This window comes from Equus caballus, chromosome 29 (genome assembly GCF_041296265.1).
Source record: "Equus caballus isolate H_3958 breed thoroughbred chromosome 29, TB-T2T, whole genome shotgun sequence".
NCBI lineage: Eukaryota > Metazoa > Chordata > Mammalia > Perissodactyla > Equidae > Equus > Equus caballus.
This window is the reverse complement of record NC_091712.1, coordinates 41,933,956-42,076,006: the sequence shown is the minus strand read 5'-3', so window position 1 is coordinate 42,076,006 and position 142,051 is coordinate 41,933,956. Positions and strand designations below refer to the sequence as shown.

Here is a 142,051-nt window from a genome sequence, read left to right as displayed (position 1 = left end):
GGGTGATGCGTGTGCCCACCGAGCACGGGGCTGGGGAATCCAGAGGCGGCACAGGCCACACACCAGGCCTTGTGTGAAGCCCTGCCGTCGTTCCTTCATCTGTTGCTCACAAGAGCCTCTACGGCGCGACGCTGTTACTCCCCCGTTTACCCACAGGTTGAGGGACGCCCAAACCTTGGGACAGGCAGGTGGCAGCGCCTGAATTCAGTCCGGGGCAGCCGTCTCCAGGGCCTCTGTCCCAGCCACCGGAACACACCTGGCCCTCCGATGCGATGATAGGAAGGTGAGCGCAACAGGGCAGCCCGGAGGCCACGGTCAGCAGAGGAGCGTTTGTGTTTATTTTAGTTTATTGGATCTAATGAGAGGCGTAGTGAACACATCACAAAGTTTCTAGATTAAAAGTGGCTTTGCACTGAAGCATGCACAGGGGATGCTGAGAACCGGGGTGCAATGGTCTGAAATGTCTGTGGCCCCCAAAGCTTTGTGTTGAATCCTAACCCACACTGTGATGGTGTTAGGAGGCGGGGCCTTTGGGAGGAGACAGGTCATGAACGTGGAGCCCTGGTGATGGGATTCGTGTCCTAATAAAAGAGACACAGAGAGCTCCCTGCCCCTTCTTCCATGTGAGGACATAGTGAGAAGACGCCGTCTATGAACCAGGAAGCAGGCTCTCCCCAGACACTGAATCTCCCAGTGCCATGATCTTGGGCTTCCAGCCTCCAGCACTGTGAGAAGTCACTGTCTGTTATTCAGGAACCAGCCAGGCTGGGCCTTCTGTTACAGCAGCCCGAAGGGGCTAAGACAGCAGGTTATTGTTTACAAAATGCACTTTACAAACTTCTGATTAATTAGAAGCGTTTGCACAATTCACACAGCCAGGTGCTCTCTGTGCTACTTTGATTATTTTCAAAGCACGAATTGTGTCCACGTTTATTCAGTTGTATCTCTCGCTTTCCTGCGCCTGGTGAGGACTGGAGCCCCTCGCTCATCAGAGCTGATTCCACACCAGGTTGAGGGGGACAGAGACCTGACAGGGACGAGTCGTGGATGTCTCTGGAACCTGCTCATTTCTCCATATCCTGGTGGGTTGGCGGCTTCTCTGCCTTGGCTGGGGACCCAAGATTGGGTGAAGGATTGTAGACAAAGTAACGTTATTTTCTTAAAAATAAGAAAATGCAAGACAAATACAACAAAAATATTGTACCAGGGCTGTGGACCCCCAGGACCAGGGCCATGGACCCAAGGACCAGGGCTGTGGACATGAGGACCAGGATGGTGGACGTGAGGACTAGAGCAGTGGACGTGAGGACCAGGGTGGTGGATCAGGGGACCAGGCTAGTGCTCAGAGATGCCAGTTCTAGGCCCGCCCCAGCCCCGGGAAATGGGAGAGGCTAGGGTGGGCCCAGCAGCCTGTTGGAACAAGCCTCCAGGTGCTGGGTGCAGGGAAAGCCTGAGGCCCCTGCGCTGGACAGGGAACCTGAGGAAGCGGGGCCCAGCGAGGCCTCTCGTCCCTCACATCAGAAGCAGCCAGGGACGAGCGGGGAGACCTGAGGGAGCTGCACTGGGTCCGGGGAGCAGACACGGAGCTCAGGCAGAGGAGAGGCCCGTCGGGGGATTTTCATAGCAGAGGCGGGAATGGCAGCAAGCCCTCCCTGCAGCAACCCTGTCACAGGCCACTGTCCCCATGCACTGACCTCTCTCCTCCTGCCTCCCTCATGGGTCATTATCACCTCCTTTCAGTTGGTGGTGGAGCATTAAGCAAAGTTCACCTTTATCTCCTTATTCTCTGGGTTCTCCCCCTTAGCGACCCGTCCGTGTCCCAGCCTGGATGGCCACCGCAGTGAGAAAGACCCTGTCTCCTGGCTGTGTGATAGATCAAAATTTTATTTGAGTGCTAGCATCTTGCAGGATAGAAGTGACGACACCTGGATTGTACCCCCATTTGAGAGTGACCTCATCTACCTTATTGTTTAAGGAAATGGTATATCTGCCTACTGTTGAAGCCACAATTCCAGTCCCGGCAAGCTTGCCAGAAAACAATGTAGCTAGATACAAAAGGAGATGCGTGTACGATTATTCACAGAAGCATTGTTTAGCATCATTTATGAGAGTGAAGAAGTCGAAGCAACTTAAATATCTATCAGCAAAAATAATGGAAAACAGAATTTAGTGTGGATGTACGAGAGGCTGTCACAGAGGAGCGCTGTGTGTGCACATTCACTCACTGGGCAACACGAATGGACCGGGTCCCTGAGCGGAAGCCCAGCTGGGACCCCCGGGGCCAGAGGTGGCCCCGGAAGCAGGTCATCAGAAGGGGCCCCTGGACTGACTCCCATATGGTCGATCGCTGGGATGCACAGGGGAAGCAGGAGGCTCTGCGGCATCCAGACAGCACGTGATGACGACTTCAACTGGGGAGGCGGCTGTGGAGACAGAATAACTTACTAGACAAGCAGAGACGGCTTTTGGGGCGAGAAGTGGCAGAAACTGATGGTGGAGCAGAGGTGAGGCAGGTGAGAGATGGACATCAAAGTGACTCTTGGGGTCTGTATTATGCAGCTGGAGATCCCCGGGTGCCCTTTACTAAAATGGGAAGAGCCAGAGAAATAGCCCCACATGCCAGAAGCTGCATTTCTCATCTCTTGCTCTTTCTGCCCGTCCTCCAGCATTCCCACATCCCTGACAGGAAAGACAGAGAGAACGCTCAAATCTCCCTCTTCCCTCACTTCCTCCTCCACATCCTCTTCCTCTCCTCCCCTCCATCCTGGCCAGGAGGGCACCTTCTCTGTCCTGTGTCTTGTTCAAGTTCCTCTTTGCTGGCTTCCCTCTGCCACTTGACACTCACCACATCCCCAAGTGAACCACGGGGATAACATTTTTTTTTATTGAGGTCATATTGGCTTGTAGCATGTAAATTTCAGGTGCACATTATTACATATCAGTTTCTGTATAGACTGCATTGTGTACACCACCAATAGTCTAGTTTTTATCCAGCACCATATATACGTGCTTTACCCCTTTCACCCTCCTCCCACCCCCCTGCCCCTGGTAACTACCAGTCTGTTCTCCATATGCGTGTGTTTATCTTCCACATATGAGTGACATCATATGGTGTTTGTCTTTCTCTGTCTGACTTATTTCACTTAACATAACACCCTCAAGGTCCATCCATGTTGTCACAAATGGCACGATTTTGTCTTTTTTATGGCTGAATTGTATTCCATTGTGTATATATATATATATATATATACCATGTCTTCTTTATCCATTCATCACTTGATAGGCACTTGGGTTGCTTCCATGTCTTGGGGAGAACCTTGAAGTGGGCTCTGCAGAACTGATCCTACTCCCAGCTCCACTTCTGCCTTGACAGGAGGAATAACCCCATCCCCCCAGGTTTTCTGTGGCTTGGACCCTCTTCCGGCTGCTTTGTCCCTCCCCTCCCTCCTTTCTCCATCCCTCAGTCTTTCTGCCTACCTCCTGCAGCATCACCTCCACCTCCCCAGTGGCCACACCGAATGCCCAATTCTTTTTCTGGATCAGGGCTCCCGGGGGAAGCTGATTCACACCATCAAACCCGTCAAAGTCACAGCAGAGTTATTATTATCCTTGCTTTACACGGAGAAAATGAGGCACCAGAAAACAGGTGGCCAGTTCATGGGAGAGCTGAATATCTAAAGTGCTTTTTAAATGTAAAAGGCACATACAGATCCATCCACTATGACAGAAAAATCTGCTTGGAAGGTGTGAAATGCAACTAATCAATAACAGTTTTTTTCAATCAAATTAACTGGTAATTGATAACAGAGTACAGACAAAGCTTATAAATTTGGATAAAAACTTTCCTTCATGGTTATTTAAAGGAAAAGAAGAGAGTCTTTTCTTTAGAAAGGGCAAAATGGGTAAGCCAATTTATCGTTGACTCTTTTAAGTCAACTGTTGACATCTTATTAGTTGAATATTGAGCAAAACTGGTCATCACTACCATCAAGCTAATAGAAAATCTCTTTGTGGTTGACGGGAACATATTCAGAGGCATTTATGAGGAGCTGCCATGCATAGTAAAACATAGGGTCATTCCGTGAATCCAGATGAGTGTAGAGCAGCCCAAGAATCTGAAGCACTGATGACATAATATTTGTCAACCCACTTGATAGAAAGAGTGAGTCCTCCTAATGAGAGGGCTGCTTCCTCTGTCAGCTCTAGGAAAGGAGAAGCGAAAGATTTACCCAAAGCCCCTCTCAGGAGAGAAACATGTAGTGTCTCCACGCTTCCTAAGAATTTAGCTCATCTTACTACCTATGTAGCCAGTAACACACGTTCTTATAAGCCTGAGTTTGTTCTTGGTTTCCTATAATCCAGTATGTTTCCTATAATCCAAATCCAGGTCTTTGTTCCCTTTACCCACCTCACCTGGAGCTCAGATTCGGATCTGGTCCTGTCCTCTCCTCCCAAGTCCTAACCCCGGGGAGATCCACTCTCTCCATCAGATCTTCGCTGACTACACGCTCACTGACCGCCCCCCTCAGTGCTGAGTTCCCACAGGTGTCGCCTCCTGCAGTTCACAGGGTCAGCACCTGCCCTTGGATTTTTCCTGTGGCTTCATGCATGTTTTCCTGATGTCTCTAGATTCCTGGAGGTAGAGACCGGGTCTGGAGAACAGAGCACAGTTTTAATCACACAGCAGATTCTTAAACCAAAGGAAGACTTGAGGATAGAATTATTGTGCCGTGACTCTCTCGTGCGTCATTCATGAATCTTAATACTCTTCACCTCCTCCATTGCCTGTAAGTGTTTTCAAAGAAAAGAAGCTGAGGGGCGGACATTAATTATAAGTATGGAAAGTGGGAGCAGGAAGTCAAGGTCGTCAGAATGACCACATGGCATCATTGTCTCTGCTCTGCACCTCGTAGGCACATACAGGCAGAAATACCTGGATAACTGCTTGGATGTTTCACTTTTGAAATAGCTGTACAGGCCTTCTAGACACACTCATGGTATTGTGGCTGTATTTTCTTCCAAAACTCGTACTTTGGGTCCTTCTGGCCAAATCAAATCTAAGATTGGTTTATTTCTTCCATGGTAACTTTCTAGGAACAGTGCCAGTTAGCTAAAATTTGTTTTCATTTTGTTGCAAGTACCGAAATGCCTGAGCAAATGTGGCTTAAACAAGGACATGTAACCATTTCATGTAACAAAACGTTCAGAGGCAAGGTTGCTCCAGACCCATTACTGCCCAGCTGTATAAGGTCAAGGTTTTGGGTCAGTTTCTCTGAGATGCTCTTGGCTTTTGGGTCGTGGTCACAAAGTGGCAAACATAGCTCCAGACGTCACATCCTCAAACAATAGCCCCTTTCCCTGGCAGAAAGTAGACTGAGAGCTCCGGAATGTTCTTCACTTTTTTCATGGAAGAAAATCTTTCCCTGCTGACTTCCCACAGGGATCATTGACCAGAACGGGGTTATTGGCCCATTCTTTTTATTTTTTTAAGATTGGCACCTAACCTAACATCTGTTGCCGATCTTCTTCTTTCCTTTTTTTTATCTTCTTCTCTCCCAAAGCCCCCAGTACATACTTGTGTATTCTAGTTGTAGATCCTTCTGGTTGTGGCATGTGGGACGCTGCCTCAGCATGGCTTGATGAGCAGTGCTAGGTCCGTGCCCAGGATCTGAATCTGCAAACCCCTGGGCCGCTGAAGCGGAACAAGCGAACTTACCCACTTGGCCATGGGTCCGGCCCCTATTGGCCCATTCTTAGGATAAGGCTTAGCAAAGGGAAGCATGAATAGTATGACTAGCTTAGACTAATCGTAGCACAGTCCCTGGGATGGGAGAGGGGGCCTATTATCTCCAGATACGTTGTCACCCTCCTCATATTGGAGCAAAACTAAGCTTCTAACAGGAAGAAAGGAGCTGTGGGGAGATGGCTTCTGGGTACACAGCCAACAAAATCTGCTGCAGGTCCCGGGGACCCAGCAGAAGTATCTGTGACCTTTGTTCAGAGCCATCTACACCTGGGACACGCCGGGTGCTGATCACCTCAGCATCCACAGCTGAAAGGCGAGAGACGGGAAGGGTTCTGCCACCATGGTCGTCTCCACGAGGCCAGAACAAGCTCCAGAAACCCGATGGCCTGGGCATCGTTTACTTCTGTTCAATACACCTCAAAACAGAGAGCTGCACTCTCTCCTCTCCCAGGCGAGGAGTGCCAGTGAGAGAAGGGCCCTTCTGACTCCAGAAGGGAGCAGGACTTATTCAATTCCGCAGAGCAGGCTCGGATTTCAAAGGGATCCGTGAACTCTGGAGGGTTCCAGGGGTTCCTGCGTAGTTTCTGAGACGCCTTAAGATTCCGCTGTCTGCCTCAGACTGGACTGCGCAGGAGTAGCCACAGCTGGGTGTCAACCGGCTGGACTTCCACCATCCGTGGGCCGTGACTTGAATGTCACTGTCTCCTGAAATCCTTATTTCTTGATTCCAACAGTGAAATATCTGAGGGGTGGCTTTAAAGCACACACAGCTGTCGGGGAATAAAATTTCTCAACGGTCCTTTCAGATGAGACACGGAGCCAAGAAGTCTGCTCCCCGAGCTCCGAGTGACAACCCAAGAACCCAAAGCTGGCCCTGGCCACAGCCCCGAAGGACGGACCAGAGGGGACCAGTTACAGGACCGACCCCAGGTCCCCCGGGGGCCCTTCCCTCCCAGAGCCTGACTCAGAGTGGCTCCCTGGGAGCGGACAGTAGGGGGAGCTCCCGTCCTGAGTCTTCAAGGCCTGTCGGGCAAACAGAGCCCAGGCTGGCTTTTGTCCCTCTTGCACGCCCAACGTGCAGCCCAGAACTGAGCTTCGCACAAAATCAGCAAATCTTTGAAGGGATGAATTTAATGTGTCTTCAAAATTAATGTACCCAGGAGTGACTTCGAAAGGACTTTCATTCATTCGCCAAATATTGATTCTCTGCTACTGAGGGCCAAGTAGCAGGCGTATAAAGGAAATCAGAGCAACTTGGTGCATCTCTCCGTCTGGGAGCGTTTGTGGGCAGTGGAGAGCCTGGAACCCATGGTTGAAATCCCTATAGCCATGTAGTGCTAACAGCTCACTTCTTCCTGAACTCTGACTAAACCAGCCAGCCGTTTTTCAGTGATCACCAACTCAATTTCAATCCAGGATCATTAGACTTCCCGGAAAGTGTCCCGGATAACTGTGTGTGAGATTAGCGGAGATGGTTATCTACAAGAGTGGGGAATCGTCTTGTGCAATCAGTTTAGGAAGAAATGCTACTCGCTTTCAGGAACTGAAAGTATGACTTCAGCATAGTCTAAAAAAATACTTACAAAATCAGGACAAGAAGGCTAAGAATGGGAGAGATAATGCTAATCTCTTTTTATCATTGTGGTAAAATACACACAACATAAAATTTACCCTTTTAGCCATTTTTAAGTGTACAATTCAACAATATTAAGTGCATTCACGTTGTGCAATCTTGGCCTCCATCCATCTCCAGAACTTTCTCATCTTCCCAAACTGAAACTTTGTCCCCATTAAACCTCCCCCAGCCCCTGGTGACCACCGTCCTACGTTGCACCTGTTATTTGACTGCCCTAGGCCCTCATATGGCAGAATCATGCAAGATTTGTCATTTTGTGGCTGATTTATTTCACTTAGCGTGACGTCTTCAAGGTTCACTCACGTTGTAGCACATGTCAGAATTTCCCTCTTTTTCAAGGCTGAATAATACTCCATTGTATGGCTAGACCACATTGTGCTCCTTCATTTATCCATCAATGGACACTGGGTTGCTTCCATCTTTTAGCTGTTGTGAGTAATGCTGCTATGAACATGGGTGTACAAATATCTGTTGGACACTGCTTTCATTTGTTTTGGATATATACCCAGAAATGGAATTGCTGGATCATATGGTAATTCTATTTTTAATTTTTTGAGGACTGTGCATACTGATTTCTATAGCAGCTGCAACATTTTCCATTCCCAACAGCAATGCACAAGGCTTCCAGTTTCTCCACATCCTCACCAATACTTACTATTTTCTGGGTCCTTTTATCTGTAGTAGACATTTTAACGTGTGTGCGTGCTATCTCATTGTGCTTTTGACTTGCATTTCCCCAGTGGTTAGTGATCTTGAGCATCTTTTCGTATGTTTACTGTCCATTCACATGTCTTCTTTGGAGAAATGTCAATTCAAGTCCTTCCTCCATTTTTTAATTGGATTTGTGCTTTGTTGTTGTGTTAATGATGTTAATCTCTTAACATATATCAAGAATCTATTATAACATTTCAAATATTCACTCATGAAAGATTTTTATTTAAAAAAAATCTCAGAAAAATTCTTAGAAGGGAGCTATGAAAGCTCACCTTTATCCAGGGAGAGTTAGGGAACCTCAGGCAAGTTCAAATGAAGTAATTTAGCACTTGGTCCATTAAAGGTTTAATTCTCTGTGTACAAGGTGAAACTTATTAAACAATTTTTCTGTGACCAGAAATGCTCCTTTTCTGATAATAGTCATGACATAGCAATGATGCCATTTTCTATGGTCATCTCTCCTGATTCCTCAAAAAGTACATTTTTTAAAACAAAACTTAGCAGAGTTTTTCCCAGTTGTCCTAATTACGGTGCTTCTGTTCAGTCGTGGTGTTCCACCTGGAAGCCAGGTTCATGCCGTCTCACATCGTCGGCTTCGAGACTGGTTACAGGAGCCACCCAAGCTCCCCCGGCCAGGGAACAGCAGGGTGCACGTGCACACCCTGGGCAGCCTGAATGGAGTCCTCTGCCCTGTCCATTGCATGGTGGGGCAGTGCACGATGCTGATTCTCTCCATGTGGTTCCTGTCCCCCCTCACGACCCACCAAATACCAGCCCTGCCTTGTTTCCTAAATATGTTCAGTGTTGGAGAAAAGGCCAGTGTATCGCTCAGGCCTCTCCAGAGAGACAGAACCAACAGGATGAGTGAGTGTGTTTCTATACATATAGAAAGAGGCTTACTTTGAGGAATTGGCTCATGCGATTGCAGAGGTTTGATAAATCCCCCATGAGATGGGGGAGGCCAGCTGGCTGGAGACCCAGGGAAGAGTTGCAGCTGTAGCCCAGAGGCCATCTGCTGGAGAATTCTCTCTCACTCAGGGGAGGTCAGTCTTTGATCTGTTCAGGCCTTCAACTGATTGAGTGAGGCCCACCCACTTTAGGGAGGGCAGTCTGCTTTACTCAGAGGCCACCTATTTGAATATTTGTCTCATCCAAAAACACCTTCACAGAAACACCCAGAATAATGTTTGACCAGATACCTGGACGCCATGGCCTGGCCAAGCTGACCCACGAAATTAACCATCACAGCCAGCGAGGAAAATAGTCCCATCAGAGAAATCACACACAGGGAGGGGAAAAAATGGAAGATGAAAGGAATACACACACAGACACGAAGACACTGGGTTGTCTTTCGTTTATTCTCTTGTTTCTGTGCTCTGACTTTCTCAGCTGGACTGAATGAATCATCACAGGAAAACCAGCAGACGTACCTTTGAAAGGAGAGAAGGACGCAGAGTAGGAGGCCACTGAAAAGTCAGCATGTGAACCGAGGTCGGTGTCCCGGCCCTTGAGTCTCCCCTCCCCGCCCTCCTCAAGTGCAGTTTTCCTTGGAATCAGGAAGGTGGAGTTAGAGAAGGGAAGAACTCAGTGCTGGTCTCTCATTCCAGCCACGTGGGAGAGGACGGGAGAGAAGGGATTTGTCCTCGCTGCTCAGAGAGGCTGTGAAAGGACGCGGGAGCTGGGGGTGCCCAGAGCCAGGGCTGGGAGGGACATTCCTGGTTCTGCCTGGTGGGGATACTTATTCAACCTGGTGCTGTCTGTGAAAGCACGTGGAACCGTCTCACCGCGGAGTGGAGCGTGCAGGCGGGCGAGGGGATGAGCAAGGAGAACAGAGGGAGGGGCGGCCCGCTTGCTACGTGCACAGGCACAGCTGGCACAGCCGGGAAATGCACAAAGTAAGCCCCAACTTTGCCTTTTGTAACTTTTAGAAATGAGAGAAGATGGTTTGCAGCCCCCTAAGCAGAGTGGACCTGCCCAGCGCCGGCAAGGTGGCCCAGTAGGCGGCCGGACATCCCCTGTGCAGCCACCACTTCAGTTAGACCCTCGAACCTGGCAGGGGGAAGATACCAAGCTCAGCGCTCACATCTCATTTGAATGCTTATTTTTTAACCAAGTGAACCTATTTCTTCCATTTTCCCATCAACTGGTCTAACAAGAGAGGAAAATGAGAAGGACTTGCACAATTTAAAGCAAAAGTACACACGGACATCTGGCCTGGACAGCACTTCCGCAGCCTTGCAGGGTCTGTGTGGACCTCAACTACCTACAAACCCTGTGGGGAACAGAATAATGCCCCTAAAGATGTCGCCATCCTAATACCGGGAACCTGAGCCTATACGAAGGATCTGGAGGTGGCGCGATTATCCGGGATGGTCGGGACGGGCCCAGTGTGAGCACAAGGGTCCTTGCGGGAGGTCAGAAGGAGGGAGGAGGCCACACTCCCGGCTTTGAAGACAGCAGGGCCTACGAGCCAGGGGATGCAGGTGCTTCTAGAAGCTGGAAGAGGGAAGGAAACAGATTCTCCCCAGAGCCTCGGGAAGGGGCCAGCCCTGCGACAGCTTGATTTTTGCCCCTGAGACCTCTTTTGGACTTCCGACTCCCAGAACTGCAGGACATGAAATTTGCACTGTTTTAAGCCACTGCCTTTGTGGAAATTTGTTTCAGGAAACTAGTACACTCATGGGAGGCCCCGGAGGAGGTAAACAGCTTCCCTTCACCACTGGGCCACGAGTTAGACCAGAGGAAGGACCACAAACACCTCTGAGCAAGACTGGTTGTAACCTTCAGCCACAGGAAGTTGTAGAAGTGACTGTCAGCTGGGAGCCAACTGTAGATAGCCTCAACCGTGACACTGGGGTCTCTGTGATAATTCTGTGCCAGCCTACGTACCTCCTGGAGCTTCATTCCTATCCTAAAGGTCGTATCATACTGTGGTTGACATCACCAACTCTGGGGCTGGATTTGACCAGACACACCTCTTACCAGCTGTGCGCCTTTGGGGCGGGTTACTCACCATCTCTGTGCCCTGATTTCTTCTTCTGCAAAGTGAGGAAATTAATGGGACCTGTTGCATCAGATTGTCATGAAAACTGACGTATGTAAAGCTATGAGGGTAGTCCCTGCACGTGAGAGGAACCCAGTGGGTGTTCACTATCATGATTACTGATGTTATGACAGTGACGAATGCAAGTGTTTCAAGGAAAAGCAATGCTTTATTGATTATGACCTGCTCTGAATGCTTAATAAAATAAGTGGACAATATGACTATTTTCAAAACTGAAGTACATCCTTCCTTGCAATTTCACCCTAATATTCTAGTTTCATATCTGAGAAATAGCATAATTTATAGGAGAACATATTTGTCATGAGTCAATTCCAGCGAAGTCATGCATTCTCAAAAGGAAAGTTCTCTGTCACCCACACGTCTCCGGGTCACAGTCCTGGGAATAGATTTACTGGTACACTGAGAAGAAGCTTCATTTTCCACCACTGAGCATCCTCCCAGCTCCAGGACAAGAGGCTACAGGCGTTCTGGAAGTTTCCACAGCCCGGGTGCTGTCTGTGCTGACCGGAGATCTCTCCTGTGCTCACTTCCATGCAGGACAAAGTTCTCAGGATTTTAAATATTTTCTTCGTTTGGCTTTAAAAGCGTGCAGGCTCTTAACGCTTGGCTATCTTTTTTTTGATATTATAATTTTGTCATTCGCATTAGAGCGTCCTGGACATTTTCGTGCTGTGGTGATTGTTAAACTCCTCAATTTTTATATAAATTTGTGTCTAAGAAGTTTTCAGGTAAAAGCCTTTTTTGGTTTGAAAAGCTTCTTCATCACAGGAGGCCTTACCTGTGGTAACCAGCAGGTTGTGCCGTGTCCTTGTCTCGTTGGACGAAGACACAGAACATACACATTAGTGTAAGTGGCACTTAACCAAATAATTCAGTTCTTCCCGGAAAAGCAAGACTGTTCTGGATGGTGCTATTCCAGCCTCTCCTAAGACCCTAAAAGACCCCATGCTCGGCAGATGGGGCCATGGATACCAACTATTGATGACGAATCGAGGAGTATATAGGACTCCCATAAAGACTCCTTTCTCCGAGTCCTGGTTCCGTGACTGGAACATAAATTAAGTAACTTAGGTCTCTTCTCTAAATAGGCGACTTACCCAAGGCACTAGTTTCTAATGTGGGAGGAAGAAGACAACAGCAAAAGCGCTTAGTGAACGGAGGAAGCCTGAGCGCACGCCGTCGGCTGCCTGGTCGGCCTGGGCACCAGCCGCACACAGTAGACGCCACATAAATGGGCATCGAGCAACCACACAAACAGGAGGAGCAGGAGGAGGTGAGAAGGCCCGTGTGCAAAGATGGATGAGTGCTCGCAACCCTGGGAGGCCTCCTGGAGGGGGAACGTTGTGTGAAGGCAACTCCTGTGCCTCCCAGACCTGTGTTCGTCCCTCAGCTCTCCTCCGAGCCCACATTTCAGTTACGATGCCCGTTTGCCATCTGCCTCGGGCTCCAGCGTGAGCCTCATGAGAGCAAGAACCAAAGAGGCGTCTTCCTCTCTCTACACCCGGCAGCTCCTGGGGCACGGTGGTCAGTAATAACACAGGCTTGTTTGGGAATGAACAGTTCATGCGCAAGGGGCAAAGACTATCAAATCGTGTTCCAAAGCGTGGTGTTACTCTCGCTGCACGCACGCGTGCACACACACACACGACCCAGTTCCAGGAACGTGATAACTTCTCAGCACCGATGTTAAAACGCTGTTATGAAATTATAGCCGTGTCAGATGATATATTGTTTTGTTTGCTTTAATATCTTCATGAGCCAAATTAAAAGTTATCTACTGGGGCTGGCCTGGGGGCCCAGCGGTCAAGTTTGCACGTTCCGCTTTGGCGGCCTGGGGTTCGCCGGTTCAGATCCCGGGTGTGGACATGGCACCACTTGGCACGCCAGGCTGTGGTAGGCATCCCACGCATAAAGTGGAGGAAGATGGGCATGGATGTGAGCTCAGGGCCAGTCTTCCTCAGCAGAAAGAGGAGGATTGGCAGTAGTTAGCTCAAGGCTGATCTTCCTCAAAAAAAAAAAGTTATCAACCTCCATGATTACCCCAAATTTTGAAAATTTTGCTGGTCAACGACACTCAGAAGTCAATAAATCAATATTCTGGAGGGTCTGTCATGGGAACAACATCCAGACTCCTGCTTTTTATGCCCGTTTTCATGAGCCTCATTCTAGGCACTGTTCAAGGTGCTCACGTAGAAGGCCGGCCCAGTGGCCTGGTGCTTCAGCTGCCCAGGGTTCACGGGTTTGGATCCCAGACATGGACCTACACACCGCTCATCAAGCCACGCTGTGGTAGTGTCCCAGATACAAAATAGAGGAGGATTGGCACGGATGTTAGCTCAGCACCAATCTTCCTCACAAAAAAATAAACATAAAAAGCAGTAGAAATGAGTGCTAACTTTCTCCAAACCCATCAAGTTGTAGTCATTAACTAGGACCAGCTTTTTACGTGTCAATCCCACTTCAATAAAGCACTTTAAAATCAAACAAAATACCAGTGGAAACACAACACAAATATCCCAGCCCTGGGGGAGGATTAAGTGCAGGGATGTTGGGGGAGGGAGAAAACAAACGAATACATAACATGTCGATTGCTGATGTGGGCTATCGAGAACAGTGCGGAGCATCTCAGAAAGGGATCCAGAGAGCCTGTCTGAGAAGACGGCCCTGGAGGAGGAGCTCCTGGAAGTCAGGATACACACGGACACCTGCAGTTAGGCCTAAAACTGGGGAACAGAAAGGAAATTCAATCTGATACAAAAGGGTCCGATTCGCGCGAGGGCCAGCATAGCTCAGGGTAGAATGAAGCACTGACGATTGTGGTAGTTTGGACGAGTATGTGCCAATAAACCCAACTTAACCAATAAACTGACTTGCCTGCCCAAGAGAACCAACAGGATTTAGCAACCGCTACACCTCTGCCCACTGCACCAGTGACCCCAAGCTTCCTTTTTAAGGGAAATGACAACGTCCACTTCTCCTCCCGGGGAGATGAGCACACGCTGTCTCATTCCTGGTCACCCGCTGCCTGAGAGCTAAGCCTTCCTTCAGCACAAAATCAGACACACAGTGTGTTTTAAGCACACCAGGGAGGAAGATTTGGGGAAAAGTAGAAATATGGATAGGTACCATCTCCTCATATTCTTGCACAGGCCCATGTTGTTATGGACACTTCATCCCAGTCTTGGTACAAGTTATCACTTACGTGGTACCCCATGGGATTGCAGGAAGTCGAGGGTTAATGTCTTTGAAAACTTGTGTAGTCATGCTCAACTGAGTACTGGCTCATACTCTGATCATTAGTTTATTTTCCTTATTAAATTTCACTTCCCAGGAACACTATTGCATTTAATACAAATAAATCATTATTAGAAAAGTTTTAAAATCAAATTGGGAGTGCACCAATTGAACTAAATATTTATGTGCCTATAAAACATGCTTGGGGCCGGCCCTATGGCCAAGTGGTTAAGTTCGTGCACTCCGCTGCAGGCGGCCCAGTGTTTTGTTGGTTCGAATCCTGGGCGCGGATATGGCACTGCTCGTCAAACCACGCTGAGGCAGCGTCCCACATGCTACAACTAGAAGGACCCACAACGAAGAATATACAACTATGTACTGGGGGGCTTTGGGGAGAAAAAGGAAAAAATAAAATCTTTAAAAAAAAAAAAAAAACACGCTCATATGGGGCCAGCCCGGTTAAGTGTGCACATTCCACTTCGGCGGCCCAGGGTTGGCCGGTTAGGATCCCGAGTGCGGACATGGCACTGCTTGGCAAGCCATGCTGTGGTAGGCATCCCACCTATAAAGTAGAGGAAGATGGTCATGGATGTTAGCTCAGGGCCAGTCTTCCTCAGCAAAGAAAGGAGGATTGGCAGCAGTTAGCTCAGAGCTAATCTTCCTCAAAAAAAAAAAAAATCTAACATAAAAAATGTTGGCAAAATGCCACAAATAGTTGACTGCTGTCCATAAAAATCTTTCAGGAATTTTAATCTTGGATTTAAAATATGCAGCTATATCTGTGTTTTCTCCCCTCTTCTAGAATAAAATATTTCCTTGTAACTGTAAAGCAAGAAATCAACAGAGTAACCATCTACCACAGAAGATTCAAGAAATGGTAAGTAGAGATTTGTCTAATTCACTTAAGAAAATAAATATTGGCTGCTTTTAGTTCAATAGGCCACGATCTGATTAAGGTGTAAAGCTAAAAGAAAATTAAAAAAAAAATCAAAAACAAAACTCCTCAAATATCTGTTCATGATAAATGACCAGTTTAAAGGATAGCAAGAGAACAACAGGTTCACATCTTCTCAAACTCCTTTCATGGGGTGGCGAGAGGAAGCTGGTTCTGTCCTGAGTTTCAGGGACGTCTGGTCATCAGAGCCGCATGGCCCTCCCTCCCCGTGCCTTCCTCGTGGGAGGGGGATGAAAGTCACGGGCATCGTTGCATCGAGGGGAGCTCTCCTGAATATGGTCTGCGATGCTCATTCAAGAGAAACCGCTTCTCTTGGGAATGTGCTGTTTATTCTGCTTTTGCTTCTATAACGTAAATTGCTGGGAATCTATCTTTAAAACTATTTTTTAAGTACCAAAGATGATTGTAACCAAGGAACACAGAGAGAGATTTTGTTGTTGCTGCCAGCTTTTTGTTGGCTCTACTTTGCCATTTCATTGCATGTAAAATGTAAAGATGGTAGATTGTTATAGTCGATCCTAAAAATTGCCCTCTGCGCGTTTCCCATTAAGCCAGACTCATAAGGTGCACCAGCTTTGCCCTGATGTTAGACGGCCGGATTATGCTAGTGGACATTAATGACCCCCAATGCCGACTTTTTAAATAAGTTAAAACCTAGGGGATTTTTACAGCGGTGATAATGGTATTAATTCTTTACAGAGATGAAAGAAGTGCTTCTTGGTTTAAAAGGTAACCTGCTGCTCCCCTTCCTTTGCGATTTCACTGTCAATGTTAAGTTCTGGAAGAATTTACCTGACTGCTTAATTTACAGCAACAATCCAAATTGCTGGGTGCATACCGAAACCAAGTGTGGTTTTCACTGAAAATGTGAACTACAATGTCAAAAAAGCAGCATAAAGGCTAATGCAGTTCAGGAAAAGGAAAATGCACGTTGATCTTGGAGGGTGAAGGAGAGTTAGACGTCTATAAACTTACAGGACTTAAGAAGGAGCGTTCTTTCCTTTGACCCTATTGGAGACTGAGAATATAAAATTTCTGCCATCAGTAAATAATTCGCTGTCTCACAAATACCTTGGAAGTTTTTTTGAACCTGATCAATGATAGAGAAGAAGAGACTCACGATGTGTTTGGGAAGAAAAAGAAACGATAGGTGGGACTCGGTCATTGTCCCTCTTGCTCCATCCCTGAGAGCCCGTGATGCTGAAACGTTGCATCTGTGTTTTACCGAGGCTGGTGGGGCTAGAAAAACCGACCCCTAATGGCAAAATTTCTGTCTGCAGGAAGGTAGTTTCAAAAATTCCCTGTTTTTAGCTATACCTTTTCTGCTCCTTTTTGCCTTGTTAGTAGTATTTAATCAATGGTGGTTAGTAGCTGCTTCCAAGGGGCTATGACATCCCGGGTGCTGTGCGCAATGGCTAGTGTGTTTTTTCTAACTATCTCGGTGGCCCAACAGGTTAGCCTGTTTTTTACTTCCCAGAGAAGAAGACTCAGGGACTAAGGCAGTTAAATACGCCTCTGAGGTAACGGGCTGCGCTGGATGCAAACCAAGTCTGACGGCAAAGCCCACGCTCAGTGTCTAGAAATTGAATTTTATCATAGTTGAGAACACACAGTTGGTTGCCTGCCAGCAACTCATATGGGGCCATCATCATATCATTTGAGAAGATGTGATCGAGAACAGCAGCAGAGCGTGTGGCCGGGAGCACAGCACACGGGCCAGACTGTCTGGGCCTGACCCTCCTGGTGTGTGATGGGGGGCAAGTTCCCAAATGGTCTGTCCATCCACATCGTTGTCTGGGTACTGGGGACACTAACATGGCTCGCCTCGTAAGGTTATGAGGATGATTGCGTGAGTTAAAAATGCCTGGTGCAGAGCGCAGGATGCTCTGACAAACTGTTCACCACGATGGACATCAGAGCGAAAGACCAGACTCGAAGTGAATCGTGCTCCCGAGGCCTGGTGCTCAGCTGCTGTCGTATAAGCTCCCCAAACTGACCCGTGTTATTCTGAATTATGTCATGTTAGGATCTGCATGGTATTTGTGAAACCAGCAAACAGTTCGCCATTGATGATTAGGCAGCTAGTCACTGAAGTTTTTTTCCTTTTTGCAGTTACTGATTATAGCTTTAGCTGTTTAACCCACCCATTGTTAACTGTGTTGCTTGGGCAATATGCTGTCTGACTCCCACTAGGCTCCTATAGATAACATCTCCCTGGAGCCTGGGTCACCATGGTACTGGGCATGTGAGCTGGTTTTCAGGAATTAGAACCCCTTGTCCACTTCAGGCTGATTGAGACCACCAACTCATCAACTGGGCCAGCACAGATGTCCAATAAGTGACCTTTTGACATCAAGAGGCTAGAAACCCCACCCTCAGATCATGCTAATGCCGCCATTTTGTGAACATGGGTCCTACAAAGAGGCATGAAGTCTGACTACTCTTACGCAGATCATACATCACCTCACCTCTCCTTGCCTCCAATCACCTGTCTCCACATTTCAGACCAACTTGCCCCCCCACCCCATAAATATCTCCGTGTCCCCGTTTCTGGGAAAGTGGATTTGAAACTCATTCTCTTGTTTCCTCACTTGGCTGCCTTGTGATTCAACCCTCTCTCTGCTGCAATCTTGTCCTATCAGTGTTCAGCTTCCTGGGTGGGGGGCAAAAGCGAGCCTGGTTCAGTAACATTTGTTGAATGTGATTTATAAACCTACCCAACATGGGAGAGAAAAGGTTGAAAGAGAGGGTAAGCTCATGAACTTGTTTTTTAACTTCTATAAGAAGTGAAGACCCATGTTTCTGAGACCTCCTGTGGACCCTTGTGGAATGATAATTCAAGGAAATAAATTCTTTCCTGGATCAAGTAAGTATGACAGATATTTAGGAAAGGATGTCAGTTGTCTCAAGGTCAAACAGATGAGCCATCCTTGTTCAACAAAGTGGAAACTAAGAGTTAAGAGATGTGGTTGGAAGTTCCTCTTGATTACTATATAATTTTAAAATAGCTTTGTTTAATAAGAATTTAAGGAACTTGAAGGAGTCGAATGAGGATTCAGAAAAAGAGTGAAGATGATTACTTTCCAGTTGTTTCCGTTTAGCCGTGAATTCCATTTTCTCACTATGACTAAAGTAGCTAAAGCTGAGGACACGAACTTTATCATTCTCAACTTCCCTTCTAAAGAAATAAAATAACCTAAAATTACTAAAGAGCAAAATTCCCAATGTTCTTAATGATGACGGCAGAGCCCAACCACTCCAATTGATTTAGCCATTATACTGCGTGTTCCTAAGACTTGGGACATTTTGTGTGTGCAGTTTTAAATCAAGTCATTCTCTTCTGAATCTTTAGGAATCTCTTCCCTCCCCTATTTTAATATTTAACAAGCCAAATTTTTCTATAAACGTGGGAACTTCATGTCCAGAGGGAACGTTCAGCTCCAAAAGACATTCACCACGATTCAGCATCATCTTAAAGAGTTTATTCAAAGGGCTCAGAGCGATAATTAATTCATATCTCTCTCAAGCAAATATTGCCTTCATTAGAGCCAGAGAAACACTTAGGACTGAGTAACAATGGTTTGAAAAATAATGCGGTGTCCTTTTCTCACACGATGCCCTCAATCAGAAATCATCTTCCCAAAGTCCGAATTCTTTAATGGGGATGTTATCCTGATGTTTCCTGTTCTCTGGCATCAGATTCTTCGCTGTCAGGCAATGTCAGCCCAGTACATCTAAAGCAATTCATTTAAGTGGAACTTCAGGAAAACTGAAAACAACAGGTTTTTCCTAATACTCAGTAGAATGTGAGCCACAGAGACATTAACTAGACTTTGACTCCCCTCGCTCCTTCTCAGCAGAGAATCAGGCACCACCTTTATCTCCTCCAGGAGCATCTCTGCTGGCCTGCAGTTCATTTTCTCCGGGTCCCACTGAATTCTCAGACCTCGTCCACACTGAGGTGTCTACTTCTCCTTTCAGGGTTTTTAATCCAAATTGAGTCTTTGCTTATTATCTTGTTCTAAGTTTAGTCTGTATATTCAGTTGATTTATGCTAAACCGTGCTTCTCCCCTAAATGTTCTAGAAGATTTTGGACATGGTTTATAGGAATTATGCATCTCTAACCTGATCATAGTCCCTCTGTTCCCCTTGGAGGATTTGTTTTCTTTGCTCTGTTATGGCAACAAGGGTGGGGTTTTGGGCTCATTTTTACCAGGAAACTCTACTTCCTACCTAGAAGAGGAATTGAAATAAATCCTTTTGTTTGAGTAGCACTATGACATGTCCTGTGTCATAATATGAGACTCTCTGTCTCTCTCTCTGTCTCTGTCTCTCTCTCTGTCTCTGTTTCTGTCTCTCTCTCTCACACACACACACATCAGTACTCCTCGGGAACATCACCATTTAGTCATTTCAAGCTCAATGTCGTGTGGGTTAAACACGATTATAAACCATCTAAGACTCGATTACTTATATATTGGCTGACCAGATGTATAACGAGAACGTTTCAATAGAGGACTCCACGTGACATCATTGCATTAAAGCCTCAACCCACGCCGTGATGGATAGCTACTTTTCTACAAGGACAGCACCATCTGTGCTGGGAAGTAGTCCACTTCAGACCCGGGCAGATTTGTCAGCAACGTTGAAATTTAAGATTCTGAAGAAAAATATTATTGTTCTACATTCACAAGGGGCCAATGCTGTGCATTCATTATAATAAATTCACGGCTATGTAAGCTACTTGCTGCTAAAGGAAAATATTTTGTATGGATATACTGTCTTATAAAGCAATTATGAGCCATTTCACTCTCAGAGCAAGTGTGTGGGAGCATAAGATGCAGTTACACAATTTCTGCCTCAGTCGTTTCTGTCTGAATTCAACAGTTCAGGGGGTATTGGTATTTTCACGTCTGGCAGAAGGTACCGCACACAGCGTTTTAGTCTAATTTGCACGTATTTCCCTTGTGAGGAAAGGGAGACTTTCTGGAGACGTGTTTTAAACCATAGGTTTGATTATTATTCAGGGATGTGAGGCCAGCAGATCAGGAGATGACTGTCATTGCAAAGATGGCTTGTTCGTCACAGTTCCCAGAGGAGGAGGGCACGCCATACCACGCAAGGCCACTTGGGGAAGGACCAGGGGCCGGCAGGAGGCAGAGGGAGCAAGAGGAGAATGTGGACGAGAGCCTTTGCTGTCCTTCCTCAGGAAGGATGGTGAGGCAGGTGCACAGCCTTAGGTTCTGAGGGGGAGGGGCTGATGTCAGCTATCCCACACCTGCCCTGGGGAGGTGAGGGGGGAGGGGCTGATGTCAGCTATCCCACACCTGCCCTGGGGAGGTGAGGGGGGAGGGGCTGATGTCAGCTATCCCACACCTGCCCTGGGGAGGTAAGGGGGGAGGGGCTGATGTCAGCTATCCCACACCTGCCCTGGGGAGGTAAGGGGGGAGGGGCTGATGTCAGCTATCCCACACCTGCCCTGGGGAGGTAAGGGGGGAGGGGCTGATGTCAGCTATCCCACACCTGCCCTGGGGAGGTGAGGGGGGAGGGGCTGATGTCAGCTATCCCACACCTGCCCTGGGGAGGTGAGGGGGGAGGGGCTGATGTCAGCTATCCCACACCTGCCCTGGGGAGGTAAGGGGGGAGGGGCTGATGTCAGCTATCCCACACCTGCCCTGGGGAGGTGAGGGGGGAGGGGCTGATGTCAGCTATCCCACACCTGCCCTGGGGAGGTTAGGGGGGGAGGGGCTCCTCAACAAAGGAGGGGTGGATGGGTTGGTTTGCACACGAAAGATGCACCCCAGACAAGTCCTTTACTGTGTCTCTAGGAACTGGCTAACCTGGGAGGGGCAGTTCCTCCAGGCCAAGAAGGCCCCAGATGTCAAAATATCAGAAGAGAAAGACACGTTTAATGCAATAAGGAAGAGCGTAGGAGCTGACCCCCATAAAGCTTGCATCGTTTCAGAGCCTTGAGGAATGTCTTCAAGGAGAAAATGGCATTTTAGTGACAGAAGAATGGAAATGACACAGGAGCCCATGGCTAGGGAGACCTGGGAGGAAGAAAACCTAGACAAATACCAATTCAGGATAGTGAAAGTGTTCCTCTAACGCGGCAGTTTAGAATCTTTCGGACTCTAGAATATTCGTCTAAATTCAGAACTAAGGTCCATACATCAGAAGTCACAAATAGAAAATCCTGAAGAATAAAAAATTACACCGTCCATAACTGCCATAAAAATAAAATAAGTGAAGGGAGATCATGAGTAAAAGATAGGCACCAAATGCCCTCTGGTCCAATATAGACAATTCTGAAATTATGGTTTATTTTAAAAGCCTTGTTTATCAGAATTTAAATTCTGGGAAACGACTTTTCTAGAATTGCCAGCTAGATTCATGTGGCCCAGTGTCCAGGGTCCGAGATGAAGCGGCCTGGATGGGATGGAAGGTGGGAAGGCACTCAGGGCTCCTGGTGGGTGAGCACTGGGGGCTGCAGCCGGGCAGTGAGGTTCCGATCCTGGCTCCTCCGTTACTGCTGTGTGACCGCCTGAAAGCTTGCAGCCTCTCTGAGACTCAGTTTCCTGAGGGATAAAGCATGGGTCCTGAGGTCCTGCTTTATAAGACGGTCATGAGGCTCAAATGAGATCACGCACGTAGATTGTTAGACCGGTGCTTTGCACACAGCATGAGCTCAGTGAACCTCAGCTCTGTTTGTATTACCATAACACAATCCTAAAATCCATAGGAGATTGCCTGTGTGTTTTTAACTACAAATCTGCTAAATCTGCCGTGGGGTAAGAGGATTAATTCATGAGGACGGGGCCATGGTAAAGGTTAATGGACGGTCCCAAAGTCAACATGAATGGGGCTACGAGATATGACAGAACAACAAGGGTCCGCATGCCTGTGTGCCAGGCGTGTCACACCCATTCAGTTCTCGTTCAGTGAGTTGGTTACCGCTGAAGAAAATCTAAATATCTCTAGGAACTAAAAAAGAAACGAACAGTGAAAGATGGCACCAGGGTCATCCTTGTATCTGGTTGTCTGTGTGTAAAGATGCATTTTCTGGTTTTTATAGAGAAGCAGAAGGATCACTCTTAACTGAAGGAAATTCTGCTCATTCATGAGGTTGAGAGACTTTTCCATCTTTCTGGGGACTGTGCAGCCCCAATGACTTGGCCCTTTCCATTAACACTATCAAGCACTTGTTTCCACATTTTAATATCTCCAACTCAGGACCCATCTTACAACCACAGCTTGTTTCTCTTTCTGGTCTCTTTCTGGTTGGTACACAGTGATGAATTTTAGAGTAGATGGAATTTCAGCTTCAATGGAATACAGTTTTACTGGTGTGACCCATAAACGGACACAGTCAATTCAGAAGAAGATGTAAACCAAAATGTCAGCCCAATTTCCTGGGAAAGCTTGGATTGTGATAAGTTCAAAACACAGGATGACCCCAGTAAAAAGAAAAACTAAGTCAGACTCATTCGACCTTATTTCAAGACTTTCTATAAATCCTAAAATAACCCAGAGAATGTGGGATTGGGGAAAGGACAGACCCAGGTCAGTGCAGAGAGCATGGAAATAGACTCACACGCAAACGGCCGATCCATTTTCAAGAAGGTGAAAGGCAGTTCAATGGAGAAAGATTAGTCTCCCCAGGACATGACTGTGAAACAGGGCAGCATATTCATCACACGTGAAAAAAAAGACGAAACTCAACCCTCACCTCACACCACATACAAAAATTAACTGTGAAATTGGGTTAGGCAAAATTTTCTCAGATATGGCTCCAAAAATACAGCCATAAATTCTTTTCAAAAGTTTATAAATTGGACTTCATCAAGAGTCAACAGTTTTGACCTTCAGGGTAAAAGCTGGGAGAAATTATTTGCAAAATGTATGCCTGACAAAGGACTTGTGTCTACAATTTGTAAAGAATTCTCACCACTCGATAATAAGAAAACAATCCAATTAAAAAGTGGGCAAATGATTTGAACAAACTCTTTGCTAAAGATGCTATGCCGATGGCAAGTGAGCATAGGAAAAGATGCCGGACACTATTGGTCATTGAGGAGACGCGATTTAAGACCAGCATGAGACACCTCTGCACACCCCTGGGATGGCTAAAATTTAAGACTGACCCTGCCAAGCGCTGGTGAGGATGTGGAGCAACCGAACTCCCATGCACTGCTGGTGGGAATGTGGGATGGCACAACCATTCTGGAGAACAATTTGATGGTTTATTTAACAATTAAACATACTCTTCCACATAACCCAGCTATTCCCCGCCCGGGTGATTACCCAAAAGCAACGAGAGCATATTCCTCCACAAAGACTTGTACACCAGAGTTCATCGCAGCTTTCTTTGTAATAACTAAAACCTGGAAACAACCCAAATATCCGTGAACAAGTGAATGGATAAACAAATCGTGCATATCCATATGATGGAAGACCGCTCAGTAATAACAAGGAACGCACTGGTGATACATGCTGCGACATGGTTGAATGTCAAAAATCATAACGCTCAGTAAGAAAAGTCAACAAAAAAGCAATGCATAGCATATTACTCCATTTATATAAAACTGTAGAAAATGCAAACTCGTCTAGAGCGACAGAAAGCAGATCTTTCTGGGGGGCTTGAACCAGTGAAGGAGAGAGGGTATTGGGAAGCTTCTGAGGGTGATCCATTCAGTCATAGTCTTTTTTTCTTTCCTTTTCTTTTTTTTTTGTGGAAGATTAGCCCTGAGCTAACATCTGCTGCCAATCCTCCTCTTTTTGCTGAGGAAGACTGGCTCTGAGCTAACATCCGTGCCCATCTTCCTCTATTTTATGTGGGACGCCTACCACAGCATGGCTTGCCAAGCAGTGCATGGGTCTGTACCCAGGATCCAAACGGGAGAACCCCAGTCCACCAAAGTGGAATGTGCACACTTAACCGCTGCACCACTGGGCCAGCCCCCATACGTTCATATTCTTGATGGAGGTCTGAGTTTCTTCGTGTGTACGCAAGGAGAACTCATCAGTCTGTAAATTTAAATATGTACAGTTTAACATGTATCCATCCTGCTTCAACAAAGCTGTAAGAAAAAAAGGATGATCGCTAATAAAACAGAAAAAAAGATCAAACATATTTTGTCCTCTTTAGGCCTTTAAATATATGATGAGGCTTTATTTTCGGATTTGAAGATGGACTGATTCATTAGAAAATACAGAGTTCAGGGGTGATTGTGTCATCTCGGTGCCCTAAAAAAAGAATAAACTCTCAGAGTTTGTTAGTATTTATATTAAATCCATACCCATGAGAAGGCACATTGTACTGAAAGGAAGAGAAGCCTCTAATGGGGCCCTAATAGCGCCCTGTAAACCCCTGGAGGTGTAGAAAAGAAACTGCCCGGGAAGATACCCAGATCCATTCTTTACGGAAAGGATTCTTTCTCTTCTAAATTTTTTACTGCAGTGTAACTGACGGAGACGTTGACCACAGCGCCCACACCTTCAGTTAGAAGACGAGTAAGTTCTGGGGGTCCGAAGCATAGCCTGGTGACTGTGGTTGACGATTCTGCGTCGTGCCCTTGACAGTTACTGAGGGTAGACATCAGGTGTTGTCCTAATTTGTAATCAGGGAATCACACACCTGTTTGCGAGGGCTGCACTGCCCTCCCTTCCAGGACCTGAGGAGCCAGGCTCTGGGGCCATCGTGTGGGGCGGAAGGAGAGCTCACCTGCAGAGGAAAACAGGAGAATGATAGAAAGGGCTGGCTGTGGTCACAGTCATCCAAAAATTAGGGGTCTCCTTAAAGCTTCGTCACTTCTTAGTCAATAATACACAGTGATTTGAGCGTTTCTCATTTTAATATGCATAACCTCCCCCCCCCACCCCGAGAATTGCGTTTAAATGAAGGCTTAGATTCAGCTTCCCTAACACGCCCTGCAGGGCGGTCCACTCCATGGGGCCCAGACCACGCTCTGAGTTCCAGGGCTCAGAGGCAGTGAAGAGGGATGGAAACAAATTCCAAAGGACTGTTTTTAGTATCTTTGGGTAAATCAAAAGAATAATCTAATGTTACATTATATCACACACACCCCCCCCCAGGATTTTTTCTGATTGCAATGAAACACTGGCTTTGTTCAGCTTGAGGCATCCTCCCGTGCTAAGAGTAGAGACTTAGTCCCTGGATACAACCAGCTGGGCCAGAGACAGAAGCTGGCCAGCGCCCCAGAAATTAATGAAACCCCAAGTGGGCTTGGTCAGATTTTGCTTTCTGAATATTCCAGTCATGGCAACACTAATATATGACCTATTAATTTGAAACTATGTTTCAGATTTGTATATATTTTCTAAATTCCAACCTTGGCTGGCTAGAGAACAGAGTGAGCACAAAGTGTCCAGCTTCTCATTTTTCCCACATAATAAAAGTGGAAATGCACACCCAGCTCAGTTAACTTTTCCGAAGGATGATGCGTGTTGAAGAGCACGTTGGATGCTGTGCAAAGAATTCCAGCTTTCGGCCTCGCACTGCCTGTCACCATGGCAGGGAAAGCCCATTTGAAACGCATGCCTCGTGGAGAAATTGGCACTTTCCCCTGGAACACCGTGCCATGTTGTCCACAATCCACTCTTTTTCCCACACAGTGGTGTCTTTGGGGCTGGTGGGTCCTAGCCTTCAAGAAGTAGCAATGTGTCCAGCAGGAAAAGAAAGGAGGGAGGGAGAGAGAGAAAGAGAACAAAGGTGCCCTTTCCCAAATCAGTGCAGGACTTTCAAAGGATTTTTTAACATCTTTATTAAAATATAATTCACTCAAACTGTTTTTCAAAAACCATGAGTCCCGCAGAGAAACCTGACTGAGCTCCACGCCGCTGGAACGTTTCACAGGGCAGCCGTGACTCTGCCCGAGCGAGATGCACTTGGAGACTTTCTGTTCTCTTTCACTGCATTGAATGAAACACACCGGTCACCGCCTGCCCAGCTGATCCCACCGCCCAGACCGGGGGTCCCCACAACCTGCAGGTGACCTGTCCCCCCTCCCTGCTGCCTCCTCAGAGGACCAGAGTGTCCTCGCCTTGTGGCCACCGGGGGTCACAGCCCGAGCCTGTTTCAAAGCCCCTCTCCCTCCCTGCCCAGCCTGGCCTTTGGAATCGCCCAGCCCAGCCCAGCCCCAGCCAGATGCCAGGGGAGTCCTGGGTCAGCACAGCACCCTCCACCCTGGCGCCACCCTTCCACTCCAGGGCTCTGCCAAACCGGGAAGTCCTGCCTCCGGGATGACCGGCCCTCACTCACAGGGAGGGATGGTGCCAGGGAACTGGGCAGAGCCGGCCGCAGGCAGCTCACACCTCCTTTACTGTAAGACAGGTGCTTTAGTGGAGAGCACAGGTCCTCACTCAGTGACCATGTCCTGACTGCCCTCCCCGAAAGAGAGCCAAGTGAGGCCCAAGGTCTGGGAGGGAGGAGCCGGCGGTGCACTCCTGTCAGCCCCTAACCCTTGGTACCACAGAGTCCATGCTTAGGTCTGCACTGGCCCCTGGGGCCACCACCTGCACACAGGGACACCTCCAGCCTCAGCTGGAGCCCTGACTCCACAGTGTACAGTTCCAGGACCATCCTGTCTCTCAGGGCTCCTGTGGGCTCATCCTGAACCTGAACTTCCAAGCTCAGGGTCCCTGTTCCTCCACCCTGCTCAGAGTCAGCCAGCTCTCCTCTGCTCTCTCTCCCCCTGCTCTCTCTCTCCCCCTGCTCTCTCTCTCCCCTGCTGTCTCTCCCCCTGCTCTCTCCCTGCTCTCTCTCTTCCCCTGCTCTCTCTCTCTCTTCCTCTGCTCTCTCTCTGTATCTACTCTCTCTCTCCCTCTCCCCCTGTGCTCTTTCTCCCTGTCCCCAGACACCCTCCCGGTCCACCCAGCACCGAGTCCACACAGACCTTGCTCTCTCTCCACACATATCCTCTTTCTGGAAGCCTCAGGCCATGACGTTCCCAGCCCATATCTGTCCCTCTGGTCACAGGTCACGTCACCATTTCGGGAGCTAGTTTTAAGCCCCTAGAGACTCATTTGACCCCTGAACATCCTCCCACATGTCGTGGTCATCCTCTCAGAGCCAAGGGACATGTAGACTGCTGCAGACTCATGCTGGCCTGGCGGCCACCAGGAAAAAGACAGTAAATCATGGAGACAGCTGGTGAATATGAGACGAGGAAGCCGAGGCCTGGGTGCAGGGTGGGAGGCCTGATGCCGAGTCCTTGAAATGTTTCCTGGTCCCAGAAAACAGGCTGCTCCGTGGCCGGGGGGCCTCGCGTCCGCTGAATCAACACACGCTGAGCGCTCCCACATCCCTGCCTCCTAGAAGCCGGGAGTCCCTGCAATGCAGCCTGTTGGGGCTCCTGTCATGTGTGCATGTGTGTGCACGTGTGTGGACATGCATGTGTCCACACGCACATGTGTAGAGTAATGAAGACATCGGGGGAAATCATTCACTTGATTGAGATCTCAGGAATTCATAGACAATGTCTGGGGTTCGCCTTCTCCAAGGGAGACTTCCAGAAGCGTGTTTCAGAAAAAGAAATCTGAGGACCCGTTTGCTAACAGGATGGAAGTCATGTCTGGAATGTTACCAGCACAGAGCTAACAAGATGTGAAAACAAGCTCCGATCGTGAGAGCCTCATTTTTTAAATGCAGAGCGAAGAGCAGAAGAACAGCCCAAGATGGTCTTCCTAGAGGAGACGAGTGTCAATGCCAGCCGGCCAGCATCGCTCCAAATGGTCCAGGGAGGCTGCGACCGGCCGGCCCGGGCCTTCGGGCAAAGGTGATAAACTTCCCTTCTCCTCTCTGGCTGTCTCTCTCTCTGTCTCTCACTCTTTGTGTCTCTCTGCTTCTCTCTCTGTCTTTCTCTCCCCTCCCCGCCCCATTTAACACTTTGATAGAAAACTCCCTTAAGATAACCCAGCCTCCTGGTACCCCTTCCATGTATCTCAAACAGCCGTCTCTTGTGTCCATAGTTCCCTTATTCTGCCCGCCTGGAGACACCCACGTTGCTCACAGGAGATCCTGCTATAATATTTCTATGGTTCCAAATCACTACCAGGCAAGAAAAAAATATCTGCAAAACCCATTAATCAAAAGGAGGACCTTAGTTACAGAGAAACAGGGAATCTCAGCATTTCCCTTTTTCCTTTTTTTGGTTCTGGGTGCCAGGAGGCCCAACGCCGAGCATGAGCCCTGAGGATGGAAGCCGTACTGACTGTGGCTGCACGTGTCTATTCTGTTTCATCTTCTAAACCTTCTACGTGCCCTGATTCACCTTACTTTGGATGTGTGCTGAATTTTGGGGGGTCGTCAGACTTTAAAGAAAAAAATCTGAGAGTTAGTTCAAACGGAAAGTTTCTGAGCCTCCACTGAGGTCAAAATCTTGGAGTCAAAGGGGAAGACCAGTAGGCAGGCAGCCGGAGAGCAGCCCCTCCTGAGCCAGAACCAGGCGGCCGGTGGGGACAAAGGTTCCTGTGTGCGGCTGCGCTGGCGGGAGGCAGAGGTCGCGGGAGGCAATGACGTGGGATGGGCGTCCTCCTCACCCGACCTCTGGGACTGGGTCTGAGGCCCGTGGAGCAGAGTGAGGGCCGGATCCATCAGAGTTTCTTCCTGGGAGAACCCAGACTCCGCACCCACGGGGCGGGCAGACCCTTGTCCCACGGCAGGAGGCCCGGGCCGGCACGAGCGCTGGCACACTGGAGTTGTTGACTGTATTGAACGCTGGCCCTTCACCAGATCCTCAATAATTCCCAGGGCTAGACGAGCTATCTTCATGTTTCTAGGAACCAATTACTCGGCTCCAGGATAATTCCATCTTCCTTGCTAATAATAACTCTTCTTCTTTCTCCTCCCTGCGCTTCTGACTGGCTCTAAAGTCAACCAGTCTACTGTCAGATGTGAGGATGGATGCGGGAAGCAGAACACACAGGTGGGACGTGATCGCTGTACCATAACCACAGAGGGAAGAAAGTCTGCACTATAGTCCTAAGACCTAAGAAAGGAGGAGACACAGCAAGAGAGATTCTGGTTAACGCCCTGGCTGGAGCTGCCATCTTTGACTGGAAGAATTAGTTCAGACTCAGTTCTTTCTTTTTTTTTTTTTTTGGAGGAAGATTAGCCCTGCACTAACATCTGCCACCAATCCTTTTTTTTTGCTGAGGAAGACTGGCTCTGAGCTAACATCTGTGCCCATCTTCCTCTACTTTATATGAGGGATGCCTGCCTTAGCATGACCTGACAAGCAGTGCATAGGTAAGTCCACACCCGGATCCGAACCAATGAACCCTTGGCCGCTGAAGCAGAATGTGTGAACTTAACTGCTGCACCACCAAGTCAGCCCCCTCAGGTCTTTCTTGATACCAAAATCCTAGGCCTTTTCCTTTACCCACCAGTCATACCATTAATGTTGGGGATATTAATAAAAGAAGACTCTATTTTTTACTACCCACCGATTATTTGCCAAGTCAGAAATAAACAAGAAGTGTCCACCGGGAGAAGGAAGGAAGTACAGAGGGGCATCCCCAGCCTTGGGAGAGGCGAGGTCACGGGTGGGCCCTGCACGCTGGTGTCCGCTGTCCCGCTTCTGCCAGCTGCCCACAGAAGCCAGGCCAGGGGAGCGACGTGGTCCCCACCTTTTTCTGCCTCACGAGGGCCCTGCACGGTTGGAAGAGCCTCGCTCTCCGTCTCTAAAGCTGCAGGCAGCAGGGACATTTCCTCCTCTTCTGAGGCTCCTTAAACAAAAGATAATAAAAGAATAAAGAATTTCAGTGCTACATCATAAAATCATAAAAACTGAACTTTTTAAAAGAAGAGGCCCTGGAATTTCTTTTATTGGAATTAAAAGCAGATGACAATGGGCCTATAAAGCTCAATTTAATGGCAAAAACCGAGAAAAGAGTGAGAATGAGTCTACCTAGTAATAGCTGTGAAATAAGGAGCTTTCTGCGTGGTTCTTCCATAAGATGGGGGAGGTGGTCACGTCTGTCTTGTTCAATGACTCAGTGACCTTCCATCCGTGGGGTCCTTCATGCCCGGGGGGTGCTGGGGACTCAGAGGTCAGCGGGGTGTGGTGCACCCAGGACCAGCTTCACGTCCCGTGAATCAAGAATTCTGTCTGAGTCAGACTGTGATAAACTGGGAAACAAGCAAACACAAAATGGTGAGGAGCTCAGAGGAGGGAGAGATGGCATCTCACGGAAACAATCACACAGGCTTTCCTCCAGGAGAATTCCGTCTCGGGACCACGGCCCCCAGGCCGAGGGGGCTGCTCTGCAGGACAAGGGTTGATGGCCGTCTGCACCTTGGGGTGCTGGGAACCCTTCTGTTCCCACACTTTGTGGAGAACGTCTTGAACTGGGCAGTGGTGAGCTTCAATTTCAATCTCCATCAGCAATTCCGGATGGCCATAAGGGACTGGAGGGGAGAGTAATTCCATTCTAGGCCTGAACAACAATTTTCTCATTTACACGTGTCAAAAGCCCCTCCCTCTGGTGCAAGAACCACATAGGAGGTGGGGTGGCTTGACCTCGGCTGGCCCACTCCCCCCTCCAGCCCTGGTCTTAACGGCCTTTTTCATCAGATGAGAAAAATGGCTTCCACGATCCTAAAAGCCCCTTCCACTGCCTGGGAGTTTCTGGGAGAACGCTACCTAAGGGATTAGAAAGTGTCGTAAACTACAAGTGGGAGGTGTGTGTCAGTTAGAGTTAAATCCAGCTCATCTAGCAGAAAACTCAAGCTAAGAGGGGCTTAAACATATAAAGGTTTATCCTTTCCCACCAAAGGCATCTGAAGATAGGCAATCCTTAGCTGTGCGACAGATCCACAAAGTTTTCAGGGTCAAACTTCTGCTATAGCTCCCGCTGCCCCCTTTGTGGATGACTGTATCTTCTAGCTCACTTCATGGTCCACCATGATGACTTGGATCCTGCCATCACATCTGTATTCCAAGCAGCAAGAAGAGAGAAAAGACTATACCTGGTGGTTTGACTCTTTTTAAGGAGTCTTTCTGACAGTCCTACTCAACAATTCCACTTTTGTCTCCAGGGCCAGAATAGAGTCACATGGCTATGCCCATCTGCAAAGAAGCCTGGGAATTGCAGTCTTTGGCTGGGCCCATGTGCTAGAGGGGCGGGGGAAATGGCCTGAACTGCCTGTCTCTGCCGCAGAAGGTGTTTAGTTGCTCCTTGAAGGCTGAGTGGGATGTTCACGGACGGCCTGGGAGGACATCCCAAGCCAAGACCAGAGAGAGCAAAACGGGGGGTGAGTTTGGGGGGGCCACTGAGTGACCCACTCCACCACTGCAAGGTCAGCTCACTGAAAACTCCCGGGCCAGGGAAAGCTTTCATATTCTTTTTGTTCTGGGTTTGGAAGGTTTGTATGTCAACTACATGTCATCTTAAGACATCTTTTTCCTGGGGATCCTTCAAAAGCGAGTTAGTTGGGGGTTGGGAGGAGAAGCGTAGGACCTAGGGGAGGGCAGAGGGAGATCTGAGGTTCTTAGACAGGACCGGAAGGAATTAAGGCAAAATATTCCAGGTCTAGAAGCCTTTGCTGTGGGACTGAAGTCTAAAAGCTGTGACGCCTCGAGCGGGGGGCCCCATTCTGAGAGCTTTCGCAGGAAATGGTCCTGAGCTGGGCTGAAGCTCCAGCCTCCTGGTTCTGATGCCAGTGGGGGCTTGGACCCGATGGTCAACATGGGATTAATCAGGCCTTCCTAAATGTCTGGTTTTTGTTTTTTGTTTTTTTTTCCCCCCCAGAAATCTCTGGCATACAGGAAGCAGAAAGCACCAACCCAGGGTAATAAAAATATAAAATGGACCAAATATTTGGAGGGAAGAGGAATCCTTGACATGCATGCCTGTTATTTATCATGTTATCTCCCTCAAGTCAAGATAAATTAGAAACTGCTCATTGCAACCATGAGGGAAGAGGACCCCAGCTTTCCTCTGAGCAGGAGGTGGTAGAAAGAAATGCTGACGACACGACATGCACGAAACGTCTTTGATCTTCTCTTCATCGGCATTCACCATAATATTGTGTGTTCCATTTTAATGTTAATTCATGTAAAATGGGAACAGAAAAATGCAACCCAAGAGAAGGTTGTAGGGGGAGGTACGAGGACATAGCACCATAGAGTTTAGAGAAACCAAGAAACAACAAGTTGAGTAGTTACTTTGTGAAGCTTTTCCTTTGTCGGTTGTCTCGGCAGATAATTGGTAACATGTCGGGGGATTTTCAGAATAGTTGTAGCAGAGAAGTGGCCTGTAGGGGCTGTAAGTGGGGGTGGATGGGAAAGACAGAGACAGAAGAACTGACAACGGTGACATCTTTTGCTGGTTATTGGAAGCCCAGAAACAGGACGGGTGCTTGAGGGGGAAGCAAACTTCAGGAGTGCTGTGTTTTTATTTTCTCTCTCTCTCCATCTCTCTCTCCCTCCCTCTCTCTGTCTCTCTCTATCTCTCCATCTCTCCGTCTCTTTCTGTCTCTGTCTCTCTCTCTCCCATCTCTCAGCTCTCTTTGCTTTCACTATGCAAGCTGACTCTCCACTTGATGAGTGAGTGACCCCAGAAATGGCCCTGCTCTTTGGCTCTGGCAGCAAAGCCGGGGGGCGTGGGAGCCAGGTGGACCAGCCACATCCTAGGCCCCTCTGTGCTCTGGATGAAGGAAAGGAGTGAACTCCGTAGTGACCAGGCAGGCCAAGGCCCTGGGAAACGTGGACAGTGGCTCCTGGGACCAGCTACCCATCAGGACCCTCGCAATGATGGAGGAGCAGCCACAGAAGGGAAGCTGGCCCTTGGACAGAAGGCCCTCAGAGCGCGTCACAGGACAAACACGATGGGCCTCAGGCTGTGGTAGGGGTACCTCCGAGTTGCGGAAATGCAGCCTCCAATGAATGGCCCACTGGGGTAAAAAGTCTTTATAAACAAAAGAATAGCCTGCCCCTAAAGAATATTCACACCACCACGTCCTCAGTGGTAGAAATAGCTAGAGTGTTGAGCGACGCTTTTCAAATCGCGCATCGCAGGAAAGGGGGGCAAAGGACCTGAGAGCCCATGGCCAATGTCCACACGGACTCAGGACCAACAGCTCAGTTTCTTCCCCGGGGTATGGGGCCCGCGGTCCCCATTTGGCCTGGGCACAAAGACCACCAGCTCTGCTTGGGTTCCAAGACAAGAAGGGATCCCAGTGGTGGGACGTCTCCAGGAGGCCGCTCCGCAGACCACAGAGAGGTCTGCCCCTTGGGCCTGTGACCCCGGCCCTGCCCTGCGACCCCTGGCCTTGGCCTGGTCCTGGCCAGCCCGCATGCTCGGGTGTTCCCTAAACTGCACGCACCGTGTGACGGTTGTGTGCGCACGCGTGCACTCTTAGGTAGAGGAAGAGCTCTGTGGCTAATGTCAGACTCTCAGAATTAAACACTCCTGCTGGATGTGGGCATGTGCCCCTAAGCCGCACACAGTCCACGTGTGCCTGTTTGCAGACTGAAGAAATGTCGTTGTTTGCAGCTTTGGTTTCTGATATTTCAGGGTATTTTCCCTTGAATGTCTCGGCCACGAACCACATCAACCCTGATACGGAAGTGAGCGATCTTTAAGAACCGGTCATCGTAAATTCAGATTGGTAACTGTCAACGGGGAATGCAGGTCTAGGTGGGTGCACTCTGCAAGTCAGCATTCGGATTTAGCATTTCACAACTGAAACACAGAATGTATTTAACTGACTGCACGTACTAGTCAGGGCTCTCCAAAGAAGCAGAGCCAATGGGATATCCATATATATGAGATTTGCTATGAGGAACTGGGTTATATAGGTATGGCGGCTGAGAGGCCGGTGATGGGCTGTCTGCAAGCTGGAGCCCCAGGCAGCCAGTTGGGTGATTCCAGTCTGAACCCGAAGGCCAGGCACCAGGAGCACAGGAGTGGATGATGTCCCAGCTCAAGAAGAGCGCGCAGACCCTGCCGTCCTCCACGCTTCTGCTCTATTCAGGCCTCGGTGGATCGGAGGAGGCCTGCCTGCACCCGGGAGGGGGCCTGCGTTCCCGACCCCACTGATTCCAACACTAACCTCATCCTGAAGCATCCTCAGAGACACGTCCAGAATCACGTGTAGCCAAATATCTGGGCAGCCCGTGAGCCAGTCAAGCGGACGCATGAAATTAACCATCACAGTGTCACCCGGCTGAAATCACAATTTCTTTTTCTAACTGGGAAATTCTTATATAATTTATTTTTTGATGGAGAGCAAGCTCTCTTTCTCTTTTTTCTGCAGTAACCCCAGCGACTATGGCAGCGCTCAGATGAAGCTCCTCCGAAAGAGCAGATGGATTTCTTCACCTTATCGCCACCCTTCACACTGGTGACGGCCACTCTCCTCTTTCACCGGAAGGGTTGGAGGTAGTGGAGTCTCCGTTAATCGACTGACACCAACAGACTCAGGAGGAAATAAAGTTATTCTGTGAGCGGCGCCAATTCTCCTCCCTGATGGAATTTCCTAGAGGGATCAAAACTCTCAGTGGCCTCAGGCTTTGCAGGATTATGGTCTTTCTTTCATTCCCCCCTCCCTCAGTTTCCAGATATTCACTCTAATTGGTTCAGGACACCATGATTCTGCGTCCAGATCTTGGAAAGCATCCAATGGTTTCCTATATAACTTAAAGTTTAGCCGCTAGACACAGAGCAGAATTATTTTTAAATTTAGACACAAGGAAACGGAAAGAAAACTGGTGGGCGGAGGCAGGGGTTGAAGGGAGCGTTTCCTCGTTCAGCAAATGGTTTCATTTATTCCTGGAATTTCTAAAATCTAGGGAAGGAGGAGAGGGGAGGGAGACAGGAAAAGGGTGGACGGCTGTGGAGCTGCGGTTGTGGGTTCGCTCGAAGTGAGCTCAATGGTTAGAACAGAAGGAAATTGCCACGATGAGGGGAGAGTCAAAGGCTACAGCCTGGGAAGAACTGAGGTCCTCCCTCCACCAGCTCTTGAGGGAATCAATGCTGCCGACGACGTGGGAGGGTGTGCGGAAGCCGATCTCCCCCTGTCCAGTCTTCAGATGAGACTTTAGACCCTGGGCCGACACGGTGTTGCAGCCGTGAAGACACCCTGAGCAGAGGACCCAGCAAGGCCGGCCTGAATTCCTGACCCCTGGGTTAATTATTCCCGTGATATGAGCGTGTTTTGGTACAAGACACAAATGTTTGGGGTAACTTGTCAGGCAGCAAAAGAGAACTTATGCACGCGTCATGTCCTGCTGGAGGTCAGCTGTAGAGTCAATAAGGCATGGAATGTTCCCCTCTTGGATCAGAGAATTCTCTTAAGGCTGAGGTTTAAAAAAAAAGAAAAAACTTCCAGTTGAAGAACTATTAAAATACATGTATTGCAAAAGAAAAAGAAAGGAGAGCAGGCTGTGTCTTTCCACATCGGCTGTACCTATCTATGTGTTATCCCCCGATACCCTGAGCCATGGGTCAGGCTCACGAGAATCCCCGGGGAGAGGGATGAAGGACCTGCCTGAACCTCGACTCTGCACAGACAGATCTCAGCTTCCGCAAAACAGACATAACCTTGGAGGTCTGACAACTCGAAACTTGACTGTTTTTAATTAACTACAATATTTTTATTCCAAAAACAGTACTTGTTCATTGGAGGAAAAGACAATATCCAGAATAAGCAACAGAAAGGAAATGAGAATACGTAGATCTATTTACATATATACGCACGCACCCTATTTCTATCGCGACCATATCTCCATGTCAACAGATATTTATCTTCACAACCACAACAGCCATTGAAAACTATTCCCGTGTCTAGTTTCATCATAATTTACTTACTGGATGTCCTGTTTGGACTCCCAGGTTGTATCTATTGTTCTCTATATTACTGACAATTCCATGACAAATGACCAAACCTCTAACTTTAAGTTACAAAAATATCAATTTTATAAGAAGATAAAGGGCTTTTGGCTAAGATAAAATTCAGGGTGCCCAACTTTTTAAAGTGTAGGATGCTCTAGAAGGGGATGGATGATTCTGGAGCACAAATGCTGGGCTGTGGGCCACGGAGACCTCTGGGCAGAGATGCAGAGCGGGGCTCGCTCTCCCGCCCAGGGACAAGGAAGGGCACCAACAGGCCATCCTCAGATGGCTCCGTCTTCTCCTTGTCAGCATCACTCACCCTCCCAGGCTCCATCCATTAGAGCAGCTGCTCTCAGGCTCTGCAGCCATTAGAATGACCTGGGAGCGTGTTAAAAATACATATTCCCTGGCAGCACTCCAGGAAAATGGGCTTCAGTGGTCTGGTGGAGCGAGAAAAACCAGGCCGGTGACCATGGGGCTTTGAAAGTTGCTCCATTAATTCCGGACATGGGCAGAGACCAGGCCTCCAGCCTTGTCTGCAGCAGGCATCTTTTCTCTTTTATAGTAAATTTTTGCTGCTCACACGGATGAGCAGGAGCATGAGGCAGGGCTGGTATGAGGCAAGCATGCAACCCAAGTTTCTCCGGGGTTGCCCTGCAGTAAATAGCTCCTTTGTGTCACTATTAGAGACTTCTTTGGGTTGACAGAACATGCCTTTTCTTGGTCTCTTTTCCCTCTTGTAGCCACTCGACAAACATTTATCGCGCCTCTGGTAGGCCCCAGGGCTGGGCCATCCCTCGGTGAACTGCCCGTGAGCCATTTATGACACTCTTTTCTTGGGGGTAGCCGTACCCCAACTACAGGACCTGTGTGCTGGAGGGGGAATGTGTCTCCGTATCCGCGGCAGGTGACCGGCACCAAGTGAAGCTCCGTAAAACCCTGCCGCTGCTCATCGGTCACCCGGCGTGAGGGGCTCTCCTGGGTCCCCTCTAGGGTCACGTTCCTTCCCTTCCCCATGCGGGACGGGGCCCAGGGCACGCCTCTGGGGAGTGGGACCAGCGCTATGTCGTCGCAGGCCAGCGACGCGCACGTCTGCCCACCAACTCGAGGATGCCCTCGCGTGACCTTCCTCCGGACCTCAGGCTTGAAGGGAAGCCGGAGGAGAAGCTGGGGCGCCCGCGGCTCCGAGCGCCGCCCCCGAAAATCCTGCGGGAAGCGGGGCGCGAGCATCCCCTGGGGTTCGGTCCCCCAGCCGTCGCAGGCCGGGGGGGGGGGGGGGGGGGGCCACCTGCGGCACTGTCCTCAAATACGGAGATCCAGGTACCCGCGATGCTCCGCCCACCTGCGATGCTCTCCTCCGCCACCCCCACCCCGCTGTGCTCCCCCACACTCCGTGAGGCGGCCCCTCTGCGATGCTCTTCCCACCACGATACACTCCCCCACCTGCGGCGCTCCCACAATCACGGCGTCCCATCCCCCCCATGATGCTCCGCCCACATGCGGTGATTTCCCTCCCCCTGCGGCGCTCCCAGACTAGTAACGCTCCTCCCACCTGCCGGGCTCCTCCCACCTGCGGGCTCCCTCCACCTGCCGGCCTCCCCCTACCTGCGGAGCTCCGCCTCTACCAGGATCCCCCCACCCTCCCTGCAGCGCTCCCGGCCCCGCCCGCCCGCCAGCCCCGGCGCCCGGGAGCCCGCCCTCGACCGCCCATTGGCGCGCGCCGAGCGGGCGGGGCGGGAGGTTCCGAGTGGCGGCGGCGAGGGCCGGGCACACTGCCTGCTGAGCACCCGCCCGGGAGCCGTCTCCTGCCGGCTCGCCATGGACGACCAGGATGTCTCCGCCAACCCCAGGGGCTCCTTCCGACAGTTCCTGGAGCACCTCTCCGGGGCTGGCAAAGCCATCGGCGTGCTGACCAGCGGCGGGGATGCCCAAGGTGCGCGACCGCCTGCTCGGGCCCGGGGCGGAGGAGGGGGAGAAACCAGGGAGAAGGGAGAGGGGTGGGGCACCGGAGAGACAGGATGAGGAGAGGGGACCGGAGAGAAGGGATGAGGGGAGCCAGGGAAAAGAAATGGGATAACTAGGGAGAAGAGACAGGGTCCTGGGGAGAAGAGACGGGGTCCTGGGGAGAAGAGATGGGGGCCTGGGGGCAAGCGGGGACAAACCGTGGGGGGGACCAGGGAGAAGCAAGGAGGAGGGGGATATTGGAGGGGTGCCCGGGGATAAGAGAAGGTCGGGGAGAAGCTCCCGCGCCCAGGAACCGCAGGGCTGTCTTCCGGGGGCGGGAGCGGGCGGTGCAGCCGCGGGAGGCACTGCGGGGGCAGGGGAGGGAGGCTTACGCAGGAGGATCCTTTATCCGGAAGATCAGTTAATTTCCACCTCTACGTTTACTTTTAAAATTGAGACTGGCGAGGGGGTCGCCTGGACCGCCCTCGGAGGGCATTCCTGTTCCGATTCGTAGGATGGGGCTTAGCCACAGCGCGGCCACTCCCCACGCTGCGGCTCCCACCCCAGCTCCTCCACCCCCCACCCCCCATGTCGTGGAAAAAACGGCTGGGTCCCCGCGGCGCGTCCTGCGGGCTCGCGACCCCGCGCGGGGCGGGGACGATGGGTGGGGGGCCCCGCGGCTCATTGCTGGGCGCGGCGTGGGGCGCGCGGGGGTCCCCGCCCGGGATGCCTGGCGGCCTAGCACCGCCTCGCGTTTCCGCCGGGAGATTTTAAAAAAGGTTTTCCGCCGCTCTCGTCTCCTGTCCCCTTCCGGCTCGTGGCAAAACCGAAAACTAAAATGGGTCCCTAGGCCCTCCCCGCCAGCCGGCCTCCCTTGAAGGGGAAGGACCAGGAAGCGGGGACTCCGGGACGTCACCGGCACCCGGGGCGCGGACTCCAGGCTCCCCCCACCGCCATGCGGACGCCGATTTCGGGGAGAAGGGGACCCAAGCTCGGGGCCCGCGGACGCACGAAGACTATATTTACAATGAAAGGGGAGGGTGACACGGCCGCGCCCCGGGCCCGTTGCGCTGGGCGCACGTGGGGGCCGGGTGTTCCCAGACGGTGGGGTCTCCTGACCCAGGTCAACCCGGGTGGGGCAAGCCAACCGCTGCAAAGGAGATGGACGTTTCCCCGGCGGAAGGGTCCCTGGAGCCTTAAGGATCGCGCGGGCTGGAGACGCGTCCCCGAGCTGGGGTTTGGCTTCTCTTTCCCCCTCTGCCCCCTAGAGGAGTTGAAAGGCCTTCTTTTCGCGCTTTCAGGCCTCGCACAGAGGAGGGATGCTCCAGTGCGGCGCCCGACGCCCTCTCCGGTCGCCCACGCTGCGGGTGACCTTCCCTTCGCCCTTGAGCGGGCGGGGCGGGGCGGCGCGGGGGCGGCAGGTTGGGGGCCCCGCCCGCCGCGGAGCCTACGTGATGCCGGGCCCGTCGCCTCCCGTGCGCCCTGCGCCCTCGGTCCTTGGCACCCGGCACCCTGGCGGGCAGGAGGCGGGGGCCGCGGCGTCCCTGGAGCGTGGGTCCCCAGCAAGACCCTCCCCTGCGCCCTGGGCCGTGGGCATCCGCGCGCTGCGGGCAGGAGGTGCGGGAGACCGTCCCCATCCTATTGAAGCCGGCGATCGTGGCTTTGGTCCCCGCTCCCGCCCTCCCGGGAAGCAGGGCTGTTCTTATTTGGCATCTAGTAAGGTGACCCCCGTGTAAACATTGCAGAGAAAGACAGTGTTGTGATACAGCAAGGGTGGGCTTGGGGAAATGGCAGAGCGAAAGAGACGACGTTGCCCACGACCCTTAAATGAACCCTGAAAGATGCCCCCGTGGGGTCGCGGGGGCCTGAGAGCGGCATCCCTGTGAAGGCTTCTAAAGAACCCGGGTCCGGAGACCTGGGCGAGCACCACTGAGGAGGCGGTTGGAGTGAATCTTATTCTGGGCGTGGAGGGAGAGAGGCGAAGACGCTGGCACAGGAAGAGGAACTGGCCTCTAAACCGCCAGGCTTCAGAGTCAGAGTTTCAAGGCTGTTTGACAGTGAAGGGGCTATGGCTGTTGAAAACACTGTGTACGGGTCCCTCTTTTGAATCCCTGTGCCGGAGTTTGCTCAGCTACCTGGTAGCTGGTGTCCAGGTTCTAGAGATAAGGGTGCCATAGACAGAATCAGCGTTTTTTCTGCTCCTTATCCTGGCTCTGCCGCTTGTGAGCAGTTATAAACAATGAGGTCGGAATCCACCCCTCTTCTCATCAGTGGAAGAGGATTAATGAGATTAATCATTAATTCAGCAAAATTCCATGAGAAGGTTGCCTGGTTGGTGTAGCAGCAGGTCCATGGGAGATGGCTGTCCTCACCCCAGCAGTGGCATCGCCTGTGACAGCCGATGTCCTCTAGGGGCACCTCCGGGCTGTCCCTGGGAGAGGCCGCTATGGCCAGTTCGGTGGGCATTTTCCCCGACAGAGCTCAGGACAGTGACTATATTCGTGAATTTCAGGCGAAGCGTGCTCTCCTGTCTTCATACCACGTCGGGCCTGTCTGACATCTGGAAGCCTTTCTTTCAGAGGAGAAAGCTCGCCCCCGGGGTGTGCTCAGAGGTTCTGGTCTTGGCAGCTCAGATTTACAGAGCCTCAGAACAGGTTGTTCCTACAGAGGTCGTCTGTGGCACGCCATCCCTTTACTGTTTTTTCTTGATTCTAAATTATTTCAGTCTTTGATTTTTCCCGAGATAGGAGAATTTTGCTCGTAGCTAAAGAGCAAGGAGGACATGCCCAAGCCTTAATTTTAGGGTAGTTTTCTAATCAGATGTGAAATGACAGTACTCGGGCTGCTAGCCAGGGGGCGCATTTTCTGCAGTTCTTATCTCCAGGCCTAATTACATTGCTCTGAGATCCATGTCTTCTTCCTGGAGGAGGGGAGAAAGACCCACAAAGAGATGAGTAACTGAGTTAAGGTGCCATTAAGACAATGGCAGCATTTAAACCACGTTCTGTGAGCTCTCAAATCCAGATACTTCCCAGTGGGCCAAGCTCTCAAGGGGCCTTCCCCAGGCCAGGCTCTCGGGTCTAGTCAGTGCTCAAAGCCAGCAAAGCACAGCTTGCTCAGAATTACACAGATGGTTTTTAAGCAGCTTTGCTAGTGGAACAGAAAATGCCTTTTACAGTGATAACTTCGCTTCCCTCCGGGGTGGTGGCTAAGCGATGGGCGCCTGATACCGAAGTGATGGAGCGCTTTGTTTTCCAATGGAATTTATGGTATACAATTATTGGGAAAAAAAGGAAAAACAGAATGAAAATCGCCCGTGGATATTCCTGCCTCCCCCAGCCCCGCCCATTAAGGAAGACTCTGAGGCCAATTATTTTTCTCATTCTTTGGGTTTCTTCTCTTGTCAAAAGGAATGTCTGCAAATTTAAATTGATTTTTGCTTTAACCTAAAATAAGTTCAGTGTTGCTGGCTGGACGGACTTCCCATGACTCAGTGCCCACTCCCAAGCAAGACTGTGACACACGCCAAAAATGACTCACTGTCTTAGACACTGATTGTGGGCTTCAGAGGGAGGGCCTGGTGCACCGAGGGTGCCAAGAAATGCGGGTGCCCTCAGGGCACTGTGCACTTGAAAGCTGAGCCCTGTTTTGCTTAGGGCAGGGTGACCGTCAGTCTAGTATTTAGAGAAAGCTCACGTTCATGGAGTCTGTGGACATTTTTCCGTCAGTGGTACGAATAGCTAACATTTAGTGACCATCTGCCCTGTGGCGGGCACCCATGCTCCCATGTATTAACCTCCCACCATTCTACCCACAAGCAAATGAGCTCCAAGATGAACTGACTCCTGAGTTCTGCTGAGTGACTGGGCCAGGCCCGGTGACTGCAGTGAGAGTGGGGGTGCCGGGACACGTGCCCATTCCCCAGTGCATTTCTAGTTTTTTTAGTTCTCTCTCTCTCTCTTTTTTTTTTTGGTGAGGAAGATTGGCTCTGAGCTGACATCTGTTGCCAATCTTCCTCCTTTTTTTTCCTCCCCAAAGCCCCAGCACATAGTTATATATCCTAGTGGCAAGTCATTTTAGTTCTTCTCTGTGGGATGCCGCCACAGCATGGCTTGATGAGCAGTGTGTAGGTCTGCACCCAGGATCTGAACTGGTGAACACTGGGCCACTGAAGTGGAGCGGGTGGACTTAACCACCGGGCAGGCCACAGGGCCAGCCCCACCAGTGCATTTCCAGTGCCCAGCACGGAGCATGGCACTTACAGACACTCAGATGTCTGTGGACCATTTCCTTCCACAAAGTGGCTGGGGACGGGAAGGTCTAGCTGTGTTCCTCACGCACTAAGACATTTGGATGAGTGAAACCTTCGCTAATCAAAGGCACTCCTTTTATCTGCAGAGCCGTGTCTGGGGACAATTATGTCTCGAGATGAAAACTTCAAAGCCGTGGTCAGAAGTGGGAGGTGCTGGTCGACTGCATCCAGGCACTAGGTTGTTCTTCATTAAACACCTATTTCTTGAGCATGGGGTTCAGGCCCCGCTTGGGTGGGTTCCTTCCGAGCCCGCCTGAGGGCCTGCTGGCATCAGGGGCTGGTAAGATGCAAAGGGAGACTGAGCGCGGTGGGCATCTCGCCCCACGCAGCTTGGGGCCTTTACCTCCCGGAGCTCTGTGCACATACGTCCTGTAACGGCATTTTTCCCGTTTACGACGTGGTCATTAATTTAGCAAAAATTACTGGGTTTGGGAGGCAGTCTGTTTGGATTACAGTGTTAACTCCATGCGGACCGTGGGCTGTGTCTGCAATTGCATCCTTTTCCACAAATGTGGATACCGCTGTGTGACACTTTCAGATGACCCTTAGAAGCTAGACATTTCGTCATCTTTCAAAAAAACCGTGTTTTCCCCCTTGGCTACAGAAAACCAGAAGCTTCGATACAGGACTGAGGCCTCTTATCAGGGAGAATTAGGGCCATTTAAATATGCTCTACGGATCTGACGGGCTGTCAGAAGCAATTACAGTTAGACGTCCGAAGATAGGGCAGCAGCTTGTTACAGGCAACCATCAGGACACAACAAAATTGCACCTCCGCTGTGCTTGTAATTATGTTAAAAAGGTGTCTTTGGATAAAGAACACTTGGACATATGTTAAGAAAACAGCCCAGGCACTTTCCGAGTTACTCTTTTCGGCAAGCTTTGGGTGGCGCTCTGTCTGTATTTGTTACAATCGATCTGCCAGGAGGCCGGAGTCCTCCCCCTCCCCCCGCCTTCATTTCCGCGTCTCCACCACCGTGCTGGGAGTTACACTCACCGCGCGTGTCAGGACCAGAAGCAGCGAAGCGGACGGAGGGATGGCAGAGCATCGTCCAGAGAATCCAGAGACTTATTTATAGGTCCCACGTCCTGGTTCCACTGCTACTAGCGCTGGGACCGGGCCTCGGATTTCATTTGCAGAATGATGGAGGTGGAACCCCTCAACCCTTGTCATCTCCCCTCTCCAGCCCTTCTCTTCAATGACCAAGAAGGACGAGGGGCGCAGCTCCAGGACCACCCCCTCCCCCCCCCCGCCCCCCGCTGCCCCTGAGGGCTCAGTGACCTTCTCCATCCCTGATGTTCCATCCCTAGTGAGCCACCTGAGGGCCTCCCGAGGTGCAGATGGTGGTTTTGCAGGTCCGGTGGAAGCCAGAGCATCGCACCAGAGCTGCTGGATCCTCTGGTCGGCTGAGGCCGTGCATGGGTCCTGGGTCCCCGGGGCGGTTTGAAACTGAGCACTTCAGACCATCCCAGCAGTGTCATCTGATGATTTTCTGACCTGGACGAGCCCTTGCTTGGGAGGGTTAATTCACGTAGGACCCCTTATAGAAACGTGTGTGAGTGGTCTGGGCAGAGGTTTCTTTGGACTAGAAAGAGGCTAGAAGGATGGTGCCGGTGGCCTGGAGCAGCCACGCCTCCTCGTTCGTTCAGCCCCAGTTGAACATTACTAGGTTTTGTTGCCCTTTTCACATAGTCATTTCACGCATTAGCCATGGCATGCCCTGGGTGACCGAGGGAGCCCTTCTCACAGGGAGCTGCCACCGTCGCACTGCTGGTGTCTGGGGGCCGAGAAACGTGCGTCACTGCAGGCTGCTGGGTGCCAAGAAGGAAGCCAGACCCGGGGAAAGAGCCCCTGTTCATGGAGGGCCCAGAGCAGCCTGTGGTCAGGCCCCCTGCTGACCCGGTTGATGGGGGATGAGTGTGAGAGGCAGGAAGCAGCCTGGGAGGCGGAAGGAAGTGGGAGCCTGCCTGTGGGCTGCAGACAGAGGTCAGGGCAGCTGGGCGAGCCTGGGAGGGGCAGGCAGCCAGGCCTTTGGATGCACCTGCAGAGTCGAAAGGCCACCTGGAGGTACTGGCCCCTCTGATAAGGGCCAGGGCTGTTTTGTGGAGAGGGGAGGGGAGCAGAGGAGCGCCCAGGTTTAGTCTGTGAGGCGCAGGGTTGCAGGGGTGGGGCTGGGCACGTGGCAGGACGTCCCCATGGTGGTGACCTAGGGGCTTGAGTGTGTCAGGGCGTGGGGTGGGTTTTATAAGCGGAGGTTTGGCCTCAGGTGGGAGCTCATCTGTGCAGCAGGAAGAAAGGCAGCGGGTGGGAGCAAGGTGGGGGCAGGGAGGGGGGAAAAGGCTATGTTTATAGCAGTGCTCATCCTGCGAGTGACGGGAAAACCAGCAGAAACCCATCAGCTTGAGATTAGCTGCCTTAGCCTAGAATGGAACAGTCTCGCGTTTCCTGAGGAACTTTGCACTGATCCACGCATCCAGATATCCACGCCAGCCAAGTGTTAAAGAGGAGATTCAAGAGTGTGCTGTGGGGTAGAAATGAGGCTTGGCTGGGGCAGTCCCTGTTCCATATGTACGTTTAACTATCTAGTCGCCATGTTAAAGAGTAAAAGAAACAGGTGAAATTAGTTTTAAGTGCATATATTGTTCAGCCCAGTATTTCAGTCCATCATCAATATAAAGAGTATTAATGAGACATTTCACATTCTTCTCTTCCTTACCGAGCCTTTGAAACCCCGGGTACCTGATGAAGCACATCTCAGTGTGGCCAGTGGCTGTCGCGGCCGACAGTGGGGGTCTGGAGCGAGGGGTGGTGGGACGCCGCCCCTGTTCAGAGGGTCCCTACCGAGTGCTTATGCTGGAGTTTGGATGACACGCAGGGCACTGCTGGCGGTGGGCTCGGCATCTGCAGTGGACGCTGGGACGCAGCGCGTGGCAGGCACGCTCCCTCGGGGCCCTTGGTGCGGCTGGAGAGCGCTTTTCCAGATGTCCACATGCTTGGCTCCCGTCATCTCTTTCCTTTAAACGGCGCTTCTCTGGGAGGCCTGCTGTGGCTCCCGGTGGACAATCGAGTGCCTCTCTGCACCCCACACTCCAGTCCCCGGCCAGCTCAGCTTCTTATTCTTCTCCTTAGCACTTATCACCTTCCACTGATGGTGTCATGCAGTCGTTTATCGTGTTATCGTTTCCCGGCTGGAACAAGCCCCACTGGGGCCAGATCTTCCCCTCATTTCTCAGTGGTGTGCCCACCAGTGCCTGGCAAAGAGGAGACACCCCGGCCATCCATACTGGATGGACGGATGTATGAATGAATGAATGGAAAACCCCCTCACAGATTTATCTCGTTTTCCGCTGACTTTTAACACAAGACTCGGCGATCGCAACAAGGCGGGATGCAGAGAATCTGCTGGCTTGATAACTGTGGTTCATGGTGACACAATTCCCCTTAGAGTTTTCCCTCCCGTACCTGAGTTATTAAACGTGGCCACTTTATGCAGAACTTTAGTAGCAAGAGCAAGTGTGTTTTTGGTTCATTTTCTGACATATTTTAACATCTGTGCTTTAGTTCAAAGATGAAAGCTACATGGATTCAGGGAGAAACCAGTAAGAGGACTGTGCATCCTGACTTTATTTTTCAAAAGTTTTGAACTATTTTTCATTGAACTATTTTTCAAAAGTTTCAATGAGTTTAAACATTGAAACTAGGAAGGGAGTGTTTCTGAGCTGAGAGAATGTGCAGCAAAAAGGCTTGACGCTGCCAGAATGGTTAAATCAGGAGATTAGCATCCTCTTCAGACCACCAGGAAATGAAACAATGAAGCCCGGCTATTTTATCAGAATCAGGACATTCCTTGATTCTCAGAAATTACTTGAAGCTTCAGTTCTGTCCGAACTGAATCTCAGGGAACATTTGAAATGGGGAAGTCCACAACCCTCCCTGACTTCAACGAAGAAATGATCTTGCTGACTCTCTCACCTGCATGACAGGTTAGTAAGAAGCTGTTTTAGAAAGTGGAACATGGAGAAAACAATGTAACAATCGCTTCTTTCTTCTGCACCGGGAGTAATTATCAGGTTTCCCACTTTGTGGCTCCCTGGTTTTTTCAAAGTGTGTTTATTTTTGGATCCCGTAACAAGACTGCAGGTTCCCTGGGAACCAGGACTTAGATTTTTGCAAAGGATGAAGAGGTTTCTTTCCAAATAGTAAGATTCTTGCTTGGTGCCAGGATTACATTTTCCCAGGGAAATAAGCAGTTTGAGCGTCCACTGGACGGCCCGCAGCTGCCCTGCATTGCAAGCAGACGGCATAGGAGGTGGGCACTGTGTGCCCAGGAGAGAGGCAGAGCCTAGGGAGAGGTCCCACCTCTCCATCCTGGTCCTGTGTCCATGGTAAATGCTGGCTTCTTCTGCTTTCTTTGCTTTTCACCCTCCAGGGCCCCTTCCTCGGACAGCGGCCACCTGCCGGCCCACCGTTGGGTCCCAGCTGGAGAGCTGACAAAGGAGCAGGCCCCACCCCAAACAATCCTGGAGGAATTGGGGCCCGGCAGGCATTTTTCTTGAAGGTCCCTTTGGGGATTCTCACGCGCAGCCATTGTGCTAGAAGGCATTAGGACATCTTTTAAGTTAAAATAAAATGCAGACCAGGGTTTATGCTGCAGCTTCGCCGTGTGTTCATTCTGTTCCCCTGACTATCAGTTTATCTGCTCAGAGCTGACTTCCTCGCCTCCCTAGGAGGACCCAGGACCCCCACATGTCCTGGAAGCATCAGCCCAGGGGCTCAGGCCACCAAGGCCCCCATCATTCATTCATGCTGGGAGCCAAGTACCTCCACTCAGGCTCAGTCAGAGCTCTCCGGGCTGTGGGGACAAGGCCCGCTGGTGTCGGGAAATTACACCAGCTGGCAAGTGACCAGCAGCCCTGGAGGCTTGGGGCCGCCTGGTGGGAGGCCCGTGCTCAGGCCCCTGCTCCACCTGGGGAGCCCTGTGTCCATGACACCCCCTGCCCGGGGCTGCTGCCGGCTGAGGGGGGACCAGTGCTGTGGGTGAGTGCAGGGCACCCCCAGTTTAGGCTGTGGGGCAAGTGGGAAGGTGTTCAGACCCAGGGGACAGAGGTCAGAGCCGGGTCTCCTGGGGTCACCACTTCCTTCCTGCTGCCATTTCTCACCCACCTACACTTTCTGACCCTCCCAGTTCATCCTCTTGGATTGAACCTTTATGAAAGACCCTTTGGAAATGAGGTCTTCACAGGAGGGACAAGGAGGGTTACAGTGCGGTGACGAAGTGTTGGGACAGTTTAAGTGTTTGGTGGCTAAGTCCTCGATGACAGTGGCCATAGGAGAGAGTCCTAGAATTATGGGGTCTGTTGGAAGGGCCTGTGAGGGGCTGTGTTTATCCACTCAGTTAAGATCAGGGTCAAGGCTGCTGTGCCTAGCTGACCCCAGCACAGAGGGATGCACACAGTGCGCTGAGGCATCACAGTGGGGAGCACAAGGGGGTGGGCGGCTCCTCCCTCCCAGGATCAGAGGCGTGGGTGAGAGAAATGCCGGGGGTCTCCCGAGAGGTGCAGGAGCCCGGCCGTGGAAGTTGACCGGGGGCGTCGGGGCGGCTCTGACTCTCCTGGGGGAGCTGCGGTCCTGCGGTGTAGACGGAGCATGAGGTTCAAGGACGAGCATCCTGGGGAGGAGCAGGCAGAAAGAGTCCTGACGTGGGGGATCTCTCCCTGGGGAGTTTGGTTTTCCGTGCACAGGCCCTGGGGACTCCAGGGGAGGAACACGGGCTTGTACATGTTTTAGAGAGAGAAGTTGATGCTAACACAGAAGACGTCTCCAGAAAAAAAGGTGCAAACCTGCAGACACAATACAGGCAGGATGACAACATGGCAGCATCGCACGAGGTGTTCCTTGGGGGCTCATGTGGCCGTCTCCAGAGACGCGGGGCAGGGGAGAGGAGGGTACGGGGCATCTTTGACCTTGTATATAGTTGCTTTTTGAGGACCTTACTTTTTAGAGCAGTTTTAGGTTCACAGCAAAATTGAGAGGAAGGTACAGAGACACATATACACCCCCTGTCCCCACACACGCACAGGCTCCCCTGCTGTCAGCATCCGCAGCAGAGGGGATGTCTGTTACAGCTGATGAACCTCCAGTGGCACGTCGTCATCTCCCAGAGTCCGTAGTTGACATTAGGATGCACTCATGGGCTAATGTGTGTTGCACAGTCTCTGGGTTTGGACGAATGAACAATGACGTGGGTCCACCGTGATAGGGTCGTACAGAGTATTTCACTGCCCTCAGATTCCCCTGTGCTCCGTCTGTTCATCCTCCCCTCCCCCAACCCTGATCTTTCTATTGTCTCTATCATTTCGCCTTTTCCGGAATCTGTAAATCTTTTTTAACAAGAAGAATATTTTTATAAATTACTTGTATAATAACAAATAAAAGAGAAACGGCTGGTTGAATCGCTCTGCCCGCGGGGTGGGCGCTGCTGGAGGGAGGCAGCGGGATTTGGGAAACGTTGGGAGAAATGTCCGTCCTACGGGCAGGAGCTATCGAGGGTGTCAGCAGCATCCTGCTGGAGTGACTGAGGGAAGTTCTGCTGCTCAGCAAGAGGGAGAACACAGGGACAGGAGGAGAAATGATGAGGGGAAAATAACCTATGCATCTTGAAACAGTGAGTTTGAGGTTCGTGAGAGACGACCGCAGTTTGTCTGGTCATTAACATTGTTTGTGTGATAAACTAGGTTTGAACATAAAGTAATGAGACTGCCAAGGATACCTATGTCCACGTTACCTAGGTTTTAGATATGGATTAAACATGGATTTATTTCTAAGATACATTCCCCCAAGCTTTTTCCGCTCCATGAATATTGTAACTTTTCAAAATTGTTGCCATCCAGAGGCAACAGTCTTATTTCTAGCATTTCAGAATGGGCTCAACAAAATTTGAAACATTTTTACCGGTCTTCTGAGGGGGTTTGCCATAGAGATACATACCCATCCGGTCTCCTGGTCTGTCGAGTGTGCCTGGGAGCCACAGGGCCCCCGCTGGTCTCCTCACTCCCCAGGAGCATCACTTTGTGCTCCACCTTCTCCTACATCTTTAGTGCGGACATTTGTTTCCGAAATTTAAATTTATGAAGGAGTTGGATTTTTACTGTCGAGTGTCCCGGAGCAGCCAGCCTGGACGCCCAGGTGCTGTCGTTCTGAGGCCCAGGACCAGTCCTTTCTGAACGGAACGGTCCTCATTCCTTGTCACTTCTCTCCTGATGGCCTCAGCGCACCAGCTAAGATGAGATGCAGGAATTTGCAGACGTGAAATCTCGACCTGTTCCCTCAGGTCTAGACAGTGTTTCCATGCGCAGATGGCTGCTCCAAAACGGGCCTCTGCGGAAAGCCAAGTGGAGCGTGACAGATTTATGTCACGTACATTGCACACAGCTGCTTTGGAATTCAAGTCAAGTCCTCTGGGAAAGTGTGGTAAATGTCCTAGATTTATCTTGATTTGGTGTTATTTATAGTATACTGGTTTAATTTAATTTTTCTTTTAATAACAGTGCATGACTTAGGGCCGGCCTACTGGTTAAGTTTGGTGTGCTCCACTTTGGTGGCTCGGGTTTGGTTCCCGGGCATGAACCTACACCACTTGTCAGCCATGCTGCGGAGGTGACCCACATGCAAAATAGAGGAAGATTGGCACAGATGTTAGCTCAGGGCAAATCTTCCTCAAGCAAAAAAGGAGGAAGATTGCCAACAGATGTTAGCTCAGGGCAAATCTTCCTCAAGCAAAAAAGGAGGAAGATTGGCAACAGATGTTAACTCAGGGCAAATCTTCCTCAGCAAAAAAAAAAAAAAGAAAGAAAGAAAGAAAAAAGTGCAGGACTTGTTTTGTATTTAAGGCCACTGACTAAATTTTTTTATGCTGATAGCTGGTGATGAAATAATCTATTTTGCATCTCCTCCTCCATCAGAGATCAATGGTCTTCTTCAGTATTGTCTTCTTTGATTTTGGCTAGCTATCCTCTGTGTTGTTTGCAACATAGATGGTGTTGCCTACAGATTCCTATGGAATTGAGGGCACTTGTGTTCCAATATTCTAAACTAAGAGAACAGAAGTGTGCCTGTCTCTTTACAATGATGTTCATCTGTGGATGAACCCACAAAATGCTGGACTCCTTGCTTTGTACTTGTCGTTTCTCTCAACCCTGACGCCAGTCCTGCAGGCACAGGTCCTCCACATTCCTCCTAGAGGAGCCTCCTGAGAGGTCGTGAGGTTTAGTTGCCGTCACGGTTAGTTAGATGGCAGCTCCAGAATCGCCCATCTGATTAGTGACCACTGTTCCTGTTCTTTTCACAGGCATGAACGCCGCTGTCCGTGCTGTCGTGCGCATGGGGATATACGTGGGGGCCAAGGTGTACTTTATCTATGAGGTCAGTGCTGCGTCGCACTTGCTATCTCTGACTTGGGAATTCATGCCTCACACCTGCCCGGGGCCCCCACACCTTCCCAGGACCCTCAGACCTGCCTGTGGCCCCCAAACCTGCCTGGGACTCTCACACCCCCCGGGGGTGCTCACACCTGCCTGGGGCCCTCATACCTGCTTAGGGCCGCCACACCTGCCTGGGGCCCCCACGCCTGCCCGGGGCCCCACACCTGCCTGGGGCCCCACACCTGCCTGGGGCCCCCAACCCTGCTTAGGTGCTGCTGACCCAAGCTGAGAGGCTCCAAGGTACCACGAGAGCCTCATGGGGGGTGGTTTATGTCCAGGTAGAGCTCCCTGGTCCAGATGCACATCTGTGAGAGTTGTATTGGGGAGTGAGGGGAGAAAGGAGATGAGAAGAGGGCAAAAAATACTGTTTTGACATCAACATACTGGTCTTATTGATTAATGGTCTCTAACCGGTTGTATTTGTTTGTAATTCTCATTCCTTTTAGAAGTTGTGTATTCATTTAAAATGGGGGCTGAATTTGAATAAACATTAAGATAAATGGGAAAAAGTGACCACTTTGAGCTTTTCATCATTAATGTGAAATCCAGACCGGCTCCCTGTATCTGTTTCTGCGTTAACTTCAAAATGAAGAGTGTGAAATCAGACAGCAGAGATGGCCGTTGTCTCCTGCCCTGGAGGTCCTGGCAACTTGGAATGAGGAGTGTTTGGAGGGAAGTCACCAGTATAGTTTGGACGACATTACTATTTCAAAAACTATTAGAAAACATAATTTCTGCTTAGTTTTAAAATTTAGAAAACATAATAAAGCTTAAAAAATGGAAAGAAGTGAATTTTTTAAAATGGCTTAATTTCTCCAAAATCACTATTTGAATTTTATTCTGATTCCTCCCAGTATTATATATGTGAAGGAGTGGAAGGAAATATGTACATTCTTAACATAGTAGTGAATATATTTTGTATGTTTTCTACCATTACATTATGGCTATTTTCTATTCATTACGTTCATTCCACAGCTATCGCTTTCAATGTCTGTGTAATATTCCATCAAATTCATGTCTCCTCATGTCCTTGACTCTTTCCTTAATCATCGCATTCCTGAACCACCAGACTATTGAGGTCACTGCCCATTTTCCAAGTATCCTAACACAGCCAGACCTGTGTTACTCCTAGAAGGTGTTCAGTGCTGTGTGTCTTTAGTATGACCAGAGATACAGCATTGGCTGAGTCCAAAGGGAAGGTCATTATCGTGGGTCTTGATGCATCTTGCCAAAGTGATTTCTGGAACCTGTTCTGGGCCACCTCCACCCCCACACTGAGCACGTAAGTGGCACCAAATCCCCCCAGTCCTGTGTGTGGTCCTCCTCTGACTCCCCAGAGCTGGCGCAGGTTCCGGGGTCTGTTTCTTCCCAAGTCCTTTTCTCCTTTTGTGAAGTGGCTGCTCGTAGACTTTGCTCATTGGTCCGAATAACCATTTGCTTATCGGTTGCTGCAAAGATGTTTTCTCCTGTGCCTTAGGTTTGCTTTGTTAAACTGTGGTTCTGTGGGTTTGGGGTTTGTATTTATCTGATTTGGGCCGTGTTACACGATGGGTCTAATCAGAGCATTTCCAGAATATTGTTTTGCCATTTTCTCTGTGGACCTTGTTAGGGTCAAATAGCCCTTGTGGATGTCCGTCCTGGGCCTCGCCCCACGGCCTGCGGCCCGTCCGCTGTGTCGAATGAGCATGTTGGATGCAGGGCCACATGCGGCTCTGGCTCCTTCCCTCCTTCCATGTCGGAGTTTGCACACAGATAACTAAAGCGTGCTCTTTCCTGCTGCCGAGGAGCGTGCATGCGTGCACAGTTTCCTCTGCCTTCCGATTCTGTCTTTGGGAGAGGGCTGCATTCTGCCTTAGAACAGGAGGGCAGACGCCACAGCCTGGCCCGACAGCAGTTCAATAATACGTGGGTGTGGTTTCAGAGATCTTTGGGGGGTCGGAGCACCCTCAGGTCAGATTTTTCTGTAGCAATTAACAAGATGTTTTCAGGTTCGCTGAAGACGAATTTGTTAGATTTCGGTTTCCAGTGTTTTCCCCCAGGAGACCTTTTTTTTTTTTTTAAGATTTTATTTTTTCCTTTTTCTCCCCAAAGCCCCCGGGTACATAGTTGTATATTCTTCGTTGTGGGTCCTTCTAGTTGTGGCATGTGGGACGCTGCCTCAGCGTGGTTTGATGAGCGGTGCCATGTCCGCGCCCAGGATTCGAACCAACGAAACACTGGGCCGCCTGCAGCGGAGCGCGCAAACTTAACCACTCGGCCACGGGGCCAGCCCCCGCCAGGAGACCTTTTGGTTTCGATAGCCCCCTGCGGTCCTTGTCGCCTCCATGGTGACGTTGCAGATGGAGCGGCTGGACTTCCGTCTGCAGCGACTCACTTATCTTCACGGGACTCTGCGGTGCGGGGAGGGAAGGGAAGGGAAGGAAGTCATTTCGGTTATTTCGTAGTCAAGGAAACTGACCCCTCGTGGTCAGTTCACCCCCTCCGGGTCCTACTCATCACTGGCAGGGCTGGGAAGAGCGCACATCCGCCATCAAGCTTTGATGGGGTGGGCCTCATCCTCAAGGACGTGGGCCAATGTCTGGAGGCAATGTTTTTTTTAATTCTTTTTATTTTTTTATTCTAGCTGATTTTTTGTAAAAATTTGAGTTCATAATAGTTTACATCAATGTGAGATTTCACTTGTACATTATTTCTTGACTGTCACCACATCAATGCTCCCTTTCACCCCCTGTGCCCATCCCGCCTCCCTTCCCCTGGTAACCACTGAACTATTTTCTTTGTCCCAGTACTTGTTTATCTTCCACATATGAGTGAAATCATCTCGTGTTTGTCTTTCTCAGTCTGGCTTATTTCGCGTAGCATTAATTCCCTCCTGGTCTTCCCATGTTGTTGCAAATGGGATGAATCTTTCTTTTTTATGGCTGAGTAGTATTCCATCGCATATGTATACCACATCCTCTTTATCCAATCATCAGTCGATGGGCACTTGGATAGTTTCCATGTCTTGGCTATTGTGAATGATGCTGCAGTGAACACAGGGGTGCATATGTTGCTTTGGATTGCTCATTTCAAGTCCTTTGGGTAGACACCCGGTAGTGGGATAGTTGGGTCCTATGGTAGTCTGGAGACAGTTTTTGACTGTCCCATTATTCATGGTGGAGGAGTCAGGGATGCTGCTCAACATGCTGCAGTGCACAGGACAGCCCCACAAGAAGGAAGGATGCGCCCCAAATGTCCATGCTGCTGAGGCCAAGAAACCCTGCCTTAACCTGAGGGCCAAATCTTAATCTGCTGTGAATGACACCCATCGGGGAGAGCGTGGGGGTGACGCTGGTGGCTGTGTGCGTCGAATCTTTGGGTATTGAAACCGACATAGTAACTGTTCAGCGTTAGGTAGTCCTCTGATTTAAGGGTTTTGTTGTGGGTTTTTTATTTCGGAGTGTTTTTATTGGCACTGTATTCTGTAGTTGTCTGTCTGCATTCTGGGGACATTTAGATGTATTCAGACCTATACCTTACCAGATTTAGCACCTTTGAAAACAAGGAATTGAGATGGAATGCGTCAGGGCCGAAGAAAGTTTGGGCTTCCTTTGGAGGAGTCTTGACCTCGGGCAACCAGGTTTTTCTTGATGTTGTCAACTAGGACAGAAGGGCTCCGCGGCCCCCGTCCTGCAGGGGTGAGGAGGGTCTCTCTCCTGATTCTTCAGGTCCTCTGTGAAGAGGCATGAGGGGAGCTGGGCTGGGGTGAGCCCTGCTTCCTGACGCTTCCTGCTGGTGGGCCGAGAGGTGTCCTGATCTGAGCAGATCCCCTGTCCATTAGGGAAAGGCAGGGAGTTTCTGCAGTCCCTCCATCAGGAGGACGCCAGGGAGAATGCTTGTGTGGGATGGTGTTAGGACGATTCTGATTTTCCCAGAAACTGCTCTGTGGGTGATTGGCACCTTCGAGTGAGGCTGTCTCAGGGCATGTGGCTGAACGCAGTGTTACGGCTCGTCACTAGGGGTGATGGGAACTTTGAAGTTCTTACGCTCTGGAGGGAAACGGGAACAGCCTAGAGATGGATGAATTTGAACTGAAATCGCCTGTCTGGAGATGATACCAAGCTTCTCATGACAGCCCTCCCCCCAACCCAAAAAAAGAGAAATTCTGGTGAACATTGCCTGCTCTTTTTTTTTTTTTTTTTTTAAAGATTTTTATTTTTCCTTTTTCTCCCCAAAGCCCCCCGGTACATAGTTGTGTATTTTTGGTTGTGGGTCCCTCTCGTTGTGGCATGTGGGATGCTGCCTCAGCATGGCCTGATGAGCGATGCCATGTCCATGCCCAGGATTCGAACCAGCAAAACCCTGGGCTCCCAAAGTGGAGCTTGCAAACTTAACCACTCGCTCATGGGGCCGGCCCCCAGTGCCCGCTCTTTATATTCTGCAGAAGGGGGTCCTCGGTGTCAGCCTCCTCTCAGGGCTCCCTCGAAACATCCGTTCTCAGTCCCGCCTGAGCCCCATGGGACTTTGCTCTGGCAATCAGTGTTATCTAACTGAATCGAGTAGGTTTGGAGCATCATCATCTCTCCATTACCAATGTAGCAACCCAGTATCTGTACTTCTGAAACCCCAAAATCTCTAAAATCTGCCAGTTTTTTCCTAACTCACTTGGGCAACAAAGCCTGGATGGGGCTGCATGTAATCCTTACTCGCCCCCCTAGTGTGACTGTCCCCAAGATAGGGTGACCATGCCAGCTTACACGTGCTGTAACATCCATATTGCTTCTTAAAACCCAAGACCTTCTCGAGTCTGGCTCATCTCAGGCCAAGGGGTTGGGGAAGCGCTTGTGGACCTACATACGTGGCCGTGAGTGGGGAGAAATAAATTCAGGTTCTGGTCCTGTCTCCTCATCTGGCCAGTGAGATCATAGTTGCTCTTCCTGCAAAAGCTTCGAAAAGCTTTGTGCCTGAACCAGTAAGGGGGCCGTGGGACTGCTGGGTGGGGACCATATCTGTGCCTTTGACTCCGTTGGCCTTGGCCGGGCGCAGAATTCGAGTGCTCAGTTCAATGCACCTCTCTGTAGACCTGAGAACTGTAGACAGACGTCCACCTGCTCCTCGGTCTGCTGGCTACCTGACACCCTGACCAACGGGGTTTCCTTTTTGACCGCAACACTACTGACATTTGCTGCTGGACGATTTGGGTTTGGGGGGCTCTCCTGTGCAGTGTAAGCTGTTTACAGCATCCTTGCCTTTGCCCCCCAGAAGCCAGGACCACCCCCTACCCCACACAGTGATGGTCCAGAATGTCCCCAGACATTGGCGATGTCCCCTGGCGGACAAACTCACCCTCATTGGGGACCACCGTCTTAGACCTATTTGGGCTCTAATTTAGAAGATGTTTGGTTTTATTTCTTAAAGTATCATTCAGTAATTTCTCCAACACGTTTGTCCATTTGTAGTCTAGTTCCTAAGTCCACCTAGAGCTTTCGAGGTTGCCAACACACCAAAAGAGTTAAGCAGGTCAGTGTTAATTATTTAAATGAAGGGTGTTTGGTTTTTCTCTTTAGCAGAGAATGTGTGGAACGTGTATTGATTGGAAAACACTGACATTTCTGCTAAAGGTCTGGCACCAGGTCTGTTCTGTCTGGCTGTTCTGAGACTGCTGGAAATCTGGGACAGGCTACGTGTGGCGCATGCCGAGCCCTTGGGCGCCATTCCGGGGAGCGAGGGGGCGGGGTGAGTTAACCCATTCTTCCCACCTAGGGAGCCGATCATTTGCTTGTTTGTTTTTCATTTTAGGCTAGGGTTTTCCTTAGAAGCTCACAGTGCCTTTAGCTTCTTGGAGATGGTGGGGGTAAGTACATTCATTACCTGCCTGTTGTAAAAGGCTGTGCTGAGGGTGGACTGCCCCTGGGTTTAGGTGGATCAGAAATGGGGCAAGGAGCATCCTTCGGTCACCTGCTGCTCAATCTTGGCTGCAGAAATAGTCTGGTTGTATTTAGTGTAGTATATGGGTTCAGAATCCTGTTAGCTGAAGGTTTTTCTGCAGACTTAAAAAATCATTCTTATTCTAACTCTCTAAATATGACTAACTTAAGTCTTTCCTCTTTAAAATAAACTCTTAACCGTTTGGCGCTGCTGGTGCACAGCATTGTGAACATCATCAGCAGAACCCGTTTCTGGCAATGGATGCCCACTGAAGAGAGGGGAGGAAGTGTGCCCATTGCCTTCAGCAGCTCATTGTTCTGCTGTGAAGAACAGCGCCCTCTAAATGCGTTAGGCTGAGTCAGGGCTTCCTGTTGTCAGGGAATAAAGTGTCATCAGAACAGCATGGGAGCTACTCCGCTGGTCATCACAGGCTTGCTGCTCCAGGGCGGAGGATCTCGGCTGTCACAGGAGGTCCAGGGTGTGGCCTCCTTGCTGGACCAGCTTCTGGCTGAGCTTGAGCGACCAGCACGTAATCTGAGCTGCGCTTGGCTGGGCCCTGGGCATTGTGGCCTGACTTAGCACACGGATAAACAATCTTTAATTGTCAGTTAATAGATTGTTTGCATTTTCCCCTTCCTAACAGAAACCCTCTATTTCCCACAGGGCACATTATTTTTCTTCTTGGATATGAACCACCTGCTTTCACAATTTTTAAAGTGAGAAATGTCGTGTTTGTGGTAAAAAGCAAACAAAATATAAAAAACAAGGGCCAGCCCCAGGCCGAGTGGTTAAGTTCATGCGCTCTGCTTTGGAGGCCCAGGGTTTTGCTGGTTTGGATCCTGGGTGCAGACACGGCACTGCTCATCAAGCCATGCTGAGGTGGCGTCCCACATGCCACAACCAGAAGTACCCACAACTGGAATATACAACTATGTACTGGGGGGCTTTGGGGAGAAGAAAAAGAAGAAAACAAAAAAGAGATTGGCAGCAGATGTTAGCTCAGGTGCCCATCTTTAAAATATATATATATATATATATATATATATAAAACCAACCCCTGCCTTTTCCAATGGGGGCGTGCAGGCCTTTTTCCCCAGAAGTGGTGGGTTCCCTCTGCAGCCTGACCCTCTCTCTGGCGTGCACTCTGCAGGAGGGCGACATTGGGGCCCTCTCTGTGGGTAGTTTGTGGTCTAGACCCTGCCTGTGTTCTCGGGTGCGTGGGCACCGATGGACGTTGGGCTGCATGGGTGGTGATGGATGGGGCAGCTCCTGGACGGGCAGAGGCAGGGTAGGATGTGGTGTGGACTTTGGGGACATGTCTGATTCTGTCATCCTTTTCTCAGCCCTCCTGTCACCACTTCCGCCTCTTCGGCAACAGTTCCGTGAAGGCCAAGAGAGGGGACCAGCCTCGCGTTGTCTCATCAACTTGAGGTTTTAGGCGTAACTATTTCTGCACTTTAACGTCCTTAAAGGCAGAAGAACTTGGCGATGCTGGAGTGTACAGCTGAGGGGGTCGCTGTGTGTTGGTGTGCAGGTGCTCGCCCAGGCCTGGCCCTCCCGCTAACGGGCACATTCGCGAGGTTGCTTGAGTTCCTTAAGTCGATTCACAAAAGGCACTGAGCCCGGTGCCCCTGCATTCCCTTCCTTTTCCTGAGAGCCGTGGCTGGTACACACCTGGAGTCGTGAGAAATCACAGTCGCAGCACCGAGCATTCTCTTACTGAGGGCCTGCCCCGTCCGGATCCTGCGCTGAGCTGCTCCTGTGTGACCTGCGGCTCCATCCTCACGCCATCAACGCGGTGCTCTTGGCTTTGGACACTCCAGTCACATTAACATTTTAGGGTTCAAATCACGAAAATGGTCATCCCCCTCCTGGCCTCCGCCCCTCCCCCTGTCGTCGCCCAGGAGCTGAACGAGTAGCTAATTTCCGGTGCGGGAACAGGCTGTGGGGAGGATGGTGACCTGCTTCGTCCTGCTGTGGCTTTTGGTTTTTATGACTTACCTGAAATTGTGTCCTGTTGACTTTGGTTTAAAGACATGCCCCAGTGCCAGAGGGTGTTCAATCAATCAGGTGGCTGTAAATCCGTTTCCACGGCAGGAAGTGCAGGGCTGTACTGGGATGTGTCCGGTTCTCGCCTGCTGGAGACTGGGGTTGACCCGGTCTCACCAAGGACCAGTCCAGAGGCCGCTGTACAGGTGTGTCCCTGAAGTGGTGGCGTCAGTGAGCAGGGCGGCTGCGAGGTTCCCTGGACTGGAGCATTCCTGCATTGAGAAGCCTGGTGGGGGGCGAGGCTCAGTTGGGGAGAGGAGATGCATGAGCTGAGGGGCTGCATAGGAGTTTCCTGTGGGCAAAATAAACTCCTAGTTCCCAGACTTTGAAAACCGCTGACATAGAGGAGCTCGCTCGCCCCTTTTTCACGCACACCTCGTTTTGGACGGTGGTACTAAGGAATCTGAGACTGGAGAGCAGTTCAGAGACAACCCCTCTGTGTGCTTGCTCCTGAGTCCTATAGCTGAAATAAAATGAGGAAAACCTTAATTCTATATGAAACAAAAATGCATGTTTACTCAGAAGCAGCAAAGCCCCCCGGAGAAGCGTCTGAAGCAGTCACTGCATCCTAGAAGGTCAGTGGCAGCCGTGTCTGGAAAATGCTTCTGAAGTGTGTTATCTCTAGATTACTTCCTCTTGTAGCTGGAATGTTTGCCCTTCACACGGTGAGTTGTTGACAGAAGAATCCAGGAAATTGGATCTGGAAAAAGCATCGGCAAGTCGAGAAGGCGCGTGGACCCGTCAGACAGAGGTGTTCTCTGAGAAGCCTGCTTTGCTGTCGCACAGCACTGCGATTTCCCCTCTGGTCTTCAATTTAATTTAATTTATTTTTAAAGTTTGGCACTTGAGCTAACATCTGTTGCCAATCTTCTTTTCTTCTTCTTCCCAAAGCCCCCGGTACATAGCTGTATATTCCAGTTGTAGGTCCTTCTGCTTGTGCTATGGGGGACGCCGCCTCAGCATGGCTTGATGAGCGATGCTAGGTCTACACCCAGGATCCAAACCTGCGAACCCTGGGCCACGGAAGCGGAGTGCATAAACTTGAACCACTCAGCCACGGGGCGGCCCCTGGTCTTTAATTTTAGAAAACACATATGAAATCTCTTGTAAGAGCGAGCAAGCCAGCCACAGGTGGACCAGCTCTTTATTTAGAATGGATTTAACAAGTGCCTGAAAATACGGGTCAAAATGACCTCCAGTGTAGCCGTCTTCTATGTTCTCAATTGGGAGACCGTTCATTCTTATTTTGACATTGCTTACAACCATCCCAAGCGTAAAGTGAAAACGCTTTCAGAGGCCATGCGTGTTCTTGGATGTGACCACATGACCCCGTGTGAAGGTCCTGTGGGGCCGTGGACGTGCCACGGCCGGCTGAGTGTCTCTTGGGTCCATCGTATGAATGAAGCAGCACAAGAGGGAGAGTGTTAAACTTTTGGTCAGAAACTAAGCGTAGCTTTAAAGGTTTTATGGTTTGTTTTCCTTAAGTGAGTCATAAAACTGGCTCTGAGGGCAAATTCCGAAGGAGAATTTTAGAAAACAGTTTGGCCCTGGCTGTGCTGGAATACTGGATTCAGCCTTTCAAGGAGATTTCGTTGGAGTTTATAAATGATGGTACGTGTGTGTGAAGTCAGCCTTCCTAACTTAGTCAGGTCTTCCTCGCTGGTGAGAGAGCCCAGCACTGCAGCTGGTAGCGATTTTTCACGTGTTGCAGGAGCCTAAGGACTTTGCAAATGAAAGAATGAGTCCCTTCCTAGGGAGGCAGCCGCTGTGCAGCCGAGACAGGTGCTTTGAATGCAAGAATCACAGAGTCCCCCTTTTGATTTCTTGCTCGCTTTCTTAGCCATATGCATCCATGCTCCCCCAAAATAATCAAAGTACTTTTGGAGAACCTTTTACGTTGCAAATGTGTTACGGTTTGTAGAACAGTTTTGCATGTCTTTCCTCTAGAGGCGAAGGCATTTGTAAATGTTTTTGTTAAATCAGTATTTAAATTCTGAGAAATAAGAAAGGCAAAGGAGATGTCTCTCTTCCCAAGGTGGCATCTGTGAAGCCGCAGATCGTGTGTGGGGTTGACTGAGGAGCGCGTGTGGCAGGAATAACTTGAGCCGTTGCTGTCAGCCAGGCGCAGCTGAGACCCCCCACGGCCAACTTGGGGTATCAGCCCCTCGCCTCATCCTCATAGCTTCATCCATCAGTGGCTGGGGCGGCTCCCTGCCCCTCAGTCTCTCTATTTCCCTCACCAGTGAAAGTACAGACACTACCCCAGGGTTTTCCCCGTGGGGCCTTGGACCGGCTTCACTTCCTGTTTCGTCAAAGCCTCTGGTTAGTGCGGTCCCCCTCCTGCTCTGCCCAGGGCGGTCCCGGCTTAGGCCAGGTGTTCTGCCTACTGAACAGTAATATTTTCCCCAGTTCTCAGAAGTACTCGGGTTTGGATGATAAAACAGCATCCCTCTACGGAGGGTCCATTTCACACGGTGGTGGAGTTTCTGGAACTTGGACCCCGGCCACCGGCCTGCTCACGTGAGGTCTCCCTGCCTCCCCAGCTACCTAGGAATGAACCCACAAGGTCAGCTTTGCCCCTGATTGTAGTCGCTCAGTCCTGTTCTCCTGTCTTAAGAGTGGCTTGCTGTGCTGTGCATGCAGAGTCTGGGAGTTTTAGGGTGACAGAAGTCATTGAAAAGGCAACCCCAAGGCTAGATTGGTTCTCTCTCTCTTATCCATCCAAACATCTAGCTATCATCTATCATCTGTTTATCATGTATGTATCCATCCATCCATCACTGACCTGTCATCTATCATCTAGCTGTCTATCACCTATCATCTATCATGTATGTATCCATCCATCCGTCATCAACCTGTCATCTATCATCTAGCTGTCTATCATCTATCATCTGTCTATCATGTATGTATGTATCCATCCATCATCGACCTGTCATCTGTCATCTAGCTGTCTATCAACTATCTGCCTACCTGTGTGTTTTTCATCTTCTGTTGAGAGAGACCCCTGGGGTCACTTAGAAGGAGGGGAGGGCTTGGTTTGCCTTTGGTCCTCGGGCAGCAGGGAAACTGTTCCTCATGCAGTCTCTGTGTCTAGGAGCTTATGTCCCAGGACACAATGCAAATAGCGCCTCAGATAAAGCTCCCTTTCGAGAGGGGGGCCTGGATCCAGTCACGCTCCTGCTTATCACCCTGGTCCTCCACAGTGACAGCTGTGCTGGGCTTGATGCTTTAAATAGAATCTTCTAAAAACGCACACCCTATAAGGTTTTAAGAAGGAAGGGACATGGGAACAAAAAGATAAGAGTGATCCTTAAAGCTGGACAGAGGTGTGTTTGGAGGAAGTTCCGTTGCTTCCCCGTGAAGACACTGGGGGGCTGTGGGCAGTCCTTACAGCAGCCTGGTCCAGGGGCTGGGCGAGGCTGGGGGGCCAGCGCCCAGAGTTGCCGTCCTCGGTGCACGCGCTGTGCAGACGCCTGTGACACTGACCCCACCTGCTCTCCCCTTCTGCTCTGTTCCATTCCATGCTGTTGGCCCCTCTCTTGGTGTCACATAGAGGATACTAGACTGCACACATGTGCACGTTTGTGTATGTATTTATATAACATTACATGTATATTATCACTTATGTATAATGTAATCTGTATTATCTGATTATAAAATTAGATATTATGGTATATTATAAAATTATTTATTACAGTATATTATGTAAATATGTTTTATTATATATGTGATATCTAGTATATAAATCTATTACATATACTGTATCAGTATGTAAGTACATATATATCTGCATGTGTGTATAGTCGAATGTTGTATATATGACAACTAGGAAACAGGAAGATAGTGTGGAATGAACTAGAACAAAGTGAGGTTGAGAGCAGGTTTGTTTTATACAATATGTGCAGGTACAGAGCTATGCATTGCTTAACGATGGGGCTATGTTCTGAGAAGTGTGGTGATTTCATCATCATGAGAACATCATAGAGCGTGCCTCCACACACCTGGGTGGTCCAGCCTCCTACACACCTGGGCCTTATGGTGCTAATCTCACGGGACCACAGTAGTATATGCAGCCTGTCACTGACCAAAATGTCATCAAGCAGTGCAGGACTGTATATAATATATAAATGTATAAATAATATATGTGTATAATCTAGTGTTATATATTACATATGATATATGGTGTTTTATTGTATAAATATGTAAGGTAAATATAATACATGTTATTTTGTATATATTATATATAATGTATTTTTGATGGGAATTTTACATTTATAAACATAAGTATGTGAACTGATGCCCCCGAAGGTGCCTGCACCGTTGATTAACTTTGCGCAGGCTCCGTCCTCCATGGGCCATTTGGTCTTTTCCAACGTTTATTCCTTCTTTATTTCCTCTTGACTTTCACTAGGCAGGGGGTATGAATCCACAGGAATGATCTATTGTGATAAACCTTTCTATGGGGTTATAGCCTGTTCCCTTTTAAGGTTAAATGCCCTGGAAGTGAGTCATGCAGATAAAGGAACGTTTCTGTAAACATTGATCTCGTGTAGTCTGCGGGGAAAAGTGAGATGCCTTTTGAGTGGACAGGCGACTGCCTCTGGGCTTCTAGAAGTGTGCGCTGACACCCTGGCGCACGAACCTTGTCCTCTCAGTGTCGTAATGTCGCCAGTGGGAACGTGAGGCAGGCAGGATGAGGGGGCAGCGATGTTGTGTGTGTTTCGAGGGGAGAGTGGATGCCTGGGCACGCCGAGGCCCCGACAAGGATGCTGTCACCTGTGATTGACACCACTGTCGCCATGTGCGCCACAAACAGTTTTCGGGTAGATGTGTCCCTTTTCAGCATCTCAGGAACCATCAGGCAACAGGCACACTGTCCTCCATCGTTCTCTGGACGAGTCTGGGTGGAATCGCCGTTATTCGAGGTTACACTGAAGAGGCCTTTCCGCCATCTACGGCTTTACCAGCACTGGTACCGTGTTGGCTCTAACCCTGAGGAACCTAGATTCGTGGTCATTTGTATTTCCATTTTACCTAGTGTAGGATCAGTTATTGTCTCAGCAGAGCGCAGCCCAGTTTTAAGGAGGTCTCCTTCTCTTCCGCAGGGTTACCAGGGCATGGTGGATGGCGGCAGCAACATCGTGGAAGCCGACTGGGAGAGCGTCTCGAGCATCCTGCAAGTGGTACGTGCCGCGTTTCGGTGCTGGTTGTTTCTCTAAGTAACTCCTTTCGTTTGACACCGTTTACACGTAGGCTCCACTGATGCTTACAACACCTCCATGTGCTGCCTGCATTATTCTTAGCTACTGCCATGGAAAGAAAACACCCTTAACTTGTCATTTAATTAAATTTTTGAAAAAGCTTTACATCATGCAGACCGAGGCATTGTCCTTGCAGTAAAAGTTGCGCCTGCCAGCTAGTGGAAATCCTGGTGCTTGTAGCAGATTTGGGGTTTTTTTTAGACCAGGTTAATGTGCAGGCTGCTTTGGTTTGTTGGTGCTGTGTGTTTAAAAATGGCAAATCTCCGTGCCTGTCGGGTTTTTGTGAGTCCCTTGGCATCCGTGTAACAAAGTCTGGGGGAGGTCCCGACCAGCCGCCTCCGAGGCTGTGGATTTCGTGGGAACACAGCTCCCCTGTCCTGGCCTGAACCAGGCAGGGCTGGTTCCTCCGGTGTGCGCAAGGATGAGGTCATTATCACTCCAGGCAGAACAATCGCTTACTTTGAATTTAAAAGGAACCTGCCTGAATATTTTTTGTGTAATAACTTCCTGGAAACCTGTAGCTTAGTGAAGGCTCCAAATGAGTTGAGAAGTGGATTACGTGGAAAGAACGGACTTCATGAAAAGCTGTTTATTTGTGGGTTGAGCTTTTGAAATGTACATATTAGTCTGTGAGTCGTGTCGAGTACTTTCTAATAGAAAGAAGCAAATTGGTGGATTCCCTGTGAAGGTGCTAGTGCAGTGGATGAATGGACAGAAACAATATGGTGCATATGTATAAATGGAATATTATTCAGCCATCAAAAAGAAGGGAATCCTGCAATATGGGACAACATGGATGGACCTTGAGGGTATTATGGTAAGAGAAGGAAGTCAGACAGAGGAAGACAAAGACTGCATGGCCTCACTTACATGTGGAATCTCAAATATTGTGCTCCTAGAAGCAGAAAGAGGAAAAGTGGTTGCCTGGGCCTGGGGGTGGGGGAGACGGGGAGATGCTGGTCACAGGGTGCACACTTCCAGTTACAAGATGAATAAGTTCTGGGGAGCTCATGTACAGAGTGGGGAGTGTAGCTAACAACACTGTATTGTATCCTTGAAACGCGTTGAGAGGATAGATCTTGTGTTCTTGCCACACCCACACACACACGGTAACTGAGGTGAGGGAGCGGTTAGTTAATTTGATTGTGGGGATCGTTGAACAGTGTACACGCACAGCAAGTCATCATGTTATCTACCTTAAAAAAATGTTAACAGTGCTGTATCATATACTTGAAAGTTGCTAAGAGAGTAAATCTTACAAATCCTCACCACAAAAAAGAACGGTAATTATGTGACTTGACAGCCGGATTAACTAACCTTGTTGTGGTCATCGTTTCACAACACACACGTGTCAAATCCTCACTGTGCGCCTTAGCCCTACACAGTGTTACGTGTCAGCTGTATCTCAGCAAAGGCGGGGGTGGGGGGTTACAGAGGGGTCTGCGCTGTCACGCTGTCACGGGCTCGGCAGTCTGCGCTCGGCCCTCCTTTGCTCCTGGAAAGAGGCTGAAGGGAAGTGTGACAAACGTCAGTACTTAGCGAGGGAGAGCTTTCCAGAAATGGGGACAGCGTCATCTGAATTCCAGACAGTAGACCTGCGTGTGAAAAGTGTCCATTCTGCTACTGTGATTGTACAGGAAGATGGAAACAGGTGTGGTGGAAGTGTGCGTGTGCGTGTGCGTGCGTGGGCATGTGCGTGCGTGTGCGGTGCCTACCTCTGTGCAGCCTAGTCGGTCCTGCGGTCATTCCTGAGGCCCCGTCCGTGTTACCTCCTCAGCCTTCCTGGGCTGGGTCTCAGTTTCCAGTTGTGAGAAGTCACCTGACCCTCCAGTGGCTCCTGGTCAAATCAAAGTCCAGAGGCCGCGCTTATCTCTGCTCTGCACCTGCCCTCCCTGCCCGGGCTCCCCTGAGCTGGGCCAGCTCACGACGCTGTGCCCGCCAGGCTCACACGGGGTCCCTGCTGGTCGTGAGCATCTTGCTTTATGAAGTGAGCGTGCGCTTGTAGGGTCATGTACAAATAAAAGTTTCATGAGTGCCCTTGGGACGTACGTAAAGGAATCTTGCGTTTTTCTTTTTCTTTTCTTTTTTTTTTTGAGGAAGATTAGCCCTGAGCTAACTACTGCCAGTCCTCATCTTTTTGCTGAGGAAGACTGGCCCTGAGCTAACATCCGTGCCCATCTTCCTCTATTTTATATGTGGGACACCTACCATAGCATGGCCTGCCAAGCGGTGCCATGTCCACACCTGGGATCCGAACTGGCGAACCCTGGGCCGCCGAGAAGTGGGACGTGGGCACTTAACTGCTGCACCACCAGGCTGGCCCCTCAAAAACAAAGGATTCTTAGTTGTATTTAGAGAAACACAAGTTTCAGCCGGCCCACTGGCGCAGTGGTTAAGTGTGCACATCCCGCTACTTGGCGGCCCGGTTCGCATCCCGGGTGTGGACACGGCACCACTTGTCAAGCCATGCTGTGGTAGGCATCCCATGTATAAAGTATAGGAAGATGGGCACGATGTTAGCTCAGGGCCAGTCTTCCTCAGCAAAAAGAGGAGGACGGGCCGTAGTTAGCTCAGGGCTAATCTTCCTCAAAAAAGATAAAAAGGAGATTCCTTTGTTTTTGAAAAACCAAGTGTGAAAAATCTTGACTTCTCTCTCCCACATGTTTGGGTGATCCAACTTAAGTTTTCTTAAGATTTAGCCTTTAAATGGGGTGGGGCGGGGGAGATGGAGTGCAAAATTAAAATAATAAATCCCCTTGAATCACGGGTTTCTTTTTTGCCTGCACTCCTGCTGAGCTGACTGGAAGGGGAGCCTTGCTATCTGGGGCCGCGGCCACAAGGCTTCTTGGCCGCGGCTGCCGGCAGGTGTGGGACCAGCCCTCCGGGACGTATGCCGCCGCCTCAGGATGGCTGCCTTCGCTCTCTGTTTCCACAGCCTGCTTGGCTCCCCCCAGGCATGATGCGGTCTCTTTATCCATCAAATTCCAGGATGGAGCTAAAAATGGGAAAATGACAAACTTTCACAGTTGACCGACTCAAAAGATTAAAACAAGAGAAACCTGAGTCTTGGAAGCCCTGTGTATCCAGCAGCATTCACCTGTGCCCACCTACCCAGCTTGCTGTCCAGTCAGAGGGAGACAGGTGACCATGATTTTTTTCTCCTCCAGGGTGGGACCATTATCGGCAGCGCCCGTTGCAAGGCCTTCCGCTCACGGGAGGGCCGCCTGCAGGCTGCTCGGAACTTGGTCCAGCTGGGTATCACCAACCTGTGTGTGATCGGCGGGGATGGCAGTCTCACTGGGGCCAACATCTTCCGGAAGGAGTGGAGCGGGCTGCTGGAAGAGCTGGCCCAGAATGGTACGTTCCTGCCTCTGCGCAGCCTCTCGGGGGGTTTTCTGTTCCCCATTCATTGTCCCCTCCCTCCAGAGAGCTTGGAACTTGCACGTTCTGCCTGTTTGACTGTCGCAGAGGCATATGTGCTGTTGCCGACCTTATAGTTCGCCACCTCAGGACTTAAATTTGTACCTCAAATAATAACAATCATGGTAGTAAGAATAATATTTATTTCGGCATACTGCGTGCCAGGCACCGCTTGGCTTTGTACATAGCTGGTGCAACACTCATGACAACCGTCTGAGATGGGTTTTATATTTATCTCCATTTCACAGATGGGGGCCGGGGGCCTGAGGTGAGGCCACGGAGCTGGGAGGGGCCCTGGCTTGCCCTGGCCCGCATTCGCCACCGTCTGCCCGTTAACCCGCACGCTGACTTCTGCAGCTCCGCTTGGGTCTCTAAACTGCGAGTTGTCGTGAGGTTTAGATGGCAGCCATCTGGTCTTCCTTGAGCACCTTTGAAGCTGTCGTAGGAAAGCATTTCCAAGAACCCTGTATATTCCGTGGTTTTTATCTTGTCAAGGTGCTGTCACGAGATCCTGAGTTAACATAAAATATGACCGGTGATGGCGAGTTGTTTGAACCGACAGCAACTTCGTGAAAGGCATAAACTTGAGCTAAGAGTTGCCCCACGGTCTGTAGGCTGTATATTTGGGGATGCAGAGCGGCTGTCAGGTGCAGCAGCGAGGCCTGGCGCCACTGTCTGTCCTCCGTACTCTGGTCTGACGTGGGCCTGGTGGGCACCAGAGCAGAAGAGCTGCTGGAGTCGTGGCCCGAGCTGCCCACCCGTGACTGTTCCGGTCAAACCGATGGGCCAGCGCCGTGTAGGTAGATAGCTGTCCGCCAGCTGGCCCCCACGGGCCTGTGAGAAGTCAGCATGATGGTTCTACCATATTCTTGAGAACTTAATTCTGTGATGGTGACGTTTCCTTGTTTACAGGCGTGCCGTTCTCCCAGGCTGTTACCAGACAGAAGTCAGGTTCTATCCACTGATTACAACGTGCGGCTCCTTCCTTTTCTCTTATTCTTGTAATTCAGAATTAGGTTGTGTAGAGTTCTGAGGAAGCAAAATGATATGTAGGAAATGCATCCAGAGTCGTGGCTCTCTCTGCCCGTGGCCATCCTGGTCCACACCTGGTGGTGCGCCCGTGGAAGGGGCGGCTGCCCCCGGCCGTGGCGAGTGTGTGGTGTGTTTCCCACGCAGGCCAGATCAACAAAGAGGAGGTGGAGAAGTACTCGTACCTCAACGTCGTGGGGATGGTGGGCTCCATCGACAACGACTTCTGCGGGACGGACATGACCATCGGCACCGACTCAGCTTTGCACAGGATCATTGAGGTCATCGACGCCATCATGACCACCGCCCAGAGGTAGGGGAACTTGGAGGAATTGGTGGGCGGGCAGTGTAGACGTTAGTGCTGGCTCCGGAAGGTTCCACAGGTGGGTTTTCCTGGGTGAGTCTTGTCACCTGGGTATTGAAACCAGATCAAGAAAACAGTTTCCTGGTTTACTTTTATTTTCGATCTTAAAAAGTTCTTCCCCTGTTACAAAGGAAAAATGTGTTCACTGGAGAGAATTTAGATGACGTAAGAAGACAAAATAGTCGTTTTCCCAAATGCTGCCCCAAGGTCTGCTGCAGGAGTGGCGGAAGGTGAGGCCGCGTGAGCTCGCACGCTCTCGTTGGAGGTGTGGGGAGCATCGCCTCGCTGTGGCATTTCTGACCTGCAGATGGACCAACGTGTAGATGGAGCAATGACGCGTTATCCACGGCGATGCCGACTCGCGACAGGATCGCCACTAACAGTTCTTTTCACGGCCCTAGCGTTTCTGAAGCACTTGTCCTGAGAACCGTGTGAAAGAGTAAATGAACACGTGTCTGTCTCAGGAATGAGGAGCTTGAGACCGTCTCCAGCCAGTGCCTGGGAAACCGTGGGCACGGAAACCTCGTCGTCTCTGCAGACGCTCCAGGGCTGCTCGTAGTAGTTGGGTATCCCGGTTCCAGGGAGAGGCCGTGCCGGGCGCCTGACCGAACTGACTTTCTAGCATCACACCCTGTGTTTGCTGTGGCATACGTCCAGTCTGCAGTTCTTGACATGACAAGTGACTGACCCTGCCCTGAAGGGCTGTCATCCTGGAAAGAACGTAGAACAGTGTCCCAGAAGTACATGTATGTCAAGCACAAGCGAACGAACATGGAAATTGCGTCACTGGAAGGTGCCCTCGCAGCCGAAGCCCCTTTGCTCACAGGAGTTTGAAGCGTTCCCACAGTGGTACCTGCTTTTGCAGATCCATGCTTGGGAGCTTGGGTATCAGCCGGATTGTGAGCAGACGGCTGCCTGACGCGGCTGGAGACGTGCTCTCCTCTTTGCGATCCTTGTTGTCCCCAGTGTGTAAGCGGATGTTTCTTTTTCTCTTTTCCAGCCACCAGAGGACGTTCGTTCTTGAGGTGATGGGGAGACACTGCGGGTATGTACGTGCGGACGGGATGGGGCTGGAAGGACCCTGGGCACGGTCTCCCTGATGTCCTGTGCTCCGCGTGCCCGTGCTCAGGGGAGGGTCATGAGGAGCCGGCGGTCCCCATGCAGCCCCAGCCTCTGTCCACCAGAGCAGCATGAGCTCCGGGTGCCCGGCGGCGGTGGCCTCATGAGACGGTTGCTGTTTCTGATTAGGTACCTAGCCCTGGTGAGCGCCTTGGCCTGCGGGGCCGACTGGGTGTTCCTGCCCGAGTCTCCGCCGGAAGAGGGCTGGCAGGAAAACATGTGTGTCAAACTCTCGGAGGTGAGTGGTGGTGTGCTCCCTCGACGGCCGGTGGTCCTGGTCGCGCTGCGCTGACCACGGCTTGTGACGGCCTCTGGGATTTTCCATGTGGACAGAGTGTGAAAGGGGTGAAAACGTTCTCATTCGAAAGTGAGTTCCAGCTTGTGGCATGGGCTGTGTGTCTGTCAGCCATTCACTTGTGCGTCATCTCCCCACTGGGGCAAAGGGTCACGCCGTAGAGAAACACCTGGCCCTGTTGCCTTTTCCATGGAAAGCGGCAGTTACAGTTCACATAGGGAGGCACCGTGCAACCAGGGCTGTTAAAAGAAAGCAGAGTTGGGGATGAAATCTGTTTCCTGTTCTGTCTCCACGTAGCACAGCACAAGCAGCCCCACGGTTGACCCCTTCTCCATCCTCTGTGACACACGTGGCACGTGTGGTGACAGAGCGTCCAGCCATGTGCCCCCTGCTGGGCTTGCTGTCAGAGATCCCTGCTGGCTGATTGCTGCAAACCCGGCTTTTCCTTCTGTCTGTAGTTCCTGGCGTGTTTGTGTCTCACGCTGCGGGTCATTGGTGTAAGGCGGATTTCCCTCTAGGGCACGCGAGGTCTCGTTGAAAACACGCTCTTTCAGGACAGAGACCCCAGCGTGTGGGTGAATCCCCTTCCCTTATTTCAATACCTGTTTTATCACCATTTTGCAGGTGCATGATGTAAGCATGTGGCATAGGCTAATTTTACAGTTGTATGCAGCAAACGCATAAGCATTGCACGCAGCAAGGACACACATGCAATGAGACTTTGCCGTCCCCTTCGAGGTAACAGATTTGAAGAAAGGCATTCAAGCAACATACCAAACAAGTTTTGCTGACCTCACACCTTGTCGATTAAACCTGTCCCTTCCTGGGCAGGCATCCCGCCCCCTTTCAATCTGGCGTTCATTGCCGCCATGGAGCCATGATCCAGGGGGATGTCCACGTATGACCATTACTGTCCACATAATAAATAAGTTCACTGCCTCTTGGTTCCCACCTGGCATGTGGGCAGCATTCTCTACCAGCCAGTCGATGTGGGGTGACTTGCGGCTGGCAGCGTGAGATGGGGTGGCACTCCTTTTAGATTGGTCCTTCCTGGTGGCGCTGAGGACATCTCTTTAATTAGCCTTGCATTGGACATAACCTAAGAGGTCACAGACCCGGAGGGCCCGTGCCCGTCCCTGCCAGCTGTCCTTCCTCCTCCCTGGCAGTCCCTGACGTGGTCCAGGATGACGCCGACGCAGCAGGCTCTGAGGGCAGCCCTGAGGGATGAGGAGACGTACTCCCCAGTGTGAGGAAGCACACGTCTGGTCAGAGGGTCAGCAGTGAGGCTGTGGGGTCGAGGCAGGCATTGGGGTTTAGATACTGATTTCAGGTCAGTCGATTATTCCTGAAACTGGATGGTCTTATCTGCAAACCTCCTTGGGTTTCCGACTTTATAAACCACGCTGTCAGCTGGGACGAGAATAAGCGCGTGTTGGGCTCCCCCTGCCTGCCGTGTCGGCAGAGTCTGAAGCGATGGTTTCAACGTACTTGTGTGGAAACACGTGATATCATTGTATCTGTAATTTTTATTGGTTGTTAACATAGCACTGCAAGAAGTTTTCCAAATATTTGCCCATAGATTGGCCTGAGAGACGAGCTGCAGAGCATTCCCCACGTCCTGGGCACTTCCGTGTAAGACGGGCAAAGGTTCTGAGGCATCGGAAGTCCCAGGGTGGGACGTTGGCTCTGCCCCCACAGGGTGACTCCGGGCCAACGGCCTCACCTTCCCGCGTCCCGAGTCCCTCAGCTGTGACGTGGGTCACGCCGCTGCTCCTGGGGGATTCTGTGAGGATTTGATGACTGAGTGACTCCGTCCAGGTGGGGAGCCAGGGGGCATTCAGTGAGCTGTACAGACAAGGCGGCTCACCTTCCCGCGTGAGTGCATAGACGCCGCCATCATTTTTTAACCACTTCGGAACATTTTATGGATGAAGCGTGGCTATTTGGCCAAGCCCATATTTATGGACCTGTCATCACTGCCACGTTGCTATTTCAAACGACGCTAAAATAATCAGCTTTGTAGTCATATCTTTACACCTTGCAGAAAATATTTCTCATTAGTACGTTCTTCAAAGTGTAGCACGTTTACTGTCCATCAAAAACAACAACAATGTATGTATGTGTGATGCCTGGTGGGGAGCCTGGCGAGACCCCTCAGGTGACATCCCCGGGCCTCATCCACATTTGCTGCCTCCAACAGCTCGCTACAGGAGGGCTCTTAACTTGGGCTTTTCAAGAGAACAAGCTGCCTGAGAATGATTTAGGGCCTCGTTGGATGGCTGCTATGAGCCCATGAGGACGGCGGCAGCTCCAGGTGTCAGCGGAGCCAGCCTGGGCTCTGCTCTTTCCACATTTCTCCTCTCTGCCCCACCTGCCTCCCGCCCAGGCCTGGGGCAGTATCATCTGACCCCGGTGGAGTTGGGGAGAGTTCCCGGGTTGGGGTGGGGCTCATGGGGAGGGCAGGAAGCTCTGGCTTCTGAAGGAGATTGGAAGCCTGGTTTGTGGTAGGAACTGGCTAGGGGAGGCAGCCTCCGGGCTCAGGGCCGCCTGGGGCTCATGGTCAGCCGCAGCCTGGGTGCTGACTGCTGTCTGTGGTGACGTCCGCCAGCCCACAGGCCCCTGCCTGCCCTGCAGCCTCCGCCACCTCCTCTCTCAGAGCACCTTGACCTTCCAGTCGGATGACGATTTCTGCCTGGAAAGAGGCCAGTTGGATTGGGGCAAACTGCCCCGTGTTCTTGTTGTTAAGGACATTTCAGGCATTTGAGGATTTTCATTTCCTTAGAACCGTGCCCGGAAGAAGAGACTGAATATCATCATTGTGGCCGAAGGAGCCATCGATACCCAAAATAAACCCATCACCTCGGAACAAATCAAGGAGGTGAGTGTGCGCCCTCCCTCCGCCTCCTCCGTCGCCTGTCTGGACACGGAGATCAGAACACGTGGGCAGGGCTGAGGGTTGGAACACTGCGTTCTTATTTTGAAAACATTTTTTGTTCTTCCTTTAAATATTTAGAACTATTTTCGTAATGACTCATGACTTTAATGACACGAGGCTCGCACAGCTCCTGACGTCGGTCGGCAGAGCCGGTGCCTCCCGAGTTGACCCTCTGGAGTATTCTCAAAGGCCTGGGGACATGCGGCCAGGTGGGGTCAGAAAGTTCTGGCTCTGGGCGCCAGCTGCCTTGAGAGCCAGGGGGTCCACTCCTGGGTGGCGGAGGCCAGGTTCTCCGGCAGGAAAGGCGCCCCTGTCCCTTCTGCTGGGAGCATCAGCTGAGCATGTTCTTGCCCCCCAAGAAAGCCGCCTACTTGGCCTTGAGTCACTGGTGCTCCCGGCCCTGCAGAGGGGCCAACACCGCAGTCTTATTGCCACAGAGCTCGCCCAGACGGGTGCTGGCTTGTCACACAGGCCGGTGACAGATGGGCCAGGCTTCCGAGTTCCAGAGCTAACTGGGAAAGTTCTGGATGAAGGGCCAGGGAGCAGACAGATGGGCTTGGTTGAAGCCATTCAGGGAGAAGACCTTGTCCACTTGGCTATAACCCTGTTACGATCTTTACTGCTTCCCCTACCAGCTGTGCACCTGAACACTAAAACATCGAGAGGTGTCTGTGAGGTGCCTCTGCCAGTATTTACGAGACATAATCAATAAGATCAGAGCAAAGATTTTGTTTCCCACTTAATTGAAGTTGAGATCGAATCAGGGAGTATCAGCATAAGAAGGGAGCATGGTGTTCCTATAACTCAACCCCGTTATGTCTATAGAGGATACGTGAGGTCCAGCCAAGGGAGGTGGCCTGTCCCAGCCACCCGGCTGTGGGGGCTCCTGGGTGGCAGGGACGCCTCACTTCCTGTGCTGTGCATTTCACATCACAGCTTCACAAATGCAAGGAGATTCAGCGGAATGTCTGCATCTTTATAAAGGATGGATAATGCTTTAAATGCAAGCTCTAGAAACAGCGTTTTTAAAAACGTCATGTCCCTTATGTTCACTTGTGATGTAGGAGAGAAAGACTTTATTTGATGAAGAAAGCATTATTTTAAAAAATAAAGTTCCACCAGCTGATAAGCATGCCCTCAGCAGGCGAAGGTTAGACACTCAAACTCATTTGCACGTGGATCTGAGGAGAGAGTGGAGGTGACTCTCCCCGGCACCCAGCTTCTGTGCCTGTCAGAGCCGACGGGCCCGAGTTGTGGTCTGTGCTCCCTGATGGGCGTGTTTCCCCACAGCTCGTGGTCACGCAGCTGGGATATGACACGCGGGTGACCATCCTGGGTCACGTGCAGAGAGGAGGGACGCCGTCTGCCTTCGACAGGATTTTGGTAAGCCGGATGGGAGCTGCCAGGCATCTTCCCGAGAGAGGAGCGTTCTGGGAGAGCAGGCAGGTAGCATCCAGCCCAGACCGACATACACAGAGCATCCAGGAAAAGTGCCCACAGCGCAGGCAGCTCATCCCCGGGATGCCACTGCCATGTTGTCCCTTGCAGACTTGCTGGCCTAAGGTGGTTTCTGGACCCCCAGTCACCTAGACGAGGGGAGACCCCCAAATGTGGGGACTCTGGGAGAATCAATCCTGGAAGGTGAAAGGTGGCGTCTACGTGCAGGTTTCTAGAAACAGACCAGAGCCCAGATCCTCAGCTGTGGACCTTGGCTGCTCCCCAAGCCCCTGGCCCCGCTCCCCTTCCATACCCAGCCAGTTCTTGGTGGAGTCGAAATCCCCTTGTTGGGTGGGCTGACAGTAGCAGGCAGGACCATGAGCACCTAATGGGACTCGGTTCCCGAGGGTGAAGGGCTGTTGAAGATGGACGAGCTTGGACCGCAGTGGGGCCGTCTGAACGAGGCAGGATGGGGCCTCTGCTGTGGAAGCAGTTCCTGTAGGCACCGGGATGGGGGCGCCTCTTTGCCTGGCGGTGGGCTGTCTTGGACATGGTGAATGTCGTTTCCAGGCCAGCCGCATGGGCGTGGAGGCCGTGGTCGCCCTTCTCCAGGCCACCCCAGAGACCCCGGCCTGCGTGGTGTCGCTGAGCGGGAACCAGGCCGTGCGCCTGCCCCTGGTGAAGTGCGTGCAGATGGTGAGTGCCCGCGTCCACGCCACTGTCCCTCTGTCTGTTGCTGATTAGATGGATGGCGAGTTGTCAACCCTTCCTGGGACAGAAGCAGCTGCCCCGTGGGGGAGGCGGCAGGCCTTGTAACACCCGGACCAGGTCCGTTCTTGGTTCTGGGACACGTAGGAGCAGCCACCCCTAGAAATGTGTCCCCTCTGTGGGGAAGGAGTGTGCTCGGAGGATCCACGTGGGTTTGCGCAGACAAATCTGTGTGGACGCGCAGGAAATGCTTCTGCGAGAATCCGTGGGGGGCTCCATGGGCTGAGGAGGGACATGCTTGAACCCCTCGAATTTCAGCCGCTCCTGCCCTCCTGTCCCTGAGGACATTCAGATCTGCGACCTGGCACTGGGATGGCAGTTGAGGTGACCTTGCGGCCTGCACCCGCCTCCTTCAGGCCCCGGAGTGCGTGCTGACGGGCACAGGAAAACGGGTTGTAATTTTGCCGTTAACCGTCCGCTAGATGAGGCTGCGCAGGGCGGTCGCATTACAAAGTGTTATCTTCTGTTTTTCAAAGTTTTCTCACGACTGTCATTTTATTTGGGCTTTCCTGTGGCTCTGTCTGCATTTTAGAACATATACAGAGAGGTGATCAATCAAGTCCAGGGACTTGTTGAAGGGAACGTCAGACACATATTATCCAAAAGCCTGTGTGTGTGTGCACACGTGTTTGCCTGTGTATGTGTGTGCATGTATGTGATTGTGTATGGATGTGTGTACATGTGAAGAGGTGATTGTGTGTGCTGTGCATGTGTCTGTGTGATTGTATGTGTGTACGTGTGCATGTGTATATGTTATCGTGTGTATATGTGTATGCATGTGTGTATATGATTGTGCATGCACGTGTGCCTTTGTGGATGTGCATGCATGTGTATACATGTGTGCCTGTGTGCATGTGTATATGTGATTTTCCACATGTGTTTGTATGCGTGATTGTGTGTGCATGTGTGCCTGTGTGGATATGTGTGCATATGTATACATGATTTTCTGCATGTGTATGTGTGTGCATGTGTATATGAGATTGTGTTTATGTGTGTTTACGTGTGATTGTGCGTGTACACGTCTGCCTGTGCATATGTGTGCATGTGTATATGGGATTGTGTGTGGATGTATGTGCATGTGTATATGTAATTTGTGGGTGTGTGTACATGCCTGTGTGTGCGCACCTGCTGTGTCAGGCATTGTCCCAAGGATCTGCCGTGTTTTCGTCACTGCAGACAGCATTAGAAGTAGGGGTATTTTCTTACCGTACCGACGAGGGAACTGTCCAGATGGATGGATAACTTGCCCAAGAGCCTCAGCTTGAGGGGCAGAGGCTGGTGCCGGCTGGGCATGTTGGTCCCCATGCACCTACCCTAGGACCCTGCCCTCCGCCCCGTGGCCTGCCCCCACTCCACTTGGCCCTCCGGCTCCCAGGGCGGGCCGTTGTGTTTGCTTTGTCCTCACCAGAGTCAAACTGGGAGTTTTCCAGAAGCTTTCCTGAGAGGGGCAGTTCCTCTGGCTCTGCTTTTGTGGAGCGAAACCCCTGAGGTTTCAGGGGCTGTTTACCATGGCGTGGCCACAGTGCCCCCTCGTCCTTTTCCGTGCCAGCCTGAGCTGGGCGCATACGGGCTCCTCCCTCAACTTGGACGGTGTCAGGCTGGCTGCAGCCTCGCTGCCCCAGGCCGCCAGCCTCTGAGGTTGAATGTGAAGGGAACAGGATGGAGGGACCGGGCTGCTTCTGCCTCTCCGTGCCTGATCCATGAACGCACACAGCCTTGACGTGGTCTTTCTTCCTCTCCTCATTTCTTTAAAGACCCAGGATGTGCAGAAGGCGATGGATGAGAGGAGGTTTAAGGATGCTGTGCAGCTCCGAGGAAGGTAACTCTTCTGAAGGCAGCTCTGTTTTGGGGGGAGCCTTCGCTCCTCAGGCCGGCCACTTGGGACGTGCTGCGAGGTTGTGCTCGTTCTGTGTCGGTACAAGAAGGCAACAGTCGAGACAGTAACGAGGAGGCGCTTTCCTGCAGGTTGAAGGCCTGGACGACTGGTCAGGGGGAAACATCTGTCTGTGTTTGGGTGGGTGGGGCTGCTCAGAACTTAATGGGGTTAGGGGAGAATGTGACAGGTGGCAGGCGTTTAGCTTGAGTGCTAAATGCCTTTGATCCTCAGCCCATTTGTGCCCATACCTTCTCCGTAACTGGAAACACACAGTGCTGTGGGTTCCCACCAAGGACCTTACGGGACATGAGGTAATCCTGGGGCTCCTTCCCCTGAGAGCCCAGAGACAGCAAGCACCTGCAGAATACCTGTGTCTGGCACCTGTGCTCCCTGTGGCCCCTTCTCCCCAGATGAGCGCCCCCGATTCCATGCTCTGTCAACTCTTCTAACCTCTGGTCCAACAGCATCCTTTTCTTCCAGGAGCTTCGAGAACAACCTGAACACCTACAAGCGGCTTGCCATCAAGATGCCGGACACCCAGATCCCAAAGGTGGGTGATGTGGCCGGCCATGGCCCCCTCTTCTTCTGCCCATCTCCACCCTTCTCTGGGGTGGATGCCTCTCTGCCCTGGCCGGCTTGGGGTCAGCTCAGATGTTGGCTCCTGCGAGGCCATCGCTGTCCTGCTCTCCTGGCCCCCCTCCTGCCGTGGACCGACGCTGCTTCCCCTCCCCCAGCATGGGGCCCCCACTCTGGGCCGTGAGCTCCCAGCACCTGGCCTGACAGGGCAGGCTGCTTCCCGGGTGTGCAGCATGTGAGAGTGGGGACCCCGTGTGACGGGTGGCACATGCCCTCCTGTCTTGCAGAGCAACTGTAACGTGGGTGTCATAAACGTGGGCGCGCCAGCCGCCGGCATGAACGCCGCCGTGCGCGCGGCCGTGCGGGTGGGCATCGCCGACGGCCACAAGATGTTCGCCGTCTATGATGGCTTTGAAGGCTTTGCCAAAGGCCAGGTGAGTCCCTGGGGGCGGCTGGGGAAGGGGAGGTCGTGGGTGAATGGGGGGCCGAACCTTCCAGGGCTTAACACCTGGGGCTCTGTCGGTGGTGAGCATAGTGACTGCTTTTTGAGGACGACTTCTGTGTTAGGGTCCCGTCCCAGGTGTGGTCCAGGCCCTGCAGTTAAGCTCAGGTGGGATGTGTTTTCCTGTTTTCTCCAAAGGCTGCTGTGGAGCATGGATGGGATGCTGTGGGCCGGGTGCGTAGGGCGGCACATGGCAGGCACGTGCTGGGGATAAAACCTTAGTGAAAAGATGAACCCTTCTTGAGGGCTTACTCTGTACACTTACTGCTCCTGCAGGATTTATATATGTTAACATTGAAATCTCGCCATAAATCGGATCACGTAAATATGATCCCCATTTTCCTTATGAGAAAACTGGGGCACAGAGACATTCGTTAACTTGACCGCGGTCCCTCGATGTAGGATCTTAAACACCTTTCGGCCACGTGTGTCCCAGTCCGTGGTTTTTCTTCACCTGATTACTCAGCCGCTGATTCCCGAGTTCATCCGCCGTGGAATTAAATTAGAGAAGAAAGCAGGCAGAGCTCCCGGCCTCCCAGGAGTCTGCATCTTAGGGGAGGGGGAGGATGGAAAGTAAAAACAGGTGCTGACTTGTGAAAAGACGCACCAAGGTGGGGTCGGGGGTCTGCGCTCAGACACTAAAGAAAGCGCTGTTGGAAGGTCATCTCAAACTAGACTAGGTCGAAGCAGCTGAGTGAGGCCCACAGGGACTTAGGACGTTCGTTCCATGCAGAGCAGAGGATGGTGCAAAGGCCCTGGGGTGTTGGGAGGTGGGAGGGGCTGGCACGGCTGCAGCCGAGAGGAAGGAGAGATGAGGGGAAGGAGTCGAGGGCCGGGCCACGTGTGGGTGATGGTGTGGGGTCTGCCTTCACTTCTGAGAAGGGAGGCATTGGGCAAGGGCGTGGCCTGTGCAGACGCATTTTCACAAGAAGCAGAATCAGGAATCTCAGGTGGCTATCGGGGGAGTCTGTTGTGACCCAGGCAGGAGAAGTGGGGGCCTGGTCCATCTGGGGGCTGTGCAGTGGGCGAGGCATCTTCTCTGGTCTGGGCGTGTTTCGAAGGCAGGGCCAGTAGAGTTCGCTCACTGAGTAGACACAGCTGTGAAAAAAGGAGGCGAGGCGAGTCTGTTTCTGGTCTGAGGTGCAGTCGATGGAGACGGGGAGGGACTGAGATTTGGGGTGTTAAGCGGGAGACGTCTGCTGAGCGAGGGGAGGTGCCCTTTAAGCAGGTGGATACTGTGTTACAGATCTTCAAGAGGTTGGGTGAAGATGCTCCTTGGGGGGCCTCCAGCACACAGATGGTGTTTGAGACTGACAGAGAGGTCCCCAAGGGCGAGGGAGGAGGTGGAAGAAGGGGCTTTGTTGGAGAGTAGAGACAACAGCCCAGGGCCCTGAGGAGAGCTGCGGGTCGGGGCAGGCTCCCAGCGGGCATTTAGCCATGTTTTTAGATCATTTTCAGTTTTTAAGAAAAGAAGTGTTCTTTTAATCTTATATCAACTAGAAATGCTGATATTAATTACTAATAGTGTTAATTATTCTTCTATTTCCCAATGGTAGAATTTGGCCAACTGAATTATCCGTCTGGTCCACACGACCGGGGCATAGGATGTGAAGGTCTTGCCCCGGGCAGGGCCTGGAGCCCGTTGCTATTCCTGATGAATTGTTCTTAGAATCCTGTTCAGGGCTTGACTCACTCAGCCTCGTGAGACAGCGTTTCCTAAGGTTTCACAAGTCCTCGCAGCCCCGCAGCCTGTCGAGGGGCAGCCATCCGAGCAGCTCGTAAAGCTTTCTGATTCTCTCGTCTTTTTCACTGGGCCGTTTCATTCTGTTTACTCATCAGATCAAAGAAATCGGCTGGGGAGATGTCGGAGGTTGGACCGGCCAAGGAGGCTCCATTCTTGGAACAAAACGGTAATCTCCCCTCTTGATTCTGACCTGCTCTGAGGAAGAAGAGAAGGCCACGTTCTAGAACAGAGTAGCTGGCGCAGAGGCTGCTGCTTTTAATTTCCTATAAAGGGTCCCCAAGGATGCTGGTGCTGGTTCACGTCCTGGCCCCGCTCCAGGAGGGGCCTGGGTTAGGTTTTGGGACGGATGAGATGTGCCCTCGAAAAGAGATGAGGCGGGGAACGTGGGAGCTGCTCCTCCAAGACTCCTCACTTCCATTGATTTGAAGAGCCCAACAGTGGGCGACAGTCCTGGATCTCGTGAGGTGGTAAAGACCACAGATGTCACTGAGCTGTATGACCAGGAGTCCTACGTAAACCGGAATTAGTGTGTCACTGAGAGTGGCTCCGGGTCTGTGGGGATGACAGACCTCCCCAGTGCCGGGGGCACAGATTCCCACAGTGGAGAAACGACCTGAGTGATTCCAGCCTGAAAACGTGGGCTTCTGAACCACAGTGAGTGTCCGTTTTCCAGCCTGGCCGGGACAGGATAATTTCAGAGGTGCTGTGATTTCCTACAGCCTGAGGTCTTTCCATCTCTGGTCGCAGGGGTGCAAGTATTAGTATCAGTCATTACGACAGATCACGTTTTAGCACCGAAGGAGATCGCTCCGTATGGGAGTCTGATAATCATTGGGTTCCATGCAACGGTTAGCTCATTGTCCCACAGAAGCTGCCCCACCCTCCGTTCTGCTTTGCAGCCAGGCCCCTATGGCCCGGCTGCTGGCCACACTCCACAGAGCGCGGCTTGTCCTCCGAAGCTGCTTGCCATCCGGTCCCTCCAAGTACTTGGCTGTTGGTCTTCTGGGCTCAGAGCTCCTTGCAGAAGCAGGGGGCTCCCCGTGAGCCTCCTGGGCCCCTCCCGAGTGTCCCGGACACCCAGGCAGAGTCGGCTTTAGGACCCGACCTGGGCGTTGCTCTGGGGGGGCCTGGAGGGCAAGTTGTCAGCACCTTATGACAATGCTGGATGCTGGGAGGGACCCTATACGTCATGTCAGCTTGTGTGCCCTGATTACCCAGGCCTGAATGTTTTTGCCCTACAACTTTTGAAATCTACCAAAAATATAAGCCCCTTATTTTCTCCAGTCAGCATGACAGAAAGGTCAGGGTGGGTGTCGGGCGGGCCCTTGGGTGGGGGCACGGCCAGTTACCACGTGTCTGGTTCCACCTGTTGGCCGTGTTGTTTGAAACCGGCGATAGAAGGGGAGGAGAGCAAGGATGAGTGGAGGTGACTTTAAGGGGCTTAGACTGGATAAGGTCTGTGTGCGTGATGAGAGACTGGAGTTTCCATTCAGACAGCCCTTGTGAGTATTGGAAGCCACTGTGCTTCATCCCTGTTCTAAGGAGGCGGCGGGATGCTTTGAGGTCGAGCTGTTGGACAGCTGAAAAGTCTGATCCCATTTTCCTTTGAAAAGATGCTTTCTTGAGATTTGATTCCTGGTTGCTCCCGCCCTGTGTGGTTCCCCAGCCCTGCCTGCCGTCTGCCAACCCCGAGGAGGAGGGCACAGATCTTCTCGGGGCCACGGGGCTCAGCCACGGAAGGCAGGGAGGTGGGCTGGGGGCGGGGCTGCTGTCCACCGTGTGGAGTCTGTCTGACTGTGTGTCTCCGTTGAACTTCTTGCAGCACCCTCCCTGGGAAGTACCTGACGGAGATTGCCGGGCAGATGCGCACCCACAGCATCAATGCGTTATTGATCATTGGTGGGTTTGAGGTATGTGGGTGGTCGTGTCCCTTCCCCTGCTGGCTCCTTTGTGCTGCGGGTTTGAGAGATGGCCCCCTGCTGGCTCCCACCGCCCGTAGTGCCGTCTGCCACTCATGAACTGGGGTCCTCGGACCCCAGGCCCACCTGCCACTGGACAGTTACAATGCCGAGCAGAGCAGGTGGTGAGCTGTGGTGCAACCCTCACCTGGTGCCAATAGAGTGACCTCCTCGGGAAGCGAAAACTTGCCTGCTTGCCTGGGGTTCATCGGCTCAGTGAGTTCTCATGTATTTCAAGCCTATGGAAATGCTCTCTTTTGAATTTGAAGCCAGTGGCTCTTCAGAGAGGAAGGTAGTTAGATGGCCAGATTAATGTCTTTTTAATTTTTGTTTTTTATATATTTTTTCTTCTTTTCTTTTTTTTAAGGTACTCTTTCTTTTTTGGTGAGGAAGATTGACCCTGAGCTAACATCTGTTACTAACCTTCCTCTTTTTTAAAAATTTTTTTCTCCCCGAAGCCCACGCATGTAGTTGTGTATCCTACAACTAGTTGTAGGTCATTCTAGCTCTTCTATGTGGGACACCACCACAACATGGCTTGATGGGTGATGCGTAGGTCCACGCCCAGGATCCAAACCAGTGAACCCCAGGCTGCCGAAGTAGAGCGTGTGAACTTAACCCACTTGGCCACCAGGCCGGCCCCTATTTTTTTGATTACATATTAGACTGTAGACCTTAATTTTTTCAATTCAACCAAGATCAGTCCCATGATGATCTTTCAGTTTACTTTAAAGAAAATGTAAGAAGCCCAAAGAATCACTCTTGCCAATAAGAGTTAGCCTTGTTTCTCTAGGACGATGTCCCGTGGTGTCCTTTGTGCTCAGAGACCTACTGGTGCCTGTCTGTGATGCTAACGCGTTTCCATGTTGGTTTTTAGCAGCCCCTCGATGCCCCTCTGCTCCCCGCTTCCTCCCCCACAACTGCACACACTTGTCCGGCAGGCCTACTTGGGACTGCTGGAACTGTCAGCTGCCCGGGAGAAGCACGAAGAGTTCTGTGTCCCCATGGTCATGGTCCCCGCCACCGTCTCCAACAACGTGCCTGGCTCCGATTTCAGCATCGGTGCAGACACCGCCCTGAACACTATCACCGACGTAAGTCTGTGCGGCCAGCAAAGCAGGTGCCGCGGATGCTAACCCAGAGGGCGCCGGCCCGCTTTTATCTACCAGCGTGCTAGAGACTGGAGCGAGGCCCGGGGTCTGTCTGTCTTCAAAAAAGTATATGAGAAAGCCTGCCAGCAACCCCTGATCTGGCTCCCAGGGATTTTTGCTGCTCTTGTCTTGTGCTGCGGCCAGGATGCCATCTCGCTGCCCAGGCCCGTTGGGGAACAGCATCTGTGGCTCAGGTCCATGTGGATCGATCACAGTGTTTTGTGATTTGGATAACTGTTAAAATTATTATTTTTTTGGCTGAGCCAAATTGACTTGAAGCCTACAGCACCTTACTGTGATAAATCCTGGGTCTGACGGCCCTGCTTTGGTGTTTGATGGTAGAACCTGAACTAAATATTTTGTGGTTTTATTCGTGGACCTGAATCCGCTATTAGCATTCATCACACATGGCCGCGGCCAGGAGCATCCTCCTCCCCTTTGTAGACTGGGGATGCTAACTACACCTAAAATGGTGAGGATGCTATTTTAGGTTTTTTTGCCAAGAGCCAATAACAAAAACAGAAATACATCCTTATTATCGTATTTGTAAATCACGCCTGGGAAATCGCATATGAGTTTGAAGATCAGCAGCAGAACACAATTCTTTTGTTTTTTTAAAATTTGGTGTCTAAAATTTTTCGGTAAATTCTCAAGATTTTTTTCCTTGAGACCTAGGTCTCGTGAATGTTTCCTTCAGATTTTTTTCCATAGCCCGTGGCATCACGTCTGTTTCTAGCGCTGGTAAATAAAAGAAACGCTTTTAAAATAAAGTTCAAATGGTAAGTGATGCTTTGCACTTGTTTCTTGCTTTTGTGAGCCGCTTAAACTTTCCGAGGTTTCTTTGCTAAAAAGCCCTGCCCAGGGCCGCGTGTGTCCCCGCTGGAACGTCCTTGTCCTTGTGTGGTCACTAGCCTTGCTGGGCCGCTGCCCGGGCACCTGTGCTTCCGGCTCTCGCTGCTGTTGGCCTAACCGATCCTGATCGAGCTGTGAATTGAAAGGTCGCTGTCTGTCGCAGAATAAATTTTACCATCTTTCTTTTTTACTGCTCTTTTCCCTGCTGTAGCTGGGTTTTGAATCTGCTTCTGCTCAGCTTGCAGTAGAAGCGACTGGAAGTTCGTTTTGCCTAATTGTTACCTAATTAGATTCCCTCTCGGGGCTGGGGGGGGCGGGGTACCTTGAAGGTTGTCATTTGTGGGTCCTGGCCCAGGCTGCTGTTTCCCTCCTTGTGATATGCGTTATGCACTTTTAGGCATGAAGACAAGATTCTCCCACTTTATAATTCCAGGCTCCTCTGCTACCAAGAATTTTTTTTTTCCAGATTATAAAGATTGAAAACGCGTGATGTTAAAAACTTGGAAACCAAAATATCCAGGGCACACTCCACATTACTCATCCTGCTCCCCTTAGAGGGATTTTGAGATTTACTATATGATCTTTTAACTTGGGTTTTCTATTCCTTGGGGTTTCTCAAAGCCAGGTTACACAGCAAGAAGGTCCCCGCCTGCCACAGCGCCAGGCCCGCCCGCCCGGGGTACGCGGACAGGAGTGCCCTGAGGCTGTCAGCGGGCAGGCGGTCCCGGGGCTGTGGTTCTGGGTCTGGTTAGTGACCAGCGGTGCACTGGGCGGTCAGGATGACTGAGTGTGAGCTGCCACGGCTGCTCCTGGGTCTGCTCCGGCTGTCCTGCAGCTGTGGGGACCCGAGCTTGGGCAGGGCATGTTGAAGTCGGTTCCTTCCAGAGTTCTGTTGGTTAAAGCCGAGATGAAGTTGAATCTTTGTTAGAAGATTTGCATCTGGGGTGGAACTCGTCTGAGCTGGCCACGTAAGGGACAACGGGTGCAGGCAGAAACCATGCTGGGTGGGAGCTGAGCCGATGGGACCTGGTGCTCTGTGTCCCTCCTGTCTGCTCCGGGGTCCAGGGAGCCCTCAGGGCTGCAGACCAGAGCAGGTGTAGCATCGGTTCATGCGCCTCATTCAGCAGCTCAGGCCACCTGCAGGCCACAGTCTCACGTCCAGAGGCTGTCAGTATAGGAAGAGCATTCGGGGTACCATCTGCGGGCGTCTCGGTACCAACCGTTCCTTCTGTTCGGAGTTGGGTGGCTCTCACCTGGCGGCGATTTGGTCCCCCAGGGGACATCTGCAATGTCTAAGGACACTTGGTCATCGGAACTGGGCAGGGGGTGCCTTGGCATCTGGTGAGTGGAGGCCCGGATGCTGCAGGTCCCCCGTGGTGTCAGGACAGCCCCCACAGGGTGCTGCCCACATCCCTTGAAACAGATGGCAGTGATTTAAGATCCCAAAGTGATCGGAGGCCCCAAAGGCAGGGTCCATGCAGAGATGGAGAGGGGCTGGCTGGGGTGCAGAGGGCGATAGCCGAAGGACCAGGAGGCAGCTGAGTGACCACCTCACCTTCCTCCTGGTGGCTCCCTGGACTAACCACGGCAGGTCCCCCATCTACGCATCTCGGGCCGCAGGCCCCTAGGTCAGGGGCAACAGAGCACACATGCTCGGGGAGGCGTGGGGCCCACCTACCTTCAGTCGTGCACATTCTTGTGGCAGGACGCACCCTGGGCACGTAGGTGGGATGAATAAAGACCAGACGTGGGTCTGTTTGCACAAATGTGCCACCAGAAGCCTGGCTTTTTGGAGCTTGGTGGATCCGGGGATGGTGGACGGGTGTACCTGTGTCTGCTAATGACCTGTTCTGATTAACACTTAGGGGTAGAGAATCCAAACTCTGCCCCTATGCTTAATAACGCTCCTTTCTTCACATCGGAGCCAATTTCTCTTTGTGGGTCCAGAGCACGTTTGGGGCACAGCTCCTCGGTGCTGCCTTGTGTAAGCATCGCGAAGGGCCTGGCCAGGCTGGTCCTCCTGACTGAGAGTAGAGAGGCGGCCCAGTCCCCGGGCTGCACATCTCCCATCACTGACGCAGGTCATTGATGAAGCCTAGTGGGTGGGGCCCCAGCTCGGCGTACTGCTGAAAGTTACCGAGGAGGGGTCTTCCCACCTAATTTGCCTCCCTCACGTCTGAGATGGCAGGAAAGGACCGCTGTGCGTCCATACTAACCCTGATGCGGCCTCTGGCCCTGCTTTGCTGTGCACCTGCTTACGTCCCACCCATGCCCGGCGGGGGGCCCCTGGGAGGCCCGCACCCCATGCCCACACACTGTCAGGTGTCCTGCCCTGACTCCGTGCCAACCGGGAGCCCCCTCCGCCTGACCCGCACGGATGGAGCTGATGAGGCCCCCGCTGCGGGGCCGGCTAACCACCCCCAACGCCGCTGCTGCAGGCTTTCGAGAGCGCGCTCGCCATGGCAGATGCACGCAGCAACCACGAGGAGTTTTGCATCCCCGTTTGCGTCCTGCCTGCCACCATTAGCAACAATGTCCCGGGCATGGAGTGCAGCCTGGGTTCTGACACGGGCATGAACGCAATCGTGGAGGTGAGAGCCCCATCTCCTCGTTTCTGTCTCTTCTGCCCTGAGAGGACCGCCGGTCACGCTGAACACGCGTGGTCTTTCTCTTTCCCCTAAACAGAGACTGAAGGGAAACCATCTGGTCCTCCAGAATGAGCAGGCCAGTCTGGTACCACTCTTTTTTCCAGTTAGCGGGAGTTTATATCACACGTCCCACCCCGGGAGAGTTTTCCTAGCTGCTTCATCTGAGGGTGAGGCTGTCTGTATCCACTGACAGGGAGAGAGGTTCCCTCAGTGCCCTGGGTGCCGTGTCTGTTTCTATACCCCCTGTGCAAGAAGCCCTGATACCTCCCAGGCACTCTGAGGGGTTGTGTCTGCTGAGGCTGGCCGCCGGTGCCCAAGGTGCACAGCCAGATGTCTGCATAGCCACATGTGTGCATGGCCACATGTGTGCATGTGCACGTATATGTACATAGCCAGATGTGTGCATGGCCATGTGTGTGCATAGCCATGTGTACTAATGGCCAGGTATATGAATAGCCAGGTGTGTGCATGGCCAGGTGTGTGCATAGCCACATGTGTGCATGGCCAGGTGTATGCATGGCCACATGTGTACATGGCCAGGTGTGTGCATAGCCAGGTGTGTGGGTGGCCACGTGTGTGGTCCATCAGAGGAGACAGCAGTCAGGAGGGCGTGCAGATGGGGTCAGGTGCCGGGTGTGTGTGACAGTTCCAGGGGAGCGCAGCCCGTCCAGGCCTGGGGCATGTGCTTCCTGTGAAGCGGAGGTGCGTCGGGAGCTGAGGTGCGCTGTCCCCCAGGCTGTGTGCAGTGTGAGCTCTCCCTGTCGGAGAGGTTCCTCCGCCCAGCTTGGCCCCGACCCTGGGAGCACCGTGGGGGACGGAGTGTCTGTCCGACTCCTTTCCCAGCTGACTGCGATGCAGGCAGAGGAGGGGAAGGCTTCTGCCAGGCTGCCGTCCCGATTCTGTCGCATCATAGCCTGACTCTGAGACCGTGGGTCCCTCTGGAGCGTCTTGCCCGTTTTCTCACTCAATTTGCTCTCGAGGGATGGGCTTGTCCTACCTGTTTAGAGGGTGATGGCCTCCGAGGGGCTCATTCCCAGGTTGGAAGCTCCCACGGGCCCAGCCCTTGGCCTCTTGGAGTCTGTTTCTCTGCACCTAAGATGGCCGTAGACAGAGCCATAAAGTAGCCACTGGCTACTCAGTGCTGTGCGGGTCCTGCATCTCTCTTCACACCTCGGCCGTGTGCAGCCATCATCTCTCAGATGCTCACGCTTGCTTTGCCCCTCGACCCTGCATCTGGCACATTACCCCGGCTTTCAGCAGTCTGCACTTTGCGGGTGGGATCTCTCCAGCCCTCGCCAGCCCCTGCCTGGTCTGGCCACTCAAGTTTAGCAGACACCCAGCCTCTGGGGAATATCTCGGTCATGGGAGACTGACTGACAGGCAAGACCGTGGCCTCACATCCAAGTCCATGGGTTTTTTTCTATCTTAACAGTATTCCAAGCTCCACCTCCTCTTTTCACGTTCGACTTATATTTTTAAAGCAGCAGTGCGGGAAAATGTTAGGAGTATTGGAACTGTAACTTGACGGCTTTCCTCCGGGGGACGATTCCCAGAGATTTTTCTCAGAGAATCGTCTGTCTGCCGCTGGGGACACTGGCACAGTGGACGTGGCTGGCGGGGGGGGGGGGGGGCCGGTCCAGCCAGGCAGCGTCTCAGCTCTCCTCTGCTCCTTCCTCTCACCCTACAGTCAGAGAACTGGGGACAGGGTCGCACCCGGTGCTGTGGCTCTCACTTGTCAGTTCTGCCGTTAGTAACGAACGAGATGAGGCTGCGATGATTTGCTGGGTTTAGGAGACGGGGTCAAGCCTTCACACACAGCCTGGGGGATGCAGAGAGAGAATTTAGGAGTGGTATATTTGAGCCCCGAGCAGAGGCGGCCGTGCTGACAGCTCCCATTGTTGTGACCTTTGGTGGCTTACGGGTGATGGGGGCCTCGGCTCCACTGTCACATTCACTCGGGTTTCTTCATCTTTGTCACTCGGGCCAGTGCACAGACATGCACGTGTCCAGCTCAGCTGTGCAGGAGAGCATCTTTGCCAGCAACGTTCTTCTGCCATGAAGTGATGAGGATGCCATCCTCTGAACTGGTGACACTAGTTCTCCACTTAGTGGAAAAGGATGCCCGTCACTGCAGCCCTGGGGGGCCTGGCGTGCCGCCCGCGTGCCCAGCCCTGTCCCTTCCACTCCGCTGATTACGTTTAGGCACCACGGGATAACCCAGGATCATCTCCCCACCTCAGCATCCTGGACTTAATTACCTTATAGGGGAACATTCCTGGCTTCCTGGGATTCGGACCTGGGTATCTTTGGGGGCCACTCTCTAGCCTGCCACGGACGTGTGAGGCCCTGGGGAGGCCTCGGGGATAGCCCATCCGGGAACTGGACATGGCTGGAGGGGGAGCGGGCGCTGGTGCCGGGAACCAGGGCGTCCATGTGAGGCTTTGGTGTTACTGAAGGTCTGAGCGAGGTGACAGCTGGATCAGAGTGTCTTAGAGACAGAGCCTGGTCGGAGGCTGGTGTTGTCTGAGAGGGAGGATGGTGGCGTGGAAGAGCCATGGGGGGAGGGGCGGGCAGTTTTCTCTGTTGTTTTGGCCGCTAAGCTAGTGTCCTCCAGGAGGGCCGAGGGCAGACGTTTCCCTGGGAGACCTGCTGTCTGTGTCTGGACAGCTTCTGGGGCCTGTGTCCAGGAGCCACTGTCTGTCCCCCAGGAGAGGTGCTGGTGGAGTGAGCGGGTCTGCAGGCGCCTCCCACCCACCCAGGGTGCTGGCCAAGGGTGTGACAGGCCTGCCCTGGCATTGGGGCCTGTGACTGCACTGCCCAGGCCCACGGGGCCGGCATCTGGGCTGGAAGCCCGTGTCTGCCTGCTCAGGACCCATCGGGCCCTCAGTGCTGCCCGTCTCCATGCCGGCTGGGCCTGCGCTGGAGTGACTTGTGTCCTTCTCTGTGCCCAGACATGTGACCGCATCAAACAGTCGGCCAGCGGGACCAAGCGCCGCGTGTTCATCATCGAGACCATGGGGGGCTATTGCGGCTACCTGGCCAACATGGGGGGGCTTGCTGCAGGAGCCGACGCCGCCTACATTTTTGAGGAGCCCTTTGACATCCGAGACCTGCAGGTACGTGGGCACCACCAGGCCTCTGGGCACTCGGAATGCGCGCACTGCTGCCGCCCCGTCACACGGAGGGGCGTTTGTGTGGGGGGATGGCAAGGGCACTAACCATCGGCTCACTGAACCCGGGCCGTGGTGGGTGCGCTGGCCCCAGTGTCAGGACTCTGCCCCGCATGACAGTGCCAGCACCCAGGTCTCAGGGCACCTTCTGCTCGTGTCGCCCAAATGCATTAGATTTCTGTCTGTTACACGATTTCGCCTCCTGTTAGGTCACCGTATTCCATAGGTGGGTTGTAAACCGTCTAACAAGGACGTCTCGTGCCTTGTGGGCAGCTGATGGGGACGAACACACGGCCTCTCTTGGGCCTGGCGCTGTCCTGTGTGGCTGAGCGCAGGAAGTTTGCACGCTGGTGCACATCCTCCTGGGCTCTGAGCCTCCCGGGAGCAGCCTTTGTTGGAAACACTGGATTAACGAGGGGATGCGCGGCGCCCCGGGAGGTGGCTAGGCCCCGGGGGGACACAGCAGAGTGGGTTTCACTCAGGCAGTGTTGTGGGCATTGCTGACTGGAGAACAAGACTCGAGGGACCACAGGCCATGTCAGCAGCTGCGTGTCCACGGCTGCGTTAGGCTCGCTGTCCCTGTGGGCTGCTTTTATGTCTGAAGGTCGCAGGTGCCTCTTCTGCAGCAACTGGGGTCTCTTGCCACAGCTGTTGGACGGAGGGCTAGCGGGGTGCCTGCAGCGCTGGTCGGTGGCTCAGCCCCCTCTGTGGAGGAAGGGAGGCTGGGGCGTCCCCGAGACCCGGCAGCTGGGGGCTTGGGGTCGGGGCAGGCAGCTAGGCCTCCAGACATGTATCCTCAAAGCCCATCCAGGACAGACGTTAGCAAGTCATACACAACTAAGATAGAAAGAATGCAGGTAAACGTAACCTTGTTTTGGAAAATGTCTCTCCTGGAAGCTGCGAGTCCCACGGACCAACTGAGACGTCCAGTCGGGGAGCTGCGCCCCTCCACATGCGTCCTGTGTGACCATGTTCTGCTCTCCTTACTGTCACATTTGTCTCGACCTGATGTAGTCTTTGCCACCCTCACCTGCTGAGACATAAACCCTGGGGGCAGCTGCCCTGTCTGACGCCCTCGCTGCTGCTCCATTAGGCACCCAGATCACGAGGTACCCACACACAGTAGGCGCTTAATAGAAGTTTACTGTCGGACTGACTGACTGACACTCTCTTCCAGGCCAACGTGGAGCACCTGACGGAGAAGATGAAGACCACCATCCAGAGGGGACTGGTGCTCAGGTAACGGCATGCCTGTCTTCCTTCATGTGAGAAAGAGCCCACCCCTGACCCAAGCCCACTGGGCCGTCGTCTCTACCGCGGAGTCTCCCTCCAAACGCGGAGGGAAGGACCTAGAGGAGTTGTGCCTTGTGTTAGAAACGTGTGTGCATTTGAGCACTTAAGGAGTCATTTTGTAACATCTGTTTTTGCTTTTTATTTTTTTAAGCTATCTCCACGTCATTTCTTTCATGACGCCCCTGACCTTTATAAAGAAAGAAGGAGATGTGTGGGGTGAGGGGTGGGAAGGGCTGATGGGCCAGCGTGGCGGGCGCCTGGGGCATCCCGTCTGCGGCTGCCGCCCCCCTCGACTCAGCCGCGCGCTCGCTCGTTGCAGGAACGAGAGCTGCAGCGAGAACTACACCACCGACTTCATCTACCAGCTCTACTCGGAAGAGGGCAAAGGCGTGTTCGACTGCAGGAAGAACGTGCTGGGCCACATGCAGCAGGTGGGCGGCGCCGCCACACGGCACAGGAGCCCTTGCTGGTGGCCTGTTTGTAGATGGATATCTTAATTTAGCTATTATTTTGGGGAAAAAAATGTGTATTCATAAGTAAATTCCAAAGTGATTAAAAACATCTCAATTAGCTTATGGTTCCGTTTAAAAGTCACCCTGAATATCACCAGCTCAGGGATCCTTTCTGTTTTCTGTGATATTTGGGTGGATGGGCATTTTTAGGAAAACTCTCAACTTTCGTATAAATAGTGACAGCAGTTAATTGGAAAAAAAACTTATTCACATTAAATACTTCACTCAATATTGTGGCTTAACCATTTAAATTGAAATAGACGATACTATGTGAGATTTTCATGAAATCGGAATGTTTTGGCAGGAATCTCGGGGTTTGCTCTGTGACCAGTAAGCGTGCCCCAGATGGCGGAGCTGGAGGTGGGCATGGAGCCCAGCGCCAGTCTCCTGGTTACGCGCCTCCTCTTCCCGTCACTACCTCCCACTCTGTGCATCTTCGGGAACCACCTAGGGCTTGTTAATCCATTTCAAAGGGTCCATGAACCCCTGAAATTAGATGATGGAAGGCTAGGCAGGTGTGTCTTTTGTGACAGCGAGCCCACAGCGTTGATCAGAGCTTCAAGGAAACCGTGCCCCCTCCCCATCCCAAAATAAGGTTAAGAAATCCTGATAGAAGATTCTAAAGTAGTGAAGCTGCTAGTCGACCGGTCCTGTTGACCAGCATCCTAGTGTTATGGGGCAGGCCCTGTGCTCGCCGACAGGCTGATCCAGCACAGGATTACGGGGTTGGTTTTGGTCCCACCTATACACAAGGAGATAGAAATATGCAAAAAAAAAAAAAAACCAAAAACCAAAATCCATAACGAATTTGAGTCTCTTAAAAATATGATGTGAATTTTGTTAAAGAACAGTAATTTTATTTTCTATTTCATTTTCAAAAGTAAACAGCCAGGAAGGGACGGTTATGTAACTAACATCTCCTGTCACTCTGACCACCGACAGGGGGGAGCGCCTTCTCCCTTCGACAGAAACTTTGGAACCAAAATGTCTGCTAGAGCCATGCAATGGATCACCACGAAGCTGAAGGAGTCTCAGGGCAAAGGTACCAAGTGATTGTGGTGGTGGGGGCGGGGGCGGTGCTGAGACAGGGCTGGGCTCCTGGAGGAAGTCTGTGCTCTGGCAAGTGGGCGCTTGTTTCTCCTTTGCCGAAATGGAGCCTTGAGCTGCAGGTGACAAGATGGTTCTGCTAGACTCTGCGGTCACTGTTTATGACCCTCAGGGTTATAATTAGGTGTAAGTGTAATTACTGTAACGAAGTGCTTTATTCCTGCCTATTAGTGAGGGAGGGCATTCCAGGGACTAGTGACTTGGTTCTTCTAATAGCCAGGCAATGGCTGCACACAGACGGGGCTCCATCAGCAAGACCTGGAGCTGTGATTCTTCTCCTGGTTTTCTTTCTTTGCCACATGGAATCCTCTGGACTTGCTTTTACTTAAGATACTTAAGGCTCACTCATTGATTCACTCACTACTTCTCTTTTCAGAGCACAGATCAAGGATCCCTTGACCGTTGGGATGGGGAGGGATCCAGACTATGTCCTCCTGTAGCACCTGGTCTGTCCTTCCTGCGTTACACTTTGCTCCCTCCCCACCAGAAGGAACCTCACAATTTTGTGCTACTCATTCCCTCACTTCCTTCAGTCTTACCACCGGGTTGAACCTTCAAGGGCTCGGTAGCTTCTTCTGTAGTCTGTGTGAACGGAAGCCCGCAGTGTGTGTTTCCCTGTGACCTGCTTCTTTGACGGGGCGTTGGGTTTTTGAGAGCCACCATCTGATGTGCGTCCATGATTTGACGTCCCATCGCTGGAGCCGGCCAACCCTACCGCTCTGCTGACCCGACACCTGGTGTCCCGGGTCTTGCTGACATGCGCGATGCTGCAGTGCCTTGACCGGGGAGCAGGATGCTGGGTCATGGCGAATGCGCCGGCCCATCCAACTGGCCCCCCAACCACACGCTCAGCGCAGGGTGTGCGGGCTCCTGACTCCCGTCTGGGCGACACTTTGAACTGTTGCTGTTGGCTGGGCGTGAGGCATCTCATGCGGCTTTAAGAGGCTAAACTTGCTCAGTGGAGAGGGCCACGCCAGCTCCTTAACGCTTCCTCAAGGCTCTTGTTTCTTCTCTGAACTCTGCAAGTATCTTACCCATCTTTCTGTTGGCTGGTTATGTTTATCTTTCTAATTATGTAGTTTTTTGGTTTATATCATTTTATAGACTTAAACATATTTTGGTTATATTACTTTATAGGAATATTTTCTATTTTCTATTCTGCCAGTCACAATGTTGCATGTATCCCATCTCCCATTTGTGACATACATGATGTTTTCTGCAAGTTATCTTTTAATGAAGTGCTTTTTTTTTTTTTTTGGTTAGGAAGATTGGCTCTGAGCTAACATCTGTTGCCAGTCTTCCTCTCTTTTGTATGTGGGATGCCATCTCAACATGGCTTGATGAGTGGTCTGTAGGTTTATGCCCAAGACCTGAACCCACGATCCCTGGGCCAGTGAAGCAGAGCATGCAAACTTAACCACTACGCCACCGGGCTGGCCCCTGAAGTGCTCTTAATTTTAATGTAGCCAGTTTACTAAGTTTTTCCTTTATGGTTTGAGCTTTCTGTCTTATGAAAACATTCTTCTTTTACCCATTTAGTTCTTTAATCCACTTGGCTTGATATGAAATTTAAGGCCTATTCCATTTTCTCCCATGTGGATAATCAATTATTTGGGTGTCATTTATTGAAAAATCCATTCTTCCCTCCCCTCTGCAGTCTGGTCTCCTTCATAGACCATCTATAAACTTATGGGACCATTTCTGGGCTATTTGGTTCATTTTTGGCATTCAGTGATCGATCCTTGCCAGTATTCCAGCTCCATAAACAATTCCTGGCCTCTGGTGGGCGAGTCATTCCACCTGGGCCACATGTGCTGTCAGGGAGACGACAGAATCATTGTCAAGGTCCACCAAAAATTCTGTTGGACTTTTTGGGGGAATTACATTTAACCACTAAATCATTTGCAGGAAGAACTGATGTTTTTAAAATACTGAATTTCTAAGTCATGGACATCGTATCTCCATCTATTTAGAGCTTTTTTTTCTCTCTTATTAAAGCATTGTTTTGCCTAAAGATCATGCATATCTTTTATGGAACGTTATTCCTGACTTGATTTTTAAGAAAATATATTGCTGTAAATAGTATTAAACTTTTTTCTTATTGCTGGTCTATGTATAGAAACAATTTCTATAAACTGGTTTTGCAGTCAGCAACTTTGTACAGGCAGTCTCATTCTAGTATTTGTAGATTCGTTTTGTTTGGCTCTTTACATCCACGTTCTTGTCACTGTCTGTATACGACCTTCCATTTTTCCCTTGGTAACTTTGTGGGTGTGTATGACTCCAGAGCAGTCCTGACAAGGGCAGTGACAGCAGGACTCCTGGCTTGGGCTCGACCTTAATGGGAGGAGAGGATGTTTTCAATGCTTCAGGACGAAGAGTTCTTATTCATATGTAATGCAAGTCTGTCTGCCTGCAACTTCATATTTGCGGTGGGTCTTTGATAGACACACTGATACTCGGGTAGGTACCTGGTACTTTGTTCATTAGGTCCTTTTTCAAACGTGAAAGGATGCTACACATTTCTTACATCGAGTCAGACAGTCATTGAAGTTCCTTTAACTGACTCCTCGTGTGAAGCCCACCTGCCCTCCTGGAGCACGCCGCTCCCCCCATCCTTGCCCCCAGGCCCTGTGCGTTGTTCTTGGCCTCACTGTGTGGGCTTTTTGCCTCCACCATTGCTGGCTCATCTTGCCCCTCCTGGGCGTGGGGCCAGGCTTGTTCCAGCTGTCGAGTAAGTCGGGGGGCTCCCCTCGGAAAGAACGTGCATGATGGGAGTTTAGTTTTGATTTTGGGATGTTTGATGAAACTGCCGGTGACATCTCGTCACAGCCTCCCACTTCCTTGTAGGGAGAGCTGATTGCGGGCTGTCTTTATGTTAGAGAACTGCTTCAATCAGTTTTGTCAGCGATATTTTCTAGGAAATTTTCAATTCATCTAAATTTTCAGAAACTTCAGCATGAAAATTTTTTAAAACATCCTCTTTTCTTTTTGCTGTGTGTGGCATTTCTCATCCCACTCATTCCAGAGCTTGGTCATCTGTGCTAATGTCTTTATTTCTGCCCCTCAGTTTTCTCGATCAATCACATCAGATCTGTGTGTGTGTTTATTAGCTTTACTTCCAATGTCTGACTTACAGAAGCGGCGCTGTAAATAGATTCAGCCTAATGTTAGTCTTCGAAGAACTGATCTTGGCTTGATTGTTTCTAAGTTTGTTTTCTACATTAATTTCTGCTTTTATATTTCTTGTCTTTTGGGTTTCTTCTTTTCTCAATTCATCTAACGATGCTCATCTCACTACCTTCCAGCCTCTCCTTATGTGCATTCACGAGCATACGTTTCTTATTAATATTTAACTGCAGTCTGTCTGCAATCTAAGCCAATTTTCCTATTCCTGTATCAGTGAGAGATTTACTCACCAGCAACCGCAGGAAAGCTCCTTCCCCAGGGTCCTCGCTCCCTGAGCGTCTCCCGTGAAGCGGTCAGCCACCCTGTGAGTGCAGTGAGGGAGGCCCCGTCACGACCCAGGCCGGCGCCCTTCGCTGCCTCTCCTCTCTCATCCTGAAGGGGACTCGTGGGTGCCTAAGCGACGCCCCGAGAGAAAGCAGCCTGCCCCCCGGGAAGACGCCCATCGTGAGGTCCCGGGGCTGAAGGGCACCGATCCCTAGATGTTCTCTGCCCTCGCTGTCAGGATTCCCAGGAGTCGTGAGCATCCCCGGCTTCCGGCCAGCCAGGCTGCGGCTTCCCAGTTCTTCATCCTCCACAGGATGCTGCTTCCCCTGCCGCCGGGGAACCTGCTCTCCTCCCTCCCCTTTCCCTCCTCCATTGGCCATTTTATCTGCCCCGTCAACGTGACGGATTATTCATTCTTAGATCACTTTTCTGTCTTTTACAGGAAGGAGATTTGTAAGTGATGATTCCATCTGTGTGCTGGGAATAAGCAAAAGAAACCTTGTTTTCCGACCTGTGGCAGAGCTCAAGAAGGAAACGGACTTCGAGTAAGTAAAGGAAACATCGCGAGTCGGAACCCTAGTGCCAGTAGAAGGAATGATGACAGGGGTCCCAGATGACAGAGCAGCTACTGTCAATCACTCGTTATCATAAGTCACTCCTTTAAGTATTTTAAGGAAGCCAAGTTAGAAAATACAAGACCTTTAGAAAAGGGTGGAGTTTTTAGAAATAGAGCTGTTTCATTTGACCTACGAGAACTGCTTTGTCACCAGACTTTCCTCAGTGACTCCACGACCCCTCTGGTCGGGGCCGCCCTGCTGGCGCCTGGCGTGGCGCTCACGTTGCTTCCTCCTGTCCGCAGGCACAGGATTCCTAAAGAGCAGTGGTGGCTGAAGCTGCGGCCTCTCATGAAGATCCTGGCCAAGTACAAGGCCAGCTTCGAGGTGTCCGACTCGGAAGAGCTGGAGCACGTGCACCACCGCGGCCACGAGGAGCCGGCCGCCATCTAGACGCCAGCGGCCTGCGCCCTCGGTAGTGACGCTGCGACTCCGTGTGCCGCCCGTTTTTGTAACGTTTAAGTTATTTATCAGCACTTTATGCGAGTATTGTTGACCGAGTGTTGTTGATATCAGTACCTGTCACAGGGCACCCTCCTCTTGTACCTTCCTCCCCGTCGGACCCTGAGGGTCCAGCGTGAGCTGTTGGCTGGACCTCATGCTGTCTCCCGCTTTAACATGTGCCTGTCTGGTGGAATAAAACGTTTGGCTAAAACCTCAACCATGGTCCTAAGTTTCTTTTATTCTTTTTTTTTTTTTTTTTATTGAGGAAGATTAGCCCTGAGCTAACATCTGCCAGTCCTCCTCTTTTTGCTGAGGAAGGCTGGCCCTGAGCTAACATCCGTGCCCATCTTCCTCTACTTTATACGTGGGATGCCTACCACAGCATGGTTTGTCAAGTGGTGCCATGTCCACACCCAGGATCTGAACTGGCGAACTCTGGGCTGCCAAAGCGGAACGTGTGCACTTAACCACAGTGCCACTGGGCCAGCCCCTTCTTTTATGCCTTTAAGGAGGAGTTTAAAACCTCAGGATCTGTGGGCAGCTGCAGAGGGTCCCTCGGCAGCTCTGCGGGCAGGTGCTGGCAAGCTATCTTTCCAGAAATCAGTGAACTAGGCCTCACGCAAGTACAAAGCCGTCAAGGAGGGAACAGGCAAAGCTGTGACCCAGCAGACGTGTGACACGTCGAGTGTGGGAGAAGGCCCTGGTCGGGGACACCAGCTCACGGGTTCCTTCCAGAGGGACAGTGGTGTGGACGCTCACGTGGGCCCTGAGTACAGGTGAGCTTGCGCACTTGGCTTCAATCCTCGCTGCACAGCGCAGCCACCGTGAGCCCCCACACCAGGCATGTCGAGGCCCCTGGGGGGACCCACGGTGTAACCCTCAGAGTCTGAGCCGGGGAAGGTACCAGCGTGCAGGCAGCGGTGAGGGGAGAGAAGGTGGGCCAGTGAATCCAGTGCTGTCTCAGAACTGGGGCAGGGCTGGCGCCGGGCAGTCCTTTCTGGCTGAAGCGCGGAGAGCGAGGCTCAGTGGGACGGCCCTTCAGGACGGACTGAGTGGGAGAAGCTGGTGTCAGTGCTACTGACCCCACACCCGCCGAGTTCTCGGCCGCTCCCTCCAGGGACCAAGAGCCCTCTTGGTCCCTGGGGCGACTGCACTGTGTCACGGCTGCGCCGGCCGCCTCTAACTGTGTACACTCCACTCACTCATGTCAACAAGGCCGAGAGCACCCACCAGCCGAGCGTGTGCCACTGGAAGTAATGACCAAGCACAGGTCAGAGTTGCCTTTTATTTTTAAGTTTCTTAAATAAACATTCTAAAATAAGTTAAAATAAGCATTTATATTAGATATTGTGCATCTCTGGCATTTAGTGCATGATTGTTCCAATTAATTTCGTGATCATTCCACTTGCTTCTTTAAGGTGGAAGAGTTCTGGTCTGACTTGTAGACAATACATTAGACAGAATTTTAAGAATGATGTACCATCACGATTTTTGGAAAGAACCTGTCTTTTTTGACCTTTTAAATTTGATTTAGCCCAGGCTGAACATTCCGGAGCCTATGTGCCTGTAGGTTCAGCCGCGGACAGCAGAGTTGCTATCTCACGATCCACGAGGGGTCCCGAGCAATCTTCGCGTTCTCTGGCCCGAGCAGAGCCAACCCGTGCGTGCTCCTCCCAGTGCCAAGGTACCTGTGGGCAGGCGGGGCGGGTCAGATGGCCCTCCACAGCGGCCCTCTGGGCCACCGCGAGCTGGACACTGGGAGCCACCCACCCAGCGGTACTCACTTGTTGCTCACGGCGATAAGGCCTTCTCGGTGGACGGCGAAGAGCTGCTCCCTGTGCGCCTGCTTCATCTCGTCGGAGAGGCCGTGCAGGAAGTGGTCCAGCCCTGGAAGGGGACACACAGGAAGTGGTTGCCGCTGAGAGTGAGCACAGAGGAAGTAGTCATGCCTGAGAGGGAGCACAGGGGACACATGGGAAGCGGTCGCCCCTGAGAGGGAGCACAGGGGACACACAGGATGTGGTCCAGCCCTGGAAGGAAACACAGGGAACACACAGAAGCAGCCACCTCGGGTGCTGACCCTGTTCCATGTCACATTTCGAAAGGTCAAACCTTTGACCTTCATCTCCCCCAGGAGCCACTCCCATTTGGGATGAGGACGCTGACCGAGTGAGGGTCACACTGGAATGGCCTCCAGCTGGACGTGGGTCCCACAGCCCCGGGGACCCCCGTTGGCCTCTTGGCCTCCCATGATTCGAGCTCTGAAGTGAGGGGCTTCAACCCCTTCCCGTGGGAGACCTGGAGCTGCTCTTGCCCGGGTGCCGAGAAGCACATCTCAGGGTCACAGCAGAGAAGGTGGGAGGTGGGGTGAGAGGAGCACACAGCTCAGGGGCTCTCGTGCTCGGCCTGGCAATGCCACGTACGGAGGAGCCCTTTGTGATTTACTCCCAATACCTCTGTCCGAAGGAGCCACCGGAGCATCCACGGCGGAGAAAACGGAGAGTTTGGCCTCGTCAATGTCCTGCTGCGTGAACCTCCCCGACTTCGCCCAGTCGACGGCCTTCGCAAAAGACTGGAGCGTTTCCGTCGCACGTGGATCCCTAGGAGAGGCAGAGAGTGAGGCCTCCGCGCTTGCTAACAGGACACATATGACAGTCACGTGCTGACTCCACGGCTCCTCGATGTGGACGAGCCATTAATGCCTCTGCTTGAACACGTCCAACAGGCACAGATGAAAATCAACAATGGATATTTAAATGTGGCCGCATGAGCCATCAACACGTTCTCCCTCCTCGGAAACGCCGTCTGTCCACCCAGCGCTGTCACCAGGTGACTAAGCACTCTGAACTCGCCAGAAGGGGAGGTCAGGCGGGCGGGGGAAGTCGGGAGTGAAGGGAGGGAGCAGACTCGTGCCGAGAAGCTGAGACAGGTGGGGTAGAAACCCACTCCTGCATGTGCACCCACAGCTGGGCCACCTGCGAGACCCTCGAGTCTGGAGGGTGACAGCTCCGACGCCCTTGACTCCCACTATCCATGTGGCACCGAGCGCATCTCACGGTGGATGCTGAGGGTGGGCTCACGTCTGCCCGCCCCTCCTCTAGGAGCCGAGCCCCCAGCTCAGGACAGAACCGGAAGCCGTGGGGCCAGAGGGCAGCACGCAAACCCCCGCTCCTGAAGGCGCTGGGAGCCAGGCCTTCAGGCAGCTGGCCCCAGACACGGAGGGACGACTCCAAGGAAGGGGCAGGAACGTGGCTCGGAAGCCCCGGGAGCCCAGAGCCATGCGGGGCCTCTGGAGGAAACGGGGCCAGAGTGCGGGGGATTATGCTGCTCAACAGCCGGTTAGCAAGCGCCACGATTTACTTAAGGAGACGTTTCCTTCTCTCTGCCACTGTCCCTAAAAGCTGACCCCAACAGGATATTGCGGGTATGGCTCAGCAGCGATGAAGCGAATAAAAGCTGGAAGCGACTGTGGTTTTCTCAAGTTCGGTGCACGTATAACGACACTGACGATGAACAGAGCCAACGACGTCAGGGACGTGGGACATGGGCCTCGGCCCCACGTGTGGGGCTCGGTCAGGGACGCTCACCTGTACGAGTAGAGCGTGAATATGCCGCCACGGCTCAGCTTAGCGCCTCCGCCGTAAGCACCACCTTTTTCTCGAATTTCTGTGTGCAAGAATTTAGCAGTCATCAGATGCGCCAGGATCTTAAGACTGAAATGAAGGAATAAAAAATGCAAGTTCAAAGAAAAAGGCCAACAGGCAACTATCGTGTACAATATGAAGCAATCCAAAAGCAAAAATAAGGAAAATCAAGCTGTAATGTAACATACACATTATGATCCCCCCATTTTAATGAACAAAACTAGGAGAAAAGTGTGAGGAAGAGGCATTTTCAAACACTGGCTTGGCTTCCAGGGGTTAGGGGGAGGGTGGTGGGAGGGCCATGAGCTTTCCTGAAACACTTCCAGCTCTCTCTCACTTGTTACAATACACAGAGCATTTTAAAATCCAATAAAGCAAAAAGAGGGTCTAAATTTTCATCGTGCAAGCCAATGTACGAGTCGTTTCTTTCAACGCCGGTGGTCAGCACGTATATACATGGGCATGGAAGCTCTCAGACAGGTTTCTGCGGGCCGCCCTCCCTAAGCTCTCACTCCAGTGGACCGTCTCTGTTTTCTGCTCCCACTGACTTCCATCATGAATGCCACAGCTGCCGCGTGAGAGACAGAAGGATGGTTCTAGACAGCATCTTCACAGGCCAGAGGGAGCAGTGCCGTGCAGACCCGCCTGACGGAGCCGCCGGCCAGGGAGAGGCACAGCCCACCTCACTGAGCACTCGGCCCAGCTCTCGCTCCCACCGTCTTTTCTGAAACAGACGAGGAGCTGCGTGGAACAGGAGCAGGAGGGGTTCCTGCAGATGGGGCAGGGGGGCCTCTCAGGGACGTCCGAGGCAGGAGTGCCAGGCCTATGCAGACGGGCTCCGCACTCCCCAGCAGGACTGGGGCTCGCCCTCTGCATGTATTTTCCTTCAGAAGGTTCTATTATTTCCCTATTACTTAAGGAACACACATTCACTGTTGGAAAACTGAAACATACCAAAAAGAGGGGAAAAAATCTGTAATCCCGCTACCCAGGGGCACCTCTTGTAACACTGGTGCCTTAAACCTACGTTTCCTATTCAGTGGCTGAGAAGCCATGGCTGTTCCTGAGGGTGGAGCACAGGGTCACGTCCTATAAAGTGGGAGGGAGCTGACAGAGGGGGCAAAGGGGCACGATTCTGCCTCCACATGAACTTCCCCTCCTGTACCTGCGGCAGTCTCGGTCTCCCTCTGTCTGTCGCACCCACCACGCACCTTCCCAGCGGGGCCCCTGATGTGCTCCCCTGTCGCGGCCTTGCCCGCCCCCAGCAGCAGCGTTGCGGTCGGCTGCTCCGTACCTGGCATGGTCCGGGTGTGCATAAGGGGCGGTCCTGACACACTCGCCCACGTAGTTCACGGGGAAGGGAAGCAGGAAGTGCGTCTTCATCTGGCAGGGACTGAAGGTGGGGTCCTGCGGAGGGAGGGGAGCGCTGTGGGTCCCTGAGCCCTGCCTGCCTGGGCAGCCAGCCCTGTTCTCACGTCCAGAGGCAGGGCACGGACAGGACGTCACCCCACACTACTTCTCACTTTACCCCTAACATTTACACCCCAGCCATAGCACGAGGCCTCCCGGTGTAAGTGTCACACAACAGGCACAATTTGCTGTGCGTCATGCACATCGCTGGGTGGCTGGGTGGTCTCACCTGCTCGCTTTTCTCCAGGAACATGCTAACCTGCCCTGCTCTGCGAGGGACCAAACCAAACGCCACAGCCACCAAACTGTGTAAGAAGGGATCACACGCCTGGCTGGAGCTGTGTTGACAGTAACTCAGCAGTGGCTTAGGCTAAAACCGAGGGAGACGGCACAGGGACAAGAGCGTGGGCAGTAACAGACGTCTCACAGCACGGGGCCGGGCACGCAGTCCGCTGTGCGCGAGAGAAACCACTCGGGTCCACGTGCTGGCAGGGTGAGGCGCCTGGCGGCTGTGAGGAGCGGGCAGAGGGCCGACACCCAGCGCAGCCCGGACGAGCGGGGCCGGCTCGTTCTGGAGCGACAGGGGCTGGTTCACCTACCGTGATCAGCTTCCTTATGATTTGGGAGCCACCAACGTGCGTGCTTCCTCCGGATCCGTGAGGAACAGGTCTCTGAAAATAAAATGTTTCCAGGAGAAACGAGAAAGTTCCTCAACTCACTGGAAATAGGGAAGAAAGTACATTCCGGAAAACCCAAGAGCTGATGAGCAGTGTGGGGCCCAGAGCGCAAGTGGTTTAGAAAAGGTTTTAAATGGAGGCAATCTCCTTGTACACCTTCTGATGGTCCCGGAGAAGCAGCCGCTCACAGGGGGGCTGTGGGGGCCCCGCAGAGCTGGGCTGACGGATCCACAAGGGGCAGGGACGTCCGCACGTCCGGGACAGAGAGGGGTCCTCCGCGGCTCTGGTGAGCCTGGCTGAAGTCCACCGAGAAGGGACCCCAGCCCCTGAGACTGCACTGGACGCGGCTGCCCTGAGACAGGCTCACGTGCCACCGCCCAGGGCTGTTCTCACAGGTGCCCCAGGCCCGACCGCTTCCCATGGAGATTGCTCGCCGCGTGGCCCACTGACGACGACGGAGCGCAGGCCACGGGGCGCAACTCGCTCCTCCCCAGGTCACTGCTGGACAAGCTGCCCTGCTGAGCTCGGCTGTTCCCCGGGAGGGGCCGCGGCCGCATGCAGCTCCAGGAGAGCAGCCCTCGCAGGACCCGGCGCCTCCCGGGGACGCTGCCACAGCGTCGCTGCTGTCTCACCTCGACCACGTGCGGGCGCACGGGCTTCCGCTCCTTCCTGTTCCGGCCAAGGCTCCCGAGGAAGTCTTCCACCGCTTTCCCCGCCTGAGACATCTGCTGAGGAGTCGCGTTCACTGAACACCTGTTGTAAGATCATACGTACGCAGGTGCTATCACTATCAAAAGTAAAACACTGTGTTACTAATTCACTACATTTTGTGTAAATAGTACAAAAATAAAAGTGAATAATGTATTGTTTTTGTATAAAATACTGCTCAAAAACGTTAAAGGAATACCAACCAAATACGGAAATACTACACATGGAAAGCGAAGACGCTTTCAAGTTATCAAAAAGCCTTTCCCATATTCCAATGTGACACAGCTAATTAACAGCCATCAAGATGCAAAGACTGAGTTTCTGACTCTAAATTCTGCTCCTCTGAAGACACGGGAGAACACAGAGAATATTAAGATCTGCCAACGATGCCTTTAGACTTTCATTACCAGAAAACTGAAAACTTAAATTACCGTCTAGAAGAGAAACCAACAATTTGAAAATGTGAACTGGTCATTAAAGCAGAAAATTCTAAGTTGCCAAAGATTTACCATGCTCTCAAAATATACTATATAACTCTTCCAAATTCTACAGAACCACAGATACTGTCTCATCAAAGTCACCTGAATTGTACAGCACACTGACAAGGAGCACTTTCTTTCTTTAGGCCTTAGATCTATTTCAGCTGAGTTAACAGTAGCACCATTACAGTAACACCGGCTGTATTCCAGGCACCACACAACCCCCTGCATATGTTCTTTACTGCTTGCTATAAATCTGCAAAGCAGTGTCCCACGCACAAGGTTAGGTTGCCGGAGACACCACGGGTGTAGGTGTGAGTGTGATCCAGGACCTGGAAGTGAGCTCGCCCGGCACGAGGCCCAGCACTGACCCCGGGCTCCCCTCCTGTTGCCCAGAGAACCTGCGGTGATTCCCAGGAATTGCAGGGGGAGGTCCCGGGACGCTATGGGGAGCTCCACGCTGATCTAAACCTGTCACAGACAGTGAGATGCAGAAAACACCCCAGGGGTCAGCCACCATTATGTGTTGTCCTGCTCACAAGCCTGAGGGCTTAAGGCCGACTGTGTGTGGAAGGCCAAGTGCCAGACGTTTTCCTCAAACCGCCGTATAATTATTCTTGCAGCAAACTGTGTGTGTTTACTCTGCTCCTGAGCAAGCTGGCCTTGCCTGGGTCTCACGGGTGGCTCGTTTACAGAACGCTTGCTATTTACTTTTGGGAGCAATGTAACTAAATCTTTGCAGCAAACATACATTGCAGTTTCATAATTAAACTAGCTCACTTTCTTTCCCACCTCCCTCATTTATTAAACTTAAAATACTATTGTTTTTTTCCCTATATTAAATGATTTCTTAAGCATCAGAACATGTGAAGTCTAGAATCACGCCCTTGACCATACCAAGCGTTCCCTCTGAACTGAAGAGGAAGGTGCCATGAGTGCAATGTCAAGTGCAAGGGACACTGAGCGGGATGAGGCAGGAGACCTTTGCCGAGAAACGGACCGGACCCACCTCATGCCATCACCATTTAACAGGTGCTTCTTGATGCGCGGGAGCTTCCTCAGGACAGGTCTGATGTCCGCCGTGTCTGCAATTCTCTTCATGAGCCTCACCTAAGCCAAAGGGACCAGTGTGTGAGGCAGACCAGACCCCCTGGCAGAACGGGGGCCACACACCGCGCCTTGTCTGCAAACCAGACACCCTGGCCTGGGACCCCAAGTCTGTGCCTGGGGAGGGATGCACGTGCCTGGCATGGGGAGCGGAAGGGCTGGGGGGTGGGAGGAGGGAGGTGAGTTAAGAAAACCTGTTCCCTCTTGAAACTGGTCAGAGTTAGCTTTTCTGACATGAACGGCTCATTACCAACTCTCGGGGAGCCAGCCAACCCCAAAGAACGATGCTCCCCAAGCTTGTCACCTGGTCCATCCCACTGAAAGTCTCCTGCAGGTCCCCCGCAGGCGTCAGCGTCCTGCTCGCCCTGACGGACGCGTACAGGTGGCCCGAGTCTGGGATTCCGTTGGACAGCTCCTGAGCGGTCATCTTAACCAAGACTCTGAAGCGCTCCTCTTCCTCCAAGCACGGGCTGCGGACAAAGGAAACACAGCTCCTGGAGACCCATCCACACCCGCTTTGTGTCATGGAAAGTCTATTCAGTGTCCAGACGAGCTAAACATCCTCACAAATCTCACACAGGAATTACAAGTACAATTAGGCTGAGAAATCAACAACCAACAGACGGGTAAACCTCTACTTTGAGTACATATCAGACCCAGATCTCTGACACGTCCCAGGATTGACATCTTTGCAAATCAAGTTACTTGTTAAATATTTCACTCCACAGATGCATCATGTCTGGTAGGTTTCGATCGAGGCAGAAGGATGAAAAAAGCACACCCTAAATCATGAAAGAAAGAAAAGAAGAAATTAACTATGATGTAATTTAAAAGGAAAAGATGCTGGAGAAATAAACTTTGGAGTGCTGTGTGACATGGAGACAACATACCTGCTCGTAGGTGTCCAGATGCGAGCCGTCGGGGAGCACGTGAGCAGAAACGGTCATCCCCCCCGTTTTCAGCTCTATCTGCTGAGCTTGCTCCCTGTAGTCAAGGGTGCCACAGCCCAGCCTAGTAACAGCAAAGAAAGATGTCCCTGTCAGCCACGCCATCTTGGCCACCTCATCCCAAACAAGCTGTTGCATTAATCCAGTGACCACAGCTTCTCAACCCCTCCCCCACCCCCCTGCACGGCACAGGCGCCTCTCCACAGCGGGCTCTGCGTCACCCACCGCCCTCTCCCGTCCAGGGGGTCAGTGTCCAGTGCTCCAGACACCTCGGCAGCCGCTGTCTAGCGAAAAGAATCAAGTCCTGACCTACTCCCAGTGCTAAGCTTTCACACGTTTACAAGCTGTCCCTAAGCTTCTCTTCTTCACAGCATTCTGCACAGATGCCATCTGCTCAAGTAGCCGACAGTCTCAGGGAGGAGACCCGGAGAAGAAGCCTTTTTGAGTTTTTAAGAAAAGCAGAGGTGATCCCAACACGGATGACGCCTTTGGAAGAAACACTCTAATCGCTGCTGCTAATGCAAGAAATGATCTAAGCTGAGACGACAAAGGCGAGGCTTTTCCTAAAAGTAGCGTGCCATCAAAGGACAAGGAGGGGGAGCAATGATGGAAAAAGGGTGGCGAGCTCGGAAAGGTCAGAGGTGCTCTCTCCACGCGAGGCGAGGCTCAGCCAGGGCTCGGGGGACCCCGCCCAGGCAAGGACTGCACGCACATGACCGTGACTGGGGTGGGGTCAGGGCGGTGACACAGTCCTACCCTATTGGCTGCAGGGGTCTCTCTCCCCTCCTTCCCGGGACGCAGGAGGCAAAGAAAGCCTACAGCTCCGACTACCCACCGCAGCCTGCCTCCCTCGGTCCCGAGACGGAGCAGGAGCAGGCACAAGTAGCGGCGTGCGCCCTGCTGTATCTGCAGGTCTGCTCCCAGACCGCAGCTCACCCAGGGGCACAGGGACCACAAGCCAGCTCAGGGAGGGCACACGCGGCACGGTCTCTCACGGCGGCCCCAGCTGATGCGCTAGAGTTAATCACTCATGTTTTCTAAAGAAAAACATTCTCCTCATTCTTACAAAGAACTTAGTCACTGACACAGACATATCTGTATCACATTGTACTCTGAGTTTAAAATTATTTCAATGTACTATGTTTTATTAATATGATTTTCCTAAGAAAAATTCTCAACAGATACACTACACACGCTACTTACACACTGTCAAACACTATGGGTTTTGAAGGATAAAAAGTCTCACTGGAAAGTGATTACTGATGCTTTAAAACAAAATAAATAATCACAGAAAACACCCATTAATGACACATACTAGGATGTGCGGAATTAATAAATGTGCGTGTCTTTGCCCCTTACTTGGTGAGGACGCTGCAGAAGAGGGGCACGTAGGGCCTGAGCTCCTCGGGGAGGGTGTTCAAGCTCGAGAAGGCTCTGAAGTAGACCACGCCGTTGGTGGGCTGGGCGCAGTACTGCACGGGGATGTCTCCGGCTGCAGAAACAGACGGCACAGAACCGTTCAGATCTCTACCAGTAAAATTTTAACCATAGAATTATTGTTTAATATTTTAATAATAATGCTAACGCTTCTCAGAGATGGACATTTAAAATTTATATTAGCAAGGACACACTATTTGTTTGCTATAATTTAGACAAATTTCTCTATTATACTTTTGTTATGGTAAACGCTGAAGGCCTTCGACACTAAAGCAACCCTCGCTTCGTGAAGAACGAGAAGATGAGGTGCTCTTCCGGTCCTCGACTGCACCAGCACACGGCTGGTTCTCACCTCCTGCTGTCCACCCTCACCACCTCTGCTCGGATCCTCCTCGTTATCTGAGTGGCCTCTGACAGGTCACTCCTGCTACATCTGAACCCACTACCTCACCCATCCCAAATGCCACCCCTCCTTCTCATGAGGCCTGCCCCTGCCCCGGGTCCCTGACGGCTGCCGTGCAGTCCCAGCACATGGTGTCTGTCCTGCCCTGGGCACCCCAGGCTGCCATGGTCCCTGCCCGTCAGGTACGCAAGGTGTGATCTCTCTTTACATGCCAGCGCACGGCCCCAGCCCAGTGGAGGAACTGACGCACTGACTGATGACTGATCCACCCTCCCCAATTCCTCTTATAAACACGCAAGAACTTTCCCAATAAACCCGACCGTGCGGGGATGAAAACATCAGTGGGCGTAACCCCGCTCCCTAGAAGCCTCATTCAGAAGAACAAGTTTCATTCACAAATGCACACACGAGCGTACAAGTAGATGAGACGTGTGTAAACAGGGTAAGTTCTGCTGAAAGTAAAAGGCAGGAGAGGCTTCAGAGATCCCTGAGATGCTCGAGCACAGTGGGAACTCCTACCCAGCTGGGCACCGGAGGGAGTGCGACACTGCGGTCAGAACGTCCTCGGGACAGAGCGGTGAAGAGAAGACCCCATGTGGAAGATGAACAAACGTCCACCCTGACAGCGGGACGTCGTCCCAGAGAGCCCGGCTCTGCGCTTCCAGCCGGAGGCAGAGTGAGGCAGTGACAGGCGCGGAGGAAACCGGAGGCGGCGAGAGCCCGCAGCTCCCTCCCGCCCCCCGACTCAGTGCCTGAGTGTGGTGAGGGGCTGAGCCTCCTGTCCTGTCATCCCCCACCCAGACTGAGGCCCAGGGGCTCCCAGGACGCCGGTATCCTCTAAGAAGTGCGCTTACACAGCCACAGCACAACCCTAGCCCTCCCCCGGGTCTAGGACAGCGAATCCCAGCGCCCCTCAGGCCTGCTCGCAGGAAGACACACAGGCCCTCCCGAGCACAGCTGTCCATCGCCCCTGAACGGTGAACACAACCTATGGGAACGCGGAGAGCAGGACGAGGAATTGGCAGGTGGCTCCGCCTCCTGTGGGGCCTGGACGGGACTTGACCCCTGAGCCCGTGCGCCCGGCAACACAACGCTCACACTCACCTGCCAGGGCCACCTCCAGCTCCGTGAACGGGATGGCAGGCTCGATGTCCGACACCTTCAACGCTGGGAGGCAAGAGGCGTCCTGGGGTTCACTTTGCTGAGCCTGTAACTCCAAACCTGAAAAAGAGGGGGACCAACATTCAGGCGAATGGAAAGGTCGTAGTCATCACCCGCCCTCTCTGTTCCTAACTCACATGGGAATCAGCCGCCCCGTGGGGTGTGGGGCCCACTGGCACTATGGTTTCAAGGGACCTGCCACATCCAAGCAAACCAGACCCGGGAGCACAACCACCTGCTCAGTAGGCAGCTCCCTCCCGATTCTCATTCTTTTTTAATTTTTTGTGAGGAAGATTGTCACTGAACTAATATCTGTGCCACTCTTCCTCTGTTTCACGCGAGATGCCATCACAGCAGGGCTGGACGAGCAGTGCTAGGTCTGCACCTGGGATCCAAACCTGCAAACCCCACACCACTGACGCAGAGTGCATGAATTTAACCAGCATGCCACTGGGCCGGCCCCCCTAACTCTCATTCTTAATAATCTAAAAGAACGGTTTTGCTGGGGGTGGTACTGTGCTCAAGCTGTTTCTCCACAGCCCCCTAAAATTGTTTTTTTTTGAGGAAGATTAGCCCTGAGCTAACCACTGCCAATCCTCCTCTTTTTGCTGAGGAAGCCTGGCCCTGAGCTAACATCCGTGCCCATCTTCCTCTACTTTATATGTGGGACGCCTGCCACAGCATGGCCTGCCAAGTCATGTGTAGGTCCGTGCCTGGGATCCAAACCAGCGAACCCCAGGTCACAGAAGTGGAACATGTGAACTTAACCGCTGCGCCACCGGGCAGCCCCAACACTGCCCCCTAAATTTTATACTAGACCGACTGAACTCGTTTGTAGACCTTTCAAACCATTTCTTGCCTGACTGAAATTTAATAACTTTGTGCTTGTTTATTCTTATTTCACTTTCACTAATCTCAGCAAAACGCTTGTGTAATCACATAAATTTCACAAATTCTAAAACTGCTTAAAGGCATTTTCTGGGCCTGCCCTTCCACTGATCTGATGAGAGGGGAGCCCTGCCCAGACCACACGGACTATCGGGGGGTCTCCAGAGGCTCAGAACACACCTCAAGACAGCTGAAGGGGCACGCGGGGAGACAGCATGGTCCAGTTCTGTCATGCATGTGGCCGCATCACGCCACCAAGATACCGGACGCCCGGTGTCTGAAGGGCTCCCTGACCTCCACATCCCTCTGAAGTTCCCATCACCAGGCCCCGAGAGCCACAGTGACCAACCCACTGGCCCCACGGGGCACTTCAGGGCAGCTCTTCACGGGCGCTGCCTCCCCGGGGCATGGCCTGCAGCAGCACTGGGGCGCCGTGCTCCCACCTGCTTGTACCTCCTCAGGTTCCAAGGGCCCCCATCACCTGCTTGTTAGCCCCCAGTCAGTGCTGTGTCCCCACCCCTCGCACCTCTTGCTAGTTCTGTGCGTTTCATCTGAAAAAGCCGCCTCCTGCTCTCTGGCCCGTCCAGTCCCAGCCACAGTGCCAGGTCTGCCTCTTTCACCCTTCAGAACACCCCCGGCCCTCTCTGAACGCAGGCAGAGGCAGGACAGAAACCTCTGACATGTGCCCCTCCTTTTGCCTCCGGTGCCCACCAACCCCACTCAACACCATGCCTGCGGGACCTGCCCTCTGTGGGACTGGACTGCCCTCTGACAGGAATGTGGGCAGCAGGGCTCCCTGGCTTTACGGCTGAGCCACCTGTCCCCGTGAGCATGTCTGTGTCAACGGAAATGTGGGCTGCGTCAGTTCCGTGTGGACGCACGCTTTCACTTCTCCTGGGTCAATGCTCAGGAGTAGGACCACTGAGCTTCACAGTGAGTGCACGTTAGCACCATACGAATCATACATCCGTTCCTGTCTTCATGGGCGGGGCCTCGCCCCAGCTCCAGGCCTCTGCCCCTCCCGAGACCTGCCTCTCCGGACTCCCGGCTCACACTGTCCACACGGCTCCTCGGGAAGCAAGGACGCACTGCAACACAACACATGCTATGACGGCAAACCACAGCCCCGGTGAACAGAAAGCAATGGTATAATTCCCCAAACAAGTAAAGCTTCCTCTTCACCTGTACGCCTGCCTTTCCTGTTGAACGATAGGGGGAACTTTCCGAGAACAGGGTCAACCCTACTGGGGTGGAACCGCTTGCACCGACGGCAGAACTTTGTAGGCGCCCCATAAACACAGGATGAATAAATGCCTCCACGACTGACTTCCTGAAGCCCCCGGGTTGGGGGCTCGGGGGCCGTAAGAACATGACCCAACGTCTGACCTTTTTCATAGATCTGCTGCTTGTCTTTCACCGACAGAGACTTGACCTTTTGCTTCAGTTTTTCTGTTTCCATCTGTGTTTGCTTCTCAGAATACTTGTCGTCGGGTTTCATCGATAAAGTCAACTTATGCTGATTATTCTGCAACAATCAGAACAACAAAAAAAGCCACACTGAGACAAGACTTTATTAAGGCCCAATGTATTGAACTTTGTGCAAAATAACCAGAACAAGGCAGCGACCAAGGTCAAGTGATGAGATCCTGTCCCGCATCCAAACGACGACACACGGACAACAGCCCCCGCCCTGCCCCATAAGGTCCCATAAGAAGTTCCACTATAGTAACAGCTGCCTACAGGGGCCTCACACCAAGGACAGACGCCCAGACACCTAAGGGAACAAACGAGCAAGCACCAACAGAGTCCTTCACAGGAACAACCGGAACACGCACACACTGACGACTGTTCTCATATTCTAAACTTTCTATTAACAAAACAGACAGATATGCAAATGCTCTGTCAATACAGACACACACACACACACACACATGCTCATATGTAAAGTACACATACACATTCATATAAAAAACCAACCTGCATCAGAAGCTGGAAAATAGAATTAAGTTAACATGAGCATTTAAATTTTTAATTAATAATTAAAAGATTGTCATTTATTCATTAACAAAAATTGACTTACATAACGTAGATTATATTCCTAATGTTCCTTTCATTATTATAAAATGCAACTTCAAAATTATAGACAGAAGTTCTCTGATTTCCTTACTTTAAAATACTGTCTCACTTTTTCTTGCAAAAACTTCGGATTTTCCTTAAGGCACTGCCTGAAATGAGCCACTTGACTTCCCAGCTGCAGGAGCTCCACGGGGTCCCCGTCATGATTCCAGCAGGAAGCGATGTACTGGAACAGAGATTTTTAAATCCACACGCACATTACACCATGAACGCTACATTAGCCCAGTAAATACTGAAGGCATGGCATTTTATTAAGATCTCAGTTTCTATATTTAAAAATATCACAGACGACTGTTCATAACAAAAATTAAGACATTCTTTGGTCAGAAGAAGAGAAATGAAACTCATTTCAGACCTGTTTTTTCCTAATAAAAAAGCATAAGTTTAAAATTATTTTTAGAAAATATAATTACCAAGAGATCAACAGTTATCAGAAATCCACACCCGTTTAAAGTATTCTGTGCAAGTCTATTTTATGTAAAGACATAAAGTATCAAATAGCCAATTAGGTAAGCTAGTAAAAAGACAAATAACTAAATTAAAAGTAAATTTCTATCAGATCCAAAACAGCCTAACTTTGCAGGTTCAAATGAAAGGTGCTCTGAATATCAATCTATATTTTTAGTACTGTGAAGAACCACTAATTGCAAAAGTCAAAAAACACAAAGAAAGAAAGAAAGAAAAAGAGAGAGAGGTGGCTGGAAAATCACGCACCGAGGCCAGGGCGAGTCCAAAGCTGGTGGACTGATGCTTCATCTGTATCTCGATTTTATGAAGTAAAGCCTCAATTCGATCATCTTCAAATCCCTTCCTGAAGAAATACGAAAACAGATGTTGAAAATAAATGAATGTTTTTGAACAAAGCAGCAGAGATGGTATGTAAACAACTAAATGTGAACAAGTGCGTTTTATTACGTAAGAAACAGCCAGACAGCGGAGACGCCTGGCTGCCCTCCCCGCCAAGCGCCCGGGAACTGAGAATGCGTGATCACCAGAGAGGCCTTACGCACTCGATGACTTCGCCGATGGTCCTGTCGATGATGTCCCGGACGGTCTGCACGTCCTTCTCCGCAATGCCCTGCAGGCCGACGCTGAAGTAGGCCTCTCTGGTGCAGCCATTGTATCTAGCGGACACAGCAGGGAAAGCATCAGAATCCCAACAACTTCCGTCATTCACCAAACACGCTTTATTTAAACATCAAATACTCTACAGAACACGGCCGAGGACTTTCCACTCCCAAGGCCCACACGGACGCGTCAATTAAAGCAGTGCCCTCACACAGAACTGGTCACGTCTACATTCACATGCTTAACAGTACTAAAAATCAATACAATGTAAACTTTAGAGGAATGGCAAAGTGAAATAGAGAACTAGTGAGTTTTACAAAATCCTAAGATTTCAAAGGATATTTAATGACCTGACTTTTAAAACAGGCAGCAGGATGTCATCCTGAGCTCTTGGAAAAGCTGTCTTTTTTCCTTTTGCTTTGTTTTTTTGGCCAGTCCCCTGCAGGGCATATAAACAGCTAGCACTGGAATGATCCTCTAGCGCAAGGTTCTGGGCTGTCCTGTGACCGTGGGATGTCAGGCATGCGCCACCCCTGACGCCCACCCACCAGAGGCCAGTGACCCTCCTCAGATGTGACAAGCCAGACTGTGTCCAGACCCTGTCAAACGTAAACCTGCCCCAGGTGCAAGGACGGATCTGCTGACAACAGAGCTCACCCAGCATCAGGAGAAAAGTCCGTGCCGAGTCCAGATTCAATCAGGGCCTTGTAGAAGGGGGAGTTGGGTCCACCGATCAGGAGTGAAGACAGAAGGCTTAATGTGAAGGCTTCAGAGGTGTCAGTGATCCTGCAGTTAAAAGGTGGGGGCAGGAGAACAAAAGGGGAAAGAAACTGTGGGCCCTTGTAAATGTTTTCAAAGGCATTAACATCACTACAAAATTAACACTTGTATTTACAATGCAGCAGAAGTTCTACTAGAAATTCTTGCATTTCAACCTCTATTTTAACAGTTATATGGGCAAAGGAATTTTGTTTTTTGCTTTTTTTTTGGTTTGCAGAGCTCTTAGATACTGAGATAGTTTTGGGTCCCAAACTACAAGGGTGACTGAGCTGCATTTCGAAGGCTATGACAGCGTGCCAAGCACTCTGACCTCTGTTATTTCCATTACAGCCACACATCAACACCTAGACAAAAACACGACGAGATGGGGCACAAGCCATGCAGCTGCTCGGGCCAGACAACCCGATGGAGTGCGCTGGAGCCCTTCCTGCCCGCGCACACTCGAGTTAGAGCTCTGCGTGTCGTACGTTCTTCTGATGCCCTGTTCACAGTGCTCTTCCCATGCTCAAAGGCATCGATTGATAAGCCCCCCTAATGGTGACACCTGCTGTTCGGAGCCAGCCTTTTCTCTGTAGGAATGAGCTTTAGATGCAATAAGTAAGCAACCTTTCTCCTGGATGCCTATCAAAAGCGTTTCCCCAAAACCAACCCAGAGGTTGTAAAAACTTCCCGGCCTCTATTGCCTGCTAGACTCCTGGATCCTAACCCTCCATTCACCCTCGATGGGAGGACCCCGCTCCGACTCTGCTCACCCGCACTGCCCCCACTTCTGCAGCAGATACCTACTCTGGTAAGAGGAAGCTGACACTGACAGTCGTCTGTCTGGGGGACCCCGCGGCCAGCGAGTCTGGGGCACACGTGACCTGGAACTCCCTCTGTAAGACGACGTGATGCGTTAAGTAGGCACAGAGCACGAGTTGAACGAGTTTATACCAGCACTGGTTGTCTAGATAGATAATGGCCCAAGAGATGCTTTCCAACAAATTAACTTTCTTTTCAAGCAAATCATCATTCTTTAGGCTTGAGAAGCTCTTACATACACAGCAGAGCCCACCAGACATTTAAAAACCCTATTACTGACGCACAGTTTGAGTTTCCATCTCATGCATCTAACAGGCATGGTGAACACACTGACTGGTGTCTGGGCAGCACACTCACTGGCTTATCCCAAGGCTTCTGTGCTGGCACGGTGGTACTCGGCTCAATTTTCTGAAATTTACTCAGTGCTTCTTCGTGAATTTGTTCCAGATGCTGTTCTAATGGGAAATTACCGTAAGTGAGGAACCTGAAATTGGGAGAGAATCTATTAGACTCAGTTAAAAAGAGGAGATTTCAGCACAGATGGGTTTTTGTATGAAACCGAGGGTATGCAGGACACAGCAGCCGTAACAGGCCGGTTTCCACATTGAAACGAACTTTATATAGGAACACATTTTTTTACTTAGCTTAACTACAAATACCAAATAGAGTCTTTTGCTCCTTTTATTAGATAGGTGGTTCACACACAAGACAAATCGTGCAAAGGCATTAATTAAATGTAAATCTGTCAAAAATCGCTCTTTATTTTACTTGAAACGTACTACAAAAGTGTTATAAAAACCAAGTAAGTTATACGTTAAACACCTTGAGACCTTCCCTACAGCAATGCAATAACACTGTGGGACTGACAAGCTAAAGAATTTCACCAAGTTCGATTTTAGGCTACAAGTTTCAGATTACACGTGCTTTTAAGATGACACATTTGTTTATCCAAAGGAAAAAGGTTATGATGCCAGAGTTGATCTTTTTCTTTAATCTAATGTCCAAGCTGTGGTCGAGACGCACGGACACGGAGAGCGGACCAGCGGTGGCCAGAGGCGAGGGGCGGGGGTGGGGTGAATGGGGTCAGAAGTACAAACTCCCAGGTAGAAGACAAGTGCTGGGGATCCCGTGCGCAGCAAGGTGGCTACGGTTAGCAATGCTGTACAGGGCATGTGAAAGAGGCTCAGAGCCCAGATCTTAAAAGTTCCCTTCACGAGAAAAAAATCAACTACGTGAGGTGATGGATGTTAACTCAACACCATGCTGATCATTTCACAATACACGTATCTCAAATCATTATGTGCCAATTATATCCCAACAAAATAAATAAACAGAGAGATCTGGGGGACTAATATCTTACAGATCCTTCAAACAACTTACTGAAGACTAAAGAAACTGTGACACACAGGATGAGCTTGAAGGACTCCCTCGGGCCACTTCGGGACAATCGGAGCATAAAACAATAAAATAAAAAGACTCCATTTGGTCACACAACCCCAAACACATACATACATACATACATGAAAATATTTCCATGAGGTCATAAAGTATTAAAAAATAAAAGAAACAAACAAGGCTTTAAAAAAGCCTCTTCTGTCACTGGAGGAGCTCCTGCTACCGTCTCCCCCTAAAATGGGACAGCCGAGGAGAAGCACCCCCAGTTCTCCCCCGAGAACCGCACTCCAGGAAGCCGGCTGCCCCGTGGACGGGGAAGGCTGCTCTTTATAGAAGCCCAGCTAATAATCGTACGAGAAATTACAAATTCCCTGGAAAACTCTGCAAACTCTACTAAAGGAACCACTCCAGGCAACACTCAATGAACACGAGAACCAGGAACAGGCTCACGAGGAACTCAACATTCACTGGTGTCAGGGCACCAGCCGTCAGACGGCCTGTGTCTACAAGGAGAAAAACAGAGCCTTACCAAGTATGTGGGCCTCATCTGGATCAAACAAACACTTTGGAGAGTACTGGAAAATCGGAATTCAGAAGTCGTAGTTTTAAGCTAGTATTTTTTATTTTGTTAAATGTGAAAATGGCACTATCTTACGTAAGAAACTATCCTTATGTTTTAGGGTCCAAATCCAAGTATTAGGGGAAAAGCATCATGATGTCCATAATTTCCTCTAAAATATGTTGGCCAAGGATATACCTATGTGATAAGTGTAAGGGGTTCATTATTCTATTCCCTATACTTTTCAGTATGTTTGAAAATTTCCACAATTAAAATTTAAATGTTTTTACACTTAAAATAATCTCACAATAGAATTTAACATTACTGTTTGGTATATTTATAAATAAAAGTATTAGTGTTTTATTATTAATGATACCTGAAACAAGCAATTTATCAAAAAGCAAGTATATGAGGTTTAAAAACTGCAACCGCTATTTCTGGAGCACTTCCAGGACCAAGGGCGAAGAGTCTGATGAGCAAGACACCGCACAAGCACTCCCTCATTACACATCCTAAAGCTGAGATGCTGTAGACTTTTAGAGCGAGCGTCCAAGGAAATCAGAGAGGCAATCTAATAAGTGAAGAATCTTATCCAAATTTACATTGTTCTTAAGCACACATCTCTGCCAAATCCAAGAAGCTGTGTAGTTTAGTGTAAGAAAATGCAAACAAGGCAACTCTTTTTTTTTGGTGAGGAAGATTGTCCCTGAGCTAACAACTCTGCCCATCTTCCTCTATTTTATGTGGGACACTGCCACAGCATGGCTTGATGAGCAGAGTGTAGGTCTGCAACCAGGATCCAAACCTGCGAACCCTAGGCTGCTGAAGCAGAGTGCATGAACTTAACTACTATGCCAACAGGCCAGCCCCCAAACCAGTCAGCTCTTCATCATCCCACCACTCAACCTTAGAAATGAACCTTACCTAGCATTACTGGGATGATAGTGAGTAGCATGGAACTGTTTAAGCTGCTCCCATGTGAGGTCTGGGATGCAGAGCGGGTCCCCACCGGAGACCACGGAGTACGTGTGGTCGGGAAGGAGTCGGTTCTGAAGGTGCTGCGAGAATATCCTCTCATTATCTGCCTTCAAATTCAAAAACACACACACACGTATGTAATGCAATAAACACACCATTACATTACAACACATAGCAAATCAGTCACCTTCTGAGAGCAGATACCTATAATGTCTTGCAAATAAAACCGTGCTAATGGTAAACAAGGACGCCCAGGCAGACACTGTTCAATAACGAAGCCTCCAATACATCCAGTCTCCACGTGGGACCCGGAGACCGGTTCTCAGAAGGGAAGGAAACTCCACTTTGCAGCGCATACCAGGCGCCCACAATGCAGAGCTGAGGGAAGGGCAGGGATGCCCGGAGCCGAGGGAGGACCAGCTAGGAGTCCCTCTGACCACGAGCTGCGCGCGGCAGGGTCCCATGGCTTCCAGAGGGAAAGCCATCACCCTAACTTGAGTCTCAAGCAGCAGCCCTAGCTGAGTATTAAAGGAGAACGATAGAGCCGACAGCTGCACGGGGTGGCCGGTGAGCCCGTATGTCAGGCGGGCGCCCAGAGTCAAAGGGGCTGCGAGGATGGTGGTCCCCAGACTGCCCGGCCTCAGACCCTTCAGACTCCTAGAATTAGGGAGGGTCCCCGGAACTTGTGATGACGTGGGTTTCTTGATTTTGTGTGTCTGTGTACATGTAATTTTTCTTTATTAGAAATTAAAACTGAAATATTTTACAAAGTTACTTATTCCCTCATTAGCTTAACCCATCATTACTTGTTAACATAAATATCTTTCGAAAAACACTTTTCATAACAAAACAGAAATACTGACCAGAGCAGCACTGCTCGGCATGTTCTGCAAATGTCTTCAATGCACCAGTCTGAGAATGGCTAGTCTACAAGACTGCGCTCTAGAATGATCTGGCCTTTCTAGCGTCCCATGGGTTCTGCTCAGAGCCCCGTCCCCCAGCTAATCCAACAAGCTCCACACGATGAGAACAACTAAATGATGTAACAGGATGTCAACTATCTCCCAAACCTACTTACATCCCAATATTTCACACAGCAAGATAATTTTAACACAATCCACAAAGGAAACACTCACGAACGCCCCCTTCATCTCGTTAAAGACGACCCCCTTAAAGACCAGCGGGCTCTGCGGGTCCCTGGGATCCTCGTGTTCCAGCCGCCATCCCTCCTGCCTAAACAACGACAAAGGGTCACGGGGTGACAGCGACTCCCTCTCCAACGCCCCCGTCAGCCATCACCGTCACGCACCAGAAATCAAGTTCCCGCAGGCATGGGAAGAAGGCCGCGTCCAGATACACGGACAGGAGGTTCCGGAAGTCCTTGGGGTTTTGTGTGGAAAACGGGTACAGAGTGTAGTCGCTGGCTGCAGGCGAGGGGAGAGAGACCGTAAGACACAGATGCCCCAGGAACCGCTCGCTTCCAGCCTCGCCTCCCTCACAGCACGCGCCAACTTCGAGGGGCACGGGGGCGGCGCCCCTGCCACAGGTGGGCACCCAGCACGGGCACTGCTGTCTCGCACGCCCAGAGCGGCGGCCTCAGCTCTCTAACGGCACTTCTTTGCGCACACCACCGGCCTACTTGCCGCCCCACTTCCTAAAAGTAAAACGAAACACCACCGTGACACTGACAAAAGGCTAGAGACCAAATTTTGTAGCAATACTCCCCAAAGAAAATTGTTTTGACCTCTTCCAGGAAAAACCTCAGACGCCTTTTCTCTGAAATCCCAGTTTTTATAACCCAACCATGGTATGGCTTTCCTACAGGACTGGACTTCCAGCATCTTTCAACTAGACGAGAGAAAGGTAAACCTACTCTAGTCGACAGGGTGCCGACGGCCCTGCTTCACCTCTGGAACCACGTGACCTCGAGCCCGTGCGCCCTGCAGACCCAGGAGCGGTTCGGGCTCGGGACGCCGTCTCACCTGTGAAGGCGTTCATGAAGGTGGACAGCGACCTGTTCAGCATTTTGAAGAAAGGGTCTCGGCATGGGTACCTCTGAGAGCCGCACAGGACGGTGTGCTCCAGGATGTGCGGGACGCCGCTGCTGTCCCTCGGGGTGGTGCGGAACTGCACGCTGCGGGGAGGGGACAGGTCAGCGTCACAGGCTGCGGGGCCTCGGAGCACGGATTGATCCCTTCAACAGCATCGTCTTTCATAACGACGCTCTCCGACCATGGCGCGTAGAAACTCCCACCCACACTGTAAATGTCACGGCGTGCAGCTGAGGGTGTAAACCCATGCCAGCTTTCCCTCCATTCCCAGGGCCCCGGCAGCAGCTCCTGCACCGCGCGAGCACGGGAGCTGCTCTAAGCAAACACGGCCGCGGCCCTTCTCAGGACACCCACACACCTGAACAAGTTATTGGTGTCCTCTCTGGCCAGGTGTAAGTATCGTGCTCCCGTGCCGTCATGGCTGAGCTTCACAGCCGTCAGCGACAGTTCAGGGATGGACGTTACCTGAATTGACAAGACACATGAGCAGCTAACCTCGGAAGGAAGGGCGTTCAGAGGGTTACGTTAAGGACGCTGTGGGAACGGGCTGGTCTGCCTTGAACCTGCCGACCCTGAGAAGCCAGCATGACGAAGGCCAGACCTAGGCTGATGATGGCACACACCGTGCCTTCTGTGAATGCTATTTCCTAGACGTTTCCTGAACATTGCAGTGTGACCCAGAAGGGCAGTACCCTCTCCCCATTTACAGATGAGACAACCGCAGCTCGGGGCGATGGGAACACCTGCCGAGACCACACACGGCGGGGGGCAGACCCCTCTGTCACAGCAGCTGCCCCAAGGCATGAAGCTGTCCCTGGAGCGTCTGCTGTGGGTCTTACTCCTGCACACACCGTCTCACGGGACACTCAGACAGCCCTGCCGGGAGGGAAATGCTGGCACAGACCTCGGCCTTGGGGGGGCTGAAGGATGCTCTGAGGACTAAACTTTGCTTCCGAGTTTATGGCGGTTCCCAGTGGTGAGCCGGGGCTGTCGGCCGTCACTCGTTCCTCATGGGGGGTCCGGAGGGCATAAGTTCCCCCAGTGTCCTTCATCCGGGTGAGCCTCTGCATAATTTCCCTGTCCTCGGTGCTGCAGAACTGGCACATCGTGTGACTGCGCCGGGGCGTCCCCTCCAATCACAATGCCCGCTCACTGTGATAACCTGCTGTTTATCACCCCCGCTGTCCAGAGGCCGTGAACGAGACCCGTCTGCGCCTACACAGCAAGTGACCGGCCGGGCAGAGATGACAATTCCGGTTCCCTGAGCCAGCTCGGGGGCCTTGCCCGACGAACCACGTGCTTAGAGGGGCCTGCTGATGTCTGCATGATTTATGGCTGTTAAGTGACTCACATCTTAGAGTTCACTGTGCTTTGTGAGAGATGATCCACATACAGAAAATCAGCAGGTGCAGCGAGATGTCTGCTGCATAACAGCTCTCCTGGGAGCTACTTCTCAAACAAGGGTCATGGTTTATCATAAAATGAATTTCTAGAAAAGTTGAAAAATAGAGGGAAAGAATTCCAAGTATGCTCCTCTTGAGCAGTAACTATTGCAAATCCAAACCTCTCTGCTCGGCCTTCAGGGACCTTAGAGATGCTCTCGCCCACCCACGCACCCTTGCTCTGGCAAGTAAACGACCCACTGTTCCCAGCCCTGCTCAGGCTATCCAGACAGAGGGCGGCTCTCCTTCTTAACTGAAACGCCCCTGCTCCAGGAACCCGTCCCACAGCCTCATCAGCAGAGCGCCCCTCCTCCTGACTTCCTCTTCCCTCCGCACTTCTGCCACGCTCGTCCCACTGTCCCGTGTTACAGCTGCACGCATCCCTCTGGACGCTGACCTGCTTGCCTTGTATTTGTGAGAGTGCCAAGCACAGCATGAAGCCAACAGCCAGTCAATTACGTAAGTACGTACTTTCAAGTATTGCACTGAAAGATGTGAAAGTTTAAGCAAAGAAAAACCAAATGAAATACATTTTAACATAAACTAAGCAAATACAGGATCACAATCTTTTTTCTATAATTCTGAAAACTAAATGGCTCAAAGGCAGAAAGTTTTTGCCTACGTTCGGAGCAAATTCCTTTGAGGGTAACAGCTGCCCTGAACAGAGGTGGGGCTTTCGGAGTCTATTTTCACACTCCGTGAACAGTCACGTGTCTGGACGCAGACATGCTAATGTGCTGATTTACTTTCGAAAATCTGAAAAGGTGTCAGGCTGCAAGGGGTTCAGGGGAGGGTATGGGGACCTGCACTTATTTAAGAATCAGGAAAGCCTTTCATCTGCCAACTCCGCTCAGGCGAGCACCTCCAGTGGCAGAGGAGCGAGGCCAGGGCCTGGGGACGCAAGGTGACAATCGTCCAGTCTCTGATCTGAAGGCCCTCCTGCTCTCCCATCAGGGGGTCCACACAGGACGCGCACCGCGGGACGGGCCCCCACCTGGCCCACGGTGAATCCGTGGATCTTCTCTCCGACGTGATACCGCAGCGCCCTCTCACAGGCTGTGTCGCTCCTCCACCTCCAGGCTCTGAGGCCGGCATCGCTACAAGCAAGGAAAGTCAGCAAAGTCAGACGACTTCCAGGGAAACCGGCTGACAGAGCTCAGTAACGTAATGAAAACACACCATGTGATAAAGAGAAATCCACAAAGAAAAATTAAACCTTCCATCTTCCAAACACATCCCAGAAAACTAACTTCCAGGAAAGCTCTCAGTTTTAGTGATCTTGTATCCCAACTGAGCTAAAGCTTCATAATAGCAACTAATGATCAAATGCTGAGCAGCTTTCATTTGTACATGTTCACAACTAACCACAACACAATTACGATACCAATTTCCTTACCTATATAACAACAACTTCCACATCAAAATGGCTTCTTCCATCACAGCATCGCAATAAACTCAAACTACAATAAAGTCCCATTCCATACCTGCCACATCAGTGAAAATTCAGTAGTGTTACCAGGAACTCACACACCATTAATGAGTGTGCAAATTCTGACTGTGGAATAGCATTTGGTGTTATTTAGGTCAGCAAATCATTCACCTCGATGTACGTGCCCAGGAGAACTTTTACTTGTGCACCAGCACACATGTACGAAAATGTGGGCGCCATTCCTCAGAGCCCCAGACTCCACCAACCCAGATATTCAGGCACAGAAAGTAGATAAACTGTGGACTATTTAATCAACAAAAAAACTTAGCCATAAGAATGAATGAACCACAACTGCGCGTTAACAAAGACGTGGGTCACATGATGCTGAACCAAAAATACCAAGGAGAGACACAGTACTATTCTAGCAGGTAGCACTGTATTGGAGAAATGCACAAAGATGGTAAAAATATAAAGAAAAGCAAAGAAATAATTTCTGCAAACCAGGAAAGAGATTACATCTAAAAGGGAGGGGGCGTTACCATTGGTTAGGGGTCATCTTAAACTGGGCAATGGTGACACAACTTACTTTTAAATAATTTTTCTCTCAACTGTATTACATGTTTTATGGAATTTTCTACATTAACCTATCTCAGAAAAATTTAAAGTAGATGTGTACAGGAAAGGAAAGAAAAGACTGACTCAGTCAGTATCTGGCAATATTACGGAGATATGCTAGAACCAACCAATATTTTTCTTATTGATTTAGCACATTCTAGAATTACAGGACAGAGGATTTTAAGGAATTATTTATCACGAAAAATACAGACATGAAAAGGAAATGCTTACACTGAGAGTGTTTGAAAAGCTGGAGGAATCGCGGGCCTCCCCCCATAGACTTTCTGGTAACCATATATGAATAACTCTCCCGCACTCAAACTCTGAACACAGCAGCAGGGCACCCCAACAGCTGGCACCCCAGTGTTTCCTCACCTCAGCTAACAGCACTTAAACTGCACCATAAACAAGCCTCTGTAAATTAGCATGAAACTAAACAACTCGTCCTTTTTTTTTTCCTCCTAGGTGAGGAAGATTCACCCCGAGCTAACATCTATTGCCAATCTTCCTCTTTTTTCTTGAGGAAGACTAGCCCTGACCTAACATCTGTGCCAGTCTTCCTCTCTTTTGTATGTGGGTCACTGCCACAGTGTGGCTGACGAGTGGTGTAGGTCTGTGCCCAGAACCCAAACACGCAAACTGGGGCCGCTGAAGTGGAGTATGTGGAACTTAACCACTAGGCGACAGGGCTGGCCCCATTCATCCTTTTTTAATAAGTAAAATGTTACGTCAATTTACAAACTCACAGGGCACGATGCTCATTCAAGGTTTGAAAATAAATGTATTCTTTTTCCATAAATCTAGTCATTAAAAAAAAGTTCAATTCCCGGAGGCTACAATTTCATTAAGAATGTAACTCAAGCATAATCACTTGGTGTGGAAGCCTCAGGTCCCTTAAGGATTCCTCACCCACAACAAAAAGGAAATGGGAGGAAGCGTTTTAATGAGGGCCACAAACTGCCAGTTGCTTTTACCGCACCAATTAAAACCCACATTGATGACCATCTTCCCTTCAAGAGCCCTGACGACCTGTACACAGGGCCACCCACTCTGAGATCACCTGAGGTCCCAGAGGGAAAGGGGGTCAGGCCAGCTCCTTGGGCCTGGCCCGGCTGTACCCGCAGACTTGTCTTTCTGCATCACCCCAACCCTGGTAACTGGACCAAAACTCCCTTCCTTTGCGAGGTGATAGGAGGGTGGCTCTGCCATCCCAGAGGCTAAAAGGACCCTCACGGGGGCCCTGCAAGGGTCCGCGGGCTGGGCTCTGGGCTCTTGGGGTATAGGAGGCCCAGACCAGGGGTCTCAGAGTGCAGGAACCCCAGACAAGAGGTCTCGGGGTGCAGGGCCCCCAAATCAGGTGTTTCAGAATGCAGGAGCCCCAGGCGAGGGGTCTAGGAGTACGGGAGCCTCCGATCAGAGGTTTTGAGGTGCAGAGGGCACAGGTGAGGGGTTTCAGGGAGCGGGAGCTTCAGGCGAGGAGTCTAGCGGTGTGGAAGCCTCAGACCAGGGATCTCGGGGTGCGGGGGCCCCAGGCGAAGAGTCTCGCAGAGCGGGGGACCCAGGCGAAGAGTCTCGCGGAGCGGGGGCCCCAGGTGAGGGGTCTCGCGGAGCGGGGGTCCCAGGCGACGGGTCTCGGGGAGCGGGGGCCCCAGGCGAGGGGTCTCGGGGAGCGGGGGTCCCAGGCGAGGGGTCTCGGGGAGCGGGGATCCCAGGCGAGGGGTCTCGGGGAGCGGGGGCCCCAGTCCCGCGGTCTCGGGTAGCGGGGGTCCCAGGTGAGGGGTCTCGGGGAGCGGAGGCCATGCATGACAGGAGGGGGTTGCGGGGCGAAATCCCAGACCCGAGCGAGAACCCGCAGTCTCCCGCCCCTCCCGGCCGTCCCTCCTTCCTTCCCTCCCTCCTCCTTCCTTCCGCCCGCGTCTCACCGGCCACTCAGCCCCCACAGCGATCTCCGCGCCCGGCCCGCGCAGCGCCACATGGCGTGTGACCAGCGCAGGACCAGAGCCGCGACCCCTTATCCCGACGCACGCCGCGGGGGCGGTGCACGCCGGCCGCGACCCGATTGGTCAGCGCGCAGAGCGACGCCCTCTCTGATAGGCTGGCGAGAAAGGGGGCGGGCTGCCTCCGCGGCGGGTGGGACTCGAGGGCCGAGGGCGTCAATAGGACGCGGGGTGGGAGGGGCGATGGAGGGGCGGAGCGCCGCGAGGGGCGGGGCCGGGTTGTGGGGCTCCGGGATGTACATGCTAAGGGGCGGGGCTTCGAGGGAGAGGGGCGGGGCTGCGCAGCCGAGGGGCGGGGCTTCGAGGAAGGGGGCGGGACTACGCAGCCGAGGGGCGGGGCTTAGAGGGAGAGGGGCGGGGCTGCGCAGGTGAGGGGCGGACCCACGCTGGACCAGGCGAGCTGCGTGGTCCTCTAGCCGCGGCGCGGGCTTTGGTCTCCGGGATGGAGGTTGTGTGTCTGCGTTCTGCGTGCTCACGCGTCCATCTGTAGGTCTCTGTAGGCAATGACGTAAGAGTAAAGGACGTCCTACTGGGGGACTCCGCCAGGTGCCTTAGCCCTGGGCTGAGTGGCTTTGTGAATAAGGTCCCTGCCGGCACCAGATGGTTTCCAGGGCCACGATTCCGTGCTGTCATGCGCTTTACGAATGGTCACGCAGACCGCCGGAGAGGTCGAAGCGCCCACACGGGTATGTTGGCCCACTGCTCTCGCACCTGCATTTCGTGGCTGGGGACACTACACACGTGGTTTCTAAGATTTCCAAAGTACCCAGCTGTCCTTCTTGAACCGCAGGGAGAGGCTTAAGGAGGACAGAGCATTAGGGGGTGGGCCGGCACTGTGGCTGTGGCAGGAAGGGGCTTTGGGATTAACCACACTTGGGTGCTGTGTGGGTGGATCTGGAGGAAGGCAGGACCCAAGTCTGACCTCAGCTTCCCAGAGCTTTGGCCTCCTTTCCTTCTCTCCTCTCCCTCATCCCTTCCCCAGGCCCACTAAGGTGAACAGGCTCGCATCTATCTCCCTGCTCCTTCCAGGCTCTAAAGAAAGAAGACTAGGCAGGTGCAATCGCTCTCAACATGTAAACGCTTCAGCAGCGATGTAGAGGGTAACACTGCAAAGGAAAGTCACCAAAAGGCTACAAAAAGCTCTCCATAGTGCAGTAGCTTCTGCATTTAACCAAGTGCCTCTTTATTCAGAGGACAACCCAACTGAACCAGAGCTGAAGTGATGATACAAACATACCTTTCCGCCACTGAGAATCTGGGTGATAAATGTTACTGTGTGGCCACAACATCTCTGTGATCTTGGGGGAGACAGTTGGGTGTTATTAACCTTCCTGTGATTGTGCAGGAAACTGAGGCACTGGGAGGTTGTAGTATTTTGATTTCTCTGAAGAATAAATGCTATATAAATCCGGTAATTGCTACTTCCTAGTACGTTCCCACAGGATGCAACCTAATTGATGGCTGACCTACACACACAGACAAAATAAGAATTTATAAATAATTATTTTTAGCAGCACCCAACATAATCTTAGCACTCATATGTAATCGCAATTTATATTAACACAGATCATCCCAAGGTAGAAGTGAAAAATCAAAAACTGTCTGTACAATACCCTATGTTATAAAAACATATCCTGTGTTACAGTGAAACTCACAGTTTTAGTAAAAGTAGCAAGTGAGCATTGATCAGAATAGACTGTGGCTGGGACTTCAAAAGGCAATTAAGAGAATATTGGGGTATTATGGGTTGAATTGTGTCTCCCGAAAAATATATGTTGGGAGTCCTAACCCCCAATACTTCAGAATGTGACCTCATTTGGAAATAGGGTCAATGCAGACGTAATCAAGTGAAATCAGGTCATTAGGATGGGCCCCTAATCCAATATGAATGGTGGCCTTATAAAAAAGGGAAATTTGGATGCATTGATACACTCACAGGAGAAGGCATGGTGAAGATGAAGGCAATGCTCAGGGTGGTACTTCTACCAGGGAAAGAATGCCGAAGATTGCCGGCAACACGAGAAGCCAGGAGGGACACATGAACAGATTCTCCTTCACAGCCTCAGAAAATGAACCGGTCTGCCAACTGCTTGATCTTGGACTTCTGGCCTCCAGACCTATGAGACAATGAATTTCTGCTGTTGTAAGCCCCCCACTGTGGGATACTCTGTTATGGCAGCCCTAGCAAACTAATATAGAGAAGTCGAGGTTCTTTGACCTCTGAAAGAAGAATATAAAGTGGTTTAACTGAATACGCTGTTTTCCAGGATTGCATGTCATTGATGTCATGCATGCTTTTGGAAATCCTTTATTTCTTAATCCATCATAAACCACAGTGACGATTGTTGGCAGTGCAAAATAAGGGATTTGCTCAGTGCCTCCAAGTTTAGGATTAAGCAATGTATGAAATGTCAACAAACTCAGTGCTAATAACACAGAATAAGGGGAAAGATCCCACTCTAAAACCCAGCCTCCAATCCAAGTGCTCATTCATTTTTTTCCACTCAGTAAATATTTATTAGGTGTCACCTATTTGCCCATCACTGAACTTTGCCACCAATGAGTTTGAATAAAGCATTTCATCTTTCTGTTGAGCTTGTAAAACGGGCTCATCTGCAAAAAGGAAGAAAGATGCCAGATTTTCTCCATCTACTTTCAACCCTAAGATACCATAGTTTTATTATCTTGGGTCTTAATTGTGACATTGATGACAGCATTGACTTCAGCCTGCAGTTTTAGTTTCTGTTTAAAATGACCCCATTAGGGGGCTGGCTGGGTGGCATAGTGGTTAAGATCTCGTGCTCTGCTTCTGTGGCCAAGGGTTTGCAGGTTTGGATCCCGGGCATGAACCTACACACTGCTCATCAGGCCATGCTGTGGTGGCGTCCCACATACAAAAAAAGAGGAAGATTGGCTACAGATGCTAATGACCCATTAAGAAATTCCAAATAATTTGGCAGATATTTATTTCATTTCTGTTTCTAGGTATGTTCCCCAATATCCACCTTTGATAGAGATCAGCTCTTCTCTTGAATTGCTTACCTTCTGGTGTTGTAAGTGGTTGTTTTAGAATACCTAAGATGTTGTTGAGATTCCTCTTGGCTAATGCCTATAATAATAATAACTTTTTAAAACTTTACAAATTTATGCATGCATATGTGAAAAAAGTTCAGGATTAATCATAGTTAAAGAAAAGATACATTGAAAATAAAAGTGGTATATTATTTATCTTTTAGATGTAACAATTTGATGAAACTTAAGGCTAGTAAGGTCTGTGAAGTTATGGGGATCAGGGATGTTTATGCTCTGGGAACTATGTGGTGCTATATGTATTTTTTACCTTTGGAAAGCACTTTGGCCTTATTTACACAAATTTTAAATGCATGTACTCTTTCACCAGAAATTTCACTTCATGAAAATTATCCTACAGCTATATTCTCACGAGGGCAAAATCATATATTAATAAAGATGTTCTGTATAGCACTTTTTGACAACAAATATTGAACAATGTAAAAATCTACCAAGAGGAGTTTTCTTAAATAAAATATAACACATTTATATAATTAAATACTATACAGATACTAAAAGTAGTGATATACACTATTTTTCATATATAAAGAGCACAAATTAGTAAGCCAAAAAAAAAAAAAAGAAAGAAAGAAAGAAAGAAAGCCAGATGCAAGCTGAAGCTCTCTCTTGAGTGGGAAAAATATACTCCCATTTGAATGGAACGAGTCAAAAGGAGATTTTAATCGTGACCCTAATGTAACACTTTAATGAAAGGCATTTACAAAGACCTAAAAGAAATGGCAACTCTATGTTGATAGATAGGAAACTCACTATGATAAAGATGTCATTTCTCTCCAAAAAATGCAATGCAATTCCAATAAAAATCCCAACAGGTTAGGAGAACAAAGTCATCCTGAAAGAGAGATGAAGAAGAAAAAATTCAACCACAGGCAAAGCCATTTTGAAGAAGGACAGTGTGGTAAACTTATTTTAGCAGATACTAAGACAAGTCTTGTTATTAAGGACTATTAGAGTCATTAAGTCTGTAACGCTGTGGAAAATAACGCAGTGTGTATTAGCACTGAGAGAGAGGCAAAGGGGCTACAGGAACATAGAGAAAGCCGGGACTAGACACCTAGAAGTAGGTCACTGGAGAATAGACTCAATAAATCTTGTAATTTATGGGGAAAAATAGAATTGCTGCTTCCAATTACTCTGCGCCTACCCCAAGGCCATAGTGATATTATATTTCTTCGAAGTGCTTGAAAGCCTTACTTTTCTCGCTTATGCTTTTAACACACATGGTTTGAATTTTGTTTCCGCTTCCTATAATAGAAAGTCCTCAGGATTAAAATGACCTCAGAATAAGTAATTAGATTGGCCCCCCAACTCATGGTGTGATTTTAGGGTTGGAGTTGAGGCAGAGCCAGGACCTCTGCCCACACATCATCCTAAGCACGTATTTCCTGATGCCTGAAATACTTTGTGAAGTCTTGTTTTCAATGTGTTTTTAAAATTCTTTTATTGAGGTCATAATGGTTTACAACATTGTGTAATTTCAGGTGTACATTATTATGTATCAGTTCCTGTATAGACTGCGTTGTGCTCACCACAAACGGTCTAGTTTTAGTCTTTCACCATACATATGTGCCCCTCTACCCCCTTCTCCCTGCCCCAACTCCTTTCCCCTCTGGTAACCATGAATCTGTTCTCTTTATCTCTGTGTTTGTTTATGTTTCACGTATGAGTGAAATCGTATATTTGTCTTTCTCTGTCTGGCTTATTTCACTTAGCATTGAAATGCTTTAACAGGAGACTGGTTTGTGTCCAAACTGAGCAAAATGCTTAAAATGCAATTACCCGTTATCTTGAATTCACATTGAGAGTGGATGACACTGAGTAACATTCTAAGGAAATTTTTTAAAGGGAAAAGAGCACGCATCGGAGGATATGAGAGGAGGGTTTCATCCTCAGGTGGAAATGATAAAATGAAGAGGGAACAATAAAACCGGGAAACTCCCACAGACAACTTTTATTTCGTTCAAGTGTTTGTCTTCTAAGACTAGCCATTACTCAAATTCTAAACGTTTTGTATGTTTCAGATGTTTTAACAGCAACTCAGATGCTACTGTTTCCCTGTAATGCCTGGTAGCTTGTGTGACCAAACCACCACTCCCTCAGCTGGTTACGACACAGAACCATTGAGTTCCGTGTTTGACCTTTTATAAGCTTTGTGGTCACGGGTTACAACATGTGACAAGTCGTTTTATCAGACTTGTAACACTTCACGATACTTTTGTAATTGGTTTCCAGGCACCAGTGCAATGTGCTCATAATGACTCTTGTTGGATAAATATTTTTTGAGTTGCTAGGATAGGCTGCATATTTTGCTTCTGCTACATTTTGGGTAAAAGTTTAGAGACCAGCTCTTCAGGCAGAGATGAAAGGCGAGGTTTCACCTTTTAAGGGACCTCGGTCTAATATAGGTTACAGGAAAGTACACAGGAAAGTGGAGTCTAATGCAGTGCGCTCCAGGAGGGCAAAGATTCTGTCACAAAGTCATGGCTCAGAGAAGACTTCGTGGAGAAGGAGACAAATGAGACCTTCCCCAAATGGTGAGTCAATAACAGGGTAACACATTTGTATTCATTTCCCATTGATGCTGTAACAAATTACCACAAATCCTGTGGCTTAAACCAACACAAGTTAGTTATGCTACGGTTCTGGAGGTCAGCCATCCCACACGGATCTCACTAGGCTGGAACTGAGGGTCACAAGGGGTGAACTTCCTCCGCATGTTCTAGAGAGAATAAGTTTTCTTGACTTTTCCAGCTTCAAGAGGCCACCCACATTCCTTGGCTTGTGGCCCCTGCCTCCATCTTCAAAGCCAGCAATGGCTTGTCCAGTATTTCTCCTGATGCCATTACTCTGAACCTGATGCTTCTGCCTCCTGCTTCCCTTTTTAAGGACCCTTGTAATTACTTTGGCCCGGCCCAGATAACCCAAGATCATCTCCTTGTTTTAAGGTCGTCTCATTAGCAACTTTAAGTCCATCTGCTGCCTTAACTCCTCCTTCTCACCTATCATAACAAATTCACAGTTTCCAGGGTTTAGCATGGGGACATATTTGGGGACCATTATGCTGCCTCCCTTTTAAAGTAATCACCTTCCTGTGTTATGAAATACCAGAGGAGGCTTTAAAAATAAATTACTTAGTTGCTAAAATTAATGTTTTACTAATCTGATGCTGATATTTTAGAATAAAATTTCAGGTTTATATTCCTAAAATAAGATAATCTACTGTGATCCATTCATCTTTTTTTTGCCCCCTAGCTTTTCCTCTGAGCTTCTTTCTTGAGTTTCATTTACTAGTGAAAATCATCGTGTCACAGAATAACTGTGACGTTTTTGCTGCAAATTGTTGGTCTTTTCAGCAAAATGTTCTGCCATATCCTAGTTTATTTGTACAAAGGAGGAATTTTAACATGCCAGAAATAGAAGGAAATGAATATTGTAATTGAATTTTCAGACATCACTTTTTGGGGCTTTGAAACACATACCTGTCAGTTAGAGAAAGAATAAATGGCTGATATTAGAGGATGAAGGAAGGAAAAGAATACCCATGATAGCATTTATGCAGCATTTTTACTCATTCTTGTTTGTGGCAGTGAAACAAATGTTCGTTAGCGAAATGTCTTTTTAGTGGAAACAAGCCAGAGGCAATAGCATATTTACACAACATAAAGCTCAGTGGGCGAAAAGCTGTTGTTGTTACTTCCCAATGGATTCTTTTTTAAAATCAGAGAACATATCATCATTAAGGTACATTCATTTCAACACATTTCTCAAAATACTAATCATTAAAATTACTCCTTTATCAATAATATTGATAATAAAGGTGTAATTTTTGGTGGAAATACCCTTCTTGGGGAGACAGTAAGGATCTTTGGGGTGTGCCAGAAATGGATCCCAGTGGGTAAGCACCTGGCCTTGTTATCTCAACAGATAGTTTGAAGTGGGAAGAGCAGGGCTGGTCCTATTTCTGGTGTAAAGGTCTTTAGGGGACCTGACTTTCAAAATACAAAGCTGAGAAGGCCTAAATTCAAATGTGAAATCCAAATCCACAGGGAGAGAGAACCAAGACTGAGGAATTGGATTAGAGAGAAACAAGGCAGAGACAAAGCCAGGACTCCTGAGCGGCTTCTGCTCACCACCTGTGAGCATCCTTTCTTCACTTCTGTATGTTCCCCAGCAAGTGGGGTGAAAGCAGAGACCTGGCCATAACCTATGAGCTGGAAGCAGACACCCGCAGTTCTGTACATTTTGACCCATAGCCTCCTTTCTAAATGTGTATTCTTGACTAATACATTTTCCAGAGAAGTAGAATATTGGGATAGCCATTTGTGATCATCAGCAATGCTTGAAGCCGGGCAGTGGATGACCTGAGTCATCATGGTTTAAACAGACATGGGTTTATTTTCTTACTGACTCTATCTTTCCATTGGGTCCATCTTTCATCCCTGGTTGTAAGGTGGCATTAGTGAGCCGAATCGTGTCCCCACCAAATCCACCTGTTCGAGCCCTAGCCCCCAGAACCTTAGAAGGTGACTGCATTTGGAGATAAGGTCTTTAAAGAGGTGATTAAGTGAAAATGAGGTCACTGGGGTGGGCCCTGGTCCAATATTACTGGCATCCTTATAAGAAGGTGAAATTTGGACACAGAAGGATGACCATGTGAGGACATAGGGAGTGAATGGCCGTCTACACAGCAAAGAGAGAGACTCAGGAGAAACCAGCCCTGCTGACACCTTGATCTCGGACTTTCAACCTCCAGGACTGAGAGAAATAAACGTCTGTTTTTTAAGCCCCTGTGTGTGGTATTGATCGTGGCAGCCCAAGCACATTAGGAACAAATGGCTACTGCTCAAAAAGTAACAGACAGATCGATCTCAGGGGCCCAAATATTGTGCCAAAAATAGACCCCAGAATATAGAAAATGTTCATGTATGATAAAGGAAGCATTTTAAATCACTAGGGAAAAGATAATACATTTTTCTCTTGGGAAAAAGAAACGATGTTGAGATAAATTGGTTCAATCCATCTCACTCTTTATACCAAAAGAGATTTCAGATAGATCATTGATTTTAATTCAAAATGGGCTTATAAAAGTATAAAGATGCGTAAACTTAAACCATAATTTAGGAATTATTTATAAGTATGACACAAAAATCCACAATCCACAAAGGAAAAAAACTGATACATTTGTCAGTATAAAATTTAAACATATGTGTGCAACAAAAGTATCATTAAAAAGTCAAAAGATCAACAAACCATAAGCACAACCAGAAGGACCCACAACTAGAATATACAGCCATGTACTGGGGGGCTTTGGGGAGAAGAAGAAGGAAAAAAACGCACCATAAAAAAAGTTTTTTGCAGACCTCATAACAGAAAAAGGCCTTAGAATACAAATGATTCTTACAAATCTCTAAGAAAGATGCAAATAAAAAATTGGTAACGTTGGTTCAAAAATAGAATTACAAATGACCAACCAAGAGACGAAAGACTCTCAAACTCATAACTAAGGAAATAAAAATGAAAACAAAATGTGAAACCATTTTTAGCCAATCCAACCGGCAAAGATTTAGGAGTTGGAAAATTACTGGCGTCTGGAGTAACAGCTCTCGCATACATTTGGTGGGAATATTAATTGCTGTAAAGGTTTTAGAGTGCTACTTGGCAGCGTTAATCAGAAGGTGAAATCATGCATGTTCCCCCTCCGAGCTCACCATAGGCATATATTCACAAAGACTGCGAAAAATCTGTGCCCGGAGTATTTGTAAATACAGACACACCTAATGCCGTCTAACAGATCTTTGTACATCCGTCTGATGCAATGCTGTGCTGAAGAGCATGCCCTGCTTAACAACGTGCCTGGGGGATCAAACAACTGGAGCTCAGTGAAGACCAGCCATGAAGAGGTTTTATTTCTCCCCCCGCTCCCCTCAGCCTCCTTCTGCCTTCCTTCCGCATCGCTTACCCCATCTTACAGAGGACTGCTTTCCACTCCCAGCCTCCTTACTCCGCGTTAGGACTAAATTCACAGCCTTGGCCTGCACCATGCATCCATGCTCTGACTTGGCGGCCCAGCATGCCCGTTTCTCCAGGTCAGGAGCCGGTGAGCTCCAGCCATCTCCACGGAGGCAGGGCCTTCTCATCTCCCTGACGGGGACCATGCACTCTCCTATCCTGTGACTCTTCTCCTCCTCCTCCTGCCCCTGCTTTTAACAGGTTCTTAAAAAAATAGGGAAAACTCATTCAATATCTCTTACCAGAACAAAGCGGCAGGCCACAGGTGCCCATACAACAAGATGGCCAATCCATAGTGTTATCCCCAAATAGCAAATTGTGGGAAGGATGACCTTTGTTTTTAAAAAGTCTTCGTTTTTAATTGTGGGAACTTATATGTAACAGATAATTGAGCATTTTAACGAGTTTTTAGTGTACAGATCTGCAGCATTAGGTACACTCACATTGTTTATAACCATCACCATGATTTCTAGAACTTTCGTCATCTTCCCAAAGTGAAACTGTCCCCATTAAACAGCAGCTTCTCGCCCCCTCCCCCCTGCCCCCATGACCCTCATCCTCCCTGTCTCCATGACTAGGACTGCTCTAAATGCCTCGTGTGAACGCAATCTTACAGTGTTTGTCCTTTTGCATCTGGCTTATTGAGACCAGCACAGCCCCCCGAAGGTTCACCCATGTCGTAGCGTGGGTCACAATTTCCTTCCTTTGTAAGGTGGAATAATCTTCTGTTGTCTCTATTTACCACGTTTGGCTTAGCCCATCATCTCCTGAGGGATTCTTGGGTGGCTTCCTCCTCTTAGCTGTTGGGAATAGTGCCGCTGGGAACGTGGGTGTACCAACACCTGTTTGAGCCTCTGCTGGCACTTCTTTAGGGTATAGACCCAGAAGTGGAATTGCTGCATCACATGCTAATTCTATTTTTGATTTTTTTGAGGAAACACCAGTATAAACCTTTTTAAAATAAAAATGTTTAAATTAAAAATATGGATATAGATATCAACGTCATAGCGATTAAAAATATCTGGAAGCATAAAGATCTGTTAATCACGGTTATGTTTAAGGTGTAGAAATGGAATCTGGGGGACAGAGGATGTTTACTTCTCACTGCATGCCTTTCTGAAATGGTTCTTTTTCTCCTAGGTACATATTACTTCAATAGTAACAAGGGCTAAGAATGTGCGCAATTTCTCTAGATGTGCTTTCCAATAGATTAATAGAAAGCATTAAACAGAAAAGCCGTGAGCTTCTATGCAGCTCTTTTCTTGTGTGAATTTAAAGTGTGCTGTTCAGCTTTTGGTTTTCTGCATTCATTTTCCTGGAAAGGAAGCATATTCATCCATTTACTTGTGGCTTCTTGAAGGCAGGGGCCATGTACAATTTATATTCGTGCCTCGCGCTCTGAGGGCCATTTCTAGCATGTAGCGAGCCATTCATGTTTTCTGTTCCTGGCGGACGTTTTTGCTGATCCCTGAAAACATCTGCTTGAGCTGAGAGCAACTCCCCACCTCTGCGCCCTTTGCCATAAGATATTACTTTCCTCTCTCTTCTTGCTCCTCTGCACTTTCTCTCATCCCTTTAAGACAGAGAAGAGGCTGTGGGATGCCCCGCACCTTTGGGTCTAAATTCCATCAAGTGGCCTTTAGCCCTATAAGATTTTTGTTATCTGATGCTACTACTTTAGAATCAAAAGGCATAAAATATAATTTCCAGCAGATTGCTTAGGATTGTCCTTCACCTTGAGGGGAAGTAGCTGTATTGAATGAAGTTTTATGTTAGAAGGTCCTAGACTTAGGTCTCGGTTCCGCCACTTACGAGCTCTGTGACCTTCAGCACATTACCCAAGTTCTTTAAATTTCAGTTTCCTGTCCTAGAGAGATAATATTTCCTATCTCATAAAGAACAGAAAGTTTATAGCCTGTAGGAGGAGCTGAATAAATGCTGCTTTCAAAGCTTTAGAGCCCCTGTTACCAACCACTGCCGTAAACACGATAATAGTCACTCTAACATCTGACTCCAAACACATTTCTTAAAGGGTCTACTCCTTCGCAAAGAAATGTCGCTTTAAAATACATATAAACAGAACACAAGAGTTTGTAATCTGTTGTTTCTTCACAATTTTGAGAAATGATAAGCAGTTTTCTTCTCTTGGAAATATTTAAGTTTGAAATAGATATTTTCGAGATAGTTTCAATTAACCCAAAGGAACATATTACTACAGACTTTTCAGGACATACGATTAGCTCTTTAAATCACATCACATAAAATGACTCTCCGTAAAATGGAATGTTGGTGAGTCAGGAAAGGACTTCTCTCATAGGATTGTGGGTTTTTTTCGGTGAGGAAGATTGGCCCTGAGCTGACACCTGTTGCCAATCTTCCTCTTTTTGCTTGAGGGAGATTGGCCCTGAGTTAACACCTGTGTCCATCTTCCTCTATTTTGTATGTGGGATGCTGCCATAGCACGGCTTGATGAGTGGTGTAGGTCCCCACCCGGGATCTGAACCTGCAAATCCAGGCTGCTGTAGCAGAATGTATAGAACTTAACCACTACACCACTGGGCTGGCCTCCCATAGGATTTTGCTAAAATTTAAAGAGATAATGTATCTGAAGTGCTAATCAGAGCACCCCACGAGTAGATCCTGTAATAATTTATTTGTTGCCTTAATAAGAAGATCCAGCTGTTCAGAGTCACTGGATCCATCGTCTCTTCCAGCCCTTCAGCTTCTCCAGAGGGTATCTGCTCAATAAGTCCCTTTACTAAGTCTTTTGAATTATTTTCTGACCCTTTAGTTACAATGGTAAATGTATGAATCTACAGAACGGCACATTTAGAAACTTATCTGGACTCAATATAAATTTTTTCCCACTAGGAATAGATATGTAGCTAATTTCCATTAAAGGAATCATCTTGCTTATTGTGTGCATGTACTTTTTTCATTTGTATCAATCTAACCATTGAATTAAAATATCTCACTTGGATTTTTCTCTTTTTCAACATAAATTATATATAAACTATTATACACACATTCTAGCTTTTAGGAGACATTTTGAACATTCACATTTTTAGTATATTATAAAGGGGAGTATTAAACCTAAAAATTGGAAGAAATATATATGTTCTTGGTGAACTTGTTGAGCTATCTTGGTTATATTATAAATGATTTCAACCAACTAATAGGTGATCTGATTAATTGTGTCAGCATCTTCTAAATGAGTTCCAACAGAGTTAATTCTTTGCATTGTAAAAATTTATTCTCCCGGTCAATATGCAGTGGGTTTATAGATAAATTTACACACTTGAAAACCTGGTTAGGATTCTATTGCTTGTCTATGATCAATTATCATATGAAACGCAAGTGGGTTTCAAAATTTTGATATATTTTCATTCAATAGGCCTGGTCTCAAATGATATGAAATATAAATGTGTGACCTTCCTGAAATCGAGCAAACTGGAGTCAAACGGTAAACTCTCCCAATGCTATGGCCACATTCCTCTCCCTGTAAGGAGGTGTCCTCTTGTGCCGCTCAATGTGGTCTGTGAATATTGTTTCTGGTCTACAGTAAACTAAGTTCAAAACCAAGAATTTAGAAGTTCAAGTGCTGAAATTAAGAGTTTAGGAACTGAAGAAGTTAAGTGTAGAAATTGAGTTTAGAAAGTTTAGAAGCTTTTGTAACATTCTAACAGAACAATTATTTCTTTAAAACTCATTCCAAAAATTCAGGATTCCTATTTTGTGTTTATTTTATTTTATTGTTCTAATAATTCTTGTTTTTATTTTTGTTTTTTTGTATTTTAGAAAAGTATCAGTCCATCAGGATTGGAAATTAGAAAAAAACACCAAACCGGTCCGTCGTCACGGAGAGTTTGGGAAGCACCGATCTGGAGGGGTGCAACGAGAGACACGTTTTCAGGGTTCCCTAAGCCCCCTGGAAGTGACTCATCCTCTGAAAAGACAGGAGCTACAAATCCGCTTCCATATGGTGCTGTGGAAGTGGTGCAGCTTAGAGCAGAAACATACAGAGGCCAGGGTGAGAGGGCGTTGGGCAGAGACTGGATTCTGGTCCAGAAGGGAGTTGTAGCTGGTGGTCTCCAGCTGATGATGAAGTGCAGCAGATAGTTGAGGAAATGCAGTTAAAGACTCCTGCTCAGTGGGTAAAGGTTTACCAGCTGGCTTTGGAGGGGCGGGAGGGAAAGCCCAGGTTTGCAGCATGTGGACTCCCATGTTATAAATACTTCCACTATGGATGTCTTCGAGGGACCAGCGTGGGGTCCAGGATGGATGCCTTCAAGGGGCCAGTGTGGGGTCCAGGATGGATGCCTTCAAGGTGCCAGTGTGGGGTTCACCATGGATGCCTTCAAGGGGCCAGTGTGGGGTCCAGGAGTCAGAGAGGCTAACATCTGGATTTTGTGAGCTGGCATAAGCCAACTCCAGCACATCCCTGAGAGTCATGCTAAGCATTTGGGCAGCCGCTGAGAGAGAGAGAGAAATACAAGAGTGTCTCAGTGTCCACACAGAACATCGTGGCTCAGACAGGACTTACGATGAGCTATAACAGGACAGCGAGGAAAGTTGCTGGGACTGGGCAAGGCCAAGGATGCTTCTCTCAGCCCTGGGCCACCAACCGATGAAGGAATTTTCTGTGGTGCCTTCGTGATGTAAGGTTGGACATTAACTGCAGAAATGCACCTTTGTGGCTTAATTTACACACGTGTTCGTGTTTGTTGTTTTTCTAAATTGCATGTGCTTTTTACTTGAAGTTACTTTCAGTAATCACTTAAACAGTAAAAGTTCAGTAAAGGATAGTAATACTTTGCAGAGTTTGGGAGTTCCCAGAGCAGTCTCCGTTTCGATCGTGCACTAGAAGGACTCACAGAACTCACCCTGAGAGCTGTTGTACTCACGGTTTTGGTTTACTACAGTGACAGCGTGGAGATTAAGATCAGCCAAGGAAGAGGGGCGGGGCAGTGTCCAGGAGACGCCCCCACATGGAGCCTCCAGGTGTCCCCTCCCCGTGGAACTGCGGACAGCACCTTCTCCTGGCAATGATGTTGACGGTACACGTGGAGTTTTGCCAACCAGGGAAGCTCCCCAAGCCTCGGTGTCCAGAGGTTTATTGGGATTTAGTCATGCCAACATGGCTGGCCTTCCACCTGGCTGACCTTTAGCCCCTAGTTGCTCCTGAAGTTGAGTGATACCGCATGGCCCACAGTCCCCACCATAAATCACATTGTAGACTATTGGTGTGACCCACAGCCCAGGTAAACAGAGATGCTCTTATCAGGCAGGGGTTAGAGATGACCTCGCCGGAGCCGAGGGAAAAGGCCAGACCTCTCTTTGGCTCGGGGTCGTTCTTCACTACACGTACTTTGAAGTGTTATGACAGAAATATTTCTGACCTTCAGAGACACTGTTGAGCACCCAGGCACCCTGCTGAGGCTCGGAGCGAAAAGAACAGAGAGGCAGCAGCCTTCACAAGATGCTGCCCAGCAAGGTTGCTTTCTGCGTTTCCATCAAGAATGTGCGATGTGGTTCCTTAAATGCATGCACAGATGAGACAAATCTGTCACAGTGCCTGATGTGTCCATAGCTCTTGAGGAAATGGCCACCATCCCCAGGCCCTGGGGTTCAGCAGCTAGGATATGAGTCACAGATCCTGCGGCCAAGACTGATTTAGAAATGGGCCCCTGTGTCAATGACAGTCCATTCGCAGGCTGGCCTCCGGTCTGTGACCTGATCTGATGCCAAAGGCTCCACCCAAATATTGTTAATTGGTGGTTATTAGCTGAACCCAGCAGAAGCCCTCTCGCAATAATTATATTAAAAAGCACAGACAGTCCAAGCCAGGAGGAAGTGAGGAAAGTGGGTCAGAATACAGAGGAGCTGGATTCTATTAATAGAGAGTGGAGCCCCAGGGGCCCTCTTTGTGGGCTCTTGGAGCTGCCTTGGATGCCTAACACAGCCGTAAAAGCTGGCCCTCTTCTGATTTGTAAAAATTTCTGTGATATGCAATCTCTTTATTGCCTCTCACACATGCTCACAAGGGGCCCTCCTCACTGGATCTACTTGAGCGGCGCTGTGGCTTGTGTTCAACACGGGCCGATTGAACCAATCATCAAAGGTCAGTGCTGGGTCAGTCAAGGGCACAGGCGCTTACAGCATCCTCATTTTGAATGAAAATGTTGCAGGTTTTTCAAAATAAAGGTAATGCCAATCATTAATGCTCTCTCCTTTACGAAACCTTTCCATGCCTTCAGTAACAAAATGTTTAGCTCAACGTTTTATAAAAAGGTAAATGGCGGGTCTGTGTTGATACTGATCATACATTACCTGGTTCCTTCTGTTCAGTATCGTCTTATTTTGTTGTCCATGAATATTGAATACAATAGGCTGTTTTCCCTCTTTTCTGAAGAGATATTTTTGTCACATTTTAATAATAAATATTTAAACATATCATGACTATTCATTAAGAACAGCTTATATGAAAATCTAATATATGCAATTTAACCTCCATAGGTCTGTAAGTGGAAATATTTTAAAGAAACGTTTAATAAGGAAAAGTAGTCCGTTTGTGCACTGTAAATGCCATTCACTTCCCTCAAAAAAACAGCTGTTCTGGGCCTGCCGGGTGGCGCAGCAGTTAAGGGCGCACATTCTGCTTCGGCGGCCTGGGGTTCACCAGTTCGGATCCCAGGTGTGGACATGGCACTGCTTGTCAAGCCATACCGTTGCAGGCGTCCCACATATAAAGTAGAGGAAGATGGGCACGGACGTTAGCTCAGGGCCAGTCTTCCTCAGCAAAAAGAGGAGGATTGGCCGTGGATGTTAGCTCAGGGCTAAGCTTTCTCAAAAAGACAAAAGACAGCAACAACAAAACTCGCCAAAACCCAGCTGTTCCGCAAACAGCATCCATTCCATTTGTGATTTCACAGGTAAACTGTTCTTTCCCAGATTTTTGGCAGGCATTTTGCGAGCATCAATTGAAGGTCACCAAGGCCACGGGCATAATTCCCATCTTGAATTGTGGTTGGGAGACGGCAGCACAGTGTTCTTCAATAAGCACCAGGCTGGGAGTTGGAGGCCTGAGGTCAACTCCATGGCCTGTTCTTGCCTCGCTGTGTTGCTGTGTGGCTTTGGGAATGCACAAAACCTCTCTGAGCCTCAGTCTCCTTATCTGCAAAATAAAGAGGTTCAAGTAGACCTCTAAGGTCCCTTTCTGTTCTAACATTATGTTGTTCCAGGAAGGTGCTGTACGGCAATGATCAGACTGCGAAAGAACCTCAACTTATAAACAAGTACCATTTCTTTTCTTTGAAACCTGCAAAAATTAGCAGAAAAACATCCTCCATCCCTCTGTCTCCCCACAATTTCTCCTGAAGCAGCTCCAAACTGATTTAACAGCAGACACAA

General features: G+C 50.5%; 2 protein-coding genes and 1 long non-coding RNA gene across 4 annotated transcripts; 1 reads left to right on the top strand and 2 right to left on the bottom strand.

Moving 5' to 3' along the window:
• Positions 1–26,117: 26,117 nt before the first annotated feature.
• Positions 26,118–38,783, bottom strand: LOC111771231 (uncharacterized). The gene is made up of 5 exons (XR_011433879.1): positions 38,546–38,783; positions 30,281–30,501; positions 30,000–30,098; positions 27,266–29,359; positions 26,118–26,282 (listed from the first exon to the last, which is right to left on the bottom strand). It is a non-coding gene; the product is annotated as an uncharacterized lncRNA (long non-coding RNA).
• On the top strand, positions 37,773–97,647 carry PFKP (phosphofructokinase, platelet). Of its 2 annotated transcripts, XM_070254861.1 has the most exons (23): positions 37,773–38,142; positions 50,814–50,887; positions 64,008–64,085; positions 67,331–67,520; positions 68,760–68,925; positions 69,977–70,021; positions 70,225–70,333; positions 73,173–73,268; positions 74,616–74,708; positions 75,333–75,458; positions 77,285–77,349; positions 77,887–77,956; positions 78,270–78,416; positions 80,324–80,394; positions 82,051–82,138; positions 83,128–83,280; positions 86,628–86,780; positions 89,789–89,953; positions 91,185–91,246; positions 91,620–91,731; positions 92,755–92,854; positions 96,815–96,917; positions 97,232–97,647. In XM_070254861.1, the coding sequence occupies exons 1-23, from the start codon at positions 38,028–38,030 to the stop codon at positions 97,377–97,379; spliced, it is 2,529 nt and encodes an 842-aa protein (XP_070110962.1). In that variant the 5' UTR covers positions 37,773–38,027; the 3' UTR covers positions 97,380–97,647. The 2 variants fall into 2 exon arrangements, with proteins under 2 accessions (XP_070110962.1, XP_023487978.1); XM_023632210.2 differs by lacking the exon at positions 86,628–86,780.
• A 1,054-nt stretch (positions 97,648–98,701) lies between these two features.
• PITRM1 (pitrilysin metallopeptidase 1) lies at positions 98,702–125,673 on the bottom strand. The gene is made up of 27 exons (XM_005606963.4): positions 125,468–125,673; positions 122,496–122,598; positions 120,418–120,524; positions 119,991–120,142; positions 119,318–119,432; positions 119,145–119,241; positions 117,955–118,115; positions 115,434–115,560; positions 115,062–115,150; positions 114,153–114,281; positions 113,438–113,551; positions 113,142–113,238; positions 112,459–112,593; positions 111,678–111,816; positions 109,347–109,463; positions 107,762–107,894; positions 106,346–106,466; positions 106,161–106,237; positions 105,760–105,925; positions 105,358–105,458; positions 103,794–103,914; positions 103,084–103,155; positions 102,369–102,481; positions 101,018–101,143; positions 99,885–100,030; positions 99,215–99,317; positions 98,702–99,118 (listed from the first exon to the last, which is right to left on the bottom strand). Exons 1-27 carry the CDS (start codon positions 125,518–125,520, stop codon positions 99,025–99,027), a joined length of 3,108 nt encoding a protein of 1,035 aa, XP_005607020.2. The 5' UTR covers positions 125,521–125,673; the 3' UTR covers positions 98,702–99,024.
• Positions 125,674–142,051: the final 16,378 nt, after the last annotated feature.

Coding starts and splice junctions, on each gene's coding strand:
- PITRM1 (XM_005606963.4), bottom strand. CDS start 125,520: ATGTGGCGCTGCGCGGGCCGGGCGCGGAGATCGCTGTGGGGGCTGAGT. Junction 103,915..105,357: donor TTAAATGGTGATGGCATGAG/GTGGGTCCGGTC, acceptor ATCTTACAACAG/GTGTTCAGTGAACGCGACTC. Junction 99,318..99,884: donor GGTGGCTCCTTCGGACAGAG/GTATTGGGAGTA, acceptor GTCCCCTTCCAG/GGCTGGACCACTTCCTGCAC.
- PFKP (XM_070254861.1), top strand. CDS start 38,028: ATGGACGACCAGGATGTCTCCGCCAACCCCAGGGGCTCCTTCCGACAG. Junction 83,281..86,627: donor CCCTGAACACTATCACCGAC/GTAAGTCTGTGC, acceptor CCGCTGCTGCAG/GCTTTCGAGAGCGCGCTCGC. Junction 89,954..91,184: donor TTGACATCCGAGACCTGCAG/GTACGTGGGCAC, acceptor ACTCTCTTCCAG/GCCAACGTGGAGCACCTGAC.